General features: G+C 29.8%; 2 protein-coding genes across 8 annotated transcripts; one reads left to right on the forward strand and one right to left on the reverse strand.

Moving 5' to 3' along the window:
- Positions 1-290: 290 nt before the first annotated feature.
- Positions 291-39,623, reverse strand: Galphai (G protein alpha i subunit). 2 transcript variants are annotated; one of them, XM_075362984.1, is made up of 6 exons: positions 39,437-39,623; positions 33,761-33,945; positions 30,773-31,059; positions 24,251-24,345; positions 22,158-22,346; positions 291-1,007 (listed from the first exon to the last, which is right to left on the reverse strand). In XM_075362984.1, the coding sequence occupies exons 1-6, from the start codon at positions 39,555-39,557 to the stop codon at positions 952-954; spliced, it is 933 nt and encodes a 310-aa protein (XP_075219099.1). In that variant the 5' UTR covers positions 39,558-39,623; the 3' UTR covers positions 291-951. The 2 variants fall into 2 exon arrangements, with proteins under 2 accessions (XP_075219099.1, XP_075219098.1); XM_075362983.1 differs by lacking the exon at positions 291-1,007 and adding an exon at positions 21,462-21,781.
- Positions 39,624-48,408: 8,785 nt separating this feature from the next.
- Positions 48,409-115,197, forward strand: Pp2C1 (protein phosphatase 2C). 6 transcript variants are annotated; one of them, XM_075362986.1, is made up of 11 exons: positions 48,409-48,778; positions 63,973-64,107; positions 64,994-65,209; positions 71,565-71,764; positions 72,919-73,065; positions 73,389-73,576; positions 77,931-78,254; positions 87,341-87,511; positions 97,939-98,084; positions 99,111-99,470; positions 115,064-115,158. In XM_075362986.1, exons 1-10 carry the CDS (start codon positions 48,481-48,483, stop codon positions 99,464-99,466), a joined length of 2,181 nt encoding a protein of 726 aa, XP_075219101.1. In that variant the 5' UTR covers positions 48,409-48,480; the 3' UTR covers positions 99,467-99,470; positions 115,064-115,158. The 6 variants fall into 6 exon arrangements, with proteins under 6 accessions (XP_075219101.1, XP_075219104.1, XP_075219100.1 ...); XM_075362989.1 differs by lacking the exon at positions 99,111-99,470 and having other exon boundaries at positions 115,064-115,197; XM_075362985.1 differs by lacking the exon at positions 115,064-115,158 and having other exon boundaries at positions 99,111-108,884.
- The last annotated feature ends 28,982 nt before the right edge of the window (positions 115,198-144,179 follow it).

A 144,179-nucleotide genomic window follows, 5' to 3' on the forward strand; every position in this document is an offset into this window, starting at 1 on the left:
GTAAATTTGATATACAATTATCATTATTTTAGTATTTTTAAACTTTTATTATGCAATAACAGAATTATTTCAATCATGACTGAGATGCAGGATCCTGTAAAAGTACTTTCATGAAAAATTAAGGTCAGACATGTCTTTATCTTAATATTCTGTACTAAACAGTTTATTTAATTGAATTAAAATATAACTTAACAATATAGAGGAATAATATGAAGATTAATTTTCAGTAATATATACAAATATAGATTTTTAATTTTTTTAAAATGATTTGTCCAAAAAAATGCTTTTTTATCATAGTATAAAAAATAAATAAAATAATTAAAAATGCACCACTTTACTCCTTAAATAAAAAAAAGAAGTTAGAGATTTTCTTAAATTAACACCAAGCACTCAACCGCATCATATTGAAATCTTCCTAGGAACTGATGACAAGTTAAATGTCTATGATATTTTATACTGCTATTATTCAAGCTCAGAGAGCTGGCTTGGGTTAATATAACATTACTAGCAAAGATTTTTTCAATGGTACTGTTAAAATAGTCCATGATTATCTCTCTCGGCAACTTCTTTCAAAATCCTAATTTTGTCCTCTTTGTTTCCATATTTCCTGTAATTATTCAGTTTATATTTATTTCTCTTATATAAAAAACAACATTAAAGTTATATAATATAAATTAAAAAAATTATTTCAATTGTTCCAAACAGATGATTGTTTACTATTTGATTGAAAAAAAAATCTTAAATTGGTATAAGAAGCTGGCAACCCAAATTTTTCACTTGACTTTCATCAGTAGCTTCTTTCAATAAAAACAAGGTTTCCCATCTCCAATAAGTCTATATGTCAACAATGTATGCCTGTAAAAACACCTCTGGTTTTTTTCCTTCTAACGACCTTCAATTACCTTTAATACCTATTTCTCTACTTCTCTACCAGACTACAGACTACCACTACTAACAGCAATAATCCATACCACAGACCTGTGCTGTATCCATTATACGATCCACATCTGAAAAAGAAATCAGAATTAGCAAACCACTACAGAGTTTGACAAAAAGATGAAGAAAAGACATTACTTATTATTGTAAAGCGTGTCAAGAGAAACCGTCACTTTGTGATACAAAATGCTTTGCTGAATACCACAATAGACTCCACAGAGAAAATTAAAATTGTAGCTTCATAAGGCATTAGCTTTTTACCTTTTTTGATGAATTACAAACTTTGAATGTTACTGTAAAAATTATTATTTATGTACTGAGCTATTTTATTTTTGGTTTAATTTACATCAATTTATTTATAGTTTTGTTTTATAATGTAAAACAATGGACCATACATTTTAAAATTGAAACATTTTACACATTTTGAGTACAGAACAGATGAACAGGCATCATTTATTTTAAAAAAGTCTTTTTTAAATGTGTTTATTTTTTATTTATCTTGTTTTACATACACACTAGCACTCTCTATTGTGGCTTCACTTGCAATTTGAATATGAATATAAAAATTAAGCTTATTTTATTTCTTGAATTACAAAAAAATGAATAATTATTTAAAAATACAAAGTATCTTAAAGCCTGTTCAATTTATAAAAACTATCAGTATATTGTAATTTCTTCAGAACAACAGTTTGGTCAGTACAGAACCCAAAACTTTGAGTGATCTGAAGAAAGCAGGTTTAAAAACAGCCGGACTCTATCTTATAAATAGCTGGTTGCACATCCTTCATACAAGTAAAAATGTGTATTTTGCCCATTTCTTGGTGTTACCTGACAAACACCAATAGGAGGTGACCCCATATTTTGTTTCTCATGCTTTTTTTTTGTTTTTTAGTCAAGTAACCAGAGGTAGGTGCAGCTAGTGGCATCACACATACAGTAACAGTGACAGTGGCTGTGTTGGTTGAGCCACTGTACCGCATACTTCTGCAACCCTTAAAATACCAATATTCAAAAAACCCAAAAAAGGTTTTTAGATAATTACCTAAAGAGTATTTACAAGCCCAAATCAAGTGAATATCTCATTTAATATAGTCTGAAATGGGGAAAATTTGCAATAATTGTTCAAATGTTTTAACTTTTTTCACCCCTTTCATGGTCAAATTTTGAAAAAACCTAAAAATTGGTTTTTAGATATATACATGAAGCTTACACAGACCAAAAATCAAGTTAATATCTTCATTTGTTACAAAGAAATTGAAAAAATAATAAAATTTAATATTACTCGATTTTAACCCTTTAAATTCCGAATTTCAAAAAATCCTTTCTTAGGATGTGCTGGTGTACGTGCATACTACACTTATGGTGTAATAAGATTTATGCAAATTTTCATCAATTTATCCTCAGAAGTTTTTGCTGGGCATCAATTATGAGTCAGTCAGGACATGTTATTTTATAGGTACAGATATATTTTTTACTTTAGTTTGTAGGCCTAAAAAAGTAATTACCAAATGGAAAGTGATCACATTATATACAATGTATGCGTTGTGTACATATTATGCATTTATTATAATACATATACAATATGTAACGCATTTACACATACAATAAGTGTGTACATAATATTTAATATTACAGATTTAGAAAAATTATATTTAATATTCAAATATACAATTTTATTTTATTTCATGTTATTATTATTTTTATTTTTTTATTTAGCATATTAATTATTATTCCTTAGTAAGTGAAGACAAATCTAGTATTAATAATTTTTTTTTTTCATTTTGCCTTGGTTATTAATTTTTAATAAAAATTATGATATAACACAAAGCTAAACTGTGGAAAAAGGGTAGTTCACCATGATGGGTAACGTGTTAAGGAATCACGTGTCTTTTGTAAGGTTGGGCGATACATTGAGTTGTGCAAGTTTTTTTATACACTTATGGACACATTTTCCCGCACCGCACTGAATGTGTTAAAATACTATCACAGATGTTATCTAAGAAATAAACTTGTATGAAATCATTCTTGCATATTTTGTCTGTAACTCAATCAATCTTGAAAAAAGTAAAAAAAATGAAAACAAAAATTTAAGGAAAATAATTTCTCTGAAACTTTTGTTTCAAGTTCTTTACCTGAAAATACATTCAGATTTGATCAACAATATCATGATGTCCGCACTGACATTTTGTACACCATTTATGTTAAATCTTACCTTCTACTTCAATTACAGTTGTTTGTTAACTGTGAGAGATGCTCTTAATCGATCATCTCCTAAATACATGATTTCTGAATTTTTTTATCAACAATTTCTTTCAAATGATTTCCTCCGATTTCCTTTATGGTCTCATTTCAAATTCTTCCAGCTTTTCCTTTTCCCTTTTGTAGAGTCAATGTTTCACACACATACAGAAATATACTTCACACAAAACACTTTAGAGACTAAATCCATCTCTTTCGATCTAATTCAATCTTATTAAAAATAGCTGTTTCTGACTTTCCATTAATGCTTCCTTAGCTATTTCTATCATGGTTTTAATCTAGTTTTCACTTCTGCAATCCCCTTCTTTAACATGATGATTCCTAGATACTTAAGTTATAATTTTATTTGTTCAAATCTCCTCTTTTCTACTTCCTATCTTATTGTTCCCTACCCTCATTAATTTAGTTTTCTTAACACTCATTTTTATACAATATTCTGTTATAAATGTCTACTAATTTTGAAATCATCAGTCCTGTATTTCATCTTCTATCACCAGATCATCTGCAAACCTTATATAATTTATCTTCCTTCTCTAATGATGACCTCTTTATCTTCTTATGGAGCATTTTATTATAACCTCAAAATATATATTAAACAAGGTCGAGAAAAGATAGTACCTTTGCCTTACTTTTTTTATTAAATTATTCTTTTTATAATGAATAATATATTCTTTTTTTATAAATAAGAAATCAAATGTTCTGGTAAAACTTCATCTGTCCCATATCTTATATCAAGTTTAGTAAATTAATTAGAGTAGGGATCTTTTATATCAAGCAGTTAGTAAAAATGAATGTTTATTATATTTACAAAATAATCTAGCCAACTTTACAAAAATTAATGAGAATCTACAACATTACTTTAGTATCTACACCTTTTGTTAATTCATGATTTCACAGTAACATATGACGGAAGGGTTTTAAAACAAATCTAAAATACAGAACTGTTAAAAAACTAATTTTTAAATAATCAAGTCGGCTTTGGTGAATATTCTTTTATTTTTAAAATTAGCACAAACACTCTCCTGATGTTAATCATATTAAAATTCAGGTTCTTAAACATAGCCAACTCTTGACGAATGTGTCTTTTTCATTCTTGTAAATCATCATTCCTGTGAAAATTAAGTATGTTATGTGAAAGAAGTTTTTAGAGAATTAAGTTCAAGGAAAATGTGCAACATTTAGAAGATATGCTGCACATTTTCCTTGAATTTAGAGAATATAATAAAAAAATAGCAATTAATTGAGTTACAAGACTGAATAAATTAAAATAATAATCATTAGACAAACTTCATGATAAATAAAAATCTCCCTTTAAAGTAAAATAAATTCTCTCCTTTGTATCTTTTAATTACAACTGAATAACTCAGAAAAAGTATACTTATTCTCGATTAAAAAATAAATGAGCCCTATTTTATTATTTTACTTTCAGACACAAATTACAAACAGTTGACTACATTTAATCACATTTATATGACAACACTTCTCTTTTTATTAATGTCTTTTATAAATACTGAAATGGATATATTAATTCAACCAGAATAAAATAATAGATACATATATACATCTATTATAATCTCATTAATAATTTTTCTCACTTAAAAAACAAATGATAAAATTAAAGATTTAATTTAAAAATAACAATATTAATAATTGACCTGAACTATTAACGCACATAACCACAATTAAAGTAACTTACAGAAATAAACAGCTGAAAAAGCTTAATTTCTTGCTGCATTAAACACAACACAATAAATTTCAGTACAACTGAATAAAAATAACCTCAAATCTAATTTTTCATCTTCAAACTGAAAGAAAAATATTTATGTAATTTTCTGGCAAATGTCATGAAAAACTTTATTTAAATATAATCAAAAAAATTGTTTTCTTAAATCAAAAAACTTATTTTATCAATAATTTTTATACAGAATTCATTCAAGCAGAGCAGATCAAGAAATATTTCAATTTCTGTTAAAAAAATATATCCAAACCTGTCTTTACCCACCCATTTCAATTCTTAGATTCTCCAACTAAATAAAACTGGTTTGCATTTCTGTTATCAACTGAGAACATAATGAGGAAAACTAATGAATTATTTTCTCCCTGAAATTCAAGGAATTTTTTGTATTGCGCAATACTTAGTTGCAACTGAAGTCAAAACAAAAATTTCAGATTCAGTTAAGTGTACTTTCAGAATACTGACCTATACTTGAATTTTATTCGTGATTGAATGACGAGATGGCAGTGGCTCTTTCTACGTAGCGCACGTTATATGACCAAATAAAAGTTATATGAACAATTAAAGACCTAGGTAAAGTGGGAGAGAACAAGATGAATGGCTAAAAATATCTCTTACAAAAATGATTAACTTTGTCATCAACTAAATTGTGAAACATCATTTAGACAGCAAAAAAATTCAAATTTAAATTTGATACTTGACACCAAATATGATATCCAGATATAGAGACACAGTCACTATCTAGAGAATACTAATGGCAGTGATTAACATGAGTGTATGCAAATACTCATTCTATTATTCCTTTCAGTGTTATGACAGTACTTGAAAACTGCTAGCAAACATTCTATATAGCCTTTAGGATCACCAGTACCTTCTTTATACTATGACCTCCATGGATAAAAATACCACTGCTAAAATCAATTTTTATGCTAGATGCAATTAATCTGAGATATGAAAGATAATAAAAAATTACATATTTTTAAAAACAGTTAAACATAAAATACCGTTTAGAGCAGGAGCATAATGCGCTCTCAAGAGTAAATTTCAATTTGTAAAAAAAAATTACAATTATCAAACAAATTACTAAATATCAACAAACAAATTAAATAATCAATGTTACAAATAACTTTCAAACATAAATAATTTTTATAGATTTAAGAAAAAAAGCCTGGACAGACGTAAAACAATTATACCAAGTAGTAAAAGGAAATATGAAAATAAAGAAACATCTATGAAAATAAAACTGAAAGAGCTGTCACTGCACGACTAATAAATGTATACAGAGTGTTCAGATAATGGCCACAGAGAACAGAATTGCCACATAAATCGCAGACATTTCTAGAGGCCGATAAAAACACTTTTTTAAAAAATTAAAGTACAGTGATCCCAGGTAGTCATGGTTTGATATATATATTTTTTTTTTTTTCAAGGTTATTTATGCAAACAAATGTAATCATTCAGTTAAGAAATGCTCAACGAAGCTTAGAGTTGCACGGTTTTCCAATTTACAGACCTGCTAACTGTGGTTTGCATGTTTTTCTAATTTACAGATCCACTACCAGTGGCCAGTACATTCCAAGATGTACCATAATTAATAAAAACTAGGAAAGTAGTGAATTCTAAATTTGATAAACATAATTTTTTTTTTCTCCACTTATGAATTATACATAAAAGTGAGAAAAAATCATATTACAATATCATTTATATATTCACTATTATAATTTTAGATTACAAAATTTAGTAAATATAAGTTGAAAACATCTTATGATTAGAGGTTTTCTTTCTTCAATGTAAACAATTATCCTCAAAGAAAGACCGGATGAATTGTAAGAAAATTACTTATTATGCTTGCAAATTGTCGAATTGCAAAATGTTGAGTGTACAATGGAATTCACAAATTTTCATTAGTGAAATATTTTATTTTACATTTTTGAATCACAAGTAAATTGCAAATAAGATGTTTCTACTCTTTTTATTTATTATAGTATGAGGTGTGAATAAATATAAAATTAAATCTGTAATATTGTAATGAGATAAAACTAGAATGATGTGAATAAATACAAAATTAAATCTGTAATATTGTAATAAGATAAAACTAACCGAATTAATTTTGTAGTACAAAAAATATTGAATCCATGTTTTAGGTTAAACAGTAAAAATACAAATTCATAATTTATGCCCTAACATGACGCAATATTGTCTTTCTGCCATTAAGTTGATAACCAATATTATCATTATTATTATCATCATCATATTCCTATTACTACCTTTCATTGAAAAATATTCAATTTTTTCTTTTTTATTTCCCACATTTTTAATGTTTTACATAATACATTCATTTAGCATTCAAATGTTCAAGAACCATATAAATTCTAAACAAAGGGATCTCCAATTACAAAAGGCCATAAAAATCATGTCAAATCACAATTAACTTCATAAAAATGAACATAATGTTAAAAACACAACCGCTGCTGTTTTTTTACATTAAAAATTAAACTATTCAACAATTTAAACTTGACAACAGTTGAATATTATTATGATTTTGAGGGAAATAAATGTATTCAAATAAGTCATTCACATATAGCAAAGATTCTACAAAACTAACCGCACTACATAATGCATTTCTATATACTTTTTTAAATGATTTTTTAAATTCTGAAACGGACTTGCTCCCATTTGACTACAGATACAACCAGTTTTAAATAAACAGAATTTTAACTAACTAAAATTAACTATTCAAATAGTTTAGTTAAGTATCATGCCACATAACACACATTTACAGTTTAATAAAAGTACTTTTAATATTTTTTAAAATATCAAAAAAAATGTTGACTACAATTCAATAAAAAAAATGTAACTGAGCCATTAAAAAGAAATATAGATTTTCATACATGCATTAATAAATATCACAATAGCTTACATAATAGGCCAATTTTTATTACAGACAGCATTAAATATAGCCTAATATTAAAAGATATGGCTAATTTATAAAAATATTCTTCATTTTTTCCAGCAGTCAACTGGACTCACTAGAGTAAAATACTATGAAAGATAACAGTTCTTTAAGTCAATAGATTTAGACCTATTTGAAATAAAAACAGTACTATTTTAATCTTAATATCAGACTAATACAACATTTTGATTTTATTTCTTTCTTCCTAAAATATGTATGTGCTACAATTAAATAAACAATAAACAATTTTTTTAGTAAAGACAAAAGATATTTTTTATCACAAGTTACAATATCACAGGTGGGTATGTTAATACCATATATGCAATATAAAAATCATTCCCTAGAATAAAATACATAATGCGTATAATAAATATAAGTACATTAATATAATGTGTATTAAATTATCAGAGAGTTTCTATTCCATAGAGAGCTTGCAATTTAAATAATACATACATTTGTCATTTTTAGATTAATTCACAAAACTGTTAGACATAATTATGACAATAAAATCTGATGAAAATTAATAGGTAAACAGTAATACAAATAATCAGAATAACTAAATTTTCTTTGAACATTAAAATTTGTCAAGATAACTAAATAATTCCCTTGCTATTCAATCCCTTAAGAACCTCTTGTTTCTAATGATTTAAATTAATTTTTATAATAAACAAATTTTAAGCGAAGGAAAGCCAATCAATTAACTTTATATGAAGTAAAGTCAAAAATTATCACAAATATTTTTGAAGTTTACTTTTTAAAATGACAATTATGCTTGCTTATACCTTAATCAGTAGCTGGCTTTGTCATTTTTTAATCATTTGCTAATTTTGTACTATTAAAAGTTTTAAATGCTTCCATTTGTTTGAAGGACCATTTTAAGATGAATCTAAATATAAAAAGTATTAAGTCATGATGCCGTTTATTGTTCTGAGCTCAAAAGGAATTTCTGGTGCTAAAATTTATTGCAGACTGTATATTCAATATAATATATTTTAACCCAGTTTGTTGTTTATAAGTGGACTGAAAAGTTTAAAAAATGCTGGACAAGCATTTAACATGAAGGAAGTGGACAACTAGCCACATCCACTTTTGTGAACATTTTGCAAGTTTTCAAGATTATGTTAGAGAAAATACAGATAATAACTACAAAAAGCCACTGTTAATATGGACAGTCCTAGAGCTATAAACAAAGTTGTTCAGAACAGACTCGGTTTTCATGAACACTGTGCCAGATAAACAATGCGGCTTACAAACCAGTAAAAATTTTAAGTATTAATCTGCCAATAATTACTGTTGTAATTATAAAATGTTTAGCCTGCTGGAACATGTACTAGTAAAAAAATACATGTCAAGGATGAGACCTACAACTTCTTTAATTCACTCATTTTATTAAAAAAAAAAGTAAAATAACTATTATTTCAATATCTGACATGTTAAATATAAACATTTTCAGATAAAGAATAGTGAATGAAGATATAATATAAAAGTTTACAAAAAATTACAAAAATAATTTTTTTTTTAGCAAGGCAATGATCGTGCTTCAATTCTTTGAATTAAGCACGATAATTCAAGTTGCTGAGGAATATCCAGTCACAGAAAAACTATAAGATTTGAAAGTAACATGGAAAAAGCTGTAATACATAGATATACATGAACGTGTTTGTTACAATAAAATGAAATGTTTTATGTATTACATAAAAAAATGTTCAGATTTACTTTGTACTGACTGTTTTGGAATGTAACTCCTGTTCTCCCTGTAAAATGTAGGTTTTATTGATCATGAGAAGCTATCATGTTATGTGAAAATAGCAAGGTATCAATATTAAAGAATCACCAATGCAATGGACATATTAAATAGAATACTTACGATCAAGTTTTAAGATAGAAAAAGTCATCTTGTGAATGTACAACTATCTCATTTTATTGTTTTTTTATCCTTTTTATAAACATGAACATGTAACTTGCATAAAAATACTTATTATGAAATTTACATGAGGTATTTTTTCACTAATATAGACCAGACGCTTATGTAACATGATATAATCCCATGCCACTTAATTTTTTTCAATTACAAAAACAAGAAGTAGGTTTTACAATTTATCAATAGATTTCTATATAACAGTTTTAAAGTTACATCTACAGGAAAACAAATTTTCAATAAATTCAGTTTAAAAAGACTGAGAAGGAATAAATGTGTAAATACTTGAGAAACATTTTAACATAATGCAAACCAGATACTAAATAACAAGCAATCAGATGCATTGTAAAAGAGAAAAATGTAAACAATTGTTTAACTCAATTTTGAACTCTTTAACATCAGGGTTTTATCTTTCATAAAACATCTAGTTAAGAAAAAGGAATTACACACTTTTCCATACTTTTATTGGTTAAGACACCGAAACAACCACTTCACACCAGGGCCGCCATAAACTGCTTACTAGTACCTAATAACTCCTTTTTATACAAAACAAATTATTTCATCTAAAGTACCAAACAGAAACATATGTAACTCTGGTATTAGCAGAATAAACCAGACCACATTAAAAATTTATAACTATAAAATGTTGTCACAATATTTAATTACTAAACAAAGTAAAACATCTAGTTATAAGATGAACATCTTGTCTGTACTATGAAACAAAACTAAAGTAATTTCAACAGAAATTTATTAGCTAAAAGAAATTATGTTAGATATTTTAACAAGCATTGTACCTTTTACTTAAAAACAAGATTATGTCAGAATGCAAGAAAAAGAAAATGTCATAGATGCTTTCACCATCCAACATCACACTCACTTAAATATTATCACATACATACTGCAGCGATCACTGTTCATTAATTCTTCCAAGTAATTAAAAACACTTTTGTCAGTAGCAGATAACTCTTAATAGTTTTTGCTCCTACAAGTAAGAGAGAAAAATACTAAATTCTATATGTGCTATCCATGTGTAAGGTTAATATTAGCAAATTAAAATTTTATGTTTCAACTGTTAAGAAAATAGTTTAAAGATATTTTTTTTTAATGCTCAACCTTAAGCGTAACCGATATGTGACGGCAATCAAAGTATGAAGAAATACAACACAGTGAATAAGTAATTGAACCAGATGCACGTGTGAGATAGAGGCAGTGCTATCTGATGACAGATTGTCCATGACATGTTCTTCAGCAACTGACATAACCTATAAAAGATGTTTACATAGTACAGCAAACGATTTAACAACACTAATTTTATTTCATCATTTGAAACTAAAAAAAATCACTAATAATTTCCACACAGGCAACTTAATACTATAACTGAGGTCACAGATTTTTTAGCAAGCATAATAATACACCTGATTCTATACTAGTAAATGCTTCCAATCAAAATTCTATTAAGTTACCTTCAATACTGAAATCTTTTGTTAATTTTATATTGATTTTAACAAATATGAATCTCATACACAAACCAATCAAATGCTTTGTTTTTGTACTATGGTTAGATTGTTTATGATTTTTGACTTAATGTGGATAATGAATTTCAAGTTGTTTGCATTTCTTTTTTTCATGAAGAATTGAAAAATTACTTTATTTAACTCTTATAGTCAAGAGTGATATAAAAATCTGAAAATTATTAGATATACAAATATTGACACACACTAAATTGACAAAAGATCACTAACAAATCGATATACAAGAATAATGGAAATACTGATAAACTAACACATTTACAAACAATGTTACATCAACATACAGCATCAACACTAACTGTTTAATTGCAAATACTTCATATAAGTGAGAATATCCACAATGTTGTATGTTGTTTGTAGTAAGATTTACACAATCGGAATTACCAATCAGTATACCACACTACTCAACTATGTAACTTTATGCTCAATACTAAAGTTACAATTGTAGTTTTGGTAGCCACACTGAAATTACATCATGAGTTATGTTAAATAACATCAAAATATATACTGATGTTTAATACATATCATTTTAAACAAAAAGCTTCCTATAAACAGAAACACAGTGTTGTTATTTTAATACAGGCAATGAATATTAATGACTAAAAGAAAATTATTTTTTTCTTCACAGAGGATAATCTCACTACAGGGAATGAAAATATACAGAAGAGTTGCTACAACCGAAAGAGTAGACCAACAATATGCTTTCAGCAACTTACACTGAATTCATATTCAAAGACAATAAACAATGCTTTTAATAACTAAATATTCAAAATATAATTTTTGTGCATATTTAAAGTTGAACTAGTTACAATACAAAGAAAACACTACAAAAGAACTGAATTACATGATCCAAGCTTTTATTATTATTCCCATTAATAACACAATTGTACCCTATTCATGGTAATAAACTGCTAAAACAATTATTTATCCAATTTTAATTAATAATAAAGGCACAAAATATATATACAGTTAGTAATTAATGCTAAATTATACTACTAATGCTGAAAAAGCATAGCTATTAATTGGCATTCTTTGAGTAATGCTAAGATTCTACTGTTTGAGCACTGTAAAAGATTTAATTTTAAAAATTCTGAAATCTCACAATTAATAATTTCTAAAACCTTAACACCGATTAATATGTGACTTTCTTAAATTAGATTAATGATTACAATAATACATTTTTAAATTATATAAAGAATAAAAGGCACAATATAATATGACAAACATACATATTACATAATAAACATACCTCAATATATATTACTATGAAAAAAGAATCATCTAAATTAAAGAAATTTAACTATCTAATGGGTCAATCCAAGTCAAACTATCTGATAGTCAGACCTTAAAGGTTTCTGTAACTAAAATAATTTCTTAATCCTAATTTTAAGCTATTTATCAAACATTTATGAATAAAAAGTGTGGATTGACAAAAATTTCCCAGATTTATATATAATGAACAATACTTAATATGAACAAATGAATTATACAGACTAAAATAAAACAGATTTGCACAACTACAAAATAATAAAAGCAAGTATAGTGCACACAAAAAATACCAGATTCATGTTATTAATAAAAAAATAATACAGATTCATATACAATGTTTTTAAGTTGCATACTTCAGGTGATATGGACTTCTCCAAGATATATGTAATTTTAAATATAATGAAAATCTGAAATTTAATTAGGTCACTCTGTTACCTAATTAAAATATATATATCTCTGGTAGATATATATATACCATCGGAGGCTAAACAGAAAAAAGAAAAAGATATATATACCATAAATATATAACCATAATATATATACCAAATTATTTATGGTAATACATACCATAAATATATTAAATATATATCTCTGGTAGATTAAAATATAATTTATAATATCATTGTTTTTGTAAAGGTTATTCTCTTTTGACTTCAAGGCATTACTTTTATTATCAAGACTTGAAGAACGGAAATAATCTGGAGCTGTTTGGAACGGTATTTCAAATAGTTTATTTATCATTTTGATAGATGTTAACATTTTGATAAAATTATGTATTACTTAATTTGTCATTTACAAATTTGCCGACTTTCTTTATTATTATACCATTATGACAACAATAGTGAAAATAAAAAAAAAGGTTTATAAATAATTTGTAGTGCATATTATAAATTATGTGCAGTTGTTTTTTCACAATAATTTGCAATTTATCTGACTGGCCAAGAAAATTTCCTCAAAATCAAAAGGAAAATCCTAAGGAGAAATTACAGTCCTAAAAAGCAGAAGGGTACACACTAAAATCAAACAAGAAAATTTATAAAAACCAAGATTTGGAAACTGCAATTAGAAAAAGATTAAATATTAATCCACATAATCCAAATGAATCCAAAAAGACTAAACAAATTTTCAAAAAACTTTAGAACTAAAAAGCCAAACAGGGTTTGGCTTTCATAGAGCAGATGAAAAATGCATTTTAAAACCTGAGAATAAAAGAAGAGGATCGATTGAATAGAATATTTAGAAAAATAATCTATAATGCTACTCCTGTCCAGGTTTGAATCCTGGTTATTAAGGCATGGCATTTTTCATATGCTACAAAATTCTACTTCCATATCCCATGCACAAGTTTTAAGCTTATGTAGCGATAACGTCAAGCAAAAGCTTCTTGTGGATGAAGGAAGAAAGAGCACTAAAACGGGCAGAAGGAATATGGAAAAAAGAAAAGAAATGATATTGGTGCCTAGTAAGTAGGCTACCTACAAAAAAAAAAGGGTAGGTTTTGCTTGTCTGAAAACAAGATTTCATTTTAGAGATAGATTACTGAAAGCTAGAGGGTGTCACAAAACAGATTTGTTTCTAGTTTCTAGAAGTGTAAAATATAAAATTAGGTTACTATAGAAATTAGCAGGCAACCACATTGATTCATGTCATGCAAATACCATCAATTCACCATTTATTCATACTCACAACTACAGACTTAATGTAATTACAGTTGAAAGAAAAGGCACTACCATTTCACCATGAGGTGTCATTTTAACATAATGTAAAATATACATTTTTTACATTTCATATACATTGGCAAACCGACTGTTCTATCCTGACAACTTTAAAAATGAAAGATAAAAAAAATTTGTGTTTTATAATAATTCAAAAAAGATTAATGATACATAATACTGAATGAGCAATAAACAGAACCTGCACATTAACACAACACAAACCAAAATCCATATAAATATAGTATCCCTAACTTTACCATAATGTAATATAATATATATAGGGAACACATTGAGCAACATGTAAATATGAGCACAAAATCTCCATTATATAAATAAAAATGTTCTCACAGTTTCACAATCAATACTCACTTCCAAAAACCAACAAAGAACAAAAAACTGTCAATTTTACAAATATTAAATAAATTTTCATACAAAAAAACAAATTTTTTTTCATGTCTTCTTCCACTGAGAAAAAAATAGCTAAATTATATATTACTAAATTTTATATATATAAACATAGCTAAAGGATAAACTATAGTACAGCTTGGTACATTATGAACCAAATATAATAAAAACTTGATAATTTGTCATGATCAGAACACTTAGCAACTTCTAAAAAAAAAAATAATTATCAAAAATCTGGGAATAAAAAACTGAAATTAATCACTAAGTAATTAAGTGACTTTAATAATAAAAGGAAACAGAATGCCTAATAATTACTATGTTATGCAAAGAATATAAGTTTTTCATAAAATGTACATAATACAATCTTATAATTTATCAGCTAGAGCCAAAATATCAAATACAAAATCATCTCTTTCATGATTCTTCTACACAATTGCTGTGGTTTGTGAATAGTCAACGGAATAACACGACACTGTCTAATCAAGTAATGGGTATTATAAAATCCTAATGCTTCCATGCTGCCATTGTATTTTATCTACTTTAATTCTAGAGAACGAAGATAAAGTTTATTTCACAGGATAGGAAGTGAACAATATTAAAAATAATACTGAACAATACAATTTCATACATATCAGAATTTAAAAATTAATTCTCATTCTTCCAGAATGAGAGTAGTAATTACCATATGAATTCTTTAAATTTCGAATTGATATTCAATTTTTGAATTATGAATTCTTTAAATTCAGACATGACAATGTTAGGCAATTAATGCTACCATTTTATTAATTTTTAAAGAAATTAATCTGGTATGAGCTAAAATTTAAAATTAATGAGTCCCTTTGCTTAAGTTGCATTAAAAATAAATCTTATGGAGATATTTTGGAATGTATTGTTAAAGACAGACATAAATATGTAATTCATAGCTATTACTTCATCACACAACTTGTAACAGATTGAAAAATTTGTTGTGCTTAATGCAATGATTAAGACGTCATCTGTAATGTTTAATGCTATGAATTGTCATATACAATGCCTCCTAATCCTTTCCTAAAAGGGCACCATATTATCAAAGATGACTAATTAACAAGTGACAATTATTTAATTTGTACAGTATTGCCTAAATCAAGAGTGAATAAATAATTTAAGTTCTACTATTTAAAATTGTGCACAGATCATTTTAAAAAATGGCAATCACTTGTGAGCTTAAAAATTGGAATGATGCTGTAAAACTCTTATACCTAAACAAGCTGTCGAAGAATGATATAATCTATTAGACAAGAATAAATATAAGCACTTTAGGATCAATCTGAACTACGCTTAACATTCAGCTAGCTGCCCAAGGCAGTCAGAAATTTAAAAATTGAATTCAAAACAAACAGATCTGAATGGGAGATTTTTTAATAAACGATCCTCTTACACATTATAATGAGGAAATTCAAATTACAGATTTACTAAAGAAATATTTTTAACACTGCCATTTGACCTAAATATCTTCTCACTTAATGATCTCCCCAAAGGAAGAATTTTACATGTATCCATGACAGCTAATCTCATTAACTGAAGTAAAAATAATTATTACAGTACAATAAAAATTATACAACAAATATCCTACTAAAATTAAGAAGTACAAAAATATATTAAAATATACAATATAATATTACAAAATTAACCTTAATAATAAAAAATACAAGCCTTACAAATGATCATAATTTCAACATAATGAGCATATTACTTTAAGTAACATATAAATACTAATTTAAGCTATGAGTAAATTATTACACCATATGTAAATATATGCTGCACCATATCTTAAATATAAATTAACTGCCTTCTACTGACAATGAATACATTTTTAATAATAACAATCTCAGAAAAATGTCATATTTTTATTTAAAGAACCTGTTAACGTACAAAAACCAAATTGAAATTAAACTTTTTTTTATGATAAAACACATCTATGAGAAATTTAACACTTTATTGAACACACAATGGTGAATAAATGTATATTAAAAAAGGTTTTTCAGAGAATTGCACAAAGAGTCATCCGATAACTTTACTTACATCAACTTAAAAATAAATGATGATGCCTATTCATAACTGTAATTAGAAATAATAGCATTCACATAAGTTAAAGACTGCAGCTGAATTGAAGTCCCTTACCAAAAAAAATTATATATTACATATTGCAGTATTCAATAAGAAAATATAGTGCGAACGATGAAAATAAAGCTTGCTTGCATGAGGCAGACAGTTGCTGGGCAGCGCATTATATTACTCTTTTCTTATAACATAAGCCTCATTCAGAAACCAACTGTTCTGCAACATGGTATATTTAATTATTTTCATAAATAGCAAAAATTCTTTCCACAATTAAAATTTATCATTTTATACTTGTACTAATAGATTATTTTTACACTGCTTCCATCAAGTCATAAAATGAATCACTACTTTATATGAATAAAGGTTATCAGAATATTTCATTTCACTTATATTAATATGCACTTGTTATAATGGGTATTAGTAGTACTATTGATGATGTTTATTACTGTTGATGTTCAGAGTAATAAACATCATCATTAAATAATAGGCCCACACCCTAAAAATAATAATAATTTATTAATAGTTTAGTCATTTTACACACATTCACAGAATAGTTAAGTAATCTTTTTCTCATTGTTGATTAACATTCAACACTAATGTTTTAATTTCATTTTCAATAAACTGATTTAGTTCAATTCTTGGCACGTCCTGGTACGAATTATAGAGTTGTTTCCTTCTGTAATGTGTGGCGTGCTAGGTAATGTTTTGTGTGTATTAATGAATTAGTATGTTTGTGTTTTCTGTTAGAGAATTTTTTTGCAACAATAAAAATTAAATTCATAGTTAAGAATAAAGAGCTCTGTAGTCAAGCTAGTGAAATAGTTAATAATATATATGATTTTATAAAGAAAGCAACTATAAAGTTAGGAAAATTAGAAGATGACAAACATTTAATATGCATTCAAAAATTTTGAAGAAACAACCGCTGCAGCTTGTGAGATTTTAAGATCACAAGTTCAAAAACTATGAAAATAAAAGCAGGATCTTCTTAAATCTAGATTACAGTCTTGTTCATTCAGCACACCAAAAAATATAAACAAACCAGTTAGTGGGTTAGACAATTTTGATCAAGGTGTTGTAAGAACAGTTAACGAGTTTCATGCAAAACATAATGAACTGCATAGATTAAATAAATTATGTGAAGAACTTCAAAAGAATATTCTATTAAAAGGTTCTAGAACTACATTAGCAGCTATCCTGAAAGAGTTAGGGTTTAAGTGGTATAAACCAATAATAATATATAAGAAAAATTACCAATTTCAGAAAAGAAATTCTTCAATTGTTTATTTGGACGAATCATATATTTCAACATCCCATTCAACAGAAAAACTGTTGCTGAATGACAGTGGTGCAGGAGTAAAATTACCGATTAATAAAAGTGATCAGTTAATCATAATCTACACTGAAGAAATGAAGTTTATTCCAAACATTATCTTAGAAAACAAGTTCAAAAATCGGTGAATATCATGACAGCAACAATTTCAGGAAGTGGGTATCTGAAAAATTAAATTCTTCATCTTCCCCCCACCCCAATTGGTGAATGTTATGAAATAATGTGCCATACCACAATTCACTTCTAGAGAAGCCTCTAAATTAAAATGATAGGAAACGTGGCATGATTATTTGGTTAGAAAAGAACAATATTCCATTTAATACAGTAATGTTAATACCCCAAGTGAATGAAATAATTAAATTACATATAGATTCAAAAATAAAATACCATTTTGATGAACTATTTAAAAAACACAAGCATCAGTTTCCGCGACTTCCACCTCGCCAGCCTGCTCTAAATCCGATCAAGATGGTATGGTCGGCTCTGAAAAGATATGTTGGTAGTAATAACACAACATTTTTAATGTCAGCTATTAAAAATTTTTTTTGTCTTCAGTCGTTTGACTGGTTTGATGCCAGCTAATTTAAAAAAATAATTAAAAAATTATCTGAGGAAAAATGAATGAAATGAATAAAGATGATTGGAAACCATATTGGAAGATGTAAAAACAACTGAAACTGAGTATAATTAGATGGAAATACTAATCAACAAAATGATTGATAAATGTATCATACATCTAGACAGTAGTAGTGAAAGTGACTGTTCTGATGAAAACAGAGAAGATGATGAACTTGCATAGGAACTGGACATATAATCCAAATTTCAAGTAAGTGTTAATAATAATAATAATAATAGTATAATCAACAATGAAAATAATCATACAGAAAAAAAAGAATTTGAATATTCTAAATAAAATATCTAATTTAGTGTAATTATGAATACAATATACATTCAAGCACTAGTTAACAATTTTTTTTAGTTTAAAAATACTCCTAAATTAAAATTCTCATTTTGTAATCTTTATTTATTAAATTATTAACACAAATTATGTAATAATAAACTATAACTAACAAAACAGTAATAAATTAAATGTGCGTAAAAAAAAAGTACGATTATTATTGCTATCCTATTAGACGGGTGTAAATGTTTTCAGGTTCAGTAATAATGCAGTCTTAACCTTCTCCAACACAAGCTTTATTTTCATTACACACACTGTGCGTTCTGTTAAATGGTTTAATTTTATTATGCAATCTTTTATGCTTTTGGGACTTCAGATCAAATTCAGTTTATAAATCAATTAAGTGATTATAAACGTAATTACCTTAAAATATTTAAATTATATAAGTACTGATTTCTAGTAAAACCCACTCAACATGAAACATCTGCTAATAAAAGTTACTTAATATAAAGTTAATAACTTTGCAATATGATTACTTAGGAAATATAAAAAAGTTAATTCATGAGCATCAATTAATAAAAAATGAACTGATTATCAAGAATACAAAATTAATAAAAGTTTTTTTTTAATTTGGCAAAAAAATTAATTTTAGCCAAGATATAGAAAAAATAATAACCATACCTGTTAAAAATTAGATACTGTATTCCACTTGCCTGAACACCATGGGAAGGTAGGTGGGTATTATATAAAATTATCACAAATATTATAATGCAACTCTCAACATCATCAAATCAGTAACTTTAACAAATTTTGATCAATATTACAATAAATATAATTTTATGCTGTTAGATCTAAATTAATAACTATGCATATTAATTTTCAAGGAGAAAATTTTGAAGATGAAAAAGAATAATGAGAAAATCACAATGAAATATCTTGTTTTTTACAACATTCAGTGTGGGTTAGAATATGTTTGCAAACATGTTCATACAATTACTATGAACATGTTTACGGAACATCAATATAGATGGCTAATCATTTTAAAAATGTATCTGAAAATGAAACTGAAATAATAAGTTATAGGCCAAATTACTTACAAAATAACAAGATAAAACTTTATTTAATATTAAGAAAAATAAGAAACAAGATTTAATTATCGTTTGAAAACTAGAAAAACTGTCAATTTAGTTTGAATAAACTGAAAATGAAAACAAACTAAAATAAAAGGTGTTACTTTATTAAATTATTATAATTACTGTGATCAACCAATTAGGAAATGAGACACAAACATTTCTGAAATAATTAAAAATCTCCTTTTTGGAAGAACATATGGACCAGATACAATACCGATGCAAAAGATTAATAAAAGCAGAGGCTTAAAATTAAAAACCTTTTTTCAAAGTTTCTCATTTTTATAAAGAGAATTAGATGACCTGTAAAGACTTCCTTCTCTACCAATAAATCTATACTAGCATACATCTATACCTCACCTACCAACCTACAGAGAAAATTAGTAGAAAAAATAATAAATGGCACATTACAAATTAAAATTGATATTCTCTACAGTAAATGAAGAAATACCCAAATTAAATGAAATATATAAATAAATTAAAAAATGTAATATAAAGACATATGTGCTGTGTGTGTGTGAATAAAATTCTAAAAATTCTTCTTGGAATTTTTTAAAGAAAATTTAAAAGGCAAGTATGTGTTTTATTGACACAAGTATTTCTAACCTATATTTACTGTTCTTTCAATAAAAAAATCAGGTAACAATAAATAAAAAATGTAGTTTAAAAAAAATTTCAAAATTTCTGTTAAAAAGTGCTCAGCTGTATTACAGAAAGAATATAATGAAAAATAATATTCAATTAATAAAAATTAAAAGTGAAAAATAAAACAGTTTGGCACATGTAACATTGTCCTCAATTATGAGAGAACTGATTATTAACTGTACAAATAAACTAATTTACTATTTATTTTAATTAAACATCTATCGACATAAATGGATAAAAATGACGAAATCAAATCTTGAAAACGATATGAAATATTAGCCACAGATAAAATCTGTAATAAATGTTTGTAGTTAAATATATTATACTTAATGCAATCAAACATACTCATTTTCATGATAAAATTATATAATCAATTAATACATTATTAGTACACTAATAAAATAGTAAAACAAATAACAAACATACAGTTTGTATTAACTAGGCATCTATTCAATAACGATTTATATAATTAAAAAAAAAATAATGCGTTAATTAACTTACATTTACAAAAATTTAATATAAAAATTATACAATTATACATAAAAAAAGATATCAAAAGATGTTATTTGTTTTATATATATATATATATATATATATATATATATATATATAATATATATATATTTTAGCAATATAATAAAATAGATTTAAAAAAATATATACTGATTAATTTAAATCGGGAAAACACGATTAAGAATTATATTAAAAATAAGTCAAGCGCATAATGTTCAGGCACTGATAAAAAACAAATGCCTTTCTGTTATTTCAAAATAGGCCACAGTCTTTCAGATTATTTTTAATAATAACATCTGTCACAGCATCGAATACGAATTGAATATTATTGGTATCAGTTGCACATGTGAAATGAGTATATATTTCCTTTTGGTCTTTTCTTTTATTTAAGTTTTCAAACTTCATCTGAATATATGCAACGGCTTCATCGTACGTGTTAGAACCTGAAATTAAAAAATAAACACAAGTGATTGAACAAAAGCATTGTTCAGAAACAAGTTATTATTTTCTTAATCTATTTTAAAAATGACTGGTGAGTATTTTATTAAAATACACCTTAACAAAAGAATAAGTTTGCTACATTAAATCTTACTTTTTCTTTTCACTATCTTTTTAATTATTATTCTATTAACAATTTAACAGTATATCACTAATTTTTCAGATTTTTTTTACATATACAATCACAATTAAAATGTTTAAAATACAAGACAAATTTAAATGTGAAGTATTTTAAAATACAACTAATGCAATCACCAAACATGCTAGTGGTAAGTGTCACTAAAACATATTAGGAATAATAACAATTAAAACAGTACTTACCTGTGTATTCTGGGAAGCATATAGTAAGCGGACTGCTATAAATTTTATCTTCAAACAGATCCTTCTTGTTTAAAAATAGAATTATTGATGTTTCAACAAACCACTTACTATTACAAATTGAATCAAATAATTTCATTGATTCTATCATACGATTCATCTCTTCATCTTCAGCAAGCACCAAATCATATCCTATAACACAGTATCACTTTAATTAAAATTATATCTGACCACAGGAAAAACCAACAAGACTTAAGCATATTAGTAATTTCTTAAATTATAACAAGTCTCACATATAAAAAATCAGTGAAAATAATATCATATTATACTTACATTGAGAAAACAATTCTACTGTACTCAATAAAATATATATACACACATATAATATATACATTATATAACACATACAAAAATAAAGAACAGAAATGCATGAGTTCAAATTATCACATTATTGAAGAACTAAACGATAAAATTTAGCTGACAATGAAGGTTAAATCTTTAGAATTTAAAAAAATTATCTGAGTCACAGATACTAAAATAATTACTATTTATAGTTAACCTTTTTTACACTGCAACAGCAAGGAGAGAGCTCTCTGAATATGTTCTTGCATAGCTTCATTACTCTCAGAATATTTCATTCTGTGGCTGCATTTCCCCACATGCAACATCGGATTCTTATTATTAACCTCCTTTCAACTAGTGAAACAATATGACTAAATGAAATAGATAAGATATCTGCACTGAGAAGAGGTATCTCAATCAAAGCATTTCAAACAAACAAAACTTCTATATAAAACCGTCAAGCTTTTGCAGTTCAGAGCAACCACCAAATGACAGTGAAGGCTATAGTGAACTACAACATATCAAATTTTAATTTAGTTGCAAGAACAGACTACAGTTAGTGACCATAAAACTTTTGAAATTGCTGGAATAGCAGAGAATTTATGTTCATGAAGTCTTGATAATTCATATCCAATCATTCAATTTAATGTTCAAAATTCAAGAATTAAGCTTTTTCTACTAATGATGTGCTATAAGTCATGAAACAGATAATTTATGTATAATAAAAACTGGCCCAATGAATCCAATTAAGTCTTTTTCTACCACATATATTACATTGCCTGGTTCTCTATCAAATAAAACAAGGTGTGATTTCTCAATTTCTGTCCGGTCCAGCAATTTTTTCCAAAAAAAAACAAATTAGAAATCTGTGCGGTTTTCTGCCTGATCCCTCATACTATTTTGTTCATGAAAGAAGCTTTAACAGTATTTAGTACGTATAGTTTATACTAGACCAAAATATTTGTTTGCAAAGATATCTAAAATTGATTTAAATAAAAATCACAAACAATAAGGGACTATAAATTTTATTATCGTGTAATTTACAATATTCCAGCCCCAACCAATGTCTAGCTGTAAGGGATCTTTGCTTAAATTACATATTCTCCAACCTTACACAGAATTGTTTATAAACAAAGACAATTATATCTCATATTTCTGTTCATGTAGCACTGATTACGTGCATCCCAAACGAGGCAGGAATAGCATTGAAAATGTTAATGGGAGTGGGGAATCTGGTACTGTTATAGTGAGGTCAGTAACTGTAGGAATACATACATTTGATCAAATAACTGAGGAGCCCGATCGAGATGCAGCTGTTGATTTTTTTTATTTTTCTATGCCAGATTCTGCTTTTGAATCCTGATTTCTCTTCAGTCTTATGAATAAATTTCTTTGAAAAAAAAACTTGTCTGTAAAAAATATAACATTTAAGATTCACCAATATACTAATGAATGTAAGAAAGAGAAAGATGACCTTTTTATAAGCATATCAAGAGCCTATGTTATTAAATAACATTTTACTAAATATATTAATCCTTTGGAGGCTGGGCATTTACTGGCATGTTACATAACATATACCCAAGTTTATGTAGCATGTTATCAAAAGTGCATGTGCACCCAAATGGTAAATCTTTTTTTAAACAAGTCAGACACTATATATTTTTTTCTAATAACTTATACAATTAAAGATATTGTGCACTTATTACACATAATGCAAAGATGTAGTATACATACACAAAAGTTAAACACATTACCTGAAAGTGCAACACAAAATATGATAGCAGTAACACCTTCAAAACAATGAATCCACTTCTTCCGTTCTGAACGTTGACCTCCAACATCAAACATTCTAAATCAAAAGAAAAATTCATTATTTGTACGTAATTAAACAGCTCTGTAATGCACAAGAAACCATCAGTATAAATAAAAGGATCAAGTTAGGACTAATGAAAGAGAATTAAAAAGAACATTTTTTCTTCTGCACCAAAATTAAAAATCAATTCGTAGATGTCATTTGCCCATTAGGATACAAATTTTCTAGCAAATGGTGGGCCTCACTGACACTAATTTTTTCCCCACAAAAAAAACAAGCATACAAATACCTTTGTATTTTATCTGTTAAAAAAAATTTCTCATACAGAAAAATTACAACTGCAGATATTTTCTAATTTATAATACATTTCTTGATTAAGTCTGGACAACTGTTAGAATAATCTACTTGCAAACCTACTTTTAAACATTTTTTTTTAATAGGCAAACTACATGAAACTCACAAAATAAATAAGTTACCAATTCATTTACCAAACAAGAAAAAAAGATACTTACGTATTAACGCCACCGCAGCTACAGCTTTATTTAAAAACAAAGTAGTCAATCGGATTTCGGAGGAAAATGAACAGTCTCTTTATTAATTTTAATAAATGGTTATTTATACTTATTTATTTTATAAATATAATTTAACCAAACTTAACCTACGCTTGCTAACCTTGACTAATTAACACAATCATTTTTTGAGTATTTATTTAATAAATTCAGTAATTATTGCAATTATTTATTATTTAAATAATCAAAACACTCCTGTTAATTAGTCAAGGTTAGTGAGCATAGGATAAGTTTGGTTAAATTATATTTATAAAATAAATAAATATAATTAACCATTTATTAAAATTAATAAAGAGAGTGTTTTGAATCTATGTTAAACTCTATATCGGCCCATTTTCCACCGAAATCCGATTGACTACTATGTTTTTAAATAAATCTGTAGCAAGGTGGCGTTAATACGTAAGTACCGAAAAAAAAACTTAGTTACGTCTACAAAGAAACAACCGAACTGTTAAATAGCTGTGCACTAATGCCAAAAAAGACTGTACTATAAAAAATAAAGGATACATGCAGTTGCAACTAATGGGTGTAGATGGAAACATAAAAGAATATGAAACATTTGCAGATACAATTAACATAAGATTTACAGCAACAGTTTAGAAAACATTCAAACCTACAAAGTCAGCTACACACAGTATCTGTATTTCTTGCTTGAACTTTTCAAAAGAGATCCACCTGTCAAAATTACCACATTGGTTAATGCAGTTTTTTATTTAGTTTATATTTTTAAAGATAACAAACAAATATGCTCTTATATAGACAATGTTCTTCAAGTACTAAAACATGCATTCCAGGATCTGTTATTCAATTTAACTGGTCATGGTTTCTTTTCATAAATGTTCACTTTTACATAACTTTACAAAGAGATATCACACATACTTAAGTCAGAAGAACCTGATTACCAATTAATGTTTGCATTCAAAAAATCAATCAAGCAACTATGTAACACAGTTCATAAAATATCCATGGACATTGTTCCACTAAGAAATGCAGCAGCATCTTGCTGTAACTATAATTCAACTTTCTTAAAAATGTTGTAATTTTAACATCAGAAAATTTTTGAGTATATCAATACCACATCGCTGAGATATAACTTTCACTTTGTTGTTTATTTCAAAGAAATAAGCAACAATGACTCCAAAAATACTGTTACACCATACCGGTTAACTATTTACAATGCAGTAGTTATTCTTGAATAAAATAAGTTCAGAGATCAGTAGCTAAAGTTTTGTTTATTAGATGAAGAAAATGAGCTTTGTGTCATTTAATTAAATTACTATCTGACCCAGCAATGCTTCGCTATTGCTAGAATTGAGTATATATATATATATATATATAGATTAAATTAACACAATTGAAAGTTCGATAAAACATTAAAAAACTGAACATTACAGTACTTCACAAAATTTAACTTTTCACTTTATAAAAGTCAGAAAGTAAATAAATCCAGTTGTTAAAACAGCACTACCTATCAGACTTAATAAAAACTACTCTCTAAACACAGTAGTCAGTTCAAATACCCCTAACTTTGTTTCTAGTGGCCAGGTCGAGAATTTCAATAGCTTTAACAAGCTATTGCTCTTTACAATGCAGACCATTTTGCAAAAACCTGCATGTATATCAGTCCAGTAGTTTTTTAGTCTATAACGGACACACATACAAACATTGCCTTTTATATATATATATATAGTCATACTTAATGTTTTTTTCCCATGAAACATTTAAATGAATTTTCTAGAGAAGTCAAGGCAATTTATTAAATCATTTGACAGAATTTTCTTAACAATTTGAATTGTGTATAGGTGAAAAGAAAGCTCATGATAAAGAGTATCCACTATACTATTCTATCAGATAAGTTCAATGAGAGAAATCATCGTACTACTTACTGATCTTTAACAGAATGCCTGTCTTACCTTCAGCATTTTCAGGAATTTGAACATCTGGCTACAGGCTAACAAAAATATATAATACACTTCTGGTAATTTGTAATTATTTATAGCATTTTCAACTCAATTCTGTGAGGAACTTTGGTTTGAAAACAATAAATTTTCAACAGAGTCTTATTTAAATATCTAACCAATTAACAATTTGTCAAAACCAAAACCAAATACATGATGTTATATCTACTGATTCGCCAGCACACCCACCACTAAGGAAAATGCACAGTGTAGCAGCCAGTGTCCTGTAAACTATTCCCACTATCCCAGTAATTCCCAATATGGATCAATTAACAAAACACATTTTCATGCCTTATCTATAATTTCTTAAGATGACCAAACAAATCTGAAAAATTACTTCAACTTCATTTAAATTAAGCTTTATCAATAACTTAAAAGATTAAATTTATAAAATTAAAAAATTACAATTCACTTTGACAATTAATTTTAATAATGCATTGATCCAACTAATTTCAAGTATAATAAAAAAAGATCCCTTTTTTAAAATGAAAAACCACAAAACTATGTAATTTAATTATTATGGAGTGAAGGTTATATATATAAACAGATTTATTTAAAAAATAATACATATATGTAAATTATTAGATGTAATCAATTCAACTATAATAATTTTTAATATGAATACTCACCCTATAATAATCAAAATTAAATATTAAAACTACTTGGGAATTAGAAAATGTATGATTCAAATGCATTAAATCTAATGCACCAAAAGTTGATGGGAAATTCATGTACTGAAAATTGGCTAAAATTTCATGGGAAATTCAAAATAACTGTACATGAAACCACAAACTACCAAAGTGTTACTTATGTTTTGTTTTTTTTTAATTAGGACATTTTAGCATCTCAATAATGCAAACAAACTAGAACAAGACTGAGAAAAATTGAGAAAAGTTTCCCAAAACCTTTTTTTGTGAAAGTGGGATTGCTATTTTTTATCATGTTTCATCAATATAGCTATGGCATAAAAAACATTTAAAACTTATCAGGAAATTCCTAAATTTGTAATCAAGTACAATAGCATCAATGATAAAATAATAAACTTTACTAAAATAATAAAATAACATTTATATACTTTTTAGTAAAATAATAAATTTTGCTAAAAGTAAAAATTAATATACAGTAGAATCTCCATTAACCAGCTCAGATTCCTCATGGATCCAGTTATCTGGGGTCTACATAACCATAGGTATACAGAAAAAAAGTGGGGTGCTCTATTAGGCCAAAAAATGTTATTCTTCATAAATGTTACCTTAAATGGCACTCTACTACAGTAAAGTACTTCAATTGCATTCTACAGTACATACTACTGTACTACATATACTGAAACAGTAATGTAGTGTAATTCCACAAACATGTTATATTGAATAGACATGACACAGCATGAAATTCTGAGAAATCTTTACCAGCTTTTACAAAAGTTATCCCCACTACTAATACATTCTAATCTTGGGTACAACACACAATGTGTAGGCCTACTGCACATACAACGTGCAATGACCTCAAACTGCTGAACAATCGCTGTGTGTCTGTTTTACCTAGTGTTTCAATCATACCATTTTATGTTCATTTGCTATCTAGTGTTTGTAATACTGTAGTTTGAATGTTTTTTGGTACTGTACTGAACATAGTTTTTGTGATATTTTAATGGTACAGTAACTGTATTCCACTACTCTACCATATTTACTGTCTCACAATTCCATTTGAAGTTGGAAATATGGCTTCAAAGAGGAAGCGTGTTGTACTTTCCATGGACCAAAAAATGGCAATTATAAATCATGGAGGACAAAGGTGAAACCATAAAGAAGCTTTCAGCGGAATTTGGAATTGATGAACAAACTGTCTTATCAGATCTTATCAAAAGGAAAAAGGTTATTTTAAATTTTATTTCAACTGCTGACTACATCTGCTCTTTCACTGAGAAAAACTATGAAGAAGTCTACATTATTGAAGCTAGATGCTTCTGTTTTTGATTGGTATAAACAAAAATCTTGTTTTTGTTTATACCAATGAATGAGTGAGAAAGCTTTATTTTTTATAAAAGCAAATATAAATGAACAATTTTATGCTTCAACAGGCTGGCTACACAAATTTAAAAAATTACATGGCATTAGACAATTAGATATTCAAGAGGAAAGCCTTTCTGCAGATTTAGCAGCTGCAACTTTATTTAATGAAGAATTTGATTCCTTAAAAAAAAAAGTCCAATCTTACTCCAGAGCAAATATATACCGCAGACAAATCAAGTTTATTCTGGAAATCTACGCCAACAAAAACCCTAGCTGCCCAGTCAGAAAAGTCTGCTCCTGGACATAAATTTAGTAAGGAAAGGCTAACTGTTATGAGCTGCTCAAACACATTGGGAACACATAAAATCAAATTAAATGTTATTGGTTGAGCAAAAATCCTAAATCTTTTAGGGCACAGAAATGCAATTTCTTCCTTGCGATTATTATCACCATCCAAAAGCTTGGATGTTACAAGCAATATTTAAAGTTGGTTTTTTAACGTGTTTGTCCCATCAGTTCGTCAATACCAAAAAGAAAAAACTCTTCCACCCAGGGCAGTCCTGTTACTAGATAATGCTCCACGTCATCCTTCTGAATCCAGTCTTATTTCTGAAGATAGACAAATTTTTGTCCATTAGCTTCCACCAAATGTAACATCATTGATCCAACCAATTGATCAAGAAATAATAAGAAATTTAAAAAGGAGGTTCAAAAAAATATTTCTTAGTTTTTGTTTAGAAGAAAACAGTGTTGCATTGATGAGACATTTTAAAAATATGGACAATAAAAGACACAATATTTGCTGTTAGCGAGGCCTGGTACAGTTTGCCATCCGAAACCTTAAAATATTCAGGGTCAAAAATATCCCAATTTGATGATTCTGAAGAAGAAATACCAGAAGATGAAATTAACTCCTGTCTTGAAATTGTAAAATCTATTCCAAATTTTATTAATGTAGACAGAGAAAATGTGAGCGAGTGGTTGGACAATGACAAAAACTTTGAGCAATTAACTGATAATGACATCGTCGTTCTTCATCAGAAGTCGTCTTTAGTAAAAGATGTCCCTTCTACAGCTGAAGAGAATGATTTAGAAAGTGACACAAATGAAAATAACATAGATACGAGCGATAAAAAAATTAAATCTTCCATGGCTCTGGAAGCAGTATGTACATTAATTAATCTTTTTGAACAACAGAATTGTGAGTTTAATAAAATAATAACTTCAAGAAATACGAGAACAGAAATTAGGAAAATAATGATGAACACTAAAAACAAAAATTGATAAGCGATTATTTCTGTGTGACATTTTTTAATTTTTTTTTCCAAGTACTGTAATTTGTAATAGTGTATACGTACCATATATTTGTATCAGATCATAATTTTTATTAGTAAAATATTATGTAAAATCAAGACCGTCTTCATGTTTTCTATAGAACCCTGTAACATATTAGTTTTGCAATAGTCATAGGTTAGAAACCTTCTTTATGTAAAACTAATCATCTCTATCTAGATTTCAAGAACCTATGAAATTAAAACACATAATTTCTATCAACCATGTTTTTATTTTTTCAGGGTCACCCTACGCCGTCATTACCCGGTTAATGGAGGTTCTAATGTATCTATTTATTTATAGAGCACTATCCCAATATACTCAGTTTTTTTTCACTGATAAAAAACATATTACATGAGGAAATAAATTGTTTGTATATAACCTTAACCTACAATCATTCTGAACTTTTTCTGAACAATCAAGTTAAAAGTAAAAATTTTCTGTAATTGAGAAAAGCTACACTAGTCAATACTACCGTCTACTACATGAAAATATATTCAGCACACTACATTTTCTTGTTATACCTCAAAAACAAATTTTGCTAATACATGCAAGCCAGACTACAATGAATAACAAATGTAAATATTAATATTACTTAAAATGTAATCCTTTAAATGTGAAGTGAGTTTCAATAATTCCAGTGGTTTTCACTCTAGTTCTTAAAACATCTTGTTGAGTAGGCACATAATTCGGTTGAGCGATTCTATCTAAAGCATTTAAATAATAAGCAGCAGAATCATTTAGCTGATATTCACGGGATCTAGAAAAGCATAGTTCAACACCAGGGTCCTGCCAGAGACGTTTCATAATAACAACCAATTCAGGAGTCAGTTCACCTTCTTCAGCAGCACTTGCAAGTGTAAAAAACTGTCGAGCTAAATCCTAAAAAAATAAATATTCATAGAAACAATAATACTATTAAAATACAAGAGGAAAAATATGTACATTCTTTAAAATAGAACACAACTGATCTGTGAACATTCTGACATAATCAATTAGAATATTTTTTTCTTGAGGAATACAGGAAAATATTTTTTTAGAATAGGATATCTTTTTCTTCATTTTATAAATGAGCTGATTATAATAATTGTCATGAAATATACTAAAAGTTAACTGCTCACTTGCAGCTGCAAAAGCTGTTTGTTTAAAAGAATCTCACACCACTGAGCTCCTTCCCCACAATATCCATACAAAAACAATAATTTAAAAAAATTATAAAGAAAGGTCTAAATTTTAGTTGTTTATTGACAGAGTTTAGTTATATTTTAATACAAAGAACTGTTAAAAATATTAAATTCAAATTTTACTCTAAAAATCTCAATTCAATAAGTGAAATTATTAGTAAAATGTGATTTTATTCCAGAAGAGAATGACCTTTAGTAATTTATGTTAAAAAAAAGTATAGCAATTAATAAAAATACTATTCAAACAATTCTGCAAGTTATAGAATTAAAAATAAATACCATCAGTTGTTAGTGAGTAAAAGATATTATAATTCAATTAAAATATGTTAAACATTCTGAGACATCAATTGGTGTCTCGTTACCCACAGTTGCTGAGACACAAATTGATCTCAACTTTATTTTTGAATATTTCAAAAAGTGAAATTGGTATCAAAAATTATTAATAGGGTAACAAAATCTTTATTGAAATTGAAAAAAAAAAAAAATGGCAGCACTGGTGGATATTTTTAACAAAATAAGTATATAGCAGCCTTGGAAATGTTGCATTTTTCAGTGTAACAGTCAACCTGTTAAAATAATTTATTAGATGCTGGTTAAAAAAATGTTTAAGTATATTTTTAAACGGTTTCTTTCATATGTTGAATGTGTGTAGTGAAATATGAATTATCAATTTTAAAGCGTTATGATAAGTGAATAGATAGATTGGAAATGGAAAACACATATAGTATACATATACTCTCAAAGTATTGTTATAATTTTTACATAATATAACTACAATGTATTAGTGTAAGACAAATAGTCTTACACTAACACACACCTGAAATCAGATAAAATAAATCAGCAGAAATAGAAAAAATAACAGTAAATCATAAGACCACAAAAATTAGAAGATCAATAACAATGGCAACTAGTCTTAACAATAAATTTTCCACAGGAGAGACAAAACTACACTATTTGTAAGTAAAGCAGTAATTTGGTGCTTTAATTAGAGCATAATTTCATCTCTATATTGGTGAAAAAATAAAATTATTAATTAATAATAACTGTACAGAATAACGAACAGAACTTACAGACTGAGTGATGTCCTTTGATTCAGAATACTTTCAATCTTTATTTTATGAAAATAATTAATTAATACATAACACAGTAACTACATTTATTGCAAAAAACTAAAAAAAAAACTTTTGTTCTCACTATTTCTGTATCTCATTATTGGATAGGGAATTGAACATTTTTTAGACAGAGCTACAGAACATAATTAGCAGTCAACATTAACAGTTGAGAGACTGCTCTTAGTATTTTAAATTAAACAGATTTTACAGATCATAAATTGTTTTTGGGGTACGTAAACTGGCTTAACATCATTCAAATAATCAATTTCATAACAAGTATAAATGATATCACAGATATACATTATACAAAACACAGTATATTTTCATTTAATATAGTCGGTTTATATTACATTTAACCATGTAATTCTGTGTTTTAATTATTGAAATATTTATTACATATTCAAATAAAATTTTAGAACATCACTTTCCTTCACCTTTCTAAGATTCTCATTTCAAGTTTTATAACCTTTGACATTTATCTTCACAACCAAATTACTAATGTCTCTAACTGTACTCACATCTCATTTTTAATATTCCACATTTCAAGAGGTTTTTGGAGCAAGTTCAATTCTATTATTCAGCAAAACTTTATTCTTATTAAATATGTTAATTGTTATCAACTACCCTCACTTTTGATACTGTTTAACAACTGCAATCTTTTGTCAACATATTTCCTAAGACCACTCTTTTACTTATTCAACTCGCCTATTTTATACTAGGAAAAAAAATCTGTTATCAATTTTCTATCTTCATTCTTATCTTGTTTCACCAATGTTGTTCTGTTATGTTAATTTTAACTCCACATTTAACAATTTTATCTTCCACTAATATTAACAGTCAGTTGATGTAGTGGTAAACAAAGTGGCTTCTCATTCAACTTATCTTGAATTCAATCCCCCAGCAAGGTTTTGGAATTTTTCCATCAAATTATCCTCATCATTAAAAAAAAAAAACCACTAATAAATAATAATGATCTCCATAATTGGTCATTTGCCTGCAGAATAAATGAAAATAAATATTAATTGAAGGGGAAAAAATATATATAGTTGTTTTTACAAGTTTTTGAATATTTTCTATTCTGAATTTATTTCAATAACAGTTTATCACATCTCTTTCTTTGAATTCTAATAATATTATTTCTTCAATATGTTTAGAATTATTTTCTGATATATCTTTTATTTTCAAGTTCTTCTCTCTTTACTTTTCTATTAAATGAATACTTTCTAGATTTATAAGAAGCATGCATCTAAGATGGATTAAATCAAGCATAATTAAAATATGACTTACTGCTTTTCCTGGATCAGCAAAATCTATTCGTAACTGTCCCATAGCTCTAATTATTGCCATTAAACTTTGTATAGTGTTACTATAAACAACTGGTCTGTATTGTTCACATTCTTCTTTTGAATAGCCTGTTTCATGAATAATTTTCATCTGTTTTACAATGGTGCTCTTACCAGACTCTCCAGCACCTGGATAATACAAATCGTAAACAAAACCAAATTTTAAAAATTTACCTTCACAAAACTAAATAGACACATCATTTTTTAATATCAAATTCCTTAACATTATAAATATTGATTCCACTGAAAAAATATTATAAACAAAAACACATATACATTTAAAATTCCAAAAATATAATGTTACTAGATATTCACAGCAAATAGTACTGAACTTTCAAACTGTAATTCTTTTACAAGAGATTTCTTATGTAGCTGTTGGATACAATACAACATTCAAATTACATGTGGGATGTAGTAATACAGTTGAATAGCTGTGTGGAAATGAATGCATCTCACAAATAAAAGTTTAACATACGAGGGTTTCTTTTTTTTCAAGGTCCGATCAGTCACGAAATTAAAACCAGTGAAAATAAAAAATTTTTTATTTGTAACAAGTACTAACATAGTTACGCTATTTCTCTTCATAGTCGCCACTCCGATTTAGACATTTGTCACAGCATGGTACCAACTTTCCAATACCCTCGTCACAGAACGGAGCCACCTGTGTTTTCAGCCATGTTTCTATGCTGGTCTGCAGCTCGATGTCTGTGCCAAAATGTTGTCCTCCTAGCCAGCATTTCATGTCAGCAAAGAGGTAAAAATCGGATGGAGCCAAGTTCGGGCTGTATGGTGGGTGATCAAACACTTCCCAATGAAAACGCTGCAGGAGCTTTTGTTTTGTTACAGCTGCAGTGTGCGGCCGAGCATTGTCATGGAGAAAAACAATGCCTGATGACAACATTCCTCTCCGCTTATTCTGAATTGCCCTTCGTAGACGTTGAAGAGTCATGCAGTATGAGGCTGCAGTGATGGTTGTGCCACGTTCCAATGAATTCCACCAAGAGAACTCCATTCCGGTTCCAGAACACAGTAGTCATACAATTTCTGTTGGAGAAGGTTCGCTTGAACTTCTTTGGTTTACTGGGAGAATGAGAATGCATCCACTGTTTAGATTGTTCTTTTGTTTCTTCAGTTTCTATGTTAGATTCATAGCAGATCCAAAAAGTAGACAAAAATTTCAAACTTTTTCTAAAGTAATATTTTTGTAATTCTACAATTCATTTGTTTCACGCCTACTTACATTCCGTTTTGTAACATGAAGTCATTTCCATAATTTTCTATTACTTAAAGTACAAATGAAAATACAGAAATTACAACTATTTAATGAACAATGAGTTAAAAAGTAATCTGCAAAATCACTGCAATTTCTTAAGTTTCAATAATTACTGTTAAAAGATAAAAAAGCCATACACTGAACATAAAATAATAAAAAAATAGATAAAAGTACTTTCTACATTTTACCCCCCAAAAAAATGCTACTTCTTTTACTTTATTATGTTTGAAAAACATAAAGCTAAGATGTAATTATAGAATACAACACCAGCTTACTAAAAATTATTATAATGAATGTTATAACTTAGATCTTTAAAAAAAAAATAGCACTTCATCAGTGCAACTGAAAAAATGCAAAAGGAACTAAAATAATGCAAGCACTATGCTTTTTTAAGCACATCTAAAGTTTTATAAACTTTTACATTTCTTGAATGTCCCTAAGGTTAAGTTCCATAAGCTGTCCACCACTATTTTTATAATGCAAATTCCATTTGCTGCCCATCACAATTTATTTTAAGAACAATTTTATAATTCTAAGCAACCTCAGAGTAGTGGAATACTTTGTGATGAGCTTCAAAGTTGTTTATTGAAATGAAAACAAAACTAATCCACCATGTATTAGTAGGCAATTCCACATTTACATTTACTACATCTTACTACACTATCTATCTATCTCTTACTACACCTCCCATCCCTAAAGGTCATCACTCATGCCCAACAGTATTTCATGCCCACATTTGCATTGCTTAGATAAAATGTTAGCACTTTGCATAACAATGATACAACTATTTTTCATTTTACATTTTCATAAAGCTTGAATAAACTGGTAAATCTATTCTCTAGCCAAACTTTCTTTCTTTTTCCTGTTTAACCTCTGGTAATTACCATTCAGATAATACTTCAAAGGATGATACGTATAAGAGTAAATAAAATGTAGTCTTGTACAGTCTCAGTTCAACCATTCCTGAGATGTGTGGTTAATTGAAACCCAACCACCAAAGAACACTGGTACCCATGACCTAGTATTCAAATCCATGTAAAAATATATGATTTTACTAGGACTTGAACACTGGAACTGACTTAAATCAGCTGATTTGGGAAGACGCATTTACCATTAGACCAACCCGGTAGGCTCTCTAGCTGAACTAATGTAGAAATAGTCATTCACAACGAAGCATTTTGCAATAAAAGACTGGACTGGCTGTAACATGGTTAAAATATTAAATTATTACTATCAAACTATAAAATTATATCCAATAAAACTGGTAGTCAGCAAACAGAATACATATAAAAACAGAGGTAGACAGCTAACAAAACCTGACAATGTTTGGATTAATTAGTAGCCACATTTGAAAGGATCATATGAAACACTTTAACTTATGTCATTCAATATAACAACGAGGCTATCACTCCTACAGAATTATTATTTACATATATATTTAAGATATGTTCTTGGTTATGTTTATTACAAAATTCAATAAAAATTACAATTTTTCTTTATTTAAAATCAATTTATGTCTTCAAATATTCTGATTTTCTCAGGTATTTCTGTTTAGTTAGATATATTTGACAGTTTACACTGAGCAACGAAAACTAATACCACAACTTATGAACATATATTATCCTCATCAGTGTCAGGGTAACATACAATATTAACAATCTTTCAATGTAAGAGGACAACAGTTTGAAGCCAAACACAATAAGTTGTTCTAATAACTGGTCCCATGATACAGTCTCCTGGCTACTACGTAGTCTTACATTAAATATAAATATTCTTTGATTAAATTTTGATGCATTAAAACTACCATAAATAAATAATTATTTTAAAATGGGGAGTTACCTTTCAACCACCCAGTATATTCTTTTGACCTTGAAATACCCTTTTACTTTCTGCAAAACCTTTCCATAAAGGAGAAGCCACTGGATAAAAAAGCCGTGTACTTGTGTACACATGTAAGAAGTTATAATTCTTTGGCATGAATAAAAAAATAATTTTTTTATGCATTCAAACAAATTTGAACAAGTCAAACGGCCAATAGACGACATTAAATAACATGAATAAAAGTTTGAATAGATAACACTTAAATTAAATAATATTTATTTTATACAATTTTTTTTTATACATTTTAAAAAGTACTGAAGTACTTTTAGTATGACATTACTGAAGTACTTTTAGTATAGAAGCACAAAAGTATGACAATATTCATTGTCATACAAAACAAAGTTCATAGAATATATTTCAATTAGTTTAGTTGCATTAATTCTTCGGATGATGATTGAGTAGGCATGAGAGATATCAGCGACTTATGATGTGAAAAATATGATACAAATAGTTTTATTTTATAATAGTTTATTCTATCAAAAATTTTGTTTTTGGTAAATTTAAAATTATTTATACAAAATCAAGAATTTATCTGATATGTACTATTTTCCATGTCTTTAAAAAGTATAATTTTACTCATAAAAAAGAATAGTTCTTTTTTTATGAACATAAAACTTCATGTGTGGTTAAACCATAAATCTTGATACACAACTTTCACAAAAAAAATAAAAATAAATAAATATACACTGTAATATAAATAAAGAGTACTTACGTATTAATGCCACCGCAGCTACAGCTTTATTTAAAAACAAAGTAGTCAATCAAATTTCGGTGGAAAATGAACAGTCTCTTTATTAATTATAATAAATGGTTATTTATATTTATTTATAAATATAATTTAACCAAACTTAACCTACACTCGCAACCTTGACTAATTAACAGGAGTGTTTTGATTATTTAAATAATAAATAATTGCAGTAATTACTGAATTTATTAAATAAATACTCAAAAAATTACGTTATTAATTAGTCAAGGTTAGCAAGGGAATTTTCCACCGAAATCCGATTGACTACTTTGTTTTTAAATAAAGCTGTAGCTGCGGTGGCGTTAATACATAACTACCAAATAAAGTTTTATAAAATATGAACAACAATATTCACAATTTAAAATATCAGTCTTCAGAAATTTGTGTATATAAATATATATTTATTACAACTGAATATCTGTTATGTTTACAACATGTGCAACACTTAGGCCTGCGCAAATCTTCATAATGTTACATCGGTGTGCACAACTTCTGTAACTTGCTGAAAATACAGCCTGTTAAGTTTCTCCTAACATGCCAAAAGAAGTATAACTTCAAAAAAAAATTACAATATAACTCTTAATTGTAGTATATAAAGATTCAGAGAAAGTTCACAAAAAGTAAACAAATACAATCAATTACATTTTGCTGAGTAGTTAATTAAGTATGAATCTCTCCCAATCTGAATTTTTCGCAACTTACAAGCTCTATCTACTTTACGATTATATTTGTGACTATCATTGCAGCAATGCATATATCACTGACTATTATCTGGTAAATGACATATTTTAACAGCAGGTTTTAGCATCTTTTACACAAAGCTTATTCTTAAAATGCAAACTATTTTAGTGGAAACGCTACAGAAATTAATTAAAGAATATTTAAGGAAGATATAAATGTAAAAATGTAGTTCCATGTAAACAATAAGCCAAAACTTGATGGCTTCATGTAAAACATTCTGCATGCAACAATCAAATTATTTGGGCAAAACTTTAATAAAGCTATAGAAGAATTGTTGTATTAAAATGTACATTGATGAACTTGTACAACTAAGAATTTTCAACTTAGCCAATACAATGATTAATACAATTAATCAATACAATGTATTTGACCATGTTCGATAAACGCATTTCTGAATTTAAAAAACCTTAAGAAGAGTTAAAATTTCATTCACTAGCACCTAACCTTGTTGACAATATCAATCAAAATTCTTACAAAACTGAAAAATAAAATCACCTAAAATGTAATTTAAAACAAGGAAACATGATTTTATGACTACGATAAACAAAGACATAAAATTCGTAAATTTCAAATTCAGCAATTACAAATATTTTCTGATCAACGCATCATAGGCGTTCCTCAACTAACCTGTCTTCAAATTAAAATGTACATTTTACTTAAATTAAAAAAAAGAGAAATATGGAATGTACTATTCATATATTCAATAGTTCCAGTTAACCGTTCCTAAACGAATTTTAGTTAGTACAGCATATCTCCACTGTGTATTCAACATTAGTAGGCTATAAGACTACTTATGAGCATTCACGGTAAAACATCCATCCAACCTACTTTCCACAAGAAATAAACTAGTAAAAAACAAAACAAAACAATAAAATACATAATCATACCTACAAGAAAGAAACTACCACTAGATGACTATAAAACAAACAAATGGAATCAGAATGAAACGGAAGATAAAGCGGTATACAAAATTAACATACCTAATAACAATAGCTTAACTTCTCTAGCCGCTCTTTCTCCATCTGCTCTGAGATCTTTATCAATCTTTTTAGATCTCTCAACTGCTTCTTTGTCACCAGAAGTGCTTATCGCACAACCCATATTTGAACAAAATTTGGCACTTGTTGATTCACGATTTCGGTTAGTTTACTTGTACCACACGAAGCGTCAAACCCAACCCATACAACAGGGATACCACACAATACTTTCTACATCAACTTCAAATTACAAAATGTAATCATTTCACAAGTGCAAATAAGTGTTTAAATTACCGGTTAATGACACTAGAAACATCATGTTTAGTGATAATAATTATGAAAAATAATTTAATTTTATACCGTTTTTGAATAATTATTCTTAACACATCGGAATTTTACCTTCTAATAAATTTTAATTGTACTTACGACATGACAGTTATAAAAATGTGCATTTCGTAAATCATAAATTAATAAATAGAAATTAAGATAAATAAATATTATCACATATAAATACTTTTGGGGTTCTCTCGTAGCTGTTGGCGGTACAACATGAATTAATTACACAGTCTCCGCTGTGGAATTCACTACTAGTGGTTCGGCATTAAACACTGCAGAAATCAAAATATTCAAAAATTCTTTGAGAAATTGCGCAAAAACAATTTCAGTATGATTATAAATGCCTCATAAAATAATTAACATAATATGATAAAATTGCAAACTTGCCTAATATTTCTGAAAATTATTATTCTGAAATTAGTCTTCATAACACAAAAATTTTACTCATAAATTACATTCATGTAAAATATAATATATAGCTACTTTGATGTCCCAAAAATCGAATGCGTCTGATCTAGTTTTATACAGATAAACTGGTTGGGTAATTAATAGATACTATTAAGAAGGCATAAAAGCTCTAGAGTCAACACAAGATCTACTCAAAAACCATATTAGTAGATTTATCTACTAATCAGTTTGTATTAAAAATTATATATTTACAGAAATGTGCAAAATATAATAAAAGGTTATAACAAATCAAAAATAGACATTATGGGAAATGTAAAATATACTTCTTACTACCAAAAGTAGTTCAGGGTGTAAAGCTAGTTCACCTCCACATGGTGCACCCTGAGTAATGCTAAATGAGCTAGCAGATACTGGCGATCAGACAAACCAAGATGATAGGTTCTCTTGACCATGCAGACACAAGCCTACAGTATTACGAACTGCAGGCCATGTCGCTAGATATACCCAACAGTCGTTTAAGGACTTGCCAACAAGAAAGCTTGGACCTTCGGTCCGAATTTGTCACATAAATATTGAAAGCTAAGTTATTCTAACAGCTAACATTTATAAAAACTACTGAAGAACGACAACATTGATCTGGTCACAATCCAGGAAATACATTGTAACACTAAGGAACAATTACAGAAAAGGGGCAAAATACATGGATATGAATTACTTGGTGCCACATACCATGATGCATATGGCGTCACTACTTACATTAGACGCAATATAGAAAATGCCACTCTTATCTCCACCTCCACGGGCACTGAAACTCATAATGTTGTAGTTAAAATCAGAAGTATAACAATGTTCAATATTTATAAACCACCAGCTGTCTCGTGGCCAACCTCAGTAATCTAAATACAATTTCACCCAGCGATCTACTTGGGTGATTTTAATAGTCACCATGAACAGTGGAAATATAAGGATTGCGATGCAAACGGTGAGGCTCTGGTGAGATGGGCAGAGGATGAGAATCTTAGTCTTGTCTTTGATGCTAAAGACCGATTTACTTTTAATCAGCGGCTTGGAGGCGGGAGTGTAACCCGGATCTACGTTTCACCTCAACTGACAGCAAAAGTTGGCCGCTGCTAGTCACACGAAAAGTTCTCTGTGACTTTTTCCACAGTCAGCACCATCCAGTTATTATAGAGGCAGATATCCAAATTTCACTCATGACCTCTGTACCTCACCTTAGATGGAACTTCAAAAAGGCTAATTGGGAAAATTTTTCTAGGGATCTGGATAAATGCCTAGGCTGGATAGCCTAGGCATTTATCCAGATCCCAATGCAGATGCACCAATCAGCAAAAACTACAGCAGATTTATTGGAGCAGTAACAAGTACTGCTAAGAAGTGCATCCCTAGAGGGTTTCGCAGAGAATATATTCCAGGGTGGTCCCAAAATAGCGAAGATCTCTACCAAAGCTTCCTTGAGACAGGCGATCAAGAGGTGGCAGACAAGCTTTTCTATAGCCACGATGCTGCAAGACAACAGAAACAGTGGAAAGCCTGAACTTTCAGACCTCGAGTCGTCATGCATGGACTCTGCTAAGAAAATTAGGAAGCGGGAGCTCCTATTCAGAGACAAAAAGCAAATGTCTCCCCAAACACCGTAACGTCCCACATAGTGGCAACATCCAGAGCACCAAGACACAAGGCATACACAATTCAGATAAAACGCGAAATAAGAAACTTGAGGAGAGGGCGGAGGGGACTGAGTATGCTTACCCTTTTACAGTTGAAGAGATTGAGTCGGCGCTCAAAGATCTCGCTCCAGGAAAAGCACTAGGATTCAATGGCATCAATCCGGAATTCCTATTAAACTGTGAAAAATACGCAAAACTTTGGCTGGCCAGATTCTTCACTGACTTAATGCAGACCAGTAGCGTACTTAGAGAGTTCAAGCAATCGAAGGTAGTAGCCATCTTAATTAAGGGAAACCAGCAAACTTACCTAAGAGATACAGGCCTATAACTTTGCTATCAGCGACATATAAATTACTAGAAAGGCTTATCTAAAACAGAATCTGTCAGAGAATATTTGATGTTATACCGATTGAACAAGCAGGCTTTAGGCCAAAATGAAGTTGCACTGACCAAGTTCTCTCGCTCACAACATACATTGAAGCAGGATTCCAAAGAAATCTTAAAACCTCTGCTGCATTCGTTGATTTATCAGCTGCTTACGACACTGTCGGGAGAGAAGGCTTGATTTGTAAGGTCCTCTGTGTAATCCGATGCAAATTAACAGCTTGCCTCCTTAATAACATGTTGAACGACAGAATGTTCCAAGTTATCATGGGATCCAATATAAGCTCACCAGGAAACTCAAGAATTGCCTGCCACAAGGGTCAGTACTTGCATCTCTCCTTTTCAGCCTCTATGTTGCAGACATGCCAGAGTCAAGATCTAAAAGGCATGGCTACGCTGATAACTGGCTGCTAACAACAAAATGTAGATCATTTGAAGAGTTGGAGGAGGTCCTGATGGCCAACCTGGAGAAACTGGGAAGACACTCTGAAGATGGCACCTCCAACCAAATGCTAGTAAAACAGAGGTGTCATGCTTCCATCTAAGTAGCAAGTTTCCTAATAGGGAGCGTAAAATTCTATTCGAGAATACATGGCTCTTTCACAATAAGACACCAAAATACCTAGGTGTGACACTTGATAGAACGCTTTCATTTAAGGATCACCTAATGAAAACTGCAGAGAAATTAAATGCAAGAAACAACATTATACATAAGCTCTGTGGAACAACGTGGGAAGCATCGGCTTCCACTTTGCACACATCGGCTCTGAAACAGGTCTTCTCAGCTGCAGAATATTGTGCGCCAGTGTGGCTTAACAGCCGTTGTGTTCATAGAATTGATGCTCAACTTAATAACACTATGAGAATGATTGCTGGGGTTATCAGGTTTACTCCTGTGGAATGACTCCCAGTATTGAGTCACATACCAACCCCAAATCTGCGCCGTATGAACACTCTCATAAGAGAGTAAAAAAAGATTATGGACAATCAAAACCTACCAGTACATGAGGACATTGAGGATGCCAATCACGGTCGCCTTCGATCTAGAAAGCCATCTATCAAAACAGCAACTGCTGCCACAGAGGAAGGATTTAACCTAACACCTGGCTTCAAGAATGGACCACAAAACAGAATAACCAAATCCCATGTATTACTCAAAAGCAGCCAGGTTTTGACTTGCCACGTAAGACATGGTCAACGTTAAACAGAATACGAACTCAGTATGATAGGTGGCCTATTTCCTGTATAAATGGGGTAAAACACCGACACTCCTTTGCAAGTGTGGTGAAAATCGAACTGTTAAACACATCACACAAGTTTGCCCTAGGACAGCTTATGAAGGGACTCCTGAAGATTTCCTGATGGCGACTCCAGAATCAATAGCTTATATTAATTTGTTAGATGTTTGTTCGTAATTTTTGACTGTAATTGGTGTTGTGTCTTGGTGCCATACGCTAAATAAATACCAAAAATAGCTGAAAAAACACTATATTATAACTGGAGATGTGTAATGTGTAAGCAAGACAAAATCTGAAAAAATTATCTGCAAATATACAGTTTATTCCATATTTCTTCCTTAATAGAAACCAGAAAAAAATGTTTGTTGTAAATGGCAAAGAGCACCAGCTCACTGGCTCCTATTGCCTATTATGTCCTTTAAGTTCAACGATGCAATGGTTCAAATGAGAAAATATTTTGTAAGAACCAAAAATGTAATGGTCAGTTTACTGACTTTATATACACTTGTTTATCTGGGTAGACTGAAAAACATCATCTAAGGACTTTTTTAAGCATAAAATGTGCTACCCACATATAGTACACTTTCTCAAGCGAAGTACTTTTTTAAATTCATACAGCACACTTTTTAAACTGTTCATTTTGTTTGTGGAAAATTTTTCTGTTGTAGGTCACTGTGGTCAGGAAGATCATAAATGTATATAAAATATATGTTTGTTGCTGCAAAGGGAGTGAAGATCATCATCATCAACTAGTGTTCTGCTGATGACAGGTCCCTGACATCACCACTGTTTCCATCCATTTCTGTCCTTAGTCTTCTCCTTCGTTCCCTAACAGTTTCCAATCTTCACCTCTTCTATTAAATTCATCCTTCTTCCTCCTTGTTTTTTTTTCTCCTTTTACTGATCCTTCCAATGCAATTGTCAAGACCCCACTTTCTTTAACCACATGTCTTAACAAATTTCCTTTTCTTTTGTATACTTCCCACATAAATTCTCTTTCTTCTTTAATCCTGTTTTTTAGTTCCTCATTCCTCTCTTCTTTATCTGTCTGTCTTACTTTCTCCATTCTTCTATATATCTTCATCTTAAAATCCTCAATCCAGTCCCTCTTCCTTTTCCTCATCACCCATGTTTTACTTTTAAACAACATAGCATTTGACTAATCTCTTCCTTAACTCTAAGTCTGGACTTAGAGTTAAACAAAATCTGAAAATTTTACTACATAGTAATTCCCTCTTTTTACTAAAGGCTTCCTTTGCCATCATTATCCTTCGTTTTATTTCCACTGTGCTCTTCCACCCTCTTAACCACAGTCTCCCAAATATCTGTAACTTTTTACTTTTTCTATTCTTCCTTCACTTCCCCTTACCAGTTAATACTCTTTATTGCCTACTTCCATTATTTTAGTTTTCCTATATTTATTTCCAATCCACACGCTTTAATTCCTTCCTCCAGGGGAATTAACAATCTTTGAACACATGTGTGCCATCAGCTAGAATACCATATCATCAGCAAACCTTATGCAATTTATTTTTTGTCCTCCTATAATTATTCTTTTTTCCCTTTCTTCTAATATATTCCTTATCATATCTTCAATGTAAGTGTTGACCAGTGTCGATGAGAGATAGCATGCCTAATACCTTGATTTAGACCCATCCAGTCAGTCATATTCTCATTTACTTTCATTGTTGCTGTTTGTCTCATGTATAACTCTTTAATTAACCTTCTGTCTTTCCATTTTATGTTTTTCATAATTCTTTCTTTCATTCTTTCATCATAGTTTTTTCTATCATTTTCTCCCGTTTGGCTCTATCAAATACCTTCTCAAATCTATGAAACATAGACTCATTCTTCTTTCTTTAAATATCTCTCTCCAACCATCCTTAATAGGTCAGTGGGATTTATGGTTCCTTTCCCTTTTAAAACTAAACTCTTGCATTTGCTTCCATTAATCTTACCAATCTCCAGCTTAGAACTTTTAACAATATTTTAGTGATGTGGGATACACTAAACTTCTGTTTTCTGTACATTTTCTGGTAACAGTTTCCTTTGGAGGTATCACTACTATTTTTACAAAATAGTATGCATATCCATAATAGTGTTTTCCCATACTGTACATCCTATTAGACAGTTTTCAAATATTTCTTCCTCACCTTCCTTTTTTAAGCATTTATAAAATCTATGGAAAATTCATCTACTACGTCAAAATTTTTATTCTTCATTTCTTTAATTGCTTTCTGTTGTTAACATTTTAATATCAAAGCTTCTTTATCCCTTTCAGCTATCTCCTATTCCTTTTCTGTGTTTAGTTCCTCAGGTTTCTATCTCATCATGTACAGGTTCTTCGTGTATTCCTTCCATCTCTATCTTACTTCTTTTTCCTCATCTAGCATTTTACCATCCTTATTATCAATTTATCTCAGTTTAATCTTCTCTTACTATTTATCTGTTGTAATGTTCTTCTCTTTCCTATACATGACATTATACTGATTTTTTCCCATGGTCCTCCGCATATTCCTTTCATCTTTCTCTTACTACCTTATCCTCATGTAGTATTTTACCATCCTTGTTCTCAATTTATCTGATTTTAGTAATTTTTTCTATTTATCCCATGAAATGCTCTTCTTCCTAAACAAGATATTGTATTGTCCTTTCTTTTCTAGATCCTTAATATCATTGCATTCTTCCTTCAACCACTTTTCCTTAGCTTTTGATGTTTCCTACCTTAAAATATTGTTTAATTTGTTAATCCATTTCTTAGCATTTCTGTTGTTACCAATGGTTAATTGGATGTATTTCCCTCATGATAGCTTCACAACCCCTTCTTCGCATGCCTCTGCGGGACTCCTCCCAGGCGTACAGCTCCTGCATTACCTTCCTGGCCAACATTGCTATGGCTATCCAATTACTTTCATTCTCAAGCATGGTCCGTTGCACTTCCTCAGGTGAAAACATATCCTTTCTGCCTATTGCATGCAATGCTTCACTCCTATGATCCTTCAATCTGGGAAAGTTGAAAAAGACGTGGTATGCTGTCTCATCCACACTCTCACAAACTGGACAACATTGTTACCTTATTAAATTTCTTTAATTTTTCTAAGTTCCATTTCTCAATTACTATTTGCTTTCTCTTTTTTCTTTAAAGCTATTCTCATCTCCATCATGAACAGCACAAGGTCACTACTGATATCTGCATATGGTAATCCATTAACTTTCTTAAGCAGCATTTCTATACCTTTTATCTACTAAGATATGGTCTACCTGATTGCCTGCTTTGTTCCCCAGGGGATACACATGTACAGGTCTCCTTTCGTGGTTTTTAAACCAAATGTTAGTCATAAATAATTCTTTCTCTTGGCAAAATTCTACTAATCTGTTCTCTCTTCCATTCTTTACTTCTAAGCCAAATTTTCCTGTCACACCTTCCGAACCTCAGTTTTCCAGTCTCCTATGTACCTTATAACTTCTGATCTTATTTCATCTTCAGTACTCTCATACATTTCTACAATATCTTCTCTTCATAGTTCAATGTTGGCATATATATAATAGTACTATAACTAAGTTTTTTGGTAACATACCAATCCTTAATTATATTAATCTGTCATTTATGTAACATTCTTTCTGGACCAGTTTTGCTACTTCATTCTTCATAATTACTGCCACTCCTTTTTTTCCTTCCTTTCTTTCAGAATAGATTAGAATTTTTTTAGAATAGAGTTCTGTACTCTTTACTTCACCCTATCTGTCCCACCTTACTTCAATCAATCCTAATATTCCATTTTATTTATTTTCATTTCCCTCTTGAGATTCTCTAACAAAGTCTTGCCATTCCTTCTTCCGATATGTAATCAGAACATTGACTTCTTTTATTGCTTCTCTTTGACAAGCTATTTTAACTCCAGAACATTTCACAGAAAAAGTTAGTATAGTTCATAAGATCATAGTAGCATAGTGTAATTAATTATCACTAGGATCTCTAATGCTAACCCATCAGGTTGGTCTAGTGGTGAAAGCATCTTCCCAAATCATCTGATTTATTTGGAAGTCAAGAGTTCCAGCATTCAAGTCCTAGTAAAGGCAGTTATTTTTATACGGATTTGAATACAATATCGTGGATACCGGTGTTCTTTGGTGGTTGGCCCTTTCAATTAATCACACATCTTAGGAGTGGTTGAACTGAGACTGTGCAAGACTACACTTCATTTACACTCATACTTATCATCCTCAGAAATAATAACTGAACGGTAATTCTAAGAGGCTAAACAGGAAAAAGAAAAAAAGGATCGTTAATGCTGTGGTTTTCCGTTGCCTTCTGTATTCTAACACCGTTGACTTGCTGACTAAACAGGAAAAAGAAAAAAAGGATCGTTAATGCTGTGGTTTTCCGTTGCCTTCTGTATTCTAACACCGTTGACTTGCTGAAGAAGTTCCTCTGCTTTTGGGGGTAGTAGAATGTTCTGTGCCCACTACTGCTCTGAGGGCGCTGTTGACTCTTATAATAGTGGTTAACTCGGGTCATTTCTTTCATTAATCCTTTTTATATTCTAATCGTTTCCTCTTCTTCCATGGGGACGTGAATACCAAGATTTTCCCTTCACGAATCTCTGACTTTAAAGGCATTCCCTAGATCATCTAGTACTTTTAGAGAAGGAAGCAGTTATAAGTAACTTACAGTATGCAACTGCGAAATTTTGTGGTTCGTAATAATACCTTGTTTATTAGTTGAAATAAATTTCGCTATTTTACATAACTTTTGACAGTATTAAGAAATATTTAGAATACTATTGGTATTATAGATATAAAAAATATAATTTTAATATATTTTGCCTATGCTAGGTATTTTACATTCCATTATTCAGATGCAATACCACAGAAATTTTCATTCTTATGTTGACAACACTTTCTATGCGTGTGTAAATGTGAAAGCTATGGCGTGTTGTTGTGTAATGTCCGTTAGTCTTTAAAAGTTTGCCGACGTTATAGTTTTGTAAAAATGCCAGCAATTGGAGTAAATTTGCGTGTTACGGGCCACTGCAGTCAGGGAGATCGTAAATATATGGAAGATATGTTTGCTGTCGCTTATCAAGAAAGAGGTGTGCAAGAAGTAGAATATGCTTTTTGTGGTATATTTGATGGCCACGGTGGGCCTGAAGCTGCGGTTTACGCCAAAGATCACTTACTTGACGCTGTTCTTAGTCAAAGAAATTTTTGGTCTGGTAATGATGAAGATGTTTTACGTGCCATACATGATGGTTTTATTGAAACCCATTATACAATGTGGAGAGATATTGGTAAGTTTGATTTACTTGGTTAGGTTAACCTATTCTTTTGTGACAAGATTATTGTTCCGAGTAATGAATTTCTTGTACATTCTGTGGTTGCTGTATAACGTTTTTAAACTTAAGGTTTTTTTTTATCAATCGTTCCACCGGTTCTGTACACAATTATTTTCTTCTGTTAATGTTAACCTTTTAATTTCTGTCTTTATGTTCAAGCTGTTTTCTTTCTTTTTTTGCAAACGTAAAGATTGATTTTCCATTTACTGCCGATTTTTTCTCTGCATTTAGTATTTCTACAGGGATATGTGATTCATCAGCATGTTTTAATTTGAAATTATATATTAAAAAACAATTAAAACTGTAGAGGTACTATTTCAGTTGCTAAGATAAATTTCATATAAATTATATCTTAGTGAAAAAACTAATTTTGATAAGTAATTATATTCTGGTGCTATGATGCAATTTGTCAGACTATTCATGATCGTGTATGTGCGCGCGCGCGTATTTATATATACATATATATTTATGTAAATGGCAGTGGTAGCTTATACAATTTTAATCAGTTGTAATTGGATAAATAAGTAGTAAGTATTATGTATTATACATAATGTTTGACTTTATATAGTTGTGTGACAGTGGTCATGCAGCAGTCATTTTCAAGAGGATGCAGAAATGTAATATGCCATGTTTTATGTAATTAATAATGAACATTTAAATTTATTTCAGTATTTTACTAAGACTGATGTTTAAATAAAAATAATTTTGAAATTATGTAGGGTAGCCTATTTTATAATTTGTTAAAAACAAATTGAAATCCATAATTTAATATTTATATATGTATTTTTATGTATGCCCTTGTCTCTCATAATTATTATTGCGATTATATGCGTGTATATATATATATTTAATCAAAGCCAGACAAAACTAACCGAACTCTGGGCCATATTGTAATGTTATTTTGTTATGGCAACTTTGTGCAAGAAGGAGGGTTTTTACACATTAAAGAGGAAGAAATTAGAAAATCAACAGTTATATAAAAATAGTGATAAAATTAATGAGGTAGATTCAACTTCAAACATAGTAATAAATTAAAATTAAACAGGGAACAAGAAGAAATAATAAACAGTTTGTCAGAAGTAGAGAGAATTAGAGAAGTGGAGAAATAGAGGGAAATTGGAATTGAATAATCCACAAAATTTTGAAAATTTCAAGAAAATTAGAGAACACATTAAAGTAATTATAGGAAGCGAAGTGTGACATAAAATATTTTTGGTACTTACATATTAACGCCACTGCAGCTACAGCTTTATTTAAAAACAAAGTAGTCAATCGGATTTTGGTGGAAAATGGGTCGATATAGAATTTAACATAGATTCAAAACAGTCTCTTTATTAATTTTAATAAATGGTTATTTATAAATAAATAAATAAATATAATTTTACCAAAATGAACCTACGCTCGCTAACCTTGACTAATTAACAGGAGTGTTTTAATTATTTAAATACATAATTGCAATAATTACTGAATTTATTAAATAAATACTCAAAAAATTACGGTGTTAATTAGTCAAGGTTAGCGAGCGAAGCGAGCATAGGTTAAGTTTCGTTAAATTATATTTATAAAATAAATTAATATAAATATAACTATTTATTAAAATTAATAAAGAGACTGTTCATTTTCCACCGAAATTCGATTGGCTACTTTGTTTTTAAATAAAGCTGTAGCTCGGTGGCGTTAATACGTAAGTACCATATTTTTAAATCCAATGGAATTTATTTAAGCTATACCAATTCAAAGAATTTGTTTAAGCTAATAAAATTAATAAATGGGAAGTAATAAACAACACTATTAGACTCATTAAATCAACACTAAGTGAAAACTATAAATATTTCATTAAAATTTTAAAGAAAATTAAAAGCACAAAAATGATATTTGGGTAGTAACTTAAGGTTAAATCATAATTAGAGATGTGGGATGAAAATGTTGAAAATTCTATTTTATAAATTACATTTTTATTTATTAGAAAGGATTTTAAACTGATTGACTTGAAAGTATCTGCTTGCCAGAAAGTTTGAACAGTTATACAGAATATTATATTAAATGTGGAAATCCTTAGATGGGGTGTTAAAACTTCAAAAATTATTTAAGAATTTGCTTACATTAAAAATTTTAAAAGAAGAGTTGGGTGAATCTTAGAGACATTGTAAGATGTGTCAGCTAGCGAAAAGTAATAATCACATTAGAGATAGAGAAGTAAAAAGGGCAATCACAAAAGCAATCCAAATCACTAACCATTTGCAGATGCTTTAGTCCATTATTAAACACTCTAGCAAGATAGAAAAAGATCTATTTATATTAATATCTTTAGTACCTGGTTATTTCCAGTGGGAAGCATTTTATTAAAACTGGTAGAAAAAGCAACAGAGAAGTGGGAAAACCACTAATAGTAATAACTGAACACAGAACTCACAGTTTATTAATTAAAAATGGAAGGAGGAATTAGATAAATTTGGTGTAATATTAGGGTTTGTATCGGTATTTATTCACAGTTGAATTTGTGTGAAACATTACTTTGGAAATATGGAGAGTATTTGAGTACAGTACATTTGGAATAACAAATAACCATATCGAATGTTAAGATGTATGCAGGATGCTGAACATATTACAAAAGAATAATCATGATGCAAGTGCTGCATACCGCAGGAAGTATTTATTAATAAAAAACAGTGTAAATAAAAGCTTAGAAATAACGATAAAATTGTAGAAAATATTTATCAAAGATTTAGAAAACATATTGATGAATAGGAATAGAACAATTAGTAAAGCATGTAGTAAAACATTGTGTAAATTGGATGGTTCAAGAATTTTATTTTGACAGTAGGAAGTAAGAAATGTGTCGGAAATGGAAAGAAATATTCAAAAATTGTAGCTGTGGATGGTACAAAAATGTATCAATTAGATGATGGATAGCAAAGAAAATGATAGTTATAGATAGGTCAACTTTTAAAATATTTACCGAAAGAATAACATAAAACAATAATAAAACAAGTAAATGTCATTAGTATTTGATATTAAGGTTTGGAATTGATAAAGTGAAAGTGAAAATTGTGTTTTTTAGCTTGCAGAATAAAACATAGAAGTGGGAACTAAATTAAAATGTTTTAAAACACCTGAAAGTAATGAAACTCACCATGGATATTCTTAATTTTTCATTTTTTATATATATATAGGTCAATCCATTTGAATGACAAGGGTGGTTGCTTGACCAATTCAAAAAAAAATTTAACTCGCCCGCTTGTTTCCTACATGTCTCAGGACCTTAAAACTATTTTTTTTTAAATTTTTTTATTTAAGCACTTTACCTGTTACGGCATGCACACCTATTTTTGTGATTGTAAGGGTTTACAGAAAAAAACATAACTAAAAAACTATTGGTCGAAGGATGAAACAAAAAGAAATTTATTCAGATTCTCTCAAGGTAAAAGATTGGTCTAGTGGTTTAGTTACCTATCCCTCTTCTTTCTATGAGAAAATTACCAATAAAGTTGAACATGAAAAATGGTGAAATTTCACTTTTGGTAATTTTTTTCTAGAGGCAGGGATGGCATACACAGTTTGAATTATTTATTTATTTATTTTTTTTCTTTGGAAGTTTTTAGGGGCATCGACTACTTTGGTCATTAGCCCATCCCACTTCAAAAAAAAAAGGTTCAATAATTCACATTTTCATGTATCAAAAAATTTTACATTTTCCTATAACTTCTGATCCAACAAATTACTTCCTAGGCTTTCCTTTTGGCCATCCTTTCTTGCACCGTTTTTCCATTCTGCGAAAGGCCTCAACTTCCGATGACAGTGTGTCTGAGGCCTCGGACATGGCATCGTCTTCTCTTTCTGATGCCAATGACGTTCGCCGGGTTACATCAGGTGATGAAAGCTTCATTGGTGCTGTTAACATCGTTGCAATTGAATCTAGACTAGCAAGCGATGCACTTTCCGCGGCTGATGAGCTGGATTCTATCTCTACTGCAGTGCTGGGTCCAGCTGAAATAGATGCTCTCGCTGAAGCTGTTCTTTGAGCTTTTGGAGGCCCCATTGTTACAGTTTGTATATCGTCGACGTCTGGTGCTTTCTCAATAACGACTTACACCTCCATTTCGGTAGAGTCGGATTTTCTTGTCACTATTTCCTTAGGCTTGTAACTACACGACGGAGTGATCTTTTCCTCTTTTCTAGACAAATCAGATTTTTATTTACTACTTCAAGTGATGGTGTTATGATTGCAGGTTTAGCTAGTTTTTTATGCTGCGCTGGTACGTTTCTTTTATCAACGATGTCAATGCGGGATTGAGCCTTCTCATGTTTAGATGGTTCTGTGCGATGAGTCAACTCTATCTTACCATCAATGATTCCTTCTATCATTGTTGCAAGGCTTGGTGCCATTGTATTAAGCAACTGCTCCACGTGAATTATTTTTTTATATGTTAGTAGTCTTACCATAAATAATATTAATGGTGATATACTTACCCCTACATTTTTATGAATTTTTGAAAAGTTTTTTTTTTTTTTTTTATTAAAATTTTGGCTTCAAATACTCTGATAGGGCTGGTAATAAAATTTCAAATTTGCACAACTTACAGTGTTTTTGTAGATGTTTATAGCAAATAAAAAAGTTTCTTGTATATTGTAGTAATAAAAATTTTATAACTTCTCAAAAATCGTGAAAAACCTGTTAAAAGTGATACCATTTTGGCTCTGTAAATAAGTGCTCCAAGGGGGTTTTCTTGGCACTTTAATATTTTTATACTTATTACTGTAGTTGGAATAGACTTGTTTGAACCATTCAACTACAGTGTTCACGTTATAACAGGCACTTGAAGTCATTTCCAGTCGAAAATTCATGTTGCAACATGAATTTTCATTCAATGAAAATTTATGTTTGTTGCATAATTTAGCTTTGCAGTTACAGACTGGTCATTCTGATGTTAGTCAATGGTATGTTCACATCTTTACTGAGTGTCAAATTTCATCCTGTGTTTGAAAGTGTTTATTAAATAAATAAGTTTTACTTAATAATATTTTATTTGCAAATTTTAAAATCAGATAAATTTTTATATTATTTTCAAGTAATTTCACATAAAACAGTGGAAGAACAATGTTCCATAGGAATTTATGTGAATGAAGAGTGTCATAAAACAGTGTATGGTACAGTGCCAAAAGAACTCATTAAAATTTGTGAATTTTGTGATGAAAACAACTTATTTTTTTGTGCTAATTCAGATGTCACTAGTGTTTGTAAATATGAAAAAACGTTTTTGTCAAAATTCAGTCATGTGTATGGACAGTTCTGTTGTGACCCTTTGGGAACTCATAAAAAACCAATTAAGAAAAATAACATTAGAGCAAGCTCTTAAAGAACACATTTTTCCAAATTTAAATTTAGTTCCTGGAAGTCTCTTTGTGTTAAACTTTTTCAAAAGTATTTTTTCAGAAATGTAAAAGTTTTCAAAAGTGGTAGATAGTAGCCTCAAAAAGGACTGTGCAGGTTCATTTTTTCCGTCCAGCTGGACTACATACATCATTTCAAAAGTCTGAACAAGATGAAAGTGTGGGTACCGATCTGCAAAGTTCTGAGAAAGTTGACACCACTTGAACTAACTATAGTAACAGGTTGCCCAAGAGAATTATCAGAAGAGATAATACAGTGCTGTTAACCATACTAAATAATAAACTTTCATTGTTACAAAAACAGGCTATTTCATTGAAGAATGATTAAAATTTTGCTACAATTTATTTTGTTTCCGATACTGTTTATAAAAATAAACCAATATAAAAATAAAAATGACTTCTTGAATTCATTGAAATCTCAGTTTGGGTAAGTTTTACAAGCATATTTGAATTAAACTTGTATTAGGTTACTGGTATCGGTTAAGTTATCATTAAATTACGACCTATCATTAATAATTTAAAAAAAAAACTATTTTAAAAATATTGAAAACATCAACTTCAACAACATAGGGGCTAAATATAAAAAATGTAAAGTTCTAAAAAGACAAGAAACTTCCTTGGAGCACTTATTTAGCGAGTCAAAATTGTATCACTTTTGACAGGTTTTTTTATGATTTTTAAGAGGTCATAACTTTTTTATTTGTCATAAACATCTAAAAAAACACTACAAGTTATGTAAATTTGAGATGCTTATCCCCAACCTCATCAGAATTATTTGAACCCAAAATGTGAATTTTTAAAAAAAAAATTAGTTTTCAAAAATTCATAAAAATTTAAGGGTAAGTATATCACCATTAATATTTATGGTAAAACTTCTAACATACAGGTAAATAAATGATTAAAAAAATAGTTTTAAAGTCCTGAAACTTGTAGGAAACAAGTGAGTAAGTTTCAATTTTTTTTGGATTGATCAAGCAACCAGCTTATGTTTTTTTGGGACACTTCAAATGACTATATATATAATGAATTTGCGACTTAGTTATATATATATATATATATATATATATATATAAAATGAAGTCAGAAATTCATTTACAGTATGATCAAAATGAATGAAGTTTGAAGAACTCTTGCACTTAAGACTTGGGTTCTATAAGATAATAAGAACCACAACTTGCTTTCTAAATACCTGAAAATATAATTCCAGAAGATGTTTTCTATGGCCTTCCTTATGAAGGAAGAGATTGAATTGTAGATTTATAGAAGTGTTTATGTTTGTCTTTTGATTTATGAATATTTGATTTTTGTCACGAACTGATAAAATAAGAAATTAATTCATCTTCTTAGCTCCAACAACTAAAGAAAGAGAATATAACTAAATTAAAAATTAAAGTAGCAGTTTATTAAAAGAAATTTGTATAGAAAAATAAATTAAGTTGCTTAAATAGAAGAGATTATGAAAGTCTTTTGTCTTCTTTTCTTTTTTCAAGTTATTGTTTATTAATTATAACAGTTTAATGTGATATACATCAGTTATTAATTTTTTACTGCTAATGAGCAAAAATATACTTTGTGTAAACATGAAATTCATTATAGTTTTTGAGATGTGTTTTTATATAAAGGTCTGCAAGCTCACACACATCTTGTCCCCATGCAAATGATTAATCTTTTTCTACATTATCAATATAGTTAGCTTCCTTTTGGGTAATATCTTTATAAAGTAACAAAATGTTGTCAACACGTGTATATATATTCCTCATAACAAATTGCAATTAATGGTTTACAAAAAAAAAATTCTGAGGGAAATATACAGATTTTTGTTTTTTCTCAATCATTTTCCATAAATTAAATACTTTATTTATTTTAAGAAATACTTTAGTATATTTACTGAGCATAGGGGTTCAATAATGGCTGTGTTGTATAATTAATTACCATGTTGTAAAGCTATTCACAGTATTGTTCTATACATAAGATGATTTCATTATTTTATCACTAACCCCGACACAGTCACCATTAGGAAAAGTGTGTAGCTGCATATATTTTTTTATGATTTGGTAAAAAATTAACTGTGATTCAACATTCAGATTATTAGCATTATGTTTATTATTGATTAAAGTCAGTTTTATTAATTATTCTTTACATGCAAAAGTTTTCATGGTTTTTTAAAAGTTTAAAGGGTACACATATAATTGATTTTTTTTATGTATTAAAGAAGCGTTTTTTAGAACAAGCTAAATGAAAAATTTAGCCCAGCATTATCTAGAAACCAGTTACAAAATTAGTTAATTAAAAATGAGATTTTTAAAGAACCTACTTAGTAAACAATAATTAAGTAGGAAATTTACTTTTATTTTATTAATAATGATCCAGAAAATTCATTATTGAATAGTAATAATAGGAGACCACATCTTATAGCCTTTTTAATTTTCATTTTATTTAGAATCATTTTGTGTTTTTTTAAAATTATTAGAACAATGATATCCCTCCCTTAAATTTTGTTCATGGGAGGAAATAACTTTGCTCTTGATATCTATTTTTTTTTAAGAGTTTTATCTATTTAAACAAGATGTGTGCACTAAGTCATAATGGGGAGGTTTAATTGTGGTTTTAAGGTAAATTTAAGATTTCTATTGGGTTTGCCTGTAACAAGAGTTCTTATTACATCAGTCATTTCATAAGTACTGTTTATTTGTCAATTGATTTTTTTTATAATTATTATTTCATCTTTTTTCATTTATTTATTTATTTACTTAAAATATCATTTCCTCAGTGTGTTCTGATGATTGGTTGTTTGACAGTCTGATCTAGTTTTAGACTTCAAATAAAATTATTTTATATGTGATTTTTGACTATTTTCTTGTTTTCCAGTCTACTTCAACAACTTTTCTGCGTAACTATTTGTATTTTTTACATTTATTTTGAAAATAATTTTTTCTATTTTTTTTTTTTTTTTATTTGAATATTTGATTATATTTAGAGTTAAAAATTGTAGGAGTGTTAGTGAGCATTTACATTTGTTTAGATTTCAAGATGAGCTAAGGAGTTTTTATATATATTAACATCTTTTTTCTGAAGAATGATAACTTTCCATTCTTTGGAAAAAGATAATTTAATATGTTGTTATCAGAGATGTGCATCAGGAATATTCCCAGGAATGAATTTTTTTATTAGGAATATTCCCCAAAAAATAGGAATTTTTTTAGGTTAGATGTACATTGATGTTATTTCAGTGAATTTATTAAGTCATGTACATGTACATATGTCTTTCATTTATGATATTCAGGTCATATCTATTCATATATGAAGAATACATTCTTGACCATCTAACCCATTTAGACAAATGAATCAAAAGAAATTGCCAACAAAGAGTGAAAATGTGCTTACATAGAAAATAGTGTAAGATTATTGTTTTGAGGCATTCATAAAACAATAGTAACCGATCCAGGTACCATTCTGTTACGTATATATGTAAATAATTCTTATTGTCCGAAGCCTGGACCTGTCAGTGTCAACCCCAGCCTCTTGTATCATTTTACTAGTTAAATGGTGATGGTAATTATTTTGATGACCCACATCAGTTCAGTCATTCATTGATTATTTCAAACATTTTCACCAAAAAATTATATTGCACTCAAAATGGAATGACACTAATCTTCAAAACGTGGTGTCAGTATCTTAACCAGTTAGCACTACCTCATATGATGATAACTTGGTGTGTGGTTAATTTTTGTATTAATCATTTTGTCTTTAAATCTGCACTGAACTATTCTTCGCTCCACAATTGGAAGAAAAAGAAACTCCATTTGAAAATACTCAAAACAATAATAAAGTACAAAAAGGAGGTGTTTGTACACAGGTAAGAACTTCATATATAATTATTAATGGTTAATCTTACCCAACAATGTAGAGCAAGGCACAGTCATAGTGAGCGTTCCTAAATTTTTAGTTTGAAGTAGATTGGTCATCCAGTATAAAGATTAATTCTTAAAGAATGTTGTTTAAATGTTATATTAGTTAGAATTAGATTTTATAAATTTATTTTATTAAAATAATCACCAACATTAAAATAGTTAATCAAATTACAGTACTTTATATTGAGTTATTGATGTGTAATATTTGACTTGTTTTAAGACCGAAATTATGTATACATTTTTCTTATCTGTTATGTTGATCTGTTATTTGTTCATGATTGCCAACATAAACAACACATATTTATCAAACACTACGTATATTTAATTGATACATATTTAAAAAGCCTCATTAAATTTTTATTCTTTTTTTTTCTTTATATTCAACACACCTCTTTAAATTTGTATTTCCTTTCCTTTTTGTTTGTAAAAACCCATTTTATATCAATACCTTTTTTATCTTTTGGCTTTTCAACTTGTTTCCAAGTTCCACTTTTATTTAAGCTTTCTATTTCAACATCCATAGCTTTATCCAAATTTAAGGTTTGCTGCTTAGCATTGCTTCCTTATGTGTATTTGGTACAGTTACATCACATATTAATAATTGGTTACATAACCTTCATTTATATACCTACTATTTCTTACTCACTATTCATCGTACTATTTGACATCCTAACAATATTCCTAATTTCACTTTATCATCCCATTTGGGTTTTCTTAAGTGATCTGGCAATTCTTACAAAAACTTGATTTCAGTATAATTTTTTTGGCACTAGGTTTTTCACCAAAAATTATTTCACAAGGTGTTTTATATTTAACAGTGTTAACTAGAGTTCTAGTTTTCATGTAAGCTCCTGTTTTAATAACTTCTGGCCAATAAATATTATTAATTTTTACTTTGGCCAACAAACACCTAGCCATATCCATAATTGACTTGAGTATTTATGTTACACTATTTAACTCTTGAATATAAGTTAGGCATGGAATCATATGTAAGATTATCATATTAAATTTTTTATTCTTTTACCAGTCATATTTTTTATTACTTTCACATAATCTATGAAACAATTACAAAATTTGACTTAGATTTAGTACAATAAATGTTTTTTCTAGTTTATTACAATCATATATGAATGATAAAAAATATATTTTACTGTGATTGCCTGCTGTTGCATGGGGCCCATTTAAATCAGTATAAATCATTTCTAAAATTTCTTTGGCACGTTTTCTGTTATTTTCAAAAGGTAAGTTATGCATTTTACTTTTTATACATATTGTGCTTTTCATTTATTCTTATATTATTTCTTTGGTACACAAATTAATAATTCATTTTTGCATAAAATATTTAAATAATTAAAATTTATATGTCTCAACATGACATTTTTCTTTCAAAATCATTTTACTTTTATTTTCATTGTTTACTAAACTTACATCTATTCTTTTATTTTGTTTATAAATCACTTAATTCATCATAATATAAATTACCTTTCTTTATAGTGATAGCTATTAATTCTCTATTTTGATTATAAATTTTAGAAACAATGCCACATAATACTATGAGGGTAAGTCAATTTATTATCCGCAATGTAGTTATAAATTTTATTGCAATACAAATAGGAAACTTACATGTACATCATTTTTCAACATAGTCCCCTTGTATTTCAATGCACTTGGTCCATCGTTGCACAAGCTTCCTGATGCCCTCATAAAAGAAGGTTTTCAGGTGAGCTGCGAGCCAGGAATGCACCGCTTCTTTCACTTTTCGTCCGAGGTAAATCGACGGCCCCTTAATGCTTCTTTTAGTGGACCAAACAAGTGGTAGTCAGAAGGGGCAAGATCAGGACTATACGGAGGATGAGCCAATACTTCAAAGTTGATTTTCTGGAGCGTTTCAGCAGTATGTGCAAGGGCATTGTCATGCAACAACACAATACCTTTCAACAGCAGTCATCGGCGTTTGCTTTGAATTGCAGGCTTCAGCTTGGCAGTAATCATCTCACTGTAACGCGTACATCTGATTTTTACATAACTTTTTTCTATTTTTGCTATTAATCTCAGATGTATTTACTTCAGTAATAAAAGAATTTCTGTTGATGTGAGGTTCCTTTTTAAGACCATGATTATTCTTGACCAGAGTGTACCTTGACTGTTTCCATCTTGACAATTTCCTTGGTCGGTGACCATCCTCTATTTTTTCAACTATTTCCATGCAGATGTAACAACTTTTTTCAGATGACCAATTTTACCACAAAGAATGCATTTTCATTTTGATTCAGTAGAAAGGCACTTGACTTAAAAAAAATCTTTTGATTTCAACCTTATTTTATTGTTCAGGTATTCAACCGTTAAGTATAAATGAATCTTAGAAAAATTGCTACCAGTTACTATTTTATTTTTCATGTTTCTTTAAAATAGCTTATTGAATTTTGTTTCATTTACTTTACATAAAAAAAAAAAAAAAACATTAAATAAAGTCACTTGATTATTATTTCCATAAACTTGAAAATACTGCTTTTTTTGTGGCAGTTAAGATACATATGGCCATCTTCTAATTTTACATCAATTTTATATTCTTCTGATAATGTATCAATTAAATCTCCAATATAATTATAAGATGGTGGAAGTGCTTTCATTATATATCTTAGTTTCTCCTGTTCGGTGATTTTTACGCCAGCCACTTTGAGCTCGTTTATTGCTTCATTGAATTCATCAAAAAATAATATCACTTCTGAAAAATTTTCCAGTTTGATACTTTTCAAGATTATTTCTACATATTTCTAATGCCGTAGATTCTTTCAAATAAATTTCAAGAATTTTATATGCTAAATCAAGTTCATTGATATATTCAAGTTGTTTATTTGAAATGGCACTACAGATATAGTTCATAGCTTTAATATCAGCTGCTTTCCAAATACCAATATTATCCGTATCATTTTTTTCTCTTTCAGCAACATCTTTAAAATTTTTAAACTCAGTAACTTTGAGAATTGTTTTTTTGTCAATATGAATACTCAGTCCCGTCGAAAACTGGTATCACAGTATCACGTATTTTCATGTAAATCATTTTGCTTACCTTTAATAATCGAAAAATAGAATTTTTCTTCTTTACAAGTTTTCTTCTTTTTAACTTTCATGACCACTTACTATTTATTTTCACAAATATTACTGTACTCTACTACCATGTTAGATGAACTTATTTTATTTAATAATTAATAACATAAAAGTTCAAATTATAATAGTTAATATTCAGTTGTGGATGTGTACCATTAAATTATTCTATTAAGAATAAAATTAAATGTACATTCTTCTTATCTGTTATATGGTGTTGCTAACGTAAACAAACAAATTTACCAAACACTACATATGATCAGTTTATTACATATCCAACAATATTTATGCTTAATAATGTTATGTTAAATTATTTTGGTATTTTTTAAGGTACTGTGGGCAGATACCACCACTCCAGAAGAATGCTTTGAAAAACCACTCGTTTGATAAAAAGTTTTAAAATGTTAGTGGATGTAAAACAATTTTTATTTAATATGAATAAGTATTTAAAATCGCATACACTGAGCAAGGAAGATGTGGATTTTGGGGAACCCAAGGAGCAAGAGGACATGACTCCATCTATATCAAGGCCTAGTCCCCTATCCTCTGTTCACTTATGATGTGGGTTCGTTACATCCATTGTTGGTTATTTTGACTCGATGGAAAGTCACCAGGTTAGAGCTAAATCCATATGTATTGTTATCTCTCCTAAATCCACATAATTGATAGGGAAGCTAATTTTTTTGCCAAAGTGCGAGGGTTTTGGGGTCCTGAATTAATATTGTTTGTTGTGAATGCACCAAGCTCCAGGATAGTCAGTTTACTAATAAAAATTTATTTATTACAGGTGAAAGCGAACATTGTGATGGCGCGAGCTGTGTACGTTACCGGAGCGCCATTAGGGAATTTTTTAGCACGAGCTATGGTAGGAATTTTTTCAATATTTGAGGCCTTCATTCACACCAGCAACAAGGAAGTCCCTGTCTACTACCTTATATACAGAGTACAGTCGTATGATGATTGATGTTCGAAACATCATCAACACATCTAATGATTTGCACCTTCTGTGTGATGGTTGGAGCAACATTTGTAATGAAGTTATTTTCAATTTCATGATCACCACATCAGTATATCCAAAGCCTGTCTTCGCTAAGTTTGTGAATGTAGAAGAAAATAGGCATGACTCCCAACTACCTCACTTCTTAAATTCAGGAATTCCTAAATGTTTATGGAGCCCAGAAATATATGCTACTGATGGGAGATAATGCTAGAAATTTACAGAAAGCTTTTAAAATTGTTGAAGAGAATAATGCACAGCATTTCACCATGCCCCTTTTTTGCCTTGACCATATGCTTTATTTAACTAGTAAGGACATCCTTACCACTACAAAAGCGTCCACTTTGATTAAAAGTGCAATTAATGTTGTTACAATGATAAAAAATAGCCAAAGGCTCAGTGTTACTTTGGGAAAGATTAATAAAAGCTATGTATCATTAAAGCTTCCTGGTAAAACTCTGTGTGTTAAATTTACATTGTCTACAAAGTTTATACAACAATAACAACTGCTTGCAACAAATATGTATGAACAGATGTCAAGGACCTATTCAAACATCGTAAAGGTGTACAAACTAATGTTTTAGTTGATGAGGGTTTTTGAGTTCTCATAGAAAAAATGATTTCATTGTTAAAACCAATAATCAGTGCAATTTTTCTTCTGGAGAAATATTTAATTCGCAAAGTGCATGGTATTTTAAAGAATTTAGAAAAATGTTTTATTGGATATTTTTACCAAATGGCTTTCTTTCAAGTGGGAAACAAACAATTTATGGGAAGACTTTCATGAAAGAATGAAAACATCTGTGTGCTCAATTCATTTCACAGCTGATTTATTAATCCAGCCTCTCAGAGGTCAAACTGCTTAGCCTGGGCGTTAATAGGCGGAATCGAGTTCAATGACCAAATACCCCCAAAAATGACCATGAATGAGAAATCTGTTGTGGCAGAATTTACAGGATACAGGAGGGAAAAAGAAAATATTTGGGCTAAAGATTTTTTGTGGAGGTCAGTAGAAAGCATGGCCCCATAGAATGGTGGACAAGACTGGTACATGGTGTACTGCCTTAAAGTAGCTAGTGCATTTTATCATCTCCAGCAACATCAGAGGTGACTGAGAAGTACTGATGGTGAACAGTGAATTTTGTAATTAATGTTAAAATATTGTAGCAATTATTTTTATTAAAGCAATTCGTAAATTAAATATGAGGATTAGAGTAAAAAACATGGTTACATTATATTTAGGCTAGTACAAATTTGCTCTTTATGACTTAATAAAAGGGGCGCACTATGGTAAAAATATGCGCTATTGTCTATATTTTATCAGTAGGTATTTTTAGAGGAAAAGGTTGGGTGTGTATAAATTCCCATTAAAAATCATTAGTTCCCAAAATTTCCAGGAACATTCTGGGAATATTCCCCCCAAAAAAATCCCAGGAATTTACCCATCACTGGTTGTTATAGATTACAGCTCTTTCCTGGATTAGTTAACCTGTTTAGAATGATTGAATTAACAAATTTGCCGACTCAACCGAAATTTCAACTTAACTTCGATATGTTCTATCCTCAACTTTACCTGAGGCCTAAGAAATAGATGTGTTCATGAAAGCGCCTGAATTTAAAAAAGTATTGCAATATTACAGTATCTGTAGGACATGAACATTTCTGTTAAAAGGCTTGCGTGATTTATTTGTTCATTGATGTTAAATTCATTTATTTAATAAGTTTTATCCTTCTTTCATTTTTAGATAAATGGCCTAAGACATCACAAGGGTTACCCAGTACGTCAGGGACTACTGCATCAGTGGCATTTATTAGGAATAGCAAAATTTATATTGGCCATGTAGGGGATACGTGCATTGTTCTGGGAATTCAAGATGAAGGTAATATTTTCTAATGCTTTTTATACATGTGCTGTATGTTATGAGTTCATACAGTACAATTATTGAATTTATTAGTTTGTTAGGTTAAAAAAAAAAACATGGATTTATTCGTAGCTTTACATTCATTATTATCTGTTGCTGTTCTTATAACATTTTGGATCATAAAAAATTATATAATGAAATACTTTTTTGTAAAACACTTAAGAAGGTGACTTCAAGATCTGTTATAGTTATACACAGTTTTATACACTTTGTTACTGTTTATTATTTTTTTATCAGGAAGCTCATCCTAACTAGTTTATTAATACATTCCATAGTGTTCTTGCAGATTAGGTTGTGTACATTATTTAGTTCGGGTTTTAGATTCTTGTGTAGTTGCATATTATAATAAATCTAAAACCTCATCACCTCTTCATTTGATTTCTCATTTACCTTTTTGCTAGTTTATTCAACTTAGGACATATTTTTATACATGGAAAATAGGTGTGATTTTATTTGCTGTTATTTGTTTTTGTTTTATGTGCTAAATAGTTTTTATAACAATGTTTTGTTTCCTGTTTAGTTATTAGCTGCTTATTTTGATATATTTCATCTGTGTAATATAAATTTAAATATGGCAAAAAAACTGGCTGACAGTCAATGTAAAAATAATTTTGAGGAAATTTTGTATTAAAAAAAAATGCAACATTTTTGAAAAATAAATACAGGGATATATTCTTCGTAATGTTTAAAAAAATGCAGTCAGTACAGGAATGAGCCGAAAATTAATATGTAATTAAAGGTTTATGTGATTGAGTTTACAAATCAACTATTTATTACTTGTATAAGAAAGATTTCAAGTAGTACTAGTTTGATTGTTTTGTTAACTTGTTGATGTCTGTCATAGGTGAAAGTGAATGGAGAGCAGAAGCTTTAACCAGAGATCACAAACCAGAAGATCATGAAGAAATGACTCGTATCCAAAAAGCTGGTGGTAAAGTATTGATGAAATCTGGTGTCCACCGTGTGGTTTGGAATAGACCACAAATAGGACATCAGGGTCCTGTTCGACGGTCAACACCAATTGATGAAATACCTTTCCTTGCTGTTGCTCGGTCTTTAGGTGCGTTTACTTTTCATAGTATAATTAATTTTTTAAGAAATTATTCAATCAGATTAGATTGTTTTCTGTAATTTTCAACCTGTTGGTGCATTGTTATTGTATCATACAATGTACTGTTGTATATGTACCATATAATCGCAAAAAAAAGTAATTGTATTGATCTAATGACTTTTTGAGTTACTATTTCGAATCTTAATTTTTAAAATTAAAAATAATAAATTATTTCATTATTTGGTCTTTTTTTTTGGGAAGTATTTGGTATTAGGAAGTATTTTTTTACTTATTTAAATGTTAAATAACCTGACTTATTTTTATTCTCTGTTTTGCATCCCATAGCAGCTGATTGGTAGAGTTGTTATTGTTGTGCATTTTTCAAGCAAGTTTTAAGTGCAATTCCAAATCATTGTAAATGTTAACTAATTTATTGGTTATTATTAGGATTTGTATACAGGGTCTTCATAAAAGAATGGTGGGGTTTCTATAATTCAGATGAAGGCAGCAGGGAAATGTTGAGAAGTTGGTTGCCCTGATAGTCTCCAACCCGGAAGTTTGTGTAACAGCAGCTCAAAACACCACAGATTTTGTATTGTTGCTGAAGTGTGTTTAGTTCATTGCTATGTTTACTGTTCAAGTAAAACCAAAGTGTGTTTTGTGGCAGGCTGAATTAAAGTCTGTAATTTTAGTTCAGTGTGAAAGAAACTGAATCTGTTATCAAACAAAAATCAACTGGCAGACCACAAGTATCAGACAAAATTGTTGAACAAATTGGACAATCTGGAATCAAAGTCCTAACAAATCCACCTCTTGTCAAAGCCTTGAGTTAGATATTCTGAAAACAATTCACAAAATTTTACAAAAAAGATTGAAATTACACATATAAAATCCAGGTACTGCAGGAATTAAAACCTGAACGTTTCAATTTTGCTGTTGAAATTTTCCACAAAATTAATGAAAACAAATCATTCTTAGATGTTATAATTTTTATGAATGAAGCTACATTCCATATTTATGGGTGTGTTAACAGACACAGTTCATGAATATGGAAATCTTAAAAACCGCCTGTAATTTTTGATAAATGACGTGACATGCCTAAAGTTAATGTTTGGTTTGATGTAATGAAAAATCATAAAATAGGGCCTTATTTCTTAACTGAAATGACTATTAATAGAAATGTTTATCTTGATATGTTAAACAATTACTGCTTTCTTCAACTGGATGAACTCAAAAACATACAATGAATTCATTTCCAACAAAATGACGCACCCCTGAACTTTAATGCATTTGTCAGCCAGGCTTTGAATGGAAAATTTGGACATCGATGGATAGGCCAGCAAGGTCCTTTACCCTGGTCTCCAAGGAAATGAGACCTGACACCTTGCAGATTTTTTTTGTGTGGTGTCTAAAAAAACATTGTTAATGTGCAAACAATATACGACCTACATCACTCAAAAGGAAAGGATTAATGAAGTAGTTGTAACCATAACAGAAGATATGTTAATTCAAGTGTGGACAGAAACTGAGTATTGATTGGACATTTGTCTAGCAACTAATAGTGCACATATTGAAATTTATTAGTTATGTAAAAAAAAACTGTTTGAAATGACAAATTTGATAAATAAACATCAGCTGTAAATATTTTTGTTTTCATTTAATGCACGTCCAAAACCCCCACCATTCTTTTATGAAGACGCTGTATATACATGTATGAGGTGTAATCAAAAAGAATCCTACTCGGCAAAAAAAAACAAAAAACCCGTATTTAGTTCAATGCCTTATCCTAGCAATGTTTCTGTTAGAAGCAGCAATGTTTGTTATTTTCTGTCTTTAGACATCTTTCCTTTAAGTAGAATTTTAAGTTTAGGAAAGAGCCAAAAATCGCAGGGGTAGAGAAGAGATCAAAAGAAATGGGACACGAGGACTTTGATGTTCACTAAAATTTTCTTTGAAAAATGCTTCCTGTAATGGAAATGTCACTGATATAAGTGTGTTACAGCAGAAGGGGTGAAGTCATTAGGTTAAGTATTTTTGTTTTTATGAGCCAAGGTCTGATACTTTTTGATTCCACTGTGTGTGTGTGTGTACGCTCGCATTTATTAAACTATTTATTAATTAATTAGTTAAAAATATGACTATAAAACATTGTCGATTTTAGAAATGTATTTCTAAACTTAGCTTTATGTTTCTATTGTGTCCCAAGTATGTACTGAAAATTTAATTAAGATATATAGAAGAGGCGTGAAATTATTTTTGATTAAACAATATGGTTATAAAGTCGGTAAAAATGAATAGAAAGAGTTTTGCAGGCATAATTATAGTCATGTTAGTAAGGTAAGTCATTACATGACTATAATGATGCTTATAGAATGCATGTTAAGTAAAAAAAACTAGTTTGATAAAACTGTTGATATGAATCCAGATAAAGTGCTATTTTATGAATGTTAGTTATTGATTTGATTGTAGATCTTTTACTATTGTAGGTTTCATTTATTACTTTGTAAAATGAAGTAAATAAAATTGTATTACTTCAGGGCAATATACAAATCACTCTTAAGTCACATTGTTTCTTAATATTAGTAACACCTAATAATTTAATGTCTATTTTTCAACAGGAGTTATAAAATTTTAGTGTTACTTCACTTATTTCATTCATATCATTTCAATAATACATCTTCGTCAATATCTGTAAATGCTGTATACATTTTTTTCTATTCTTCTCAAGCACGAACATGTTTTTCCACCTGTGTAACTTTCTGAAATTAACTTAGTTCCTTTTTACTCTGTTTTTTTACGTTAATATGTAATGCCAATTGTGTTATTTATTTTAGTTGATGATGTATTTTTTTTAATTTAATGCTACAGCATATATTTTGCTTACTGAGATTAATAACATCTTAAGAAAGTTTCCAAGATTTAGTAAGTTTGATTTATTCCTACTGACACTTGTCTATTTAGATCTTTAATGTGGCTCTCGGTAAAATAATTTATCTATGTATTTTGACCCTAAAGAAATAGTTTAATCTCTCTTAACACTTTTTTTGGAAATTCTACCTCCTGTATGTGCTATTTATTTATGTTCTTGTTGCAAGGTTTTTATTCAAGAATATTTTTTAATTATTTATATTTTTTTTAGGTTTTTTGTGCTTTTATACGAAACTTGTATTAAAATACTGATTTATATTTTGTTTATTTAATATCCCTTTCAGTGCCAGTTTTTTTCAAGAGGATGCACAAAACGTGCCATTTTCCACAAGTATACATCAAAAGTGCCAGGTATCTAATAAGAAGTAACGGGCTAAAGTGCCAAGGCCTATTTGGCTAATTTGTAGAGTTAGTTTTTTTAAATCATAACTTTATTATTTTTTGACCAAATTGAATAACTTTTTTGTATTTTGTTCATTATAAACTATTTTATAACATGCAATGATTTTTTTTCACCATGCAATAAAAAATGTTTTCAAAATAAAGCTATTTACTTTTTTAAGAATTTTATATTTTGCAATAGAAGAACAGATATAAAAAAGTAGCATAAATCTATTCATACCACGTAGTATATGCTATTTTTTTTTTAAATATACACACCAATTTTGTTCATTTGTCTTTATAAATAATCAAGTTATGAAGATTTTATAGAAATGTGTTCTTTATTTTTTTGTTATGTTTTCACTTCTATGCCTAATAAAAGTTACCTATCAAATTTCTCAACTAATTGTTTCACAAGTCTGCAATAAAGCACTATAGAAAAACATTAACTAATCTTACTTATCCTGAGTCAAAAGTCTAGTCCTTAGCCTAATTTTATAATGAAAAGACAATTCAACAATAATGAAACAGAAGACACTTTGGATGCAGACCCCTTTTGCATTTTGTACAAACAAAAAAATTTCTTTCTCATTCCTCTTGCTTGGATGCTCATTTTACTGCAATCCCAACAATTTTTTTTATTTTGCATGGGAGCTTTTAAAAAAAAATTGAAATATCCATGTCTCTAACACCTCACTTTTATTGGTTTAGAGACAAATACAGAATTGGTCTACCTTTCTGGAAAGCTAACCACTCTTGGGACAAATCTTCAACTTATGAGACAGTATAATCTAAGCAAAAATGAGATCTGTTCTCAGTGTTTAATTTATAAATTATGTAAGAGTTCAGAACCATATGGTTAAATATGTTGAATGTTACTTTTTTCTAGTATTTAACTGTTTTCCTATCGTGTAAATACTGATATAACACTTGATCTGAGCCATCTACCCCACTCATAAAATTATTGTATGCCTAATCATTTTGGACTTGTTTGTAACATATATTTTGTCACCTCTTCTCTTTGATCTTCTCTCAGTTAGATCTGTAAGCATCAGTCGACTGAACCGAAACTTGATTCTTCTGAGATTTCTTTTGTTGGTATCCTCGCATGAGCATGCTTCCTTTAGGCATGTATTTAGATTCACTAACATCCAATGTTTGTTTCATTCTTGGAGAAATGCCTTTTCTTTTTTCTCTAATTTGCCCGTTAAGAATGTACATTTACGGTACAAGTATTTGGTTAATTTAAAGACTGAGAAATTATTGACAAAAATATGGAAACCTTTATTTAATAAATTAGTCATCTCTAATAATTTTACTACTACAGTGTACACTAGAACCTTTATGTTTTATTTCATCTTTTTCTTCTCTGCTACACCAGTATATACAAAGAAGTTCAAACAGTTATGGCTAAGAGCATCACAAATCATCCAAAGTTTCACTACCCATCAGTGATGCTTCCTGGGTATGTACTGAAGTAACTGAAAATGAATCTTTCTGCTAATTATACTCTCACCTACTGAAAGATCTTGTCTTGGGGTAAAGTAAAATTTGAAAAGCCTATATCTTGGTTAACTAAAGGACTGAACCTTGCACGAGGATTGTAATTAGGTTCACCAGGTTTGGGGGGTAGGTTACTAATTTCTACCATATGAAAGAACTGAACGATGGTCTGAAAATGATTGCGGGTAAACATCCTCCCAAACCAAGGAATATGTATAGGTTGGAACCTGTCCACCAATAACTAAATTGTTAACTCTTTATTTATTCCCATATTTATCAATACAGAAGTGGATGATTTTATTTCTAACAATGTCACAGGTTTCCACTTCTTTGACCTGCTGTACTCTTTAAAAATCTCTCTCTGCCAATATGAACCGATGAGCATGTAGGTTAGCGTATTTTACAAAATTTTCTAGTAAAGCAGTAGTGAAGAAAAGGCGAAAATAAGTGACTGGAGGAGAATTACAAGGAGGACAATGTTTCAACCCTGGGAACTCCTGAAAACCAAAATTATGATTGTAGCTAGGATCATTGTTTTCTGTGACCTCTGCCCTCAGAGTAATTTTGAGTACTATCCTCAAAATCACTTGAACAATTATTATTTACCACAGTTGCTGTCTGATGTGGCCTCCTCTAGGTTGTCCTACAGGGGGAGAAATCAAAGAGTTAGTAACATTAGACCTAATATCATCATCTGATTCACTTAAGGAAAAGGTTACATTTACATTACATATTCCTGATGTAGATGGATGGTCTTCGGGAATAATATAATTCAGATAACTGTCAGTGTCGTCTATTATTGAACAATGTGAACTACTGCCACTAGTTTCAACACTGCTTTTACTTTCATAATCTAATACATTAGTCACTGAATTATCGCTCAGATATGCGTTTTCTAATAACTCACACAATGTATTTTCAGTGACTGAAAATATAGATTTCATTATTAAAAAGATGATAAAATATCACAAAACTGAAACAAAACACAACATAACCAAAGTAACAGAGACATTCTTACAACATAACCAAACATACTCATGTTGAAAAAACAATATAACTAACCGACTAATTTATATTTTGATCTGTATATCGAATGCACTGTAGCCCAAATAAACAATATTCTATTATCGACAGAAACATTGTTTTTTCCTGATAAAAAATACAATGTGCAAAAAACATTCATTTTATATATTTTTTACTGGATGTCTGGATATATGTTGGTGCTTTATGCATAGTACTCTCGACATCTGTGTCAGTTGACTTTGGCTCTTTATATGTAGTATACCAAATGTCCGTAAAAACAGACATTGGTACTTTCTGCAGAGTTCTCTGGACATCTGTAAAAAAGGAAGTTGGCACTGAAAGGGTTTTATTACTTAAAAAGTTGTATTTATTGCTTGCATATATCTGCATGTATTATGTTTATATTGCCTATGCTTGCAGTTTCAGTATTGTTAATACTGATTTTTTTAATTTTTTGGTCTTGATTTTTTTTTAATAATTTTTTCACTAAAGTGTGTAGTGCGTTTATGACAGCATTGAATTTTGGCAGGAGACTTCTGGAGTTATAATTCCCAGTTGAATACATTCGTTGTGTCACCAGAACCTGATGTCAGTGTACTTACTGTTGATTTAAGGCGTCACAAATGCCTTATATTTGGAACTGATGGTCTTTGGAATATCTTATCTCCAGCAAATGCTGTTTCTCTTGTTCAGAGGACAGAAAATCATAATGGGAGACAACAGTTGAGGGTAAAGTTTATATGATTATTTTATTAACCTTCATTGAGTTTATTAGTCACCAGTTATGTGGAATCTGCAGTTACAATTTTCAGTTAGTTTTAGTGGACTTTTAAAGGTTGAGTTTTTTCTTGTTTGAATGCTAGTATGTGTGCATGCATGCGTGTGTGCGTGTAGTCAGAATATTTAAATGTGTCAACTAATTTTAATTGTTTATTGTTACTGATCAGACAAGACCAAGTAACCAACTCTAATTAAGGTTACTGTGTTTTTAGCTGGTATGAATCTTATGTATATTGACTAAAAATAGATGACAAAAAAAAGAAAAAATATTTGTAAAACATACCTTTGTTGAATGTTTTCATTGTATTGTTAATGTAATAGATTGGATATTGATTGAATTTAATCTCTGCTGTTCTGATGCAGGGATTTGAGGAATATTTCAATGAATGGGTTAAAAATAATATTAAAAGAAGTTTGAAAAATGTATTGAATTTTTACATTATGTCATTAGTTCTGGTAATGAATGATTTAGATTATTTTTCAGGAACAAAAAATGTTGATTGATACATGCTAATGAACTATCCCAACTACTGTTCAGACATAGTTTCTGTAGGGGAATGACAGTAATATTAGTACTCTTATAGAACCAACCTTTGGATTTATCAAAAAATAGTTAAGTATATTTAGTCATGTTGATACACTGGATCTCATATTAACACAAGTTGAGTAACATTGGGTGTGGTTAATAAATTGATGAGTATCTGCTTATTTAAATCATGTACTGCTGGAATCTTTAAGAACAGCTGTAAAAAAATACCTGGGAGAGAAAGGTCTAAAATGTTCCATCTAAATTGCTCTTAAAAACGTACCTTCAGTGCTACTTTTGCCGTATTTATTATCAACTAATATATTTTGAAAGTTAATTTTTTGCAATAGCTTTATTTAAAAATGTGGTTTTAAACATTACATGAAGTTTATTTTAATTTTCATCTGATGATGTTGGATAATGTGAAAAACTGCTAAAGGCGAGTGAAAAAAAAGAATTAGTTAAGTGATAGTTTTAATAGTTTGTACATTTAGTGTATGATTTAAGGATTATCTACATGTTTATTAAGATTAAAATCATTTATTTATGTGTTTTTCTCTTTCTTTTTTACATGCAGTCAAATTGGCTTAATCCATCTAAGTGCCTTGTGGATCGAGCTATACAAAGGTGGAGTGTTTCTAATTCAAGAGCTGACAATACAAGTGTAGTTGTATTACTACTAGATCCTCCTGCACCTCCTGATACTGAAGTGAGTAAATGTAATGTAAGTGAAAGGAAATTTTATATTATCTTGAAGATTCATCTAAGTGAACTACTAATATTATTAACTTCACTATTGCAGACATAAAACCTGCTGAAGTTTTTTTTTAAAGATAATTTTGGTTATAATCCATGTTTCAGCTTCTGGTAAGGAACTATTTGAAACCCCAGAAATTGGAAGATATTAACAGAATTTTCCTTTTGAAATTGGTCTCATTTTCTGAATTTTCAATTATGAATGACTTGTTAATGTTTATTTAACTTTCTAAAAATATTTTTATACATTTTTGATCCATAACTGATATTATTTTACTCTTCTTATTATAGGTGTTGTATAATAGAGGCCGTAGACTTACCTATTTAACAGCACATTCCAGACTACCTCGTGAGAGAGCTTCAACATTAACTCTCAATGACCATATACCTCTTTCACATCAATCTGGGAGGTTTGCTATCTTTACTCATAGCCCTGTGGGAAATTTTTATGATACTGTGTCATCTGCTGCTTGTACTGTGTAAGTAATATGTTATACTCTTATGAAAATTATTGTTGGGTGGTGAATAACCCAAATCTCTTAACTTTACTGTTCTTGGAACACTTTTTTGGTAACATCCTAAAACATATAAGAAATGCAATTATGTACAGCAGTTGTCTCTACCATTGTCATATTGTTGCTTCATACCCTTTTATTTTTAAGATGCTATTCTCCGAGACATTCTAGGTACTAAAGAACAGTCAGATTGTCACAGTCAGATTGTCAGGGTGGAGTTTTATTATATTTCCCAGGTTCATTGCTGTCGGATCATTTGACTAAGCATGAATTATATGTAGATCAATAATTTAGTAAACTAAACATTCTATAAATTCCATGACATCATCATAATATTTATGTGTTAGTTTTCTAGGCTCAATAAAAATATATTCATATATTTCTAAAAATAACAATATCTAATTTTATAAAACTAGGCAATAGGACACATCAAAGAACTAAAAACAAAATGTTCCAAACTGCTAGATATGTTATGAGCAACACCAATTGGGGAGCCAATAAGTCATGTATGTTGCGATTTTATTATTCTGTAGTTCATTCCCGTTTAGATTATGGTTGTATCACCTACTCTTCAGTGCGTAATACTACACTGAAGTTACTAGATGCTGTACATCACACTTCTCTCCATCTTGGTACAGGTGCTTTAATCAAGCCCTGTCACTAGCATACTTGTTGAATGTAGTGAACCATCACTTTGGGATAGACGTAACCAACCAACTTTCAGCATCTTAAAGGACAACCAAATCACTCGGCTTTAACCATAGTTCTTGCAAATTCTAATTTACAAAGATATGAAGACCATCCACGTTTCACTGCACCTGTGGGTATATGTATCCGGCGGTTACTGCAGCTTTTAAACGTAGACATACCTCCTATTTTTCCAACATATCCCTGTTCATATCCTCCGTTGAGAATCAACCTTATAAATTTTATTTTTGATCTTATCATATACAAGAAACAATCAATACCATCTATCATCTTTCAGAAAAATTTTCATTGTATTCTCCAAAATAAACCCAGACATAGCAGTATAAACAAATGGATCGAAATAGAATAATACTGTTGGATGTGCATTTATTCTTAATAACAGAATCTATATGTTTGGTCTACCTAATATTACAAGTATATTTACTGCAGAACTGTATGCCATCAATAAGGGTTTGAATATCGTTTACCCAAAATATCGTCATATCCTTATTTGTAGCGACTCATTTAGTGCACTCCAAGCTTTGGATGATTTTTACTTTAGAAATCCGTTGGGTCACCGAAATCTATAACGCAATCGCTGAGTTGAACAGTCGTAACACCCAAATGAGTTTCTGCTGGATCCCTGGCCATGTAAGAATTGTGGGCAATACACGCACAGATTTCACTGCTAAGAACGCATGTAGTCAACCTGCTTTCACCAATTGTGTTACTACATGCAATTTTAGCAATTGTGTAAAACACACTCTTCGAACAAAGTGGCAAGGTGACTGGACTGCCACAGTGGATAATAAATTTCTAAAAAAACACTGTGTTGTCATGGGACTCATCTTTCAGAAACCTCCGCTGAGTGGAAGTAGTCCTTTGTCAGCTGCAGTCAGGCCATACCAGAGTCACACACGAATTTCTAATGTCAAAAGTAAATGTACCAACATGCATATGATGCAACTGCCAGTTGACTATGCGCCACATCCTTGTAAATTGCATTTGTTATATGGCCTTGCGTTGTAAATTTAAATTGCCCCAGAACATTTGTTAAATTCTGGGCAATGATAAAGAAGTTTTGGACTGGGTGTTTTTATATCTTAAAAGTATCAGTACTTTACATACCTTTTAATAGTGTTATATGTTTTTTTTAATGTTATGTGTTTGATTTTAAATTTATATTTTCTTCTGTTATCCGAGAAGGAGCCTTATACACTTCTCTCAGAGTTTGATAAATTTATTTTGTTTTTATACGAGGTTTATATTTTTTTTCAAGGTCCGATCAGTCACAAAATTAAAACCACAGTGAAAATAAAAAATTTTTTATTTGTAACAAGTACTTACATAGTTACGCTATTTATCTACATAGTCGCCACTCCAATTTAGACATTTGTCGTAGAATGGTACCAACTTTCCAATACCCTCATCATAGAACGGAGCCGCCTGTGTTTTCAGCCATGTTTCTACACTGGTCTGCAGCTCGATGTCTGTGCCAAAATGTTGTCCTCCTAGCCAGCATTTCATGTCAGCAAAGAGGTGAAAATCGGATGGAGCCAAGTTCGGGCTGTATGGTGGGTGATCAAACACTTCCCAATGAAAACACTGCAGGAGCTTTTGTTTTGTTACAGCTGCAGTGTGCGGCCGAGCATTGTCATGGAGAAAGAATGCCTGATGACTACAATCCTCTCTGCTTATTCTGAATTGCCCTTCGTAGATGTTGAAGAGACACGCAGTATGAGGCTGCAGTGATGGTTGTGCCACGTTCCATGAATTCCACCAAGAGAACTCAATTCTGGTCCCAGAACACAGTAGCCATACACTTTCTGTTAGAGAAGGTTCGCTTGAACTTCTTTGGTTTACTGGGAGAATGAGAATGCATCCACTGTTTGGATTGTTCTTTTGTTTCTTAAGTTTCTTAATGGACCCATGTCTCGTCCCCTGTGACAATTTTGTTCAAAAAATCTTCTTCATTGTGGTAGCGCTGGAGAAACGTTAGGGAGGTGTCCATTCTCATTGTTTTGTGATGGTCGAACAGCATCTTGGGAACCCATCTCGTACACAGTTTGCGGTACTGAAGTCTCTCCCTCACAATGGTGCAGAGAGCTGACCTTGAAATTTCAGGAAATGAATCACTCAATACAGAAATTGTGAACTGACGATTTTCTCGAATTGCCTCATCCACTCGCTCAAAGAGATCATCGGTTGACACTCGCTTCCTTCCCTGACCACCTGCATCATGAACATCTGTACGTCCTGCTTTAAAGTTCCTGCACCATTGTCGTACTTTGCTGTCACTCATTGAAGTTTCACTGTACACATTATTTATTCGTCTATGAATTTCAGCTGCATTACACCCCTCAGCCTGAAGAAATTGAAGTACCGCATGCACTTCACACTTGGCGAGAGATGCTATTGTTGTAGACATGTTTACATGCTAGCTGCATGTTCAGAACTAAACGAAGTGATGTGGCGTGATTGAAGGCCATACTGGAGACCCTGCGCAACACATATGCGCAAAGGTTCATCCGATTTTTGCGTGGGTTTTTATTTCGCAACTGATCAGACTTTGAAAAAATAACCCTCATATATATGCAAAGTTGTTTTTATTTATTTTTAAGTTTTTTATCTGTGATAGTAGTAATATTTATTTTTTAGTATTTTTTTGTTTTTTTTTTTTTTTTTTTTTTTTTAAGTGATATTTTATCTGTTATTAGTTAAGATTTAGATTTTTAATATTTTAGTTTTTAACCTAGGTTTAGTTTTTTATGTTAATTTTTTAGTCTTTCCATTATCCGAGTTGGGGCCCTTTACACCTATCTTGGACTTTGGTAAATTCTTTTTAGTTAGATTTTACGTTTTAAGTTTTACGGCTGTGATACTAGTTTTAAATCTTTTTTTAAAAAGAAATTTTAGCTGTGATATTAGATGTAAGTTTTTAGCTATTTTTTATTTTTCTTCTGTAAGATTTTTATTCCGAGCGATGATAACATCAAGGTGTTTTTCGCCCACAAAAAAAATCATGATCAGAAATGAGACGTGGATACAAATGTTGAAACAAAGCAGTACTCAATACAGTGGCGGCATTTATCTTCTCTGAGGCCCAAGAAGTTAAAACAAAAAATTTCAGGCAGGAAACAGTTCTTTGGGGGCAAGAAAGGGATATTGTTTATTGATTTCCTTCATCATGAAATTTTTGTAAATGTCAGTATGTATAATTTGAAATCTAAAAAAAATTTTGACAACTTATTCAGAACAAAAGATGTGAGAAGCCGCCCAATGGGATTTTGATTCTGTATTAAAAAGAAGTCCTGATATTGCACTTAGCAGTCAATTAATTTTTTCCCCATTTAATACACTAGCTTGCATCGTAAAGGTTTGAAAACGGTTAGGAACTGAAAGATGAAATAGTTTAAATTACTGACAGGAAAAGTTTTCAGTCAGAATAATAAAGTTAGTAGAACTATGTGAAAAGTGTGTTGCAGTGAATAGAGACTGTTGGAAAATAATACATATTTATACATTAATTTTTCTATGTTAATCATTCCCGTTTTTATCAAAATAGGCCTAAGAACATGCATTGTACCTGCTGCTTAATAGGTTACTAAGACTACATTTAATTTTTTTCTAGGTATCATGAAGATGATATCAAGGATAATGTAGATAATGATGATGATGAGGATGATTATGATTATATGAATGAGTATCAAGATACTGAAGAAAGTAGTGATTTTGAAAAGAATACTTACAGTAATGATGAACAGCCATTTACAAATCGTTATTTGTTTCCGAATAATCCAACTTCTACATTTAGTGAAGAATCAAATTCAAACATTTTTGAGCCTTTCCAAAATCACCAGCCATCATCATCATCAATGTCAACATTAGATGAACATTCATCACATCTGTCATCTCAGTTGACTTCAAGAATTTCTTCTAATGGCTCTTTAAACTGGTATGGTATACTCTACTGTTTTAATATTATTTGTATGAAATTATTAATATATCAGTACAATAATTTTATTATTCTAAGCGTTTACTTTTAAAAACTACTGATGGTGGAGGATTTGTTTGTATCAAGTGCAGTAATGTTGTATATTAGCTATCACTAACTCCAATGTCTAAAATTACAAATCCTAATTTATTGAAATCTGAAAAATTTGGTATTTCAAAGCATTTATGAAGAAAATTTCTTTGAAAAGTTGAGTATAGTTGCTAATTAACCTGGTTTATAAAAGGGTTCTTTGTACATAGTTCTGAAGAATGTACAAGAGGAGTTTGTGGGTTTGAGTATTTCTAAGAATGTGAAGGACTGAAAACAAGTAGGATACCCAGTTACTATGTTTGTTTGGCTGTAAAGAAGACAGTGTGTTCAGAGAATTATTTAATTATCTAAAAATAAAAATGACATCGATGGTATTATTTTGAAAATTCATCAACATAAAATAAAGAAAGAAAAAGTTAACATAAAATATAAATTGAAGAAAAATGAAGTAGCTTATTGAAATAAATAAAAATTGATATGTATAGACACCAGTTTCAGTAGTGGGGTAACTTCCTTCTTCATTTCAACCAGAAAGTTCCAGCTTCAAACATTGGTCAGATATGGTATTTTTCACCTTCTAAAAATTTTCTTACTTCCTTTATTCTAATAGGTTGGTATTAGCAAGGAATTCCACCTATAAAAATTGTACCAATTCTTACTTGCTAAATAAATAAAAAATGGGTATAAAAGAAAAATATGTACAGATATTTTAGTAAAATTGATTTTATATATTTGGTTTTATTTTACTCATTATTATTTGTATTAATATGCTTAGTATTTCTTATTTGCTTTGTATGACTATCTGTGGGTTAACGTCTGTCTCCCTATATCACATTCATCAGGAAGTTTAGAGGATTTTATTGAAATAATAATCCTCTGAAGAATTATCTAAACGGTAGTTACCGGAGGCTAAACAGGAAAAAGAAGAAGTTGGTAAATAGATGGAAAAATAACTTGATTCTTAAGGCTTTTTTCCCATGGAAGTAATGCAGTTTTATTTAACTAGCCAGCTGGTACACTCAATTTTTACATTGTATAACTAAACTATGTTTACCATATGTTTCATAAACAAATAAATTTAATGAATGAACTTTACTCAAAGATATGTTAATTGTACGTAGATGTGATCATTATTATTGATAAAACTACTGATACTGTACATCTCTAATTAGAAATTACAGTTTTTTTAGGTAAATAACTTGAACATCACATCTTATAATTTATCTAACTATTTATTTCTCAATTTATAATGTAGCTTATAAAATAATTTTTGGTGATATGAACTTAGTACGAGGGTAAGTCAATTATTATCCACAATGTAGTTATAAATTTTATTGCAATACAAATAGGAAACTTACATGTACATCATTTTTCAACGTAGTCCCTTGCATTTCAATGCACTTGGTCCATCGTTGCACAAGCTTCCTGATGCCCTCATAAAAGAAGATTTTTGATTGAGCTGCTAGTCAGGAATGCACCACTTCTTTCACTGTTTCATCCGAGGTAAATTGACGGCCCCTTATTGTCTCTTTGAGTGGACCAAACAAGTGGTAGTTCTTGTAGAAGGGGCAAGATCAGGACTATACAGATGATGAGCCAGTACACCTCAGAGTTCAGTTTCTGGATTGTTTCAGCAGTACGTGGACGGGCACTGTTGTGCAACAACACAACACCTTTTGACAGCAGTCTTCGACGTTTACTTCAAATTGCAGGCTTCAGCTTGGCAGTAAGCATCTCACTGTAACATGCACTGTTTATTGTCATGCCCCTTTCCTCATAATGTTTCAGTACTGGGCCTTGTGAGTCCCAAAACACCGTAAGCATCAGTTTTCCTGCGGATGGTTGGGTCTTGAACTTTTTTTTGCAGGGCGAATTTGGATGTTTCCATTCCATACTCTGCCATTTACTCTCTGGCTGTTAATGATGGATCCATGTTTCGTCACCAGTGATGATTCTGTCTAAGAAGATGTCCCATTCGTTACCATAGCAATCCAAATGTTTTTGGCAATGTCCAAGCGCGTTTGTTTATGCAACTGTGCGAGTTGTTTTGGGACCCATCATGCACAGACTTTATGAAACTCAAGCCTGTGGATGATTTTGTATGCAAAACCATGACTAATTTGCAGACGATCTGCCACTTCATCAATAGTTAAAACCATGTCACGGCACGCTCAATGTTTTCCTCATTTGTGGCAGTAAACAGTCGTCCGGCTCCTTCATCGTGCGTAACACTTCTGCAACCATTTTAAAATTTTTCAATCCATTCGTAGACACTCCGTTGCGGCAACACACTGTTCCCATACTGTACCGAAAGTCTTCAGTGAATTTCGGCCCCTGATACACCTTCCGACCATAAAAAATGAATCACTGAATGTTGTTCTTCTTTGGTGCAAACAGAAAGCGGAGCAGCCATGGTTAACTGCAGGGCAGCAATAATGGAACTTACCTAGCAGCATCAAACCTGCACAGACATAACAATTAAACCACGCATGTGTCATCTACGCAACATGACATTACTACCAACATAAACAAAAATATAACTAAATTCGGATAATAATTGACTTATCCTCGTAGTTATTAATCTTCTGCTTGTCAGAATTTTTATTATTTACATCTAATTCTTCACTTTTATCATATAGTTAATTTTGTTTTATTAATGTAATGAAAATGGTGATGTACAAAACAAACATACATTTTGCAACTATATCTTGAAGTTATAATAACATTTTTATTAATTTTAATCAATATACAGGCTATTCCCTATAATCTGAATTACAATCAATTTTAGAACTCTTGATTATCTGATTTTGTTTTGAAATAAAAAGTGAGGTAAATAATTTTACAGCCGTTTTATCTTTACATGTATTTTTCCAACAATTTTTTAAGAAATTTTAATTGTCAAGTAACGTATAGCAGTATAATCTTGCATTACAGTTCAATGATATTGCATTGAATTCCTAAGGATAAGAGTCATTTAATAAATTGAAATGAATATTGTCACAATGTCAAGGAATTATTATTATGATTACTAACTAATTCTTATATGAATAAAAAATCCAATATTGTGAAACTGAAGCATTTTCCCCCCTGAAATTATCCTTTGTTATTTAATCAAATTCAAATGATTTCCACTGATTATATATATATATTTTTTAATAGAGAAAACTGTTTTGATTGACTTCTTGCTTTATTCTCAGGACAGAAAAAGTTAACTAAACAATCTTTTTGTGCTTCAATTTATAGAATCTGATCTCTTTTGGTTCTGCTTTGTTTATTAAATGGAAGTTTTATGAGTGATTATAACTATTTAGACGTTATGTGATTGTACGAGGTGTGTGAGAAAAGTAATGAGATTGGTAACACTGTGAACGATCTGGCAACACTATGTCTACCGGTCTGTGCTAGACCGGTTTGTTCATCCCTTCCTTATGCTCAGTACAAGTTTCAACTCCGTTCAGCCAACACATTATTTTTGACAGCGTCATCAGTGAAGTTGTGTTTTTGTTGTGTGTTATGAAAATGGAGCATCGGAATTTAGAGCAGTGTTGTGCAATCAAGTTTTGTGTTAAACTTGGGAAATCCACGAGTGTGACCTTTGAAAAGTTGAAACAGGCCTATGGGGAACATTGCTTATCAAGAGCAAAAGTTTTCTGCTGGCACAAATCATTTTTGGAAGGCCAAAAACACGTTGAGCATGTGAGGGTTCTTGTGAGATCAGACCGTCATTTAACAATAAGGATAATGAGTGAACAGTTAAATTTAAACACTTTGACCGTACATCAAATTTTGACAGACGATTTGGACTTGCAAAAGGTTTGTGCAAAATTGGTACCGAAAAACCTCACAACTTAACAGAAGGACAATCGAAAAAACATGTTCGTAGATTTTCTTGAGAGGATAGACAATGACCAAGAATTCTTCAATTGTGTGATCACAGGTGATGAATCCTGGATATCTGAATATGATCCTGAAACAAAGCGGCAAAGCAAAGAGTGGCACACTCTGTCATCTCCTTGACCGAAAAAATGTAGAATGAGCAAATCAAAGATCAAAACCATGCTGATTTGCTTTTTTGACAGTAGGGGTATCGTGCATAAAAAATTTGTTCCTCTAGGACAAACCGTCAACGAAGTGTTTTACAAAGGTGTCCTTGAAAGGCTCAGGAAAAGAGTGATTCACGTGAGACCAGACATTGCAGGCAAGTGGATGCTTCATCATGACAGTGCCCCGTGTCACACGGCCATTTCCATCAGGGAATTTTTGACCTCAAAACGCATTCCTACGGTTCCTCAATCCCCCCTATTCACCTGATTTGAATCCTTGGAACTTTTCTTTTTCCCGAAATTGAAACATTTCTTAAAAGAACATCATTTTGGAACTCTGGAGAACATTCAAAAGACTGTGAACGACAAGTTAAAAGCCCTACCAGTTGAAGCCTTCTAGCGCTGCTACCAGGAGTGGAAACAATGAACAATGACTCCACCAGTGTATAGCTGTCCAAGGGAACTACTTTGAAGGGGATAATATTGTTGTTGGAAAAAAATAAAAACTTTAGTAAGTAAAAAGTTAGTCTCATTACTTTTCTTACACATCTCGCATACTAAGCTCTTCTCTTTGAATTATTGTGTAAATAGATGTTGTAACTCTACAAAAAATAATATAATTCTTACTAAGTTGTTCTTATATGTTGACGAGGAGGTTAAAAACGTTAATTACTATGGCTTAATTTAAATTTCATTTTTCACTATAATTGACAGTTTTCATCAATAATTTGTTTGAAAAAAAAAGGGAAATTTTATGCTGATAATTTTAACACATTGACTGCCATGATGGTTAGGTATACCATTGAGTGGGGGGCCAGCCAATGATTACTAATAAATTAAGGTCTTTTTTTTTATATGTATAACTGAATTTTACCTTGAATAAAAAAAGTTGTAGCATCCCAGTGTACCACCACTCTTGGAAAAACTCTTCGTAGAAGTATATTGCTGGAGGCCACAACTACCTCCAGGAATAGAAATGTTTTGCAATTTCTACCGTAGAATCATGATAGTGATCCATTCTAATCTGTACAATAGTAAAACGTTTTTTCCCTCTTGATTAATGAATATTCACTTCGTTTTCTGAGACATGTAGATTTGTAACTTAATCTTACACTTTCATTGTATGACTTAAATTAATTAATTTCTTTTTGCGTTAGTAGAAGGTTTAATTATTCAACATACTTCTGTTAATAACATATATCTACAAAATTATGTCATTGAGTCAACCAGATAGCAATTCTGATATGTAACTAAATTATATTATAAGTCTGTTTTATTCGTTTATTGTTTAAATTACAATTTTTTAAGATAATTTTGATTACGTTCTACCTATATGTAATTATAATAAAAAATGTTTTATTCCAATTTTTTTAAAATTATTTTTAAAAAATGTTGATTGTTGACCACTAGCTATAAACAATATATATTAATCATATATCATGTATGATTAAATAAATGTTCGCGAAGTATTTTTGGAAAATGTCTTTTTTTTTCAATGTTTATGATTACTAGTTATTGAGTAATTTTTCAGTAAATATTCAATAAGAATGGAGTATTTAAAGCAGCTGTAATCACTAAACTTCTTTATAAATGCATAGAATACAATCCACAACAAGGAATATGCCAGTAAGTGGTAGATAAAAATCTGTATTGCATTCATATCTTAAAAGATAGAAAATAACAGAAATGAAGATATTGTAAGGATGTGACAGGAAAAAAGCATAATTTTAAAAAAAAATTGTAAAAAAAATGTGGTAACTTATTGTTAGGAAAAAAATACTCACTATTATTCAGAATGAAATTCAGTTATAATAGGAGTTGCATCAGTAATAATAAAAAGTTAGTTCATAATGTTTTTAGTAGTTATTTGGCTATTAAAATAGAACAAGCAAACCAACCAAGTAAATATAATAGGGGAAACCTGTGTAAGATAAAAAGATAACTATTTGATATAAGTTAACTAAAGGTCAGCTTAATACACTAGACTAGAAAAACTAGCCTTTTTAACTGTACTGTGACAACCAGGGATGGTTTTATGTAACAGTATGTAGTATTTCTGTGCCTCCTTGTCAATCTCTCTTAGTGGTACAATATGTTAAGTAAATTGCCTTAATATATTGACTTTTAACTATCATTGCCTCTGGCAATCAATGTGTTAAGCAAAAAGGTCATGAAATCATTCAGCGTTTGTCTACTGAAGTATACCTCCCTAACTTTATTAAAAAAATATACATGTAAAAGTATCGCTATAAAATCATCAATCACTTCTGTAATAGTAACATCATTTCCTAGTTATATTTCCATAAATTATTATTTGCAGATGTGTAAAGAAAAGTGACAGTTTTTTTATAAATTTAAGCTTAACACATCATTATATATTTCCAGGATCCTAGCAGAATCTTTCTGTGACACTTAGAAAAATAACATGTTGGCTAGTGCCCACAAAATAAAGCACAGATATATTGATGATAGCATCTTCTACCGAGACAACACAACGATGTAAGCAGCTGTCAGCATATATTAAAATACACCATAAGTTATTATACTTTATGACTGAATATGAACGTAACAAACAAATAAATTTTCTTGATCTCTTGGATCAAACAAACTAAACTTACTTTTCAAAGTATATAGAACACAAACAATGATGACTGATAAAAATATCAAACTATCTGAACTCTCATAAACTGTTTATAGCAGTACCGTGTGCAGACTACTTATGAAACACACTTGACACCAGAAGACCACATACAGGAATTGAACACTAGAATATCCAACACACACAAATGGATATTACAGCACATGCATTGACTCATTTGTATGTAAAATAAATATAAACAAAATTTGATACTATAATGTACATAGACAATGATTTAGCATGAAAAGATTTAGCTGAAAAATTTAAAAAAGCTGATTCCAAATGTACCTCATAAAAATGGGGCATATCTACCAAGACATCCACATGTTAATTTTACACATATTTAAAACAGAGATCTTGGGAGACTTTAACAGATGAAATTTACAAACACTAAATTTAACAGACACCTTATTAAATGAACAAACTCAATGTAGATCAAATAACGTGTTTGATTATTCAGATATTGGTGCCATTAAGAACAGTGTTACTGTATACTCCATCAAGGACCTGTTAATTAATTACAACAGGTCTTTGGAAGAAAAATCCCCATTAATTTAAGTGATTTGTTTTGATTTAATAACTTTAAAAAATGTTAATCGTGTTTCATTATGTAGTTCCAATGAATAAAATAAATTTAGGCTGGAAGTGATAAAAAGAATGTAAACAATAGGACTTGTAACATGAATTTGTTATTCTTATTTTGATTATTTACCGCATTTTATATTTCAGTTTTTTAGCAATGTTTATAATAAAGCTGCTAATGAGTCATAAAAGACTATCTAATGATTACTTTTGTCTCTTATACCTGTCACTTCAGGTAAATATTAGATTATTAAATATTTTTTTTATTTATTTGCTAATTTGATTTTTTATTTACTACTTCTGCATTGGTCATGTACTTGCATGTAATGAACAAAAGCTTCTTTTTTATAATAATCTTTATCTCTAATCACTAATTTCAAATAGAGATAAATATGATAATTTTTATACAGTATTCGTATACATTGTACAAGTCTGATTCTGTCTATAACTGGTAAACAATCTGAATTTGACATGCGAGTAATGTAGAGTCATCTATATGACTTTTTTATTTGTATTTTTGTAGCAAATCCATCATTCCATTTCCCCAAATTCAAAATCTAATATCAAATTTATCTTCTTGTAATAATTCAAAATCTTGCATTCTAAATGCATTTCTTTTATATAGTAGACTCTGAAATTTATTAAAAATGTTTCAATAAATTTGAAGTTCAAGAGAAATGTAGATCCTGAGTATGATGTTAAACTGCGGCTTTATAACTTGATTTTCCATTAACACCTTGACTTCCTTATGAAGTGGTAGCCTTAAAGTTGAAAGATGTGAACTAAAGTAGAAGGGCAGTGGCTAAAACCCTTACTAGATATACTGGTTCCATTAATCACTGAAATTAAAGCCGAGTGTTTTCCTACGTGCTGTTGGAATTAGCCAGAAATGGTTAATGACCAATGTAGTTGATAACAGTTAAAATTTTGAAGAAAGAAAAAAAAAGGAGTGTAATTACAGATTTAGTACCAAGGCTTATAAAATTATAATGTTAATCTCTGCTAGTTATTTATTTACATTATTTCACGGTCGTTTTGTTATTTAAACTAGATTCAGCAAAAATTTATTAAAAGAATCATGTGCACTTCCATTCTTTATTATAAAAAAATAAAGAATGATATATTAACATTTTGTATATTAGGCAGAAATGTTTGATGATTTTAACACAGTTGAAATTTTTTTGTACAATCTCTTTTTATGCGAAAGAACATTCCAAACATTGTGATCAAGTTATATCATATACTATACTTTGCCCTAGATTTCAGGAAATTAAAAAGTATGGATGATATATATGGTAATGTTTGATCTCATTCTCAGTACCATGTACCATCATTTATACTATTTGTTACTTTCTTGATTAGTTTTGATCATGTGTTCGCAAAACTTTTCTAAATGTTCAGAATATAATAAAAATTTAAGAGCTCATATACTATAGGCTTTTGTATGTTTACTAGAACTTGCAATTCTTTTGAAGCTAGAACTTTAGTTGAGGAAGTTATAAAAATATTTGCCAGAACATATATTTTTGAAATTATATAATTTTAAAATGTTTACGTCTAGGAATGACAGTACATTCTAATTACATTATAAATTGATAAAATGTGGATTATGATATCTTGAAAACAAAATTCTGTTGAATTATATTTGTTTGTACAAATAGCATATGCACGTGCATCTGTTATTTTTAATCTGTGTATATATTTTAGTAATATGGTTTCTATTTTTTCTTTAGTTTGAATCCAGGACCAGTCCCTCTGCTGCTACAGAGTGATGATACACTGATTAAAAATTATAATGGCACAAATAGAACATCGCCCTCTAATTTTATTAATAATCCTGTTCATCAACTTGTTTCATCTGTTGTTGATGAGATTTTTGAAACTTCACCTATGTACACCAGAAAGTATGTTTGTTTTTCTTTATGTCATACATTATTGAATTAATGTTAAAATTTTTTAAATCTCTTTATACCTACTTTTACTGAATGAATTTCTTTTAAAAATAAGAATGTAGACAAAAGATATTTATCCTTTTAGTGCAATTAAATTTATGTAACTTTATTGTGTGACTTAGATTTTTGAAATGCTTTCATTAAAATTTTAAAATAAAACTGTAAAGACATCTTTAGATGTTATTGTTATATAAAAATCATGTATGCATTTTTTATACAAATATTGTTTAATTCAACATTATTTTGGTTTATTAAATTCATCTTCCCTTTTCCCTATTTTCTGATTTCTATAGTTATTTGTTACATAGTAAGATGCAAAGATATGGACATTTGAGGTAGTTGTATTATCTTGTGGATAGCTATATATAAATACAGTCAGATTCCGGATAGTTGGCCCACTTATTAATTTAAGCAGCGGTTTTTTGTGACAGTTCTTTAAAGAACAAAAACAAAAAAAGATTTTACACTGATAAGTACTTCATTTATTTGGTCTGTAATACTGCTTATTCGAGTCAGTATCCGATGATGTATGTTTCTGATTAAAAATGAATATAGGCCAGTGGTGAACAACAAACTTTTTGGTTCTGAGAACTGTGCGGGATAGAGGCAGTAAATATTCCAACAGTAAATTGCAGTAATGACACTTCATTCCACTAATCATAACAAATAACAAAAAAATCATTAATCAATCAAACATTAATCATAGTAACAAACATAATTATCATAAAAATGAGTTAGTCATTGTACACGACATCGCTTGAAATGTGATCGATGTTTAACAAATCCATTGTAAATTACAGTTTCTACAAATTTCAGTGAGACATACCTGCTGAAAGCACTAGCTTCTTTGCAATTTATGGTTAGTTGTCACTTGACTTTCGTATCGTGTACATTGAACGTTTGTATTTTCATGCTTCTCTTTAGTTTTTTTATTTCACAGGTGTGAATAATTTAATTTCACCAACAAAGGGTGTACTGTAACACACTTTTTTGTTGCTGTCCGGTTGTTTTGTTATCTGCAGTCATAGGTTTTGATTTTTTATTTCCAGTTGTTTCACAAATTTTGTTAACATTTTTATGTGTAGGCCTATAATACATTATGCGTAGGCTTTTATCGACATCTTTAAACTGTGTCAATTTTTTTTGTTGATCTACCTGTTAACATTTAATAAAAATTGTGAGTTAAAACACCATATAATGATATGATATTGAGTAAACAAATAAAGCTTCTTGACAAAATAAAAACGTATCCACCTAACTTAAGCCAGCATAAACGATTGGAACTAATAGGTGTATTGAAAAGTTTGATAGCTCGTATCATGCTCCAAGAAGATAAAATATGTCAAGAGTAGGCTTTAAAAGCTCATGGAACATCTTAGAAAAGAAAAGAAGATGGAAAGGACTCACTTGTTGAGGGAGCTCTGAATGAATGGTTCGCCACTGTAACTTCGCAAGGTATTAGTGTTAGTGTCAGTGGTCCAATGCTTAAAGACAAGGCAGAAGGTTTTGCTAAAAAGTTTAATCATAATTAATTTAAAGCAACAAATGACGGGTTATCTCAGAAAACGAGAAATCAGATAAAATGCAAGAAGGCTCATGGTGAAACATTGAGCGCTGATACAGAAAATGCTGCTTCATGGAAATCTATCAAACTTCCTGAAATTCTCCAGAATTTTTCTGCTGATGACATTTATGGTGCAGATGAAACGACACTCTATTACTATGCTACACCGGATGGGTCCTTGTGCTACAAACATGAAGTGTTGTCTGGATCCAAAAAATCTATGGACCATATTACCATGCTTTGTTGTGCTAATATGTCGGGAAGAGATAAACGAAAACTCAAATTGGAAGGATCCCAAGCCTCGTTTTAAGTGGTTTAGAATGGACAGTTTGCCGGTACAGTATGTTTCTAATAAAAATGCTTGGATGATGAGTGGAAATCTTTTCAGAATTGCTTAGCAATTGGGATGTCAAATTGCAGAAAAAATTAAGAAAATTTATACTACTGATTGACAATTGTGCTGCTCATCCGTGACCAAATTGTTTAAAAAACATTGCTATTGAATTTTTACAGCCCAATAAAATGAATCTCATCCAACCACAAGACATGGGAATTGTAAAAAATATAAAGTCTATTTACCAGTGTAAGTTGGTGAACCTCATTTTTTTAGAAATAGAAGAAAATTTACTGAATTTGGGCTCTACAGCTAGAGAAGTAAGTTCAAGAGTCAACTTGTGCAAGCAATTCAGTTCACAGCTGACAGTTATGGAGAAGTAAGTAGAACAGCAATAAAAAAAATTGTTTTGTGCAGTGTGGTTTTTCTAACCTAGAAGAAGAGCCAGAAAATATGGAGGAACATAATTGTAACATGTCACTGCAACAAGCTGAAAATTATCAAGAATTCATGCAGATTGATGAAAATATGTAATGTGTATAAAACGAAGAATGTGACATCAATGTTGTAGAAAAACTCCAGCCCACATGCAGCACAATGGATGAAGCCAGTGTCAATGAAGATGAACCAGAAATAAATACAATAAGTTATGATTCAAGATGCAAAAAAATCTATTGTTGGCGGACTTCAACAGTTTTTTATGCAGGAAGGAATTGAAGGCAATCTTCAATTGGAGTTGAAAATCTCTGCAAATTTTGTTGACCATATGTCATTAAAACGAAAACAGCTGTGCAGGTTGTATGAATTTTACAAAGAAAATAATCGGGTGAGACTTTTATGTTGTGTATGCATAGCTATTTTTCTACTTAAACATTTAACCCCAAAAAATGTCTAATTTTATTTTGAGATCTGAAGGAGCTATAAACTAACTAATGGTCATTTCCTTTCAGTTGGTTTCGTTACTACATGCAGCCTACTTAATGTATTTTAACAGTAGGATACATGTACAGGTATTTTGAACTACATTAACTGATTTAGAATTCGGTTTTCACAATAAATTTTTGCAACTGCAGCATACCTACTTCGTGTGTATATTGGTAGAACTTGCATGTAGAATGTGTATATGTTATGTTTAATGCAATACTATATCATATGCACTACCATTTATGAATTCATTTATTAGGCCCAGCCGTTTAATTTGGCCAAAATCCTCCAGTCCCGTTGTCTCCTCACTAAACTTAAAAAAATGTTTGCTTATGTGTTTTTCTTTACAAATGCCTACGATGCTCTTCAAAATATCTCATTGGGAGCACATACACCACTTTCTTCCACCCCTCAGTATTGTAGGCAAAATCCCTTTTCTGAAGGTCATCTAAGCATTGCTTGGGAATCTTTTTTGGTATGTCAAAGCAGTTACCTTTCAGCATCAGTTTCAGTTTGGGAAAAAAGTGCAGTTATAGGAGTGCTGGATCTGGAAAGTACAGAGGGTGTGGAATGATATTTTATCTTTCATCAGAAAATGTGTTGTTTTGACGGATAAACTATATTAGGAAAATGTGGATTCTTATTTACCATGTGCAGTAAGTACATAGTAAAAATAGATTGTTCTGGTATTTTGATTAACCTAAATTGATTTTTTTTTAAATTGAAAAATTCATCTAATGTTTGGGACATAACATTATAAGGCCATACAAAATGTATTATAATTTTTCTGAGTTTTTTTAATAAATCCCATAGAGAAGTATGTGATTAATTTAACTCTTCTAAATTTATAATATTGCTTCTGATTGTATTCTGTATGATGTTACACACAAATTGTTTAAAGAGTTGGTAACTAAGTAATAGATAAAAAAGAAAACAATTTTTTTTTAGCTGACTATTTTATGAAAATAACATATGAGATACTTCAAATTTTATGTTTGTCAGCAAGGATAAATTTACTTCTTTGTTTATTGTTCATTTTATATATTTTTTCAATAATATTTCACTCTAGAATTACATGTGGTCACCTAGGAAATGAAAATCATAAGGATTGTGGATTATGCATTTATTTTGTTTGTTGTTCTTAGATATTGTTCCTATAGATAAAAATCATTTCTTGGATCACAAGTAATGGGTGATGTCAGTTGCTCTGCTAGTTAACAGCTGTAATAATGAGGCCAGTCAGAATGGGTTTCCAGTGCACAGTCTTGAATCAGATTATTCTAGTTTTCCGTACAACATATGGAGCCCTTCTGAACCTCACCCCTCTTGGTAGGTTTTGCCAGTCAACAATAGTATTTTTTTACTGAATTTCTTGGTCGTGTTTGAAATTTTCACTGCTACTTCTTCTCAAACTGGGTCTCTTAATTCTGTAATTAACTCGCAGGTAAATGGTATTATTCACTAGTAGCATTATTTTTAAGCAACAGAATGAGGTACTGCTTGCTTCTACATCTAAAGTTGCACTCGTTCAACTTTGACTCACCACGGTACCATGCTAAGGTCACTAAAAAATGGTTATTTCCATTGAACTCTCACTGATCCATAATAGATATGGCCCAATTGGTTTACATATTCTTCAGGAATAACATCTGTCTTCTATCCAATGGTACATAAATTAATATCGTTCTTATAGTTTTCATACAAGTAAGTGATTAAAATTTCACTTTTGGGGCGATCAGGTTACTCTATACATATGCCCTTACATTGATTCGGTAAAGAATAGTTAAATGTCAAAAATATCATTGGATTTATTAGGGTCTTAGTAACTTTACTGCATATCTTTGTCTTAGAGATGTGATGAAATGAGATATGATACCTTTGTATTTGTACAGGTCCAGAGATATGTGCTGGGAATATTCCCAGGAAGGACTTTATTTATTAGGAGTGTTCCCCAAAAAATAAATTCCCAGAAAAAGTTAGGAATTTTTTTAGCGTAGACACGCATTGATGTTCATTTCAATAAATTTGCCTAAGTCACATACAAATACGTATGTCATTCACTGATAATCAGGTTAGACCTACTCACACAAAGAATATGGCCCTGACCATCTAGCCTGTATAGACACATGAAAAAGAACTGACAATAAAGAGTGAAAATGCACTTACATTAAAAGAAGGGTAAGATTATTGTTTTGACCCATTCATAAAACAATAATACCAGTCGGTGGTACTATGCCTTCAGGTATACATGTAAATAAGTTTTATTGTTTGAAGCCTACACTTGCCAGTGTCAACCCCGACCCTTATATCGTTTGACTAGTTAAACAGTATTGATAATCAATATGATGATCATGTACCCACACCAGTTCAGTAATTCATTGGTTATTTCATAAATTTTCATCAGTAAATTGAGCTGCTCCTAAAAAAGAACAACACTCATCATCAAAATATGATATCAGTATCTTTGCATTATACCGTGATAACTTAGATGATTAACTTCACGTGTGATTAATTTTTATGTAAATTGATGTGTCTTAATCTGCGCTCAACAGTTCTTCGCTCCACATTTTTTGAAGCTGGTTTAAAAATAAGAAGAAAAAGCAACTTTGTATGGGAACACTTCAAAACAATAATAAAGAACAAAAGGAGGTGTATATGTGCAGGTAAGAACTTCTTATATCATTATTAATGGTTAATTTTACTCAACAATGTAGGGCAAGGCACAGACATTGTGAGCATTCCTAAATCTTTAGTTGAAGTAAGTTGATCATCTGCCATAAAGGTTAATTCTTAAAGAATATGGTTTAAATTTTATATTTGTTAGATTAGATTATATAAACTTACTATATTAAAATAATTACTAACATTAAAATATTTAATCAAATTATAACAGTTAATATTCAGTTATTAACATGTTGATGTTTGCCAGTTGACTATTTTATTAAAACTGAAATTACATATACATTTTTCTCATCTGTTATTTGGCATTGCCAATATAAATAAACACAAATTTATCAAACGCTATGTTTGATTAATTTTTACATGTTCCACATGCCTCCTTAAATTTCTATTTTATCTTCTTTATATTCAACACGCCTTCTTAAATTTGTATTTGCTTTCCTTTTCTTTCTAAAAACCCATTTTACAACAATAACTTTTTATCTTTTGCCTTTTTAATTAGTTTCAAAGTTCTATTTTTATTTAAGTTTTCTACTTCTCTATTCATACCTTTTTCCAATTTTAAGCTTCACTGCTTAGCATTGCTTCCTCATATATATTTGGTACTGCTAAATCACAAAACTTAACATATGCATAATTAGTTCCAAAACCATCAGTTTCATACCTACTATTTGGTTTTCTTATTCTCTCTCTCTCTCACTGACTGTCTAGGTTATGTTTCATTATTTTCATCATTAATTTTATTTTCTTCAGATCCTTTACTTTCATTAGTTTCATATTTTTCAGACTCACTTCTTGAATCTTATTTTTTACTTTTGGGGTTGGATTCATTTTTATCATCAGTTATATTTATATTGTCTTTAAATCTAAACATTATATTTTTTTGTATTACGTCAACATGTCTTGCATTTATTATTTTGTTATTTACTAGAATTTGGCAACCTTCTTCTGTATATCCTAACATTATTCCAAATTTCACTTTATCATCCCATTTTGATTTTCTTAACTGATCTGGTATTCTCACAAAAACTCAGCTTCCATATAATTTTAAAAACTTGGCACTAGGTTTTTCACCAAAATATATTTCATAAGGTGTTTTACATTTAACAGTGTTAGCTAGAGTTCTATTTTTTTTAAAGTAATCTGTAGTCATATATGAATGATAAAAAATATCTTTCACCATAATTGTCTACTGTGGTGTAAAGCCCTTGAAATCAGTGTAAATCATTTCTAAAATTTCTTTGGCTCATTTTCTTGTATATTCAAAAGGTAAGTTATGCATTTTACTTTTTATAAATATTGAGCTTTTCATATATTCTGATTCTATTTCTTTTGGTTCACCAATTAATAATTCATTTTTGCGTAAAGTATTTAAATAATTAAAATTCGCATGTCTCAACGTATGATGTCATTCTCTTTAAGGTCATTTTAATTTTACTTTCTTTGTTTACAAAACTTACAGCTATTCTTTTATTCTATTTATAAATCACATAACTCGTCACATGATATAAATTACCTTCCTTTATAGCAATATCTGTTAAATCTCTAATTTGATTATAAAGTTTACAAACATTGCTACTTGTTTTTATTTTATTTTTCATGTTACTTTAGAATAGCTTATTAAATTTTGTTTCATTTCTGTTATATAAAAAAACATTAAAGTCACTTCACTGTTATTTCCATAGATTTGAAAATACTGCTTTTATTTTTGTGATAGATAACATATGACCATCTCCTGATTTTACATTGATTTTATCTATCTTCTTCTGATAATATATCAGTTAAATCTCCAATATAATAATAAGATGGTGGGAGTGCTTTCAACATGTATCCTAGTTTCTCCTGTTCAGTGATTTTTGCACCTGCCACTTTGAGCTCGTTTTTTCTTTCCCAAATTCATCAAAAAATAACATCACTTCTGACATTTTTTTCAGTTTTATGCTCTCGAGATTATTTCTACGTATTATTTATAATTCCATATATTCTTTCAAATACATTTAATCAAATGTTTTCATAATGTTTATATGTTGAATCAAGTTCACTGATATATTCCAGTTGTTTATTCAAAATGGCACTGTAGATATAGTTCATAGCGCTGTATATGCTTTCCAAACACCAATACTATCCACATCATTTTTTCCTCTTTTAGCAATGTCTTTAAAATTTTTAAACTCAATAACATGGAGAACTCTTTTTCCCAATTTGAATACTCAAGTCCCATCTAAAAACAGTATTGCAGTATCATCTGTTTTCATGTACGTCATTTTGCTAGAATTTTTTTACAAGTTTTCTTCTTTTTAACTTTCAATAGCTACTTAATATTTATTTTCACACTTTATTAATACAACCACGCTCTGCTACCATGTTAGAATAAATGTTTGAATTATGAACTTATTTTATGTAATCATTAATATCAGAAGTATTCAAATTATAATAGTTAATATTCAGATATTGATGTGTATTATTTGACTATTTCATTAAGACTAAAATATATACACATTTTTCTCACTGTCATATGGCATTGACAACATAAACAAACGTAAATCTACCAAAACTATGTATGATTAATTTATTACATATTAAACAATATTTACATTAAATAATGTTATGCTAACTTATTTTGGTATCTTTTAAGGTACTGTGGGCAGATATACCTCCAGAAGAATGCTTCAAAAAACCTCTCATTTGATAAAACGTTTTAGTGCCAATGGATACAAAACGACAGTTTTTATGTAATGTGAATAAACATTTAAAATCATCTACACTTAGCGAGGAAGATATGAATTTTGAGGAACCCAAGGAGCAATATTCACAATTCCATCTCGTTAAGAAGCAGAAGTCCCCTACCTCTTTACACTCGCAACATGGGCCTGCCACATCCTTTGCTAGTTATTTTGACCCAATGGGGAAAGTCGTCAGGTTAGTGATAAAACTATACATACTCTTACCCACTTGTAAATCTACATAATTGATAGGAAATCTAATTTTGTTTGCCAAAGTTTGAGGTTTTTGGGGTCCCAAATTAATTTCGTTTGTTATGAATGCACCGTGCTTTAGGGTAGTCAGTTTACTAATGTAAATTTATTTATTTCAGGTGAAAGCAAACATTACGATGGCACGAGGTATATATGTTACCAGAGGACCATTAGGAATTTTTGAGCATGAGCTATGGAAGTAATTTTTTCAATATTTGAGGCCTTCATTCACACCAGCAACAGGGAAGTCCTTATCTGCTACCCTCTTAGATACAAAGTACAATCGTATGATAATTGGTGTTCGGAATGTCATTGATACACCTGATGATTTGCATCTTCAATGCGATGGTTGGAGCAACATTCGTAATGAATATATTTTCAATTTCATCATCTACACATCAATATATCTGAAGCCTGTCTTAGCTAAGTTTGTGAATACAAAAGAAAACAGGCATGACTCCATCTACCTTGCTTCTCAAATTCAAGACATCATAGACGTGTATGGAGTCCATGAATTTTTGGTACTGATGGGAGATAATGCCAGAAATTTACAGAAAGCTTTTGAAATTGTTCAAGGGAACAATGCACAGCATGTTATTGTGCCCCTTGGTTGCCTTGACGCTACATTTAACTAATGGGGACATCCTTTCCACTTGATTAAATGTGTAATTATTATTTCTAGAAAGATAAAAAAATAGCCAAAAGTTCAGTGCTTAAGTTTCATATCATTAAAGCTTCCTGGGTTGTAAATTTACATTACCTAGAAAGTTGATACAACAATAAAAACTGCTTGTAGCAACTAGTCATGAATAAAGAAGTGAAGGACCTATTTAAACACCATAAAGAGGTAAAAACTAACGTTTTAGATGAGAAGGGGTTCTAGGGTTCTTGTAGACAAAAATGGTTTTATTGTTAAAACCTATAACAACCGCAGTTCTTGTTCTGGCAGACAATACAAAGTGTGTGTGGTATTGTAAAGAATTTAGAAAAAAAATATTTTTTTTTATATACCAAATAGCTTCTTCTCAAGTTGGAATAAAACAGTTTACAGAAAGATTTTCTGTGGAGGTCAGTAGAAAGCATGGCCCGCATAGAGTGGTAAACAGGACTAGCATGTGGTACTGGCCTAAGTAAAATAGCAAGTTGGATATTATCAGCTCCAGCAACATCAGCGGCGATTGAGAGGAACTTCAGTCATTTCGGTTTTATCCACATAAAAAATAAAGAAACCATCTAACAATAGAAAGGGCTGGGAAAACCACATTTATAGGCTACAGTTATCTTGAGTACACTATCCTAATTGTGTTTCTCAGGGGATTTCAAAAGCCACTATATTGCAATGGCCACTTTCTCAAAAAAAGTGAAGAGGAAGGAAGTGGAGAGGAGGATGATATGAAGAAGACAACAATGAGTAGAAAGTAGTGATAGTGAACATTGAATTTTGTAACTAATGTTAAAATATTGTAGTAATTATAGTTATTAGAACAGTACATATGTCTTTTTAATTTTAAATATCAGGATTAGAGTAAAAACCCTGGTTGTATTACATTTAGTCTAGTACAAATATACCCTTTACAACTCAGTAGAAGGGATACCATTGGTAAAAATGTGCATTTGTATTTATATTTCATCAGTAGATATTTTTATAAGAAAAAGAGGCTGTGAAATATAAATTCCTGTTAAAAATAATTAATTCCTGGGAACATTTCCAGGAATATTCTAAAAAAGTTTAACCATCTTCTGGGAATTTACCCATCACAGACCTTAATTCTGTTTACGGTTAGTGTATAAAATATTGTCATATTATATATATGAGAAATAAAAGTTATATGTGAACTCAGGTACCACAAAGAATGGTCATTATTTTAACTTTTTGTAAAATTCATTGTCATTTAAATTACAGGAGAACAAGTGAAAGTGGAAATGTTGAAGAAAGTGGTTCAAGTGATGTTGAAAATCAATCTGCATTTGTTGATAGCAAAAAAAGAAGGTTAAGTCTAGATAAGAAAACTAATAAACCTAGTTGGCAGAAGCCAGTATCAACTTCAGGTAATGTTTATGATAAGCATTAGAAGTATGATTTTAATAAATTTTAAGCTTTATCTGTGATTTCTGTGAGGTGGTGATATCTACTTTATATATTATTTATAATTGATTAGAATTACTATAAGTAGAAAACCTTTTTACTAGAATGATTAAAATAAAAATAATACAGAATAAAATAGAGTAATGTATACTACAACTAATAGTTTTTTAAAGATTTCTTCTAAAAGATGTCAGTTTCTTTTAACAGTAGTTTTTAAATTATAGACTAAATAAATTAATAATGAAGATGCATTGCGACTCAAAATATTGCAAAACCTCATTTGTAAGTATTTGAACTTTAATTTGAATTTACCTAAAACTTAACCTGATAATTATTTATTTGTATATTATTCTTAAACATTGTTAACTTAAAACTAATATACTACTTGGGTGCTAAGTAACGATTAAAAATTTAAACTGCCTTTTAATTTACCTTAGTTTCTGCCGAGGTAGTTTGAGGCAATGGCACCCCCTGGAGCTTTGTACAAGCTTAGTTGTGGATCTGGCTTAAGGGGGGAAGATAAATAAGAAAACTATAAAAATAAAATCAAAAACATGGTAAATATTGACGTGACATAATAACATTTTGATTTGTAATATAAAAATCTATCTCAGATTCCCTAAATCAGTGTTTATTGAAACATTTAATGCCAGTTCACAGTAATCACAGCTTGTTTCAGAAATTTTGAATATTTAACCGAATTATCAAAAATTGATGAATATACTTCGAGGGTCCTTGATCACATATCATGTCACCTCCATAACGTTAAAACTCATTAGCTTTTATTGTTGAAATTTTTTTAATCTACATTTAGAATATTAGAAATGTAATGATTCTCTGTTTTTTGTTTCCAGCCTCATAAATTCATATCAGCAGTTTTAGAATAGTATATTACAATTATAGTTTATTTTTATTGCATATAATACTCTATAACACTGTTAAAGTTTAGTTAACAGTTTATTAATTCACATGGTGTAATTCTCTTACAGTTAAAATAAATGGATATAAAGCTAAACATACAATCGATGAAACAAAAAGAATGCTTAGATCTAATACATCAGCTGCTGCTATGCGTGTCAAAACATTGAGATCTAGAAATGTTGATTTGCATTCGACATATGTTAAAAGAGAAAACGTTATAAAGATTCCAAGCTCAAAAAGAGAAAGCTTAAACCCTACCAGCAATGATCTAATAACCAGAGAAATGGACCCAAAGAGCATTAAAGGAAATCAGCTGAACAGAAAATCTGTATCAAAGAAAGTCACTACACGCTGGCCACAACAGGCTGAACCAAAGCATTTAAAATCAACGCGAAGCCAAACATTGAGAAATTTAGCCAAATAAATTTGTAAATACTTTCGTTATTTATTTACTTATTAAGTGTAGAAGGCTATTGATTTGGTAACCTTGTGTATAAAACGTATTTTTTACAAATGTAATTTATAAAATATGTATATATTTAAATGTATGTATTATTAGGTTTAAGAAAATTGTTGGAGTCATTATTTTGTTGGTATTTAAGAAAATACAAAACATACGAGTTCTGCCAAACTGTTTTATATATTCTTAAATATACGGTCTTCAACATTTTTAATGTGTATATATATATATAAAAACTGAATTATAATATATTATTAATGTTTTTTGTCCATTATTTAATTTAAGGTTATTTTTTTAAAAAAATTTTAAGTTATAAAAATAAGAAGTCTTAACTAAGTTTGTGGTAATGTAGTCGATTCCATTTTTTTGTGTGAAAGTGTGTATCTAGTTTGTATGTTTTTACATCTTGTTCTTAATACCTGCTGAGTTTAGATAATTGATTAAAATAACATAACAGATCAAATTTATGTCACTTGTGTGATTTAATTTCTTTGGCTGATATTCTGGTTTTGAGATTTTTGTTATAACTATTTTAAGTAGTAGGGTGAATTGATTGTCACAGGTGTGACATTTTCTCAAGGATTTGCTCTCTTGAGAATTAAATAACACTACTTAAAAATATTCAGAACTTTGAAGAACATGAGATGTCGATAGTATAAATACAGCAGTATATATTCACTTTTTTTTTAAAGTTATTTCTTTTAAATTGTCCTGATGTCCTAAATACACTGTTTTGTCACGGGTGTGACAAAAAATGGACTCTTCATTTCACTCCACTTGCATTCTTACTGTTGTAAAAATCTGTGAATTTAATGGACTTTAATCTGATAATAGTGTGAAAAATCATTCTAGGTGATCATGTTCCATGACAAGAAGAATACTAACTAACTGTCCCTTTCTGTAAATAAGAGAGGTTCTTTTCTGTCACAGGTGTGTGACACTCAATTTTTAACAACAATGTTTGTTATTTTGAGAAGTTGCTGAGAGTTATTTATTAATATGTTTCATTAAATGAATAAAAACCACTGATTAGGTGTAATTATGTTTATTTTTGTGAAATATAACATAGATCTATTATAAAAACTACAGAAACATCAATCTACATTATACTGTGACAGATCCATACAGAATGTTAAGGTGGAAGCAGCCTTTAATTAGCCACCTGTTAATGTTGGCTCAGGCAGCTTCATAAAAATATCACTTGCAGACACAAACAAGACTGCTGTCCTTCTATTGTTGAAAGAAGAAAATGCAAGAATCTCTTTTCTTCCGTAAGAAATTTATTTCATAATAATCAGTTTCTTTTCCCTCAATTTAGCCAACAAAGTATTTCTTTAACCTCTTACTTGCAAATTTAACCAGAATGAAGTCATTGAGTTCTAATTTGCATGTGTCAAATGCATTAGGCTGTCCATGATCTGAGCTTTCATTAGAATTCAGTATCTGAATCTGTGTAGATGTCCCTCTTGCTTTTGAAAATTTGGTATCTCAAATTTTGAGCTACTAGTTCGCCCAGCAAGTAAATTGTCAGAATCATTCACTTTAAACATATACTTTGACTGCAAAGTTGGGATTGTCTTTACATTTTCCCACCACTTTTCCAACATTTCCCTACTTTCAGTTACTTTCTCTGGTGATACAAAAACAACTTGAACTCTTTCAACAGATTTAGCATATTCAAAGAAATCTTCAGAATTCACAGTAAATTTCCTTGTCCTTACTCCATTCCACACCAATCTCTTTATGCACCCACCAATTCCATCTACTGCCCCCTTTCTATGCGATGTGGCAAAGAATATCCACGTCCTTCCACACCAAAATTGGAATGCATTAAGCACAGATTAGAGAGTGTGTATTTATTTTTAAATTGAGCTGCGCAGCCATCTAAAAATACAGTTAATTTTCTGAAGTGCTGGAACTCCTTAAGCAAAGTAATAACTTCCCTCAGGAACAGTCAGACAGAACATGTGTCACGTCACTGATAATTAAAAAAGAGTGAGTCATTTTTAATCCAGGCACAGCATACTTGTGCATAAGACCAATGGGCAGTCTGTATCTCGTCCTAGTAGGTTGCAACATAATTTTCAGCAAAGTTGATTTGCATAGTTACATGATCCTCATCAGTATTTGTTTTATACTCTTCAAATGATTTAACTTTCATCTTTCTCACATATGAATGAACTTTGAATTTTGACAATTGGACATTCAACCTGTGAATGGCATCCTCTAGCGAACCTTCAGATTCCAAGAGTTTTGGATGATTGTCACATTCACTGTTTCCAAGTAATGGTTGAATAGAGATCATATTGAGAGGGAAGCAAAACATTAATATCACAGATACAAGATTCACACATACCAGTCATGCATTTTTCATTCAAAATGTCACAACACACAGCTCTTAGTAACTGAAAGTAGAAGTAAACTGAAATTAGAATGATGCTTACAATTGCATGCATTGCGAGGCATCTGTGAACACAAAAGAACACATTTTGGATGAAGTTCATGGAACTTTTTATTTGGATTTCTGGAAACTCCATTTGAAACAAAGCTGAATGCTTCTTTGACTGTCATTATCATATGTCTTTTCTGGAAGGAAGAACATTCGCCTGTTTTACGATTCTTTATTTATAAGAAATCTTTGATACCAGGAGCCTGGCGGCTCAAATCATGACAATAAAACTATTACTTTTTGTTGACTGGTTTCATTCAGGGAAGTCCGTCTTCGTCTAGCACTTTTCTCCTCAAAAAGATCTTTTTTGACTTCAGGTGTATCACATACCAGCTTTCTTATTACTGCTTTTTCCCAGGACTGTATGGTAATGATCGTATCACCTTTTTTACAGCCTTGCCTAGTAACTGTGGATATCAATATGAACCTAGTTTTGGTGCTTCATTTCTAGCCTTTTCTTCTTTTTTTCTTTGTCTTTCTGCATCCTTTAGACACTTTAGTTTTAACTTCCTGGTACTGCTAGAATTAATTGCCTTTATTTTCTCTCTTCTTTTCTTGTCCCTCTCTTGTTCCTTTTCTAATTGCACTTTTCTTCTTTCTTCATCTTCCTTAAGAATTTGCCTTAACTTCCTCATCCAGACTGTAGAACTCATTTTGCCTAAAAAGTATATAATAAGTTAATAACCTTGCAGAAGAGGCTGAAATGATGTAATTTATTATACAATTCTTATATCGTAAGGTATACTGTGTCACTGAAAATTATGTACTTGCATTCAGATTTATTTTTCAATTAAAAATTCTCATTAAATAAAGAAAAATATTTTACAGAATCAGGCTTAGGCTAGTGTAAAAATATTCTGTAAATGTATAAAATTGTGGTATTAATTATTTTATTTTAATTGGGGTGATAAGAAATGTTTATGCAATAATAACATAGAAGTGTCACGTGTGTGACTTAAATATAACATTAATTTTCTTGTAAATATTGATTTTGTAACAACTAACTGATATAATTGATGCTGTGACAGTTGTCGCACATACTTGCAATTCTATACATTATTTATTTTATTAAATACTTACCCCAGCTGGATGTCACTGGAATTTCCAATATTGCTAAACTTGCTGTTTCAACTAAACAAAAAATCAGTTGTCTGAAGTAAGCTGATAAAAAATGAAAAGTTGTTGCCAACTTAACTCTAAAATATGTGACACTACTCTTAGAACAATTAATACATTTGAGCACCATAAAAAAATATTAAAACTTAAATCTAAAAAATAATATTTATCAGGACAATTAAGTATAGCTCGTAAAGAGTACTCTTTTATCTTAGAACATTATGTTTTTGTGGTCAGGCTCACTTTTTCATGGATTTACCCAGTAAAAATAGTAGTTATAGTAGTGTTAGAATTTTAATACATTTTATATCAAATTTTATGAATGTATTCAACATAATTGTCATGTAAATGCACTGTGACTGACCTTTGTGAATATTCGTTAAAGTTGTGGTGCTTGGTGCTCTTATATTTTCATGTTGTATTTTTTTTTTAGTTTTATAATTACTATTTGAAGCCAGTTTATATTCATTATTGTAGTTAGCACAAATTATGCTCAGTGAAGTAAATAATGAACAAGATGTTATAAAATAAACTACTTGTGATAACATCCGTAACCAAATTATTGGTTTTTTGTAAGCTTGTCTGTGTGTATGTACGTATGTGTATGAGTAATGTTATTTTCACTGTAACCGTAGGTAAACGTGTATATGTTTATGTACTAATTGTTTTTAAATATTTTATGAAAAATATAAATATTGTTTTTATTATAATTTATTTATTTATATATATATATATATATTTATGTGTATTTTTCTTCTTTTTTTTTTTAATAATTTGTTTAAGCAAATTTGCTTCCCAGTGCTGTTTGAGCATATTTATCATTCTTTAAAATACTTTGTATAAGATTTTATTTGTGTTGTATTTTTAAGTGCTTATTGTTTAGTCTAAAATCTTAAGTTATTAAAATAGGAACTGCATGGCAGTACTTCTTTTTATATAATATCACTGTTAATTAGAATTGTACAGGATGTAAGCCAGTAATTTTACTAAAAACAAGTAAAGCATTACTTCAGTAAGTGATTTAAAATATCAAGTAAAAAAAATTCTTAAAAATATATGTTTAAAAACACTTATTTTTGTTTGCCTTTTTTTATTGTTAAACAGAAAAATTCATATTTCAAAAACAGGTTTAAATGTTCTATTAGATATAATTTATGCTACACTTTCTGTGAAATTAAGAAATATTATGTTCATTGTATTTTAAAATTTCAAAGTGGCAGCCTTCATTTTAACTCTGTAAGTCAATGTGTCTGTAAATAGTTTAGTCAAATCAGGTTTTATTAAATAAAATGTGAAGTAGTTTATTTTATACAAAATGACAACTTTCTTCACTATGTATACTTATAATTGTCATCATTATACATATTACCCTAAATACTAAAGTGAAATGATGATGTTATAGAGAAGCCTCTTGGAAAAAATGTTTTGTTGACACAAAGAGAGTGATACAAACAGTTTTGAAAAGGCTTTGAAGATGTTCATGAAGGTCATGAAACAACCGATGAAAATGTCAACAAAATAAAGGACATTATGACCAATAATTGTCAGATCACTGTTAGAATTGTTGCTGAAGAAGTAGGAATGTCCTACTTCTTCAGTCAATTTTCACTGACATTTTGGGTATGAAACGAGTAGCAGCAAAATGTTTTAGAAAATTTTGAATTTTTAACAAAAGCAACATCACAAAACAATTGTTAGCTGACATTACTAATGATTCAGAATTACCCAAATGTGTCATATAAGGTGGCAAAAAATGAGTGTGTGGTTATGGTATTGAAATAAAGACCTGATCATCCCGATGGAAATTTCCTGTAGAACCAAGACTGAAAAAAGTTTTGGAATATCTGTTATTAATTAATACTGGATTATATTTCAAAATTTCTGAGTCAAATCAGTCGGCTGGAACATAACAGTAATTGATTAATAAGCTAATACAGAAAATGAAATTAGAAAAGCAGTAATGAACTCACCCTACTTCCTGGTGCTGAACAATGTTTTACACAGTAATGACCCAATTAATTAAAAAAATTCTGTTCATACTTTTTAAATTCAGTTTCTGTATCGGTATAGAGTTTTTTAAATATATAAAACACTGGTTCATACAAAATTAACTTTACAGTATGTTACACATTCAAAAATATGACAAAAAACTGCAGTTTTCAATGTATTAATAAACATAGAAAACAAAGTGTTTTAGAATATATATTTATACTTTTTTTTTCTTATTTTATTACTTTAAATCAGTTTCTGAACTCGTGCTGCTTATTTATGTTTTATTATGTATATCTTATAACAGGAATATTAGAAATCAATAGGTTGTATAATATTAACTACTTGATTCTTTTTCATTAAGGGATTTTTCACGATAAAGTTAAAGTTCCTTTTTGAAAGGTGAGAGTAGTTGTACTATGATATGATGTAAAAGTGGACAGGGGATTTGGAAATTTGTTAGTTGTATACATTTCATTATTTTATTAAAAAACGTTTTTTCATAGGAATGTTTTGCAACAGAAAATTTTGACAAAAGCTTCTAATATATGTAAATTTGTTTTGGGTATGCAGATAAGTAAGTGAGATCTAATGCAGTTTGGAAAAGGAGCCTAAAAGTGATTTTCAGTTTTGATTTTTAGAGAATGTTAATTTTCGTTTTGCCCTCCTTAGTTGAAAATTAAAAGTCCATTTGTTGTAAAGAATTAATAGATTTATGAATATATGACAAAACTTAATTTAGTAATTAAATTTTTCTTGTTGGAATTTTTTTTACAAAAAAAATTGTGTAAGACAGTAATATTTAAAATTTATAGATGTTTGAAATTATATAACTTGTATGAATATAAAATATTTTACAAATAATTGTTGAATGTAAGCATAATTACTTAAGAAATTGTTGGAATTTAAGAAGGATGTTGGCAGAATTTATTATATATGTAAATATAGTAAAACCTGACTTGAACAAATCACCGGGATCCTAATTATTCTGCTAAAACTAGGTGTCTGTTCAATTATGCTGCACTATAAAAATTGGCTTCCTGACTCTGTCAAAACTAGGCTGAAAAATGATTCCATTGTTTGATGGAATCATTCTAATTTCTGCAGTCCTTTAAACTTTGAACAGTGTCTTGATAAATCTTTTCTTTACACTTTTTTTCTTCCAACACAATGTCATTTGTCTCTGCCTCTTCTTGCTGAATCTCTAAAATTCTGAACTAAATCAGCTATATCCATTGTGTTTGATTCAGTAGGCATGTTCTTTCTTTTTTTTTTTTTTTTGCTTTTGTTGTAAACATCAGCATTTTGTATCTTTGTATGTCCTGCAGGTCATTCTGTTTTACCCACTAGAACTTCACCAGTAGAAAATCCTGCTTTATTGGTAAATTCATTGTCAGATGATGTAGAATTCATATTTAAATGTAAATTTTGAATTATTAATTCACAATATTGCACTTCAACATTTTGAATGATGGTCTGACCCATGTGAAACACTTGTGGTGTTTGAAGGATAACAGGTTAGTTACATATTGAATGTTCAGTGCAAGTTTAGCATGTTGCCTTACCTAAAAAAAATAAAACATTTGTTTTCATTTTTCCTACTGTCAGCGAAAACCATAACTGTTTTTCTGTGATCTGTGATGTCATTCATGAATTTTTTTTCATCTCCAGAATATTTTTAAACAGGAAGTTTCTGTATATCCATGTATTTGAAGTTTCTTGAAGAAATCTTTTTTTTTTAATTCCATTTAATAAAGGATACTGTATGAGGCAGGTCTTATTGTATAATTATGGAAGGTGATATGGAAAAACTCCCTGAGATCAGGGATCTGTGCATGGTAAACATTTTTTAATTTACTTTTACAAAAGAATGGCTTAAAATGTTTGATTACTTGCAAACAGCTAAACTATTTGTAAATTCAAAAGATAAATGTTATTTTAGATTTTGATACAGGTTTTTTTTGTGTTAATGTTCATTATATGCTGGAATGGTATGGTAATTTCTTTGGTGGTGGTTGTGACTTGGGATAAAGTAAATTTTTTGTTGACCAAAAAATTATGCATTTTTTCGGCGCATACACACATATTTTTTTCCTTTAAATGAAATCTATACTTGTTTACAGATTGATTCAAAGATGAGCTTACTTACTTAAGTTCCAATGATAGTGTTTTCAGATCGTGGTCGACTTCAGTCTTCATAAGATTATTACAGTCACATTTAATAATTAAAAAGGCTTGTTTTTAGAATATCAATATTCATTAATCTATTGTCTGTTTGAATCCTTTACAGTCAGTTGTAAAATGTATGACTGCATCGACCCCAATCAGAAGCAGTTTTCTGTATTTTGATTCTCATCGTTTTCCTCCTTCCCCTTTCCTTTATTTCTCTTTATTTGACTGGGTGCTGTAGGGGGGTCAGTCACTTTTCATCTCTTTTCATCCACTGTGTTCTGACAAGTATATTGTCTGCTGTATGATATTATGAACATGAATTTTGTTGTTACCCTAGACTGCCCATAAAGTACAATCGTACAAAAATAAATTAAAATTGTTTTTCCATTTATATTATATTTATACTAAATAATTTGTATTATTTATTAGTCAATGATAATATGAGATATTTAATTAATCATATAGCTTATGTAAAGTTATTCAAAATAACTTTATTATAAAAGTGAAGTATATTTTATTTTTGATAAATCTTGTAAAGTTAAATGATTTTCATATAGATGGTAATTTTATTTATACATCCTATTATTGAGAAATTAAAATGTATGAAAGAAACTGCATCATTTTAGTAGGAGTAAAGAAAAATCTATTGTACTTAAGACTTGGCTTGTGATAAAATATTTTTGATAAAAATATAATCATCTGCCATTTTGGCATATTCTCCTGTTATATAGGTTGATTCCCTTGATTTGTTTCAGTAATTTCCATTCATTTATAGCAAGCATGTCCATGACTCGGCAGTAATCCAGATTTAAATACTTTATTTTAGTAGAAGAGAGTAAATAATTAATTGATAAAAGAGACAACAAAAAGGAACAGATTTTATTTATTAAGTATTGATGTATATAAAGAGTTATAAAAATTGACAATTTTGGCTACTTCTGCATTTTTAATTTAATATTTTTATATTTACTATTTTAATATTTTGATTTTATATTATTATTTTGATATTTATTGTCAAAGTTTCTTATCTATTTATCAATTAAAATAAGATGCCAAAGAAGAAAAGGTATAAAAAAGCATTACTTACTATTGTTATTATTTTTTTCTAATTATTTTATTTATTTACGGTACAAGGGTGAATATTTAAGTTTATATTTTGATGTGAAAGTGAAGGGTAGGTGAATCCTATTATCCACTGGATGTGATAAAGGTTTTCAAAGAAAAATAAACTATCATATCAATTTTTTTTACCATCATTACTGCTGTTGACGGCAGGGCAAGAAGAAGTATTTAAAATTGTCTGTTTTATTATATGTGGTATTAATTTTCAAAAACTTATAAGAAAACTATTTCTTTATATTATGAAATTAGGTGACTGACTGTAGAAAAGTAATCATTAAAAGATAGCTGTGCAATTTTTTTTTCTGGAAGTAATAATCGTATTATGCATTTATTAAATAAACATAATTAAAAGTGCCTTTTGCAACAGTTGTTGGATTTGAGAGTCTGTCATCGAATGTATTTTGTGTTGTTATTTTTAAAGGTATATTTACCCGTATGTAAGATGGTTTGTAATGTTAATATACTTAAGTATTTTTTCCAGTATGTTCTCATTTCCGAGTAGAAGAATTAGAAAATAAAACAATTTAAAGATTATTGGATTATTATTTTAAAAATATTTTTCCTTCCTTTGAAGTCAGAAATGACCACCTGTTATTTCCTAGGTATATATGTATTAGTTCTGAATCATTAAGTCATTACTGTTCTGCATGATTGACAATTAATGCATTTTCATGCTTGTATTTGAAGGATAGTACAGATAAAAGTCGTGTCAATTAAGAGATAGTTCGTCCCAGAATACACTACTGGGCTTTAAACAGCAACATTTTGATTATGAATATCAGTAGTACATAAATGGGGCTCACACATCATGAACCAATAGGATTGAAGTATTTTGGTCACGTGAAACTGGCACTGCTGCTCAGTCTTCTTAGAATTTCCCTGTGGTTAATTCCCTTTTTCCTTGTAGTGTTGCCAACTTAATTCTTTTACACAAATATTATTTAATTTGAATATTTCAAATGTTGGTAGAACTAAACTACAGCTGTTGTCTACTAAGTTGTGAAATCACAGGTCAGCAGAAGAATTAAATAATATTTTATGTAAAAAAGTAACCATAGGCCTCTCGAACTTGACTGCCCAGTGATGTGTTAGCACACACTACCACAGCTTCTGCAAGTCATCAAATTGAAATTTGCTCTTCATAAGCCACAAGAAATCCTAAAATAAATAATTATATTTTAATAAAGTTGCATTTGTGTGAGTAAGGTAGTCTTATCTTAGGATGATCTGGATCGCTGTGGCTGCTGCACCGGTAGTAGCTTAATGAGGCCAGTGCACCAGGAGTTCATTCAGTTAAACTTTTCAAAAATTGCCAGTACCTCAAAAACAATGTCCTAGGGCATTTTTGACTGAAAAAATTGTTATATACTCGATGCTTTGTATATTTGTTATATACCCATTCTTCACACAGGTCATATATAGTTCTATATATATATCTCAAGAAAAGTATGACTGATTCAGAACATTCAAATAGATTCGTAATATTTAACAGCTAAGATATACTGTGTAGACTACCCATGCTTCACACAGTTCACATATATTATACATATACATAAATATATTTGTATTTATCAATAACAGAGCTTGCGTTTTAAAAAATTCAGACATTGTTGTGGTCTTTACAAGCTACTTTATATTGTTTAAACTACCCATATAAAGCACAGGTTACATCTTTTATATGTAAAAAACCATTTGGTAATTAATATATATAACAAGTTTTGTGTTTGAATAAGATAGACTTTAGGATGATTCTAATCATTGTGGCAATTGCACAGGGAGGCAACAGTTGATGGTCAACATGCTAATCGAGACCTGTGTACCAGGAGTTAACAGATGCATGGGACATAAACTGTCTGCAAATGCTGTCCAGTGAGTGAGGGCAAGAGACAGATGTTGCACAACTTAGGCCGACATTAACAAAATTGATTTCACTACTTGGCTTTATTTTATTAGGTGATATTTGTATTACATCAGTAGTTTTTCTGTTCAGCACTTGGCAATCACATTTATCTACTGTACCAGGAGTTGGCAGTTGACCGGATGTGGTTCTTCTTGAGACCTGTACCCCAGAAGTTCACTTTGTTAAATTTTTCAAAAATTGCAGATATCTCAAAAAAGGTGCATCAGCCTATTTTTGACTGAAAAAAAAGCTATAGCCACCCTTTATGAATAGGAACCACAAAGATCATTTTTAAAAAGTTGTAAAACTATCATACTTCATCCAGGTCATATAAATACAATTATATTGGGAATGGTATGACCAATCTAGAAAATTCAAATCGATTCTTAATCTGTACCAGCTAAGTTATGCTTCACACAGGTCACATAAATATAATTCTACATCTCAATGAAGGTGTTGTTTTAATACACAAACGCCATTGTAATCTGTAGGAGGTCTATTCAGAAAATAACAGAACTTTTATTTTTTTAATCTTTATTATTAATATTGCAGATTACTGGTCCTTCAAAATACTCCCCTCCCGTATTCAACTTTTCCCAGCAGTATTTCCACTTCGAGAAGCAGTCCTGGTTATCATCATTTGAAATGGCCCTTAAGGTCCGTAGGAATTTGCTTTAATGTCAAAACTGTTTCTTTTCATCAATGATTTTAATTTTGGAAATAACAAAAAATCGCCAGAAGCTAGGTGTGGCGAGTAGGGAGGACAGTCATTTGATTTATGGCACAAAACGGACGAATTGATAAAGTGAATGTGCGGGCGCATTGTCGTGGTGAAAAAACTATGAGTTGTCTCGTCACAACTCTGGTCTCTTTTTGCGGATTTTTTCACGTAAAACGCCTTGATTAGTCCGCACGGTTCATTGTTTCACCTTGAGGCAATAATTCAAAATGCACAATTCCATTAAATTCGAAAAAACAGAGAACATCACTTTGACACTGGATGGAGACCGACGTGCTTTCTTGGGACGTGGAAATCCATTATTGTGATGATTGAACTTTTGTCTCAATGTCGTAGCCGTAAACCCAGTTTTCGTCTCCCGTTATGATTCTGCATGAATTTTTTATCATCATTGGTTTGTTCAAGAAGTTGCCGACAAACATCCTTTCGATGTTCGGTCATCAAACGAGGAACAAACTTGATGCATCTTCAATTTTTCAGTCAATATGTCATGACATGATCCAATTGAAATGCTAACCTCTTTTGCAAATTCTCTGATAGTCAATCGGCGATTTGCACGCACCATATCGTTGATTTTCTGAACGTGGGTGTCGTCAGTTGAAGTCGAAGGACTTTCTAGTTTAGGTTCAATTGACTTGCGACCATTTTTCAATCGTGAAAACCATTCGTAAAATTGCATACGATCCAGAGCATCATCTCCGTAAGCTTGTTTCAAAAGTTGAAAGTTTTCCCCAGTTTCACGCAAAATTTTACGTATATAGTTGCTTCCGAAAATCGCTACTAACACTTAAACATGTTGCACTCAAATAACAATAACATAATAATTTAACGAGATGTCAACAATCCAAGAGCATGTGGTTACAGGTAGTAATGGGAAGAATCGTAAGCGAGTCGTTCCTTCGACTCGATTCTTTAAACTGAATGGAAGAATCAAGAATCGGTTTGCAGGAGAAACCGATTCTTTACAATGAAATGGATAGGCGACGGGAAATCAAATCTTTCTCAATTACGATTCGATTCATAGCAATCTTTCTTACGTATAGCTTGTAGTGGGGGATTCTCCTACCATACGAAATTCTAGCCTGCGTTTATTTTATTTATTGTTTTCCACACGTGACGCATAACTTATTGCATCACCATTACTAATGTTTATTGACATTCGGAAAATATTTAATCTTAAACATTAATCTGAGTTAATCTTAAACAATTAAATTTTATCTTAAGCCCCATAAAACAATTTTTGATTATCATCAACTACAGCGAATGAGAGCCAAATATTTTTTTTTTCAACTCATTAAAAGTATTTATATCTTTATTTTCATGTTAACCTTCGGAAGAACCGTCAGGAATTACTTCAGAAGGTGAATAAGGGTGATATGTATGAGTGTAAATGAAGTTTAGTCATGTAGTCTCAGGTCGACTAGTTCTGAAACGTGTGGTTAATTGAAACCCAACCACCAAAGATCACCGGCATCCACGATCTAGTATTCAAATCCGTATAAAAGTATCTGCCTTTACTAGGACTTGAATTTTACAATTCTCGACTTCGAAATCAGCTGATTTGCGTAAATGCGTTCACTACTAGACCAAGTAAAAGTATTTATAACTAGAAAATTTATCTTTAACTAATTTCTCTAAAGCTATAAATGACAAAATGAATAATTTAAAATAATATAGCTTGTACCATACCTTATTTTTGAGCGATCCATTGATTCCATCTTTGTTTTTTTTATCACATCGATGTTATTTTAAATTTACTTTATGATTTTACTACTACGCGCAAAGTTACACACACACACACGAAAATTTTGTTTTTAAAAATAATGAAAAAAAATAAAAATTAAGCAAAATAAATAATTAGTTAATACCTTTCAAATAAAATGTATAGTATTTTACATATTTACATGTAGAAATATATTTTTTTCGAAATTCTTTGACGCAAGTCTATTTCGCCTTTCTGTTATTAACTGACCCACTTTTGAAAAAATTCGTTCACAGGGAACAGAGGTTGCAGGAATGCAAAGTCTAGTTTGCATTATTTTAAATAATCTTGGATAAATTAACCGCCTTTCTTTGCACCTAGAGAGAGGATTTTGTGTTCTTGAGATGAGCGGTTCATTTATATATTTATCTAGCTCTAAAATTCCTGCTACTGTTGGTTTGAATTAGTTAAAGTTGGTGTTACTTTTTTATCAAAATCTTCCCATGTAGTTGAAATGGAGGGTTCAATAATTTCTTGTTCCGTTTCAAACCTATCGCCTTATTCGATCTGAATACTTCGAACTTTATGTGAAAGTTTTGTGTAAGCATTTTGGAAAGATGCTTCATCTTTAAAGCCTTGTTTTTTAAAGCGAGGATCTAATAGCATGCTTTCAAGTAAAATATTATTATTTTCAACATCCTTAAATCTATGTTGCAGTTGGTCTAACATCTTGTTACATATTTTAACGATTTCAGAATTCTGAGTAGAAGATTTAATGTTAAGTACATGTCTTATCATCGCTCGCGCCAATAAACAGATTTTTGAAATAGTGACAGTTTTTTGAGAACTTATTTCAATAGTTATCTCTTCAAACATTTTCAATAATTTGCACATTTCAGCTATAACTGTCCACTCATCAAATGAAATATTATTTAGAATAGGATTCACCAAAGCGATAGTCGAAATTAGTGGTTCTTTTGTTTCTAATAATCTATTAAACATGTGCAGGTGTGAGTTCCATCGGGTAGCCACATCCTGTTTTAATTTTAATTCTTTCAAATTCATTTGTCGCTGCATGTTTTGCAGTTTGGAGGCAGCATGAGAACTTCGTTTAAAAAATTCGACAATTGCCTTTGATTTTAGTACAATTGGTTTTACTTCAGACACTGCTGCTTGGACAATTAAATTAATTGTATGGGCTAAGCAAGGAATATGGCGTAGCTGACAATTGCGAATAGCAGCTTTTAAATTTGCTGCATTGTCACTAACAACCGCTCCTATTTTGTCAGTAATAGCCCTCTCATTGAATTTACCTTGTAATTCAATGGCAATGTTTTCAGCCGTATGTTGACTGCAGATTTCCATACAAGTAAGTAACTGGGTTTTTAAATTGCAATCATGGTCAATGAAATTGGCAGTTATGGCCATATAATTATTATTTGAAACTGATGTCCAACTGTCATGGTGGTTATTGCACATGATTCTATATTATATAATGACTTACGAATCTCACAAGAAATTCTATCATATAATTGTGGAATTAAACTAGTTGTAATTGTTTTCCGACAAGGAAGCGAATACCCAGGGTTTAACATATACACAAACTTCTTGAATTCTTCATCCTCAACGAGTGAAATAGGTTGATATTCTTTAGTTATTAACCTAATTAATTGAATATCTAACGCTCGGCTTTTACTTTGAGGGACAGGTTTTATAACAAAGGAAGTAAGGGACAACTGTTGTTTTTTTTTTTTGAGGACAAAGATGTTATTGGAAGCACAGAAGAAGGATTAGATTCAACAAGGTTTGTTAATTTAAGGGCTAATTGCTGCGATTCATTTGGTTCAGTCGCAGTAGACGTAGTAGGATTTAAGTTATAATGCATTTCTGAAACATAATCAAGACAAGGATTTTTTTGTCTTGAAATATCAACAACTGGGTGTTTAATTTTAATATGACGAGATAGATTACTAGTCGTCCCACCGGCATAGGATACTGAACTACGGAAAAAATTACACAAAGCTTTTACAGGGCTTGCTTCGGAAAAGCAAGTCCAGATGTGACTTCTTTCTCTGCAGCTCATGTTTATAAATTTATATATATATAAAAAGTACATCTTAATGCAATTGAACATTATATAAAATAAACATACAGCAATGATATATTGAATGAATATCTAGAAACTAAATATTTCATTGACTTTTAACTCTTGGCATTTTTGTAATAGGTAATAGGAGACTGTTTAATTCCAAAAATTCTTATTATAACGGTTGACTCTAATGAAATGCCAGTGTTTAAAAACATTTAATTTATTACATACAAATAACAATGATACAATCAGGAATAATAATACAATGAATTTTTATTTGCAGAAGTTGCTCAATGTGGCTGCTGACTACCTCCAGGCATATCTGAACAGATTTCAACACGGTTGAAAATACAGCTGAAGTACCAAAGTGATGGCATTCACAAATTCAGTTATGTTATTTTTTAGTTCATCCATGGTATGAGGATTGCTCTTGTAAACAGTTCCTTTTGTTACTCTCCGTAAATAAAAACCTATAGGTTTAAGATTTGAGAACCTCAGTGACCAGATATGCTTTGAAGTGAGGCAATGTCCTGAACACTTCATGCAACATTTTTAGTGAAACATTGGATGTGAGTACTGTTGCTCCACCTTGTTGGAAGTATGCTCTGCCAGTTTCTTACTCATTTAATTGGCTGATGATAACTCTGAAATGCGGATATTAATGTTGTTAGGTTAATAAAAATGTACAGTTCAGATTGGGACAGTATTATAATTAGAAAGCTACATAGACGTAAGGAATAGAAGTGGAGTCCATATTAATCAGTTTTTAGTATGATGATGCATAAAAATTTACTAAAAAACTGAATTAAAGTATAATCACTACAGAATTTAATTTTTTTCTTGGCTTATTAATATGTGATGCCAATGATAATTTTTCATTTATTATTTCATTAATATATTTTACATAGTTAATAAAATAATAAATTTAAAAAAATCTTAGGGCGTTATAAATAAAGACTAATAAATTTTTTTTTTAGGAATATACCATAAGTTTTTCAGTTTTATAATTCTTTATTAAACATTGATTAATGAGAATAAATAATTTTCAATGTATTTTTTTTTATTAATAAATTTAGTTTGACTGGTATGACAGGCCCAAAATATTATTTCTAATTATTCTAATGTTGTAAATAATATTAGTATTATCATAGCATTTTTTACATATTTTAATAATAATATATGAACTAGTATTTTTCAGCATCTATATATAAATATGTTGGTTTGTGTGTGAGTGAGTGATTGAGAATGAGAGTGTGTGTGTGTGTGTGTGTGCGCGCGCGCGCGCGCATATGTGAATGTGTGTATATTCGCAAATTGAATGATTGTATTATTTAATTTTTTATTTTAATCTTACTACTCTATTCAGTGTTATTGCATAGAATTGATTAATTTTGATCTATTTATTTACAGAATATTAAATAATATTATTAATAAAAGAGTGAAAAATTGTTAGGTACTATCTTATTTTATTCTTAATAAAAATCTGTGCAAGTTGATTGATTTAAACTATGAAAAATGCTGAAATTATGATTTATTTCTAAATTTTATATATATTTTTTTTATAAATCAGTTTGTGTTATGTTGATTATCAACTGTAAATTATTTTTTCTTTTCTACATTTATATATTTTATCAGTAGTTCATATTTTCAGTTATTGTGACATTAAAAAACATGTAACTGTTGTTATATGAATATATTATTCTTGTGTATTTAACAAAATTTTTTTTTTTAACATATATATTGACATTTATTTTTAAAAAAATTTCTCAGTTTTAATTCATTTTGGACTTAAAAATTTAATTTAGCAATAATGATCTGATCATATTTACTAAAGTTTTAGGCATGATTTGAATTAGAATTAAGAAATTTTTTCTGTTAGTTACAACTAATTTTAATACAGCATTAATAATTATAGCTTATTCACAAAAATAATTAAAATAATGTTAAAAATAATTTTCAATAGATTCGTTAATCCATGGTTGATTTAATTGTATTATCTACTGATTTATAAGTTAATATTATTCAGAGTTTAATATTTAATGAATGGGATGTCATTCATTTAAATTATGATTTGATGACATACTTTAATTATGATTATGTAATGGAGGACATCCAGTTTGTAAATTTCTTAACAAATCCCTCATCCTTAAGCCTTATTAAAAAATTGGAAAAATGATCACAAAATATTTTAAAAGAAATGATAATATTCTTATTATATAAAAAAAAAACCACTAAAATTAATATTTAATGGTATCAAGCTACAAAGTGGTCAACATTTGAAAATTGCATAAATAAAAGAAAAAAAAATGTTTTTTTTCTTTTATTCAGAAAATAGATCACTGAAGATCTATTCAGAGAATAGATCTTTAGTGATTTATCATTTATATAACCCAGATAGGTTCATAACTAAAACAGCCTCCTATCAAGTTATAAAGTACTAGGGGTGAAGTATTTCAAATAAGCCTATGTGTCATTGACATGAATCAAATAAGTATTAAGCAAAAATCCTTAGAAAAGGACTGGGGATGAAAGGATCAAGTATAAGGGAAAGTAAGGGATGAATTATGATAAAGGAATTATATTTCTAAGAGGATTCATGAAACAAGACAAAAAAAACCTGACCAAAGAAGTACCTCAGTCTTTCTTAATGTATCATTCATCCCACCTACTATTAGTGATCCTGTCTGAAATGGAAGATTAGTATATTTCTAGCCAGGATTGAAGAAGTACAATAGCGAATGGCGTGGCATATTTCAGTTAAAATATACGCCGCAACAAATTATTTTTCTCCAGATATTGAAGGCCACCTTAAGCTTTCTTAAGGAAAACTTGTCCATCCCCAGAATTGCATGGTGTCTGGAAGCATGTTAATGAATTATATAGATTATTTAGCAAGATAATCATTGAGGATTTATCATTTATAATTAAAATATTAACAAGGTTGCAGTATTGGTTAAGTGTGACTTTCACAAACATTTACAGTGGTATCCTATTCTCCCATTGATTTCTTTTCTGTGTAGTTCAGGAACTAAATACTTAATAAAAAATGGTAAAATTTACTTATACGACAATGGTTGCAAGTGAAAAAATTTTCACATGTTTAGTATACGACAATCCCCGTCTTCTTACAATTCCAGTAACATTTTGGTCATCCCTTGCCGTAAGTGTTTGTCATATCAAAATTGTTTAGACAAAAGTTTTAAGTAATGTTTAGTGGACTAACAATCGATTTAAACTGTTTTGATACTGTACCTATTAAGGGAGGTATGATTGTTTTGTCTTTAAAACCTCATTTGGTCCACCCCAAAATTTGGTTGGCGATAACAAAAAAAATTACTTACTTAAGTTTTAGGTCCTTATCCAGAGAATAGTGGGAACTTTAAACGAATTTGATATTTTACTTAAGAAAGTTATAGCGATATTTTGTTTTTTCAAAAAAGCCCCCCATTTTCATCCCGTGGTTCAATTTTAGCCATTAATGAACTTGACCGACAATTTGGGAGTTATTTCTAAGGAACAATTTGAAAGTGATTGGTGCAAAATTACGGCAGTTATCGTGTCCACAAGAAAGTGAAATATATATATAAATGTATTGATAAACTTTTGAGCTGATAGTGGTTTTGGGGTGTGGGAGATATGAAATTCAAAGATATGTTGAAATTTTCCAGAAGTCGAATCACGGTACCCACTGCAATAGGTAGCTTTCTTATGAAATCTACTTAACATCAGAGGACTCTGCAACACATGATATGACACTATTAATATATATATATGGATGGCATAAAGTTTTATGCACACAACAGAAAATAAATGCAGTCACTTCTGAAAATAATAGAAGAATTCACATGGAATTTGGTATGGACAAATGCAAAATACTTCATGTAACCAAAAGAAACTCCAGACAAGTAGAAATAACAAAAATAGTCAACAATAAAACACTCAAAAACATGAAACGACAGGAAACATACAGGTACCTTGCTTTTGAACAAAAACAAGCATAAATCACAAAAACATCAAAGAACGGTTCAAAAAGAGATACACATACAGGCTAACAGGTATACTCAAATCAAAAGTTAATGCCAGAAACATAATCAAGACAATAAACACATAAAAAATGTATTCTCTCTACTTCTTTGGCATAATTAAATCATCAGACGTAGACCTGGAATATCTAAACCGGCTCAGCATCAGCACTAAATTAACAGACAATCGTAAATTACATCCAAATTCAAGCATTGAAAGAATTACAATTAGTTGGAAGAAGGAGGAAGAGGAGTCGCAGAACAAAAAATATTACATAACAGGCAAATAGAAAATCTAAGATCTTACTTCAACAACAAAAACATATCATCAAAGCAGTTAAGAAAGCAGACAGGGAATATACATCACTCAATCTAAAACAACACTCGTACAACCACAGTACAACAGAAGAAGGAAACACGGGCAGGAAAAGTACTCCATAGCAATCGCTACAACACAATACAAGAATCAAACTTTATCATATAAGGACTCACAAGAGGACAATTATTTCCAGAAACAAGGATTTGCACTAGTCATATAGGATAGAAAAAGAGCCATGTAAACTACGGAAATACACCACAGAAGAGAATGCAGAAATAGAAAAATGCAGAAAATACCTACAATCCAAAGAAACTACTGAACAAATAACAGGAGTTTGCAAAGTACTTGTTGGAACAGACCGAAAGACAAAACAACTGCAAAAATAATGTATATACAAGCGAACAGAGCTGATGGAGGGATAGATTGGTATGAAGAGCTATCGTGGAAGAGAAGAAATAATAAAAGGGGTAGTGAAAACAAAAGAAGAAGCCGTATTTAAACAGCTACCTTCTAAAAGAAAAAAATTCTCCTAATCTCTTAACTATGTAAACAAACTTTATGTATTAGCTCTTTAAAGATTAAAACTTTTATGTTCCTTTTTGTATTTTAAAAATTGTTGTAGGTAGTGCCAGCTCTTTTTTTAGCGATTTGAAGAACAGAGCTCACTCACTCGATATTGAATTTAAAAAATTGATTTAATCTAAAAGATTTTATTAACGATTTAGTTTAACTGAGTGAAATTAATAGTCGATCAGATACGATTGTTATCGATTTTACTAGTGACAAACATAATCTTAAAGTAACAGCAGTAATATTGTATGCATTTTTTCCGAGAATACTTATCAATACCGATTAGACTGTGAGCATAGGTTACATTTTTTTCCCATATATGCCGTGACATATTTTCAGTATATATAAATATGGTTTTTTTAAGTATATTTTAAATAAAATATGTTGCCTACTGACCAAGTATGAAACGCTAGATTTATTTATTAATTTTATTTCAGATATTAACTGTTGCAATAGAAATAAAGGAAAAAATTTGCATTTTTCATCGCATTTATTCGGGGATAATTATTAATAAAATCGTCAGAAATCACAACGTTGATAGAAATCAACTCTTTATAATGTGACTCCCCAATTGGATAGACCAAGGGAAACTTTACTGTACAGAATACAGAATTTATTATAAAATAAAATCTAGTTGTGATTAAGATTAATCATTTAAAATATAAATACGTGAAAGAAATTACAATAATAATCTGAATATATCAAATATAGTATAAAAAGTAATTCGCAATTCAGATGGGTTAATGAAAATTATTTGATTGTATACAATTAAACGGGATGCAAAAATTAAGATTTAATAAATAATTTTTTAATTAGTACTAATTAAAAATTCATAGATCTCTGTAAAAAAATATCCTTTAAATGTAATTTAAATAAATTAACGAAAAGATTTTTGAAACGTTTCAATAATTCATTAAAAATAGAAACGAAAGCGTAGTAAGGCCCTTTCTCGTAAGCCGAATTATTGCGTTGTGTTTTACATAAAACAGTTCAGTTTCTCGTTTGGCAAAGATGAATATTTTTCATTTCTTTTTTTTTAAAGAAAACGTCAGTCTCTTTTTTAGCAGTAATTATATATTCGTGGATATAAACAGAAGGATAAGCTAACGCTTTTAATTTTATTAATATTGATCAACACGGTTCATCATACTGTGGGCGTCTAAGAATAATCTGACAGCCTATTTTTATCTTGAAAATTTGTCTTAAAGATAAAAACTAAAATAGAGTCCCAAAATATAATATTATACTTCTGATCGGGATATAAGTAAATATAATAAATATTTCATAAAAATATAAATTAAAAATTTAGTGTTTCATTATGGCGCTCTAAAGCAAAACAGTACGGTTTGATTTGTTGTAAATGAAATTGTTTTGATCGCTTAAAGAAAATCTGTCGTACAATAATAAACCTAAGATGTTCTATTAGAGGAACAGAAGTGAAATATATGTCAGTACCTGATATAGTATATACCGTACAGTATATATACATAAAGTTAAACGTGTGTTATATGTAATGTGCAATTTTTTATGTTACTTACATTTAATATAAAATCAAAAGAAAATATTCAAAATCACCAGTCGACTAAGTACTATAATCGCTAAATACAAACTAAAAAAATTAATTTATCCGTTTTTTTTGAAGATGAAATAAAATAAATACTGCAAAGCAGTACAGCCTCCGACTAACACAAGTAAATTTGATTTGGACCAGTAGGTCCGTAAACAATGGTGGGGATGTGCTTAAATATCACTTACTATTATAAATTATCATTCACATTATTCAAACGGTCAAGGACAGGATACATATTATCTCATCAACTGATGGCAAATAATTGAATATTATTCTAGTATATTAACATAGATCGTCTTACTCCTCCTCCGTGGCGAAATCGTAGCGTGTTTGTTTTACGTACGGAAGGATCCGGGTTCAACTCCTAGTCAAGTTGGTTATTTTTACAGGCTAAAAAAAATTTATCTGTCATCCTTCCACAAAAAACTACGATTATCTAAATCTTATTTATTCTTAGTTTTACTTTGGTGATAAGTCATAAAATTCGTTTCTCGGTCCGTCAGCGTAGAGATTCTCCCCACTTGTTCAGTTTGAATGATTGTTGTTGCACTTCTAGGCGTTGAAATTTATCCGTGGTGTTTAAATAGTATTCACTAATAAGTTCTTATCGTGGTTCTTGCCTGTGGAATATGAATAGACATTAGAAGGGGTGGAATATCGTTTTATATATAAGTAAATACTGTTATTGCAGTTTAATTTTGATGAACTGTGAACTGGAGTGTAGGTTCTAACCCCAGTAGAGTGGAAACTTGCCTCAGCCGGTTTTCATAAAAAAACAATTAAAATTAGTAGAAATAGTTAATTGAAATTTGATCTCTTATTATAGGTATGGCAATATTTATGAATAATTAATCAAAACAAACAGTTTATAATTTAAAAACTGAAGTTATTAAAAAATGCTGTTTTTATTTTTTTACCTTTGTTTTATATATATATATATATATAGAGAGAGAGAGAGAGAGAGAGAGTATTGTAAAGTTGGCTACACGATGGATTACATTTATTCGGTTAATATTTAAAAGCCATGAATTAACTGAATTCGTGTACACCAAAAAACAAAAATATTATTTTGCTAATTTAGCGTACTGCTTGAAATATTCTGCCTGCGACTGTTTGTACAGGTGTAAGATATTTGTTTGCTCTCCCCAGATGTCGGTTCACCCTATATTTTTAGTCTCCAAAGTGTTACAGATATTTAAAGTTTAAATATTTGCTTAGCAAATTCTGTTTTAAATGGATTTCATGTTTTAACTGTTTTCCAGTTTCTTTTTATATAAGAAATAGTTTTATTTTTAAGTAATAATGTTACTGTACTAGTTTTCAAAATTCTGTTACTGAACGGAAATTTCAAGCGTGTCAGAAATTTATTTATTACTAATGTAACAGGAGAAAAAAAAATGAAGAGTTGCGTATGCCGTTTAGAATTTGGGAACTTTCTCGAAAATCCAACAATTCCTCAAACAAAATCTGTGGCATGGAACGTGAAAACATCATCACAATTAGACAAACCGCGATACGTTACTGTGGGTTTTCAAACCGATAGGATAAATAAAGCTACAAGGGACGCGTCAGAATTTGATTCGTGTAATGTGAAAAATATTGAAGTATTCATAAATTCAAATCATTATCCGTACGAGGATTTAGAAGGGAATCGAACGATGATGTATAAGATGTTCATAGACTTTCAAAAATTATATTATAAAAAGATCGATTCGCCGTACACGTTTTCAGATTATAAAAACAAATATCCGTTGTACCTGATTGATTGTTCGAGACAAGATGAATCGGTTAAAATAAGTGTTATTGATTTGAAAATTAAAACTGAAATAGAAAGAGAACTTTACACCTAATGCAATAGCGTATTGTTTATTAATTTATGAAAATATAGTTTCTTACTCACCATTAACAGTGAAAAAGTAGTAAAATACGAGACAAACGAAGAGTCATAGGCTGTAACCAGTGTAGCTGTTAGATAATTTTAACATATTTTTTTTGCGTTTGCAGTTAATTTTCACGACGAAAGAAATTTAACTGACGACGAAAGAGTGAATTCAATAAAAATATAATAGTAAAACACCACTGATTTTTTTGATGAGAAGTTATTATTTAATATATCGAAAATCCCTGAAAAAAATACGTCCACATACGACATCATTTTGACCTTTGACCCCCTTAATTTTTGCGGAACTAAAATTTGAAACCCGTGTTTTAATATGTATTTTACAGTGAATGCACTCTTTCAGCTTGAAAATTTAACGAAAAACAGGAAGTAATTGTGGAGGGGTGGTCTCCCTTTAATTTTCCAGCTTTCTGATGACGGGGTCAAGGTCGAATTAATGCCGTATGTGGACATATTATACTACTGCTACAATCTTCGCTGATGCAGCTTTGAAACCCCGGGTCAAAGAAATATTTTAATCTTCTGATAAGAATTTAATCCTTCACCCTTTTCTTTATTTACATCAGGCAGAAACCGATTACATAAATATTTAAATGATTTTGTTGAAAGAATTAAGTTTTTTGTACGTAGCGCTGATAGACCTACATAATTTTTGTGATTACACATATTCATTAACTCAGCGATTTTACAACGCCCAGCACATGATTTTACTTTTCAGGTTGATCTGAGGTAGCATTAAAATTTCTGTAGTAATTATTAGAAGAAAAAAGAAGCTTTTTATTCACTTCATTTTAATATTTACAGATACTAAAAAATATTTATGTATATTTTACAGAAAATTCTCATCAGGCCGATAAGTACTCCGAACGTCGTAAACACCAAAAAAATTTAATTTTTTTTCACAAGAAGCGAATTTTTTTACTAAAAAACCGACGAGAAAAAGTAAATATATTTTTTTTGTTCACTTTACCCATTAAGCGTAATAAATTCCAACATACACCCTTATGTAAACGATTTTCCCGGAATAGATATTCTGTTGAGTCAGAAAAATAAATGTGTCTAAACGGGTCACTTTTAGAACGATAGTAATTCTTTAACAGTATTATTATGCTTTTCATTGTAATTTTCATCTCAACCACTTCTTTTGCAACCAATTTAACTAAAATTCAAGATCACAACTACATAACCCACCAACCAGATTTTTTTTTTAAATTTAAATTTGAATTTTTATTTAAATTTTTCTCAGAAATTACGTTTTTATCACGAATATTAAAAGCATGGAGCGCCCTTCATTGTATTACATAGAAAATTATGAATGAAATGATTATAAAATATAATTAATACAATAAAGGGAGCCCCATGCGCCCTTTTATTATTCGTGATATAAATGGAAAAGAAATTTTGGATCTCATAGGTTATACGACCTATATATATATATATATATATATATATATATATATATATATATATATAATAAATAAATCTAAAAGTATAAATACAATCTAACCTAACTTACCTACGCTCGCTTCGCTCGATAGTCATGGTTAGCGAGAGAAGCAAGGGTAGGTTAAGTTTTGTGGGTTTTATATATATATATATTATTTGGTTATCTCATAACCGTAATTGGACAAATATTTATGGACAGATATTTATTTATTGGATATTTATAGTGAGGGTCGTATAACTCATGAGACCCGGAATTTTGTTAATAAATTCCTTCAATATGTATTATTATAAATAAATGTTCACATAAAAGTAAAATCACTACCGTCAGTAGAAAACAGATGTAAAGATCATCATTATCAATAAAAAACGTTATTTGAATTTATTCAAAGAGTTTATTATAAAGATTTATTCTTGATTTAATATGAAAGTAAAATTATTTTTATTTTTTTCATGCATCTTTAAACAAAAGCGTATTTTTAATTTTTTTAAATATTTTTTGAGAACGCTATTAGTGATTTACTGTAGATGTATTATAACTAATTGTGAAAATATTTAATGGCCACCATTTTGACAGGGTTGTTGTAGTCCAAAATTTTTACCCCAAAATTCTTGTTTCTTTTTAGAGCATGGGTGTTTGGTAATCTAATACCGAAATTTAAATCGTTTTGAGATTGGAGCATTTACTAAATTTTATTTTATACTCGTATATTTATTTTTTAGTTTTGATTGTTGAACAGTTATGTAAGAGGTACTGAAGATTATTTCTTTAATTATCTCTAAAAAAAAGGCATTAAATGACCGCCATTTTTATTAGACTTCACGTTACCTGATTGCTTTATGTAAAGCAAACATTTTTGTTTTTCAATCCCCTTTACAATTATGTGTCATAATCCTATTGCTGAATTTAGCTTTTCTATATCTAACTGTTGAAAAGTTATTTCAGGATTGCCGTATTTTGTTAAGATTATGTATAATAGTTCCCATAGAATTAACAGTATATTTTATGGAAACCATACTTTTATACGAATGTGACTACTGCTGCAGCGATTTTTTAATTTCTTAAATGAGTAAAGATTTAAAATTTTATAATTAATCGATTTCATATAATTTGTTTTATAAAAACACAGATGTTAAAAGACAGACTCGATAGAAGCATGCTCGGCTATAAAACCGAAAAGTCTCTGGTTTGATTCCCGGCTAGGTTTTAAAGAAACTTTTAAATAAATCAACTTCAACATAGTCAATAATACAATGCTGACGATTAAAAAAAAAATTTGTCTATTAAAAGAAGGTATCTAATTCTATTTATTAACTAACCGTGCGAAGCCGAGTAAAAATTCTTTTTTATGAATATTTAGTAAAATTTAACAATACATAAAGACTTGTGTATGTAAACGAAAAATAAAACGTTATTTTGATTGAAATATAGTACATTATATTATGTAGATCACGTTAGTATAAGTAACAAATATAAAAAGAAATTATATATATATATACATTGGAAATTGTTTTGAGCACATATTTACGTACACGTTGAACGGGATGCAGAAAACTCATATTTTTGATTAGTATTACCAAAAATTCATCAACAGAATAATATTTTTCCTGTAAAAGAAAGATAACAAAGTTAATGAATAGAGCCCGTGCGAAGCCGGGTAGAAATTCTAATATATATATTTTGTTAACATTTAGTACAATCTACTACTTACATTTCCATTACTGTTTTTTTATTATCTATTTCTATTAAAACAACACACAGTAAAACTGAAAATAAAACTGTTAAAAACGAACGTGAACATAGGCTGACCTTTCAATCTTAAAATTTAATAAAATTTGGTTAAATTATAATAGACGTATTTAATTATTAGTAACCAAAAAACCATTAAACAAGATTTTCTTAAAATATTGCTACAACCATTGTTTTTTTAAACGTTCTCTCAATTTTTTTACTCACTACGACTGATTTAATTTCTCCTAACCTATCTTTGACCGAACATATGATCAAATGAAATATGATACATATATACTACGGCTGCATTGATCACTACGGCTTTATTGATGACTATTTTTATTGTTTTTATAAAAATAAAGATTACATTATTTTTATAAATTATAATAAAATAGTATTATAAATGAAAATTCAATTCACTTATAATTATAATAAAAATTCATAAATAAATAAAAATTATTCACTCATTAAAATTAAAGGTTATATATTCAATTAAGAAAAAGGAGAAAATTAAGGGAAGATACGATATTGTTTTCGACGTTAGTCGGTTAACGTATCTCTTCGTTGTCGCAGTTACGGAGCAGTTAACTTCAAATCCGTCGTTACTTTAAAATAAAATGGTAAACTGACCAGGAGTTTAAGTTAAAATTAGGGTAAGCTTATTAAATACAACATATTAATGCTAGGAATAAGTATTAAATGCTAGTTTTAAGTATTTTAAATTGAATTATTTAATTAAAACTTTAACCTAAATGTTTACTGCATTTTAGTTGATAACGTGGCACATGCCTTTGTTCAAAATTATAAAATGCAATGAAGTATAACAATTCATTTAATATTTTATCTATTTTTAATATAAATATGCATCGATTGAATTATATGATTATATATTTTGTATTTTAAATTAATATGATATGTTTGATAAAAAATAGTTTTTTCTAGAATGTTCCGTGCTTTCATGATGAAACATTCTTTCTTTTTTCTATTACAGTAATGTAATTAAACATTTTTATGTATCAACATTTTCAGTTTTTTCGCTATATTTCTATAACATTTTTTTTCTATATTTTGATTGAATTTTAAAAAAAGATGATGAAATTAAATGGCTGCTACCTTACATAATGTAAGATTATTCATTGTAAGCTGTTGAAATTTTTCCTGTAATTTTATTTGATGCGAAACTGAATGTTTCATATCATATTTACAGTAGAATTGTTAAAGTTGTTGCAACAGAATGAAATTGGGTGTTACCTTAAATAATCCAAGATCATTCATTGTAGGCAGTTGAAATTTTCTCTACAATCTTATTTGATATGAAACTGAATGTTTCATTTTGTTAAATTTACAGTTTGAATTGTTAAACTTTTAACAGCAGTATGAAATTATTACTTATATCAGAGACTTATTTTACCAATTATTGAGAAGACTGGTAGAATTTATGCTGTTTTAAAGCAATAATTTGAATCTCTTTATTTGAGATTACATGATCACTTGTCATTCTTAAACAAAATAGATTAATATTTTTTATTGTTATTTCAGTATTTTTTATTTGGGCATAACATAAACCATTGTTTACTGTTATTTCTTCTGTTTAATATGAGTAATTATTAATTTTATTTCATGAGTATTATTTTAATAATTAAAAAAAAAGCACCTTTATAAACGCAATAATAATGTTATTTACAAGTTTTCTATCGTTTATCTAATTTTTTTTTCAAAATTTCTATAACTTTTAATTAATGGAAACCTGATTACTATGTAAATTTCAGAACAGATCATCATTATAAAAGATTTTATCAAATATAATGTAAGAGTTAATAAAATTCTATATTAAACAGACAGATGTAATTTTAGACAAAGTTAAAAATGAAATGATGTAACCGTTTCTTCATTTTAAATAAAAACAAATCGTTCATTAATCTATTTGTACTTTTTCGAAAACTTATAGAAATTACATACTTAAATGTAACATATTCGTAACTTTTTTTTTGTCTTCAGCCATTTGACTGGTTTGATGCAGCTCTCCAAGATTCTCTATCTAGTGCTAGTCTTTTCATTTCGGTATACCCCCGACATCCTACATCCCTAACAATTTGTTTTACATATTCCAAACGTGGCATGCCTGATAATTTTTTCCTTCTACCTGTCCCACCAATATTAAAGCGACTATTCCAGGATGTCTTAATATGTGGCCTATAAGTCTGTCTCTTCTTTTAACTATATTTTTCCAAATGCTTCTTTCTTCATCTATTTGCCGCAATACCTCTTCATTTGTCACTTTATCCACCCGTCTGATTTTTAACATTCTCTTATAGCACCGCATTTCAAAAGCTTCTAATCTTTTCTTCTCAGATACTCCGATCGTCCAAGTTTCACTTCCATATAAAACGACGCTCCAAACATATACTTTCAAAAATCTTTTCCTGACATTTAAATTAATTTTTGATGTAAACAAATTATATTTCTAACTGAAGGCTCGTTTCGCCTGTGCTATTCGGCATTTTATATCGCTCCTGCTTCGTCCATCTTTGGTAATTCTACTTCCCAAATAACAAAATTCTTCTACCTCCATAATCTTTTCTCCTCCTATTATCACATTCAGCGATCCATCTTTGTTATTTCTACTACATTTCATTACTTTCGTTTTGTTCTTGTTTATTTTCATGCGGTAGTTCTTGCGTAGTTTATGCGGTAGTTCTTCAATCTAATTCCTTTTTACTCTCGGCTAGAATTACTATATCATCAGCAAATCGTAGCATCTTTATCTTTTCACCTTGTACTGTTACTCCGGATCTAAATTGTTCTTTAATATCATTAACTGCTTGTAAAGATTATAATGTGACGGGCATGGGGAACATCCCTGTCGGACTCCCATTCTTATTACGGCTTTTTTCTTATGTTCTTCAATTATTACTGTTGCTGTTTGGTTCCTGTAAATGTTAGAAATTGTTCTTCTATCTCTGTATTTGAATCGTAATTTATTTAAAATGTTGAACATTTTATTCTAGTCTACGTAATCAAAAAAATGGATCCGGTAGGTGGCGCTGGGATCGTGTTATTTCGAAAAATTGTATTTATGGCCCGTTTTGGCTCATATTTAGAATATATATTAGTTAAGTTAAACGAAATATTTTCGTAAAAAATTGATCCGGTAGGTGGCGCTGGGATCGTGTTATTTCGAAAAATTGTATTTATGGCCCGTTTTGGCTCATATTTAGAATATATATTAGTTAAGTTAAACGAAATATTTTCGTAAAAAATGGATCCGATAGGTGGCGCTGGGATCGTGTTATTTCGAAAAATTGTATTTATGGCCCGTTTTGGCTCATATTTAGAATATATATTAGTTAAGTTAAACGAAATATTTTCGTAAAAAATTGATCCGGTAGGTGGCGCTGGGATCGTGTTATTTCGAAAAATTGTATTTATGGCCCGTTTTGGCTCATATTTAGAATATATATTAGTTAAGTTAAACGAAATATTTTTTTAAAAAATTGATCCGGTAGGTGGGGCTGGGATCGTGTTATTTCGAAAAATTGTGTTTATGGCCCGTTTTGGCTCATATTTAGAATATATATTAGTTAAGTTAAACGAAATATTTTCGTAAAAAATTGATCCGGTAGGTGGCGCTGGGATCGTGTTATTTCGAAAAATTGTATTTATGGCCCGTTTTGGCTCATATTTAGAATATATATCAGTTAAGTTAAACGAAATATTTTCGTAAAAAATGGATCCGATAGGTGGCGCTGGGATCGTGTTATTTCGAAAAATTGTATTTATGGCCCGTTTTGGCTCATATTTAGAATATATATTAGTTAAGTTAAACGAAATATTTTCGTAAAAAATTGATCCGGTAGGTGGCGCTGGGATCGTGTTATTTCGAAAAATTGTATTTATGGCCCGTTTTGGCTCATATTTAGAATATATATTAGTTAAGTTAAACGAAATATTTTCGTAAAAAATGGATCCGATAGGTGGCGCTAGGATCGTGTTATTTCGAAAAATTGTATTTATGGCCCGTTTTGGCTCATATTTAGAATATATATTAGTTAAGTTAAACGAAATATTTTCGTAAAAAATTGATCCGGTAGGTGGCGCTGGGATCGTGTTATTTCGAAAAATTGTATTTATGGCCCGTTTTGGCTCATATTTAGAATATATATTAGTTAAGTTAAACGAAATATTTTCGTAAAAAATTGATCCGGTAGGTGGCGCTGGGATCGTGTTATTTCGAAAAATTGTATTTATGGTCCGTTTTGGCTCATATTTAGAATATATATTAGTTAAGTTAAACGAAATATTTTTTTAAAAAATTGATCCGGTAGGTGGGGCTGGGATCGTGTTATTTCGAAAAATTGTATTTATGGCCCGTTTTGGCTCATATTTAGAATATATATTAGTTAAGTTAAACGAAATATTTTCGTAAAAAATTGATCCGGTAGGTGGCGCTGGGATCGTGTTATTTCGAAAAATTGTATTTATGGCCCGTTTTGGCTCATATTTAGAATATATATTAGTTAAGTTAAACGAAATATTTTCGTAAAAAATGGATGCGATAGGTGGCGCTGGGATCGTGTTATTTCGAAAAATTGTATTTATGGCCCGTTTTGGCTCATATTTAGAATATATATTAGTTAAGTTAAACAAAATATTTTCGTAAAAAATTGATCCGGTAGGTGGCGCTGGGATCGTGTTATTTCGAAAAATTGTATTTATGGTCCGTTTTGGCTCATATTTAGAATATATATTAGTTAAGTTAAACGAAATATTTTTAAAAAAAATTGATCCGGTAGGTGGGGCTGGGATCGTGTTATTTCGAAAAATTGTATTTATGGCCCGTTTTGGCTCATATTTAGAATATATATTAGTTAAGTTAAACGAAATATTTTCGTAAAAAATTGATCCGGTAGGTGGCGCTGGGATCGTGTTATTTCGAAAAATTGTATTTATGGCCCGTTTTGGCTCATATTTAGAATATATATTAGTTAAGTTAAACGAAATATTTTCGTAAAAAATGGATCCGATAGGTGGCGCTGGGATCGTGTTATTTCGAAAAATTGTATTTATGGCCCGTTTTGGCTCATATTTAGAATATATATTAGTTAAGTTAAACGAAATATTTTCGTAAAAAATTGATCCGGTAGGTGGCGCTGGGATCGTGTTATTTCGAAAAATTGTATTTATGGCCCGTTTTGGCTCATATTTAGAATATATATTAGTTAAGTTAAACGAAATATTTTCGTAAAAAATGGATCCGATAGGTGGCGCTGGGATCGTGTTATTTCGAAAAATTGTATTTATGGCCCGTTTTGGCTCATATTTAGAATATATATTAGTTAAGTTAAACGAAATATTTTCGTAAAAAATTGATCCGGTAGGTGGCGCTGGGATCGTGTTATTTGGAAAAATTGTATTTATGGCCCGTTTTGGCTCATATTTAGAATATATATTAGTTAAGTTAAACGAAATATTTTTTTAAAAAATTGATCCGGTAGGTGGGGCTGGGATCGTGTTATTTCGAAAAATTGTGTTTATGGCCCGTTTTGGCTCATATTTAGAATATATATTAGTTAAGTTAAACGAAATATTTTCGTAAAAAATTGATCCGGTAGGTGGCGCTGGGATCGTGTTATTTCGAAAAATTGTATTTATGGCCCGTTTTGGCTCATATTTAGAATATATATTAGTTAAGTTAAACGAAATATTTTCGTAAAAAATTGATCCGGTAGGTGGCGCTGGGATCGTGTTATTTCGAAAAATTGTATTTATGGCCCGTTTTGGCTGATATTTAGAATATATATTAGTTAAGTTAAACGAAATATTTTCGTAAAAAATGGATCCGATAGGTGGCGCTGGGATCGTGTTATTTCGAAAAATTGTATTTATGGCCCGTTTTGGCTCATATTTAGAATATATATTAGTTAAGTTAAACGAAATATTTTCGTAAAAAATTGATCCGGTAGGTGGCGCTGGGATCGTGTTATTTCGAAAAATTGTATTTATGGCCCGTTTTGGCTCATATTTAGAATATATATTAGTTAAGTTAAACGTAATATTTTCGTAAAAAAATTGATCCGGTAGGTGGCGCTGGGATCGTGTTATTTCGAAAAATTGTATTTATGGTCCGTTTTGGCTCATATTTAGAATATATATTAGTTAAGTTAAACGAAATATTTTCGTAAAAAATTGATGCGGTAGGTGGCGCTGGGATCGAGTTATTTCGAAAAATTGTATTTATGGCCGGTTTGGGCTCATATTTAGAATATATATTAGTTAAGTTAAACGAAATATTTTCGTAAAAAATTGATCCGGTAGGTGGCGCTGGGATCGTGTTATTTCGAAAAATTGTATTTATGGCCCATTTTGGCTCATATTTAGAATATATATTAGTTAAGTTAAACGAAATATTTTTTTAAAAAATTGATCCGGTAGGTGGGGCTGGGATCGTGTTATTTCGAAAAATTGTATTTATGGCCCATTTTGTCTCATATTTAGAATATATATTAGTTAAGTTAAACGAAATATTTTCGTAAAAAATGGATCCGATAGGTGGCGCTGGGTTCGTGTTATTTCGAAAAATTGTATTTATGGCCCGTTTTGGCTCATATTTAGAATATAAATTAGTTAAGTTAAACGAAATATTTTCGTAAAAAATTGATCCGGTAGGTGGCGCTGGGATCGAGTTATTTCGAAAAATTGTATTTATGGCCCGTTTTGGCTCATATTCATAATATGTATTAATGTCGTTATAATATATATTAGAACATCAACTTCTGCGTTTATATGTAGCTTTATTTCATAAAAATTATTTGTTTTTATATTTTAAACAATTTTAAAAATTTTGAAATGTCGATTTGCGAGTTGGTCAGAGTAAATAAGTCTTTCGGTGTGGACAAACTCTCGCCGGCGTTATTCTACCGAACGACTTGAGAAATTTATCGAGGTGGATTGTGTTAATTAAATGTTATATTATGTAACGATAAACTATACAGATCGATTAATAAATCGATTTGTTTTGCGATTATTATCAAAGTTTTGCTATTCAAATAATACATCTGATGTGAACACTGCGTGACTTCCTTGTAAGCCTATTAAATAGCATACACACGTGTTTTAAATGAGTACATAAAATTATATTTCATTAATAACTTCTCATAATATTTCATGTACCTACTCCTATCTACTCCTTTTCAAAAAAACAGACATTATACTTATTATATGATTATTACATTTTATTGGATGATACCCATATAATTTAATTAATGTAATTTATTAATTTTTGTTTTAGTCAGTTAAAAAATTTCTTTTTTTCAGATGGATGAGTTATCATTTATACCATCTACTTTTGTATAGTTGTCTCACTTTCAAAACGTCTGGACTCTCGGTAATGTATCATGTATATTATTAATTACATAGTCGTAACGTACAGGTTTTCAGCATCGTCTGGTATTCTAACATTCTAACAGTTTATAGTTGTATGATTGCTAGATAGATTCTATTAGATAATAGCCCTATGTTAAATTAATTTGAAAAAATGTAAAAACACACAAAGGAATGTAGAATAGCGGAAAACCAATTAAATAACAACAAAAAAATCAATAGTAAATACTACTCTTACGGCGGTATAAATACTGTCATAAGTAGCTCATTTTATCAGTGCATGATTTAAATCTGCAGTTCTATTAGATGGTATATTTTTAATTGAATTCTGCATTTGTAGATTTTGAACAATACTGTGGAATTGTTGCTTTTATATTTAATAGATATGAAATATTTATTTTTGACAAATAGTAATTTTTTTTAATTTGATTAATAAGTAGGGTTTTGTATTTTTTATCATGTTTATAATTTGTAGTGATTAATTATACCATTATGTTTTAAATGGTGATCCAGATGTGTTGTTTTTATTAACGATTAAAAAAATTACAACAAATATTTTTTTAACATAATTCTTTTGTTCTATTGTGTCTGTGTTTAGCTGAAGGGCCTAGTAAAGTGAACGTTGTTAAAAAGAATGTTGCTAGGTTACAAATATACGATCAGCCCTTCAAATGTACAGCCTGATTCTACTGCAGGTCCTAAAATTCAAGAAAATGTTTGTGATAATGATACACCATCATCACCATATTTTCTAAAAGGTTATAATAACTTTTTTATGATAATTATTAGATAATATAACTACTGTTTCAATAATATCAACAAGATCATTTTTCTGACAAATAATCTTTTTTTTTGTTTTCAGGTACAGCTGTTACATATAAAAATGTTTGCTTAGAATTAAATTCATCCTATTTCAAAGAGCTGTTCGGTGTGACTAATTAATGACGTTACGTGTTATTTCCATAACGGTAGTAAACATTTTTCTCAGTAAGTTAGTTCTATATTTTTTGTTGGTTTATACATGTTGATTTACAATTATAAGATTTTATTGGAAAACATCCATGTAGTTAATTAATATTCTAATTGATTATTGTTTGAGATTTATAAAATATGTTTATTTGTGTTTCAGATGCACGAGTTGTCATTTAAGTACTGTACTTATTTTAAAATTATGCAACTTTCAGGACTTCCGAGCTGATTAATATATCATGTTCAATATAATTTAAATAGCGGTAATGTAGAGTTTTGTTAGCATCGTCATATTAACTAACAGTTTTTACTTAGATTAGATTTTATTGGATTTATTAGATTGGATTTATTATTTATTAGTTTGGATTTAGATATTTATTAGATTGGATTTATTATTGGATTTATTAGATTTTATTGGATAATAGCCACAGAGATTAATAATACAATGGTAAATTTTTGTTTAAGACAATTAAAATACTTTTAAAATTATTTTTTTTTGTTTCAGTTGTAACTGTTATCATTTAACACTCATTTAACTACTCCTTTTCAAAAAATGGATGCTTTCAAGACTGCTTGACAGTGAGTAAAATACGAGGGACGATCATAAAGTAAGTTGCACCCGATCTATGAAACAATTATATATTTATAAGACAAACCTACATATGTATATATATTATTTGACTGCCTGTATTTTTGTGTCTCCATTTATGTGTTGCTCATTCAGTTTAAATAGTATAATGTAGCACCCAGCTCCCATCCCCTATGAGGATTCCTTTCAAAACATGTAGACCAGTCATAGAATAATGTTGATGAAAATAAAAGAGCTGATGCAAAAAGTTGACGTTTGTGGTTGTCGGTCAACAGATGTGGCACAATTTGTGCACGCACGTTGGGGTAACCAAGCTGATCGTGAATGAAATCGCATAACAATACTTTCGCAGACGTTATCTTCACTGACAATTTCTGCAATTGTAATGCGCCGGTTACTCATTATCATTTCATTCACGGTTTCCGATTAACCCATCGTGTTTTCAGTTAAGTGATCCCAAAAAAAGTGAGCTTGTGATGTAAGTTGGCACCGTGTAAGTCGTGGGGGGTTCACACTATGGCTATTTTGATCTCTCCACCCGCACGCATCAGTGGGGAATTCGTGCTTACTGATGGTAGCAATGGTGACCCTCGACATATGATGAACCTGTGAGGACTGCGGGAAGGACATGTGCTAAGCGAGTTTGGATCTGATAGGCTGTCCCCGGGAAAGTTAACGCTTCAACAGATTAACAAGCCGGTATTGTGGAAAAGTAAGTCGGCGTGTTTCAATGTAGCGGGTGGGATCCGGACGGATAAGCTCCTTAGATAGAAGCAAGAAAGGGTGGGCAAAGACTATATTCATAGCACTGCAAGGTGATAGTGTTATCCTAAAACACGAAGAACACTCTCCTTGTGGATGCTAAACATATTCATGGAGGTTGGGAATGGCTATAAGGGGTGAGAGGAGGCCATGATTAAAAAAAAAATTTATGTACGCCTATCAACCAGCTCGTCACTCACATTTGTTCTCCCGTTTCCGAACATACTGCAGGTTTTTATTATCGTGGGGTATATGATATTTATTCTCATCGTATATCTCAACAATTTGCTGAGGAATTTCTCAAGTGTAAATATTTGCTTACAAAAATCGGACTACCGAACGCAGTTCTGTTATCGACAAAACCTCTAGAGGACACGGCGTGTTAAACATGATAATGCATATATACTGAATGATGAACAAAACTGCTGCTGGGGGACGGTGAAAACAACAACAAAGTTAGTGCTGCATCAGAACAAATTAATTTATTCCTTTCAGTATAAAAGACGGTAAGGTGTAACTCAATTTTTGACGGACTTGTTGAATCATTTACAGTAGGGATTACAATCAGGTAACGTACAGTTTTTTCAGCATCGTCATATATTCTATCACATTATACTTATTATATGATTATTACATTTTATTGGATGATACCCATATAATTTAATTAATGTAATTTATTAATTTTTGTTTTAGTCAATTAAAAAATTTCTTTTTTTCAGATGGATGAGTTATCATTTATACCATCTACTTTTGTATAGTTGTCTCACTTTCAAAACGTCTGGACTCTCGGTAATGTATCATGTATATTATTAATTACATAGTCGTAACGTACAGGTTTTCAGCATCGTCTGGTATTCTAACATTCTAACAGTTTATAGTTGTATGATTGCTAGATAGATTCTATTAGATAATAGCCCTATGTTAAATTAATTTGAAAAAATGTAAAAACACACAAAGGAATGTAGAATAGCGGAAAACCAATTAAATAACAACAAAAAAATCAATAGTAAATACTACTCTTACGGCGGTATAAATACTGTCATAAGTAGCTCATTTTATCAGTGCATTATTTAAATCTGCAGTTCTATTAGATGGTATATTTTTAATTGCATCCTGCATTTGTAGATTTTGAACAATACTGTGGAATTGTTGCTTTTATATTTAATAGATATGAAATATTTATTTTTGACAAATACTAATTTTTTTTAATTTGATTAATAAGTAGGGTTTTGTATTTTTTATCATGTTTATAATTTGTAGTGATTAATTATACCATTATGTTTTAAATGGTGATGCAGATGTGTTGTTTTTATTAACGATTAAAAAAATTACAACAAATATTTTTTTAACATAATTCTTTTGTTCTATTGTGTCTGTGTTTAGTTGAAGGGCCTAGTAAAGTGAACGTTGTTAAAAAGAATGTTGCTAGGTTACAAATATACGATCAGCCCTTCAAATGTACAGCCTGATTCTACTGCAGGTCCTAAAATTCAAGAAAATGTTTGTGATAATTATACACCATCATCACCATATTTTCTAAAAGGTAATAATAACTTTTTTATGATAATTATTAGATAATATAACTACTGTTTCAATAATATCAACAAGATCATTTTTCTGACAAATAATCTTTTTTTTTTGTTTTCAGGTACAGCTGTTACATATAAAAATGTTTGCTTAGAATTAAATTCATCCTATTTCAAAGAGCTGTTCGGTGTGACTAATTAATGACGTTACGTGTTATTTCCGTAACGGTAGTAAACATTTTTCTCAGTAAGTTAGTTCTATATTTTTTGTTGGTTTATACATGTTGATTTACAATTATAAGATTTTATTGGAAAACATCCATGTAGTTAATTAATATTCTAATTGATTATTGTTTGAGATTTATAAAATATGTTTATTTGTGTTTCAGATGCACGAGTTGTCATTTTAGTACTGTACTTATTTTAAAATTATGCAACTTTCAGGACTTCCGAGCTGATTAATATATCATGTTCAATATAATTTAAATAGCGGTAATGTAGAGTTTTGTTAGCATCGTCATATTAACTAACAGTTTTTACTTAGATTAGATTTTATTGGATTTATTAGATTGGATTTATTATTTATTAGTTTGGATTTAGATATTTATTAGATTGGATTTATTATTGGATTTATTAGATTTTATTGGATAATAGCCACAGAGATTAATAATACAATGGTAAATTTTTGTTTAAGACAATTAAAATACTTTTAAAATTATTTTTTTTTGTTTCAGTTGTAACTGTTATCATTTAACTACTCCTTTTCAAAAAATGGATGCTTCCAAGACTGCTTGACAGTGAGTAAAATACGAGGGACGATCATAAAGTAAGTTGCACCCGATCTATGAAACAATTATATATTTATAATACAAACCTACATATGTATATATATTATTTGACTGCCTGAATTTTTGTGTCTCCATTTATGTGTTGCTCATTCAGTTTAAATAGTGTAATGTAGCACCCAGCTCGCATCCCCTATGAGGATTCCTTTCAAAACATGTAGACCAGTCATAGAATAATGTTGATGAAAATAAAAGAGCTGATGCTAAAAGTTGACGTTTGTGGTTGTCGGTCAACAGATGTGGCACAATTTGTGCACGCACGTTGGGGTAACCAAGCTGATCGTGAATGAAATCGCATAACAATACTTTCGCAGACGTTATCTTCACTGACAATTTCTGCAATTTTAATGCGCCGGTTACTCATTATCATTTCATTCACGGTTTCCGATTAACCCATCGTGTTTTCAGTTAAGTGATCCCAAAAAAAGTGAGCTTGTGATGTAAGTTGGCACCGTGTAAGTCGTGGGGGGTTCACACTATGGCTATTTTGATCTCTCCACCCGCACGCATCAGTGGTGAATTCGTGCTTACTGATGGTAGCAATGGTGACCCTCGACATATGATGAACCTGTGAGGAGTGCGGGAAGGACATGTGCTAAGCGAGTTTGGATCTGATAGGCTGTCCCCGGGAAAGTTAACGCTTCAACAGATTAACACGCCGGTATTGTGGAAAAGTAGGTCGGCGTGTTTCAATGTAGCGGGTGGGATCCGGACGGATAAGCTCCTTAGATAGAAGCAAGAAAGGGTGGGCAAAGACTATATTCATAGCACTGCAAGGTGATAGTGTTATCCTAAAACACGAAGAACACTCTCCTTGTGGATGCTAAACATATTCATGGAGGTTGGGAATGGCTATAAGGGGTGAGAGGAGGCCATGATTAAAAAAAAAATTTATGTACGCCTATCAACCAGCTCGTCACTCACATTTGTTCTCCCGTTTCCGAACATACTGCAGGTTTTTATTATCGTGGGGTATATGATATTTATTCTCATCGTATATCTCAACAATTTGCTGAGGAATTTCTCAAGTGTAAATATTTGCTTACAAAAATCGGACTACCGAACGCAGTTCTGTTATCGACAAAACCTCTAGAGGACACGGCGTGTTAAACATGATAATGCATATATACTGAATGATGAACAAAACTGCTGCTGGGGGACGGTGAAAACAACAACAAAGTTAGTGCTGCATCAGAACAAATTAATTTATTCCTTTCAGTATAAAAGACGGTAAGGTGTAACTCAATTTTTGACGGACTTGTTGAATCATTTACAGTAGGGATTACAATGAGGTAACGTACAGTTTTTTCAGCATCGTCATATATTCTATCACATAATACTTATTATATGATTATTACATTTTATTGGATGATACCCATATAATTTAATTAATGTAATTTATTAATTTTTGTTTTAGTCAATTAAAAAATTTCTTTTTTTCAGATGGATGAGTTATCATTTATACCATCTACTTTTGTATAGTTGTCTCACTTTCAAAACGTCTGGACTCTCGGTAATGTATCATGTATATTATTAATTACATAGTCGTAACGTACAGGTTTTCAGCATCGTCTGGTATTCTAACATTCTAACAGTTTATAGTTGTATGATTGCTAGATAGATTCTATTAGATAATAGCCCTATGTTAAATTAATTTGAAAAAATGTAAAAACACACAAAGGAATGTAGAATAGCGGAAAACCAATTAAATAACAACAAAAAAATCAATAGTAAATACTACTCTTACGGCGGTATAAATACTGTCATAAGTAGCTCATTTTATCAGTGCATTATTTAAATCTGCAGTTCTATTAGATGGTATATTTTTAATTGCATTCTGCATTTGTAGATTTTGAACAATACAGTGGAATTGTTGCTTTTATATTTAATAGATATGAAATATTTATTTTTGACAAATAGTAATTTTTTTTAATTTGATTAATAAGTAGGGTTTTGTATTTTTTATCATGTTTATAATTTGTAGTGATTAATTATACCATTATGTTTTAAATGGTGATGCAGATGTGTTGTTTTTATTAACGATTAAAAAAATTACAACAAATATTTTTTTAACATAATTCTTTTGTTCTATTGTGTCTGTGTTTAGCTGAAGGGCCTAGTAAAGTGAACGTTGTTAAAAAGAATGTTGCTAGGTTACAAATATACGATCAGCCCTTCAAATGTACAGCCTGATTCTACTGCAGGTCCTAAAATTCAAGAAAATGTTTGTGATAATTATACACCATCATCACCATATTTTCTAAAAGGTAATAATAACTTTTTTATGATAATTATTAGATAATATAACTACTGTTTCAATAATATCAACAAGATCATTTTTCTGACAAATAATCTTTTTTTTTTGTTTTCAGGTACAGCTGTTACATATAAAAATGTTTGCTTAGAATTAAATTCATCCTATTTCAAAGAGCTGTTCGGTGTGACTAATTAATGACGTTACGTGTTATTTCCGTAACGGTAGTAAACATTTTTCTCAGTAAGTTAGTTCTATATTTTTTGTTGGTTTATACATGTTGATTTACAATTATAAGATTTTATTGGAAAACATCCATGTAGTTAATTAATATTCTAATTGATTATTGTTTGAGATTTATAAAATATGTTTATTTGTGTTTCAGATGCACGAGTTGTCATTTTAGTACTGTACTTATTTTAAAATTATGCAACTTTCAGGACTTCCGAGCTGATTAATATATCATGTTCAATATAATTTAAATAGCGGTAATGTAGAGTTTTGTTAGCATCGTCATATTAACTAACAGTTTTTACTTAGATTAGATTTTATTGGATTTATTAGATTGGATTTATTATTTATTAGTTTGGATTTAGATATTTATTAGATTGGATTTATTATTGGATTTATTAGATTTTATTGGATAATAGCCACAGAGATTAATAATACAATGGTAAATTTTTGTTTAAGACAATTAAAATACTTTTAAAATTATTTTTTTTTGTTTCAGTTGTAACTGTTATCATTTAACTACTCCTTTTCAAAAAATGGATGCTTCCAAGACTGCTTGACAGTGAGTAAAATACGAGGGACGATCATAAAGTAAGTTGCACCCGATCTATGAAACAATTATATATTTATAAGACAAACCTACATATGTGTATATATTATTTGACTGCCTGAATTTTTGTGTCTCCATTTATGTGTTGCTCATTCAGTTTAAATAGTGTAATGTAGCACCCAGCTCGCATCCCCTATGAGGATTCCTTTCAAAACATGTAGACCAGTCATAGAATAATGTTGATGAAAATAAAAGAGCTGATGCTAAAAGTTGACGTTTGTGGTTGTCGGTCAACAGATGTGGCACAATTTGTGCACGCACGTTGGGGTAACCAAGCTGATCGTGAATGAAATCGCATAACAATACTTTCGCAGACGTTATCTTCACTGACAATTTCTGCAATTTTAATGCGCCGGTTACTCATTATCATTTCATTCACGGTTTCCGATTAACCCATCGTGTTTTCAGTTAAGTGATCCCAAAAAAAGTGAGCTTGTGATGTAAGTTGGCACCGTGTAAGTCGTGGGGGGTTCACACTATGGCTATTTTGATCTCTCCACCCGCACGCATCAGTGGTGAATTCGTGCTTACTGATGGTAGCAATGGTGACCCTCGACATATGATGAACCTGTGAGGAGTGCGGGAAGGACATGTGCTAAGCGAGTTTGGATCTGATAGGCTGTCCCCGGGAAAGTTAACGCTTCAACAGATTAACACGCCGGTATTGTGGAAAAGTAGGTCGGCGTGTTTCAATGTAGCGGGTGGGATCCGGACGGATAAGCTCCTTAGATAGAAGCAAGAAAGGGTGGGCAAAGACTATATTCATAGCACTGCAAGGTGATAGTGTTATCCTAAAACACGAAGAACACTCTCCTTGTGGATGCTAAACATATTCATGGAGGTTGGGAATGGCTATAAGGGGTGAGAGGAGGCCATGATTAAAAAAAAAATTTATGTACGCCTATCAACCAGCTCGTCACTCACATTTGTTCTCCCGTTTCCGAACATACTGCAGGTTTTTATTATCGTGGGGTATATGATATTTATTCTCATCGTATATCTCAACAATTTGCTGAGGAATTTCTCAAGTGTAAATATTTGCTTACAAAAATCGGACTACCGAACGCAGTTCTGTTATCGACAAAACCTCTAGAGGACACGGCGTGTTAAACATGATAATGCATATATACTGAATGATGAACAAAACTGCTGCTGGGGGACGGTGAAAACAACAACAAAGTTAGTGCTGCATCAGAACAAATTAATTTATTCCTTTCAGTATAAAAGACGGTAAGGTGTAACTCAATTTTTGACGGACTTGTTGAATCATTTACAGTAGGGATTACAATCAGGTAACGTACAGTTTTTTCAGCATCGTCATATATTCTATCACATTATACTTATTATATGATTATTACATTTTATTGGATGATACCCATATAATTTAATTAATGTAATTTATTAATTTTTGTTTTAGTCAATTAAAAAATTTCTTTTTTTCAGATGGATGAGTTATCATTTATACCATCTACTTTTGTATAGTTGTCTCACTTTCAAAACGTCTGGACTCTCGGTAATGTATCATGTATATTATTAATTACATAGTCGTAACGTACAGGTTTTCAGCATCGTCTGGTATTCTAACATTCTAACAGTTTATAGTTGTAAGATTGCTAGATAGATTCTATTAGATAATAGCCCTATGTTAAATTAATTTGAAAAAATGTAAAAACACACAAAGGAATGTAGAATAGCGGAAAACCAATTAAATAACAACAAAAAAATCAATAGTAAATACTACTCTTACGGCGGTATAAATACTGTCATAAGTAGCTCATTTTATCAGTGCATTATTTAAATCTGCAGTTCTATTAGATGGTATATTTTTAATTGCATTCTGCATTTGTAGATTTTGAACAATACTGTGGAATTGTTGCTTTTATATTTAATAGATATGAAATATTTATTTTTGACAAATAGTAATTTTTTTTAATTTGATTAATAAGTAGGGTTTTGTATTTTTTATCATGTTTATAATTTGTAGTGATTAATTATACCATTATGTTTTAAATGGTGATGCAGATGTGTTGTTTTTATTAACGATTAAAAAAATTACAACAAATATTTTTTTAACATAATTCTTTTGTTCTATTGTGTCTGTGTTTAGTTGAAGGGCCTAGTAAAGTGAACGTTGTTAAAAAGAATGTTGCTAGGTTACAAATATACGATCAGCCCTTCAAATGTACAGCCTGATTCTACTGCAGGTCCTAAAATTCAAGAAAATGTTTGTGATAATTATACACCATCATCACCATATTTTCTAAAAGGTAATAATAACTTTTTTATGATAATTATTAGATAATATAACTACTGTTTCAATAATATCAACAAGATCATTTTTCTGACAAATAATCTTTTTTTTTGTTTTCAGGTACAGCTGTTACATATAAAAATGTTTGCTTAGAATTAAATTCATCCTATTTCAAAGAGCTGTTCGGTGTGACTAATTAATGACGTTACGTGTTATTTCCATAACGGTAGTAAACATTTTTCTCAGTAAGTTAGTTCTATATTTTTTGTTGGTTTATACATGTTGATTTACAATTATAAGATTTTATTGGAAAACATCCATGTAGTTAATTAATATTCTAATTGATTATTGTTTGAGATTTATAAAATATGTTTATTTGTGTTTCAGATGCACGAGTTGTCATTTAAGTACTGTACTTATTTTAAA

This window comes from Lycorma delicatula, chromosome 4, assembly GCF_047948215.1.
Source record: "Lycorma delicatula isolate Av1 chromosome 4, ASM4794821v1, whole genome shotgun sequence".
NCBI classification, from domain to species: domain Eukaryota; kingdom Metazoa; phylum Arthropoda; class Insecta; order Hemiptera; family Fulgoridae; genus Lycorma; species Lycorma delicatula.

Coding starts and splice junctions, on each gene's coding strand:
- Pp2C1 (XM_075362986.1), top strand. CDS start 48,481: ATGCCAGCAATTGGAGTAAATTTGCGTGTTACGGGCCACTGCAGTCAG. Junction 65,210..71,564: donor TGCTGTTGCTCGGTCTTTAG/GTGCGTTTACTT, acceptor GAATTTTGGCAG/GAGACTTCTGGAGTTATAAT. Junction 78,255..87,340: donor TCTAATGGCTCTTTAAACTG/GTATGGTATACT, acceptor TTTTTTCTTTAG/TTTGAATCCAGGACCAGTCC.
- Galphai (XM_075362983.1), bottom strand. CDS start 39,557: ATGGGTTGTGCGATAAGCACTTCTGGTGACAAAGAAGCAGTTGAGAGA. Junction 33,946..39,436: donor AGTTAAGCTATTGTTATTAG/GTATGTTAATTT, acceptor TGTATTATCCAG/GTGCTGGAGAGTCTGGTAAG. Junction 22,347..24,250: donor ATTTTGTGTTGCACTTTCAG/GTAATGTGTTTA, acceptor ACTGTGTTATAG/GATATGATTTGGTGCTTGCT.